The sequence below is a fragment of the Lissotriton vulgaris genome, chromosome 4_1 (genome assembly GCF_964263255.1).
Source record: "Lissotriton vulgaris chromosome 4_1, aLisVul1.2, whole genome shotgun sequence".
NCBI classification, from domain to species: Eukaryota; Metazoa; Chordata; class Amphibia; order Caudata; family Salamandridae; genus Lissotriton; species Lissotriton vulgaris.
The window spans coordinates 1980288160-1980432338 of record NC_141691.1 but is presented as its reverse complement, the minus strand read 5'-3'; the positions used below and the strand labels follow the sequence as shown (position 1 = coordinate 1980432338).

The window sequence follows — 144179 nt, the reverse complement described above, 5'->3', positions numbered from 1 at the left end:
ATGCCCCCTTTTGACCTTGTGTGTTCCCCCTTTGACCTTTTGGTTGTTAAGTTATCTCATTTTTTCCATGTTGTTGTTGTACTCATGCTTACACCACTTTGTACAGCTCTCTGATACCCGTATAGGTCATGTTTGCGCTTTATAAAACTTTTCAAATAAATATGGCTTCAGGCCTCCCATTGTAGACTGAGTAACAGTGCAAAACAAAAATAAATAAATCCTTTTTTACAGGTAAAAACCTTTATTTTAAATGTTAGGAACTCACCCGTATGTAGACAGGGTGTATGGTATTTTAAAGTAGGACACGTAGAGATTTAAAGTTAACCTTCTTACAGTGACTGGCACCCAAAAGCTATTTTCACTGCAGTAATAGAGAATTAATTTATTTATAAAGTTTTATGTAGCACGAACTTGCTCTCAAAGGATATCAGAGAGCTTCACAAATTGAGGGAATGAGGTAACATCAGTACAAAAGTCAAATGGATAAAAAACACAGAAAATTCTAAAATTGTGCACAGGAAAGTCTCAAAGTCAAAAGGAATTGGAAGCATAATGACAAGGGGAGCAAATACAATAGAGAAAAAAATACAGGTGTGACATCCATTCTTGGAGTGTGTCCGATGCACTAAGAACTGACCATCGCTATTCTAATTTGTTCACGAGGAAGCTTTTTGCTTCCCGTTTGAAAGCACCCTTGGAGGAGATTCTCCAGATTTCCAGGGGAAGAGAGTTCCAAATTTTTGGGGCAGAGCCCGAGAACGCTCGTTGACAAGTTCTCTTTTTGCGGAAGATCTGGTGGTTCTGGAGGAAGGAATTCGCACTCCTTGACGGTCTTGAAGGCTGTGAGTTGGTTCATCCAGAGATTAATGATAGGAGTGTGTTTCGGGGGAGAGATGAGGAGGAATTCTATTTTGGTGGTGTTTAACAGGAGGGGGTTCTCAGTTAGCCAAATTTGAGTAGTCAATAGGGTGGAATTGAGTGAAGTGATGTTGTCAGGGGAGGAGATTTTCAGGTAGAGTTGGGTGTCGTCTGCATTCATATGCAATCGAATGTCCAAGGATTTTAGTACATCCGCTAATAGTTCCAGAAAAAAATTGAAGAGAATGGGAGATAAGGAGGATCCTTGTGGAACCCCATGGTGACTTGGGATGGGTGGGAGAGAGAGTGGTTTGCCTTAACTCTTTGGGATCTCTGCTGGAGGAAGGACGAAAACCATTGCAGCACCTGCCCAGAGAGGCCCATCCTTTGCTCTAGAATTTCTAGGAGGTTGTCGTGATTGACAGTATCAAAGGCAGAGGAGAGGTCGAGTAGGATGAGGAGACAAGATTAATTTTTGTCAAGCATTATTAGGATGTCATCCATGACATGAGTGAGAGCCGATTCAGTGTTGTGCCCACTACGAAAGCCCGATTGGTGTTGGTCCAGGAGATCAAAGTTTTCGATGTGTGCACATAATTGAGATTGGATGCATTTTTCCAAGAGTTTGGCTAGTGTGGGGATGCTGGAGATGGGGCGGAAGTTGTTAAGATCTGTACTGTCTGCTGTAGGTTTTGTTAAAAATAGGTGTTACCATGGACTCTTTTAGACAGTCTAGGATCGTTCCCTGTGAAAGAGAGGCGTTGATGATCTTTGTCCAGATTGGGGAGATAGAATCTTTAATTGCTTTGAAAATGGTGGGAGGTAAAGGGTCATTGAAGTGAATAGATGGGTTGATACTCCGAAGCGCCTTATTGATTTCACTATCGTTCAGGATGGTGAAGGTGTCCCAGGGAAGCGTTGTGCTTGATACCTCTGTTAAGAGGAGCGGCTTTATCTGTGTGGCCAGGGAGGGTACAGGTCCTTTGGATGTTAAAAGAGACCTCCTGGTTTCTAGATCAATGTTAATAAATCTGGTTTTCTCATTAAAAAAGTCAGCCAAGCCAAAACATGAGGGAGGATTGACATCAGGATCTGATCGGTTGGGGGCTATGACAGATTGTTGTTTAACCAGTTCGAACAATTTCTTGGGTCGATTGGCCGCTTGGTTTAGTTAGGATCTGAAATATTCTGCCTTGGCTGTCTTGATTTGTTTGTTATAGGAGCTTCTAGCTGATCTAAGGTTTTTTAGCTGGACAGTTGAAGGAGCGGATCTCCAGGAGCGCTCTAAGGCTCTAAGATTGCGACGCTCCGCATTTAAGTTGCTATTGAACCAAGGCTTAGATATTTTTGAGGGTGCATTTTTTTGCTGGAGTGGCGCAACATCGTCCATGATGTTGGAGATAGAAGAGTTATAGAAATCTGTAAGTGCCTGTACTTCGGCTAAGTCTCTTTGGAGAGAGGGCACGCTTACAGCGGGTTGCTAGGTCAGCTGTGTTGATGTCTCTGAAGTCTCTTCTCCAGATCTTTGGTTTAGGAATTTGAGGTTTAATCTGAGATACCTCCAAGTTGATATGGAAGGAATTAACGTGATGGTCAGACCAATTGCAGGGTATGATGGAGTTCAAAGATATAGACTGACCTTTGGAGATGATGATGTCTAGAATTCCTCCCTTTCTTATGGGTAGGTTGGTCGCAATATTGAACCAAATCGTGATCCTTCAAGAAGGAGTTGAAGCATGCTACAGCTTGGTGGTTAGGATTTGACCAATGATGGTTAAAGTCTCCCAAGTAGATTTGAGGCTGCATTGAATCCACATTGTTATCTATGATTTTCATCAATTGTTCAATGAATGGTAGATTGTCGCCCGGGGGTGATAGAATGTATGCAGTTTGCAAGCCAGCTGCTTGTTACTGAAAATGTTGCGGAAAAGGTATTCGCAGAATGATAGGGAAGAGGAATCTGAGAGGGAGATTGCAAGTGTCCTTCCATGTATACAGGCTAGGCCACCTCCTATTTTCGTAACTCTGTCCAGACAAATTAAGTCATGGAAGGGGGGCACCAAGAGGTCTAGAATCGGAGTGGACGAGGGGGTGAGCCAACTTTCTGTGAAGATAATGATGTCTATCTCTTTATGATGCATGAGGTCGAAGATCTCAGAGGCATGTTTGTTGGCAGATCTGCAGTTAAGTAGTATGCATTTGAGTGAAATCGGAATATGGGGGGAAGGAGGCTGAATGATATTCACTCTCTTGAGGTTGTCATTATTTATGACTCTGCGGTTATGGAGGGGTTCCCTGTTCGGGTTAGAGTGAATTGTTTGAATTATTCCCATTATACTTGAGTTGGAGTCCGTGTTTGAGGAGTAGGGCTTGAGGAGGCTTTTAGTTTCAAAGTATGCATGCCCTGTCAGTGAGCATCTGAAGGGAGAAGCTGTGTTATGAAGAGGGCCGGTAAAAGGGGAAGAGGGATGATCATGGATAGCTTTATCTGTAACACTGGCGGTGGTAATGGGCCTGTTTGGATGAGAGCGGAGGGTGTTTAACAAGGGGAGATATTCAAGTAAGAGGGCTTTCAAGACATCAAATTCTTTGGAGAGAAGATGCAGTTGGTTGGAGATATTGTCCATTCGTGCCAGCAAGTCTGGGTGGTGGGAAACGGGCGGAAGTTGAGTGTCTATCCAGAGAAGGGGGAGGGAGTCTAGGTGTGTTAGACAGATCAGCGGCGGTAAAGGGAATTCCTAGTGGGGAGGTTTGGTCATTGAGTGTGGGCGGAGTTCCAGAAAGTATTGACTGGAATGTAGATTGAATGTGAAGATCTGGAGTGAGGGGATGGTGTCTATAAGTGATATATAGGTCAGAGTCATTAGTCGGGGAGTCCGGAGTATTAGGATGTTCAATGGTTCTTAGTGGTGTTCTATAAAGTGAGGGCCCGGGGATTGATAGTGGTGATAGAGTTAATGGTCTTGTGTTATGTAGTTCAGGTAGATCATTGGGTGGCAAGGGCAGAGGAAGGGAATAGGGTGAGGGTGGAGGTAAATCTGGGGAGGAAGTGGGGGCGTCGCGTTGTAAGGTGCTTGAGGTGGATAGATCTAAATCTTGTCGTAAGGAATACAAGTTGTTTAACATAGAGTCTTTGATGCTTCGGAAAGAGCTTGTGAAATTGTTCTAGGTTTTGATTGGACGCTTGAATGAGGACGATCCCATTGTTGTAGATAGTAATGGTGAGATCTATTTTGTATATGGGAGAGGAAGTAATGGAAAGACTAAAACCATGGGGGGTTTTCTTTAATTGTTTGCACTGGAAGAAAGATAGTAGAGATTTCCTCCATTGGGCCCTTTTGTTCGTGAAGAAAATTAGGTCTGATATGATGTCGCCATTAGAAACGCTGAAGTAATTGTCAGAAATAAGTGTTTCTGGGTTTCTTTTGATTAGGTTGTGTTTGAATTTTTTGATGCATTTTTGGAGAGGTATTGGGGATAGGTGATCTTATAGGCACTGTGGCCAAATTTAGAGAGTGATCCTTTGGTCCGGCTGGTTATGATGGCCTCCATAGTGTAAACCAAACGAGGAGCCAGACGTTTCGGGAAATTGGGAAGGAATCTGTTCAACCTACTTTGTTGGGCGGAAGAACACTAGAAAGATTACAAGAGAGGGGAGAGAGAAGGAAAAAAAAACCTAAAAAAACCACACATTGCAAGATGGCCGCCAAACTGTCGAGCCTTGATCTAGTTGTATTGTTAGTCCTTTGTTTAGTTTTATGGCCCGGACTATGGAAGTCCAATTTCCATGGGGATGACCAGTACAAAGTAGTGGTAAACAAGAACCAATTGAGAAGTGTAATACCACACTGGGTCACCAGATAGGCACCATTTTGAATGAATTGGGTTGAAGATTAGGGCTGAGCCAGACAAAATGGAGAGATTCTCCTGTGTCAAATAGGACCCAAATGAGAGGTCCGAAACGACCAGGTTATAAAATCAGATACGCATGCCTTTACAAGCCAAGGAACATCGAAGGAACACAAAAAGATCGGAGGAGATACATCCATTGTAGAGCCTGGACAGCTGATTTGTCGTGCATTGACCCAGACTCGAGGTCAGATACTGAACATGCTGGAGTATATAATACTAAACATGAATCCAATAGGTGGACGCTGGATCGAACCTCTTCTTGGCAGGCAGCTGAGATTAAAACGCGCACTTTCCCTTTAAGGCAGTCCCGGTCTTGGAATCAGAATCAGGCCGAGGCCGGATTGGCTTTGGAGCGTCAGCAGCAGGCGCACAATCGGCAGCTAGACTCCGTGAGAGCCGCGACAAATGCTCAGCTCGCACCCTGGGCAAGCCCACAAATAATAACCATTAATGTCCAGACGGACGGGCGCCCCGCCCCAGAGCCGTTCCTCCGCTCATCCCGCCAACATCAACCGTGGAGACAAGGATCGTGAGACTCATGGGTGATACGTATAATGGGTTCCACCCTTGACGCTCCGGCCAGCGGTTCCCTGCAGTCATCGGGCGCGGGGGGGGGGAGGCTTGCACAGAGATCCCGGGACCAAACCCTGCATAGTTGGAGATCGGCAGTCGAGAGCTGGTCTCTGCTACCTCGCACGTCACTCCAGCTCCATATATAGAGGGTCCCCAAACGCCTCTGTGACCTCGGGCCATGTTCTGAAGGAGAGTGACCGGCCGCAGGCACGTCACCCTGAGAAGCAATGGGCAGCGGTGGCTCTGTGACGTCGCTCAGCCGCTGCGAGGCGAAAAACCGGCGAAGATTACACTTTACCTACATAAACTGTTGGCAAGCCTATTTAGCATGTGGGGTACATCTTTCTCTGTTCAAGCAGCGAAATTATGGATTCCATTACCCCAAACATAAGATCCACGGATAACTATCTCATCTTAAGAAGACTACTCAAAAGTTGCCTTTTTCCTACATAACCACCATACTTAAACACTACTGTAGAATATATCACTGTGTTTGTAAACATTTATAACTTGACTATATGAATTTATCTAGATATGGGTATTTCTTTGTACAAATCTTTATAATAACTATGGCTTTTAAAATATATAGATATTCTTTAGGTCTGCTTAACAAGTGTATGTATTACTTATGGTTAAATATTCTATGCCTAACATGTTTATAGGTCACTGCATAGTTAGTAATATAAGTTATTTGATTTGATGCTTATGGGACTCTGTTTCATTTATCTATCACATTAAGTAAACAATTATCATAACTATTTTATCTAAAAACACTTCACCTTAGAAATTAGGAAAAGATCAATTGTTTTTAATAAAATCATCAAATTAGCTTCAAGTACAGCAACACTTGAAAATCTGAGTTTATACAGTTCAACGGTAAGTCTCGATGTATTATCTTCTTATACATATACTAGCAGCCCGTCCCGACCTTGTCCGGGAGCAACAGGCAGCTTTCCCGACCCCCGGCCGCCCCGACATGGGTCGGGGAAGCTGCCTGTTGCTCCCGGACAAAGTCGGGATGGGCTGGGCAGTGGGTTGTTTAAAAGACATAAATGTCAATTATACCATCATTCCACACCAAATTACCTGCCGTTTAAGGGCGGAATGCGCAGAAAAATCACCGTTCCTTGCCATCTTTCAAAACAAACATAGCGTGCTCCGAATTTCCAGGGGGGGGTCGTGCCTAGCCACAATTTGCAGTGCTTTAAACGGCAGTGTTCAGCCAACAGAGTGTGCGTCTCCCGCCCGGCCCGTCCCCCGCCTGCCCCGACCCCCGCTGCCTCTTAAACATGTTAAAACTACCCCGCCCGCCCAGACATTGTCCATGAGCCCGTCCCCCGTCTGCCCCGCCCCCCGCTGCCTTACCTCAGCTGCTGCTCCTCATTCCACCACTCCTCGCAGGTTGTCACTGCTCCTCCCCCGCGCCATGTCCGCCGCTCCTGGACGCCGCGCTCCTGACGTCAGATGCAGGTCGCGGCCGGCGCTACTTCGAGGGGACTACTTTTTTTTTATGTTAATTTTTCAAATCTAACTTATTTTTTAACGTTATATCGCCTATGTCCATCTGCACACCCTGAGGATTACAACAATGTATTGGGTGTGTGGATTGGCGCTGTGGTTCCCGAGTTTACCTTGCCAAATGGTGAGAGTTCTCTCTTTATAATAGTAGTATAGAGTATAGATGGAGTTTTTTCTCTGGCAGCATCACAGATATGAAGAGACAGTCATTAATGTACATGGATTTTGGGGTCTGGCTTGACACAGCAATCATAAGCTTGACCTTTTGGCATTCCAATGCATGTTTTAAGAGGAATAGCAACGGTGGCACAGCTTGCCCTTGTGTTCTCAACACTAGTGAATGTGACAGGCGCATAGGACATTGTTTTTGCCTATGAAACACAAGTTCAGGTTGGGCAGCACCAGTGCAAGCTTCCCCTGAGGATAACCTCAGTGACAGGGCAGGGGACAGCAGCGTATGCTGCCTCGCAAGTACAGGGTGGGCAGTAGCAGTGCAAGCTTCCCCAATGCATAACCTCAGTGACAGGGCAGGGGACAGCACAGCAACGCATGCTGCCTCACAGGTGCCTGTGCATCAGCAGTGCAAGGTCGCCTGTGTGCGGAAATAGGCATGCACTTGCGCTACCTCTTCTTTGTATAAACTGAGCTTGCAAACACCCTTTAAGCATAGAAAAGACAGAACTGTTGCCAACGCCAGTGCTTGTTTTACTGTCATACTGCTAACCCCAGAGTCCAGATGGACCTTTCTGAAGATTGGGTGGTCCGGTAGATGGTCTAATGTTATGCGTTTGAGCTAAATCAAGATGGAAGAAGAAATTCTTCCCGTGAGTTCTCTTCCAGATAATTCACGCCCTTTTCTGTCTCTCAATCAGTCCCCGAGTAATTGCTGCTTCGCCTAATTGTGCGCATATGATTTGGACTATGGAACATCACTTGAAACACAGCATGGCTAGTGGCTTGAGTGGCCGTGGGTTTTGTTTGCCCTGGGCTGGCTGTATTGTACATACTGTTCTTTCTGGGTCTCATAATACAAAGCAGTGTCTTCTAGGAAAAGGTACCCCTCCACGATAAGTATTAGCACATTCCAAATGTGTCGCGTGCACCGTTGCACAGTTTACGTACTTGTTTCCAGAGATGTCCGGTTTTTCAGTGCAACATTTTTCCGTGTGAACTTTGGGTTTATTACGAACTTCTGCATTGCTTCGGAATGTTTCTGCGTTTAACTTTTGTTCCTTTAGGGAATATTTTCGAAATGACAAGTCCTGCATATTTCAAACACGCTCCTGATATGTGCACGTGGCAGCTACGCCCCTGGGGCATGTTTTTATCGCGGTTCAGCCGCGAGCGCAGAAGCCCCAGCCTTCTTCACAGCTCCTCAATTCTCACCTATCTGTCTGATGGTAGGAATCTGCTAAGGTCGTCACAGCGCCCTTAGCACTTCACTCCGCTTGCTCTATCCACTTAGAACCCAAGATCAGGGAGTCTGCGGTGCTTGGGGGGGCAGAAATTCCTAGCCAGGGCCAGCTCGCGCGCACGTGGCCAGAGCTGTCCATGAGCCCGTCCCCCGTCTGCCCCGACCCCCGCTGCCTTACCTCAGCTGCTGCTCCTCATTCCACCGCTCCTCGCAGGTCGTCACTGCTCCTCCCCCGCGCCATGTCCGCCCCTCCTGGACGCCGCGCTCCTGACGTCAGACGCAGGTCGCGGCCGGCGCTACTTCGAGGGGACTACTTTTTTTTAAATGTTAATTTTTCAAATCAAACTTATTTTTTAACGTTATATCGCCTATGTCCATCTGCACACCCTGAGGATTACAACAATGTATTGGGTGTGTGGATTGGCGCTGTGGTTCCCGAGTTTACCTTGCCAAAAGGTGTAGCCTTTCTATTTTTACTTATCCCAAACCTCATGTTACTACTATGATCTCCCAAATAACACTTTCTAGGCTCTTCCCTCTTCTATCCCTCCCTTATACTATTCAATCCAACGAACAGACTCACATATTCACTGCTCAAAGAAATCATATTTTCCCTACACAAATCAACCACTAATTCTTTTTGGGTTCTGAAGTAGTGTGCTACTCGCCGAAAGCGCTGCGACGCCTCGTCAGGGGTAATAAGCGCTATATAAGTACAATTACAATAATTATCATGACTCAAGTGCTGTTCAGGAAATATTTAAAAATAGAAATGGGCTAAAAGTGAACATAACACAATTATATTTACTTTCTAAAACTACAGTCTTTGGCAGTAGTGCCACCAAGTGGTAAAAATGATATCGTGCGTCGGCATAATGTGGTCGCTCATCCAATAGATCCAGAGGGGGTGCTTCATTGCCCAATGCCATATTCTGGGGAGCAATGAAGCAAAAGGTGAATGACGCTACACGAGTCCAGTGGATGAAGTTGTTGATTGAAAACGTCAGTACGTATGGTTGTATATATAGTTTACAAAAAAGACAAAACAAATGGTCTGGTCTAACTAAAAAGCAACTTTGCTTGCTGTGGTTGTTCAAAACGCTTTTCCATTCCAGAATATACCAACCCACTGCTACGTTTGCACCTCTGGAGCCGACAGGATGGGCCTGTGAGTTGAATCCGCGCTGCACATGTGAGGTGTCTTGCAGGAGTTCTAATCCCATAGCTGTGCAATGTTTGGTAAGAAAACTCCTCCCTTGTGCGGACAGACGGAATAGCAGATTTTATGTTTACAGTCTCTCAGACCTTCGGCACTACTTCTTGTGCCTCAGAAGTCACATTTTCAGATGTTCAGGCAGGAGAAGAGTTGCCTTTTATCCGAACTGGCTGCTAAAGACATTAGTAACGCAGACTCCCTACCCAAAACAGATGCGAGGGGCTTTACACGTTATCAGCTTGCCACATTTATAGCAGGGAAAAGTCGTAGATTGAGAGCTCCGGGAAATACAGTTAGAAGTGGCTTTACAATTGGAAAACTATGACAAAAAACACATTTAGAGCTTTGCATCATTTAACAGTGAAATATCTTTTAGATCTTTCTAATGTATTCGGGCTAGAACGATCAGATTTTCATTGTGAATATTTCCAATTTTATGTTTACTATCTAGTTGTTTATTTATGAAGGTACTTTATTTTTTATTTTTAAAGGTGTATGCAACATCTGAACATTGAAGCTTTAAGGCACATTGGGGCATATTATCAAGGGGGTTTATCTCCGCTTTTTTGGCTTTAAAAGCCAAGAAAGCGGAGATAAAATTATCTCCCTATTAACTAGCTGTCGCTAACACCAGTTAGCGACAGCTAGTAGGAGATAGCGACCATCTTGGGCCCCGCTTTGCATGTCAGTGAAATTTATCACTAATGACATGCAAAGTGGGCGTGCCAAGATGTTAGCGACTGGAAACAGTCGCTAACATCGCTATCTCCAATTACCAACTTTTGGAGATATTCGCGCTAAGCGCAAATATCTCCAAAAGCTAACACCTGCCCATGAGCAGTTCTTAGCCATGTTATCCAATGGTAGGTGGATAACATGGCTAAGAGCATTAGCTCGGTAATGCATGAATATCGCTGACTTTTCAGCGATATTCATGCATTTCGGCCGATTTTTATCGCTTAGGAGATAAACCTTGATAATAGCAAGGTTCCTAAGCGATAAAAATCGCCGCAGCTCGGCGATAAAAATATCGCCGTTAAACCAACATAGCGATAATTATCGCTAGTTGTTGGTAATATGCCCCATTGTCTTTTATGAAGTTACGACTTTCTTTTAAGTTCAAGAATTTTTTTTATTAAGGTAAAGCAGGGTGTCGGTACAAAATACAAAAACAAGTCAATAGTAAAGCAAATATCATCCAAATGAAAAAATGTATCAAAGAACAATGAAGAAATAAGTAAAATATACAGTGGGTTTCATAGCTAAATAGAAAATATACAGTAGTAGTAATTAGAGCAATGCAAAACAAGAAAATAATAAGATAATGGAGAAAGGAGGAATACTTAGGGTGTTCAAGGGGGTTTAGACACTTGTTGTGTAACGGGTTATTGTTGAAAAGAGTGTTTGGCACAAGCATCCAGGTATAATTTGATTGGGAGCCATAAGTTTATACGGTTTGTCGCTAAGTGAAGAGGAAAAACACAAGCAGTATCAAGTCCATGATTGTGACAATCATTATACCACCATGCTTTAAACGAGAATCAATAATATGGACATCAGATGAGGCTCCCTCCCAGCAAGGAGAAAGACTACCCAAAAAGAGGTGTGTAAATGAAAAAGGAATATGAGTGTGAAAGATTTTGTTGATTTGGGACCAAACTAGAGCCCAGAAATTATGAACAAGTAGACAGGAAAACAACATGTGGAATCGGGTGGCCTTCGGGGAGGAACAGGACCAACAGGAATCCGGAGTAACAGGGAACCTCTTATGGAGGTCAAGTGGTGTGAGGAGAAGTCTGTTGTAAATAAAAAATAGGGATTGTGTCAGGGAAGCAGCCCTAGAAGATTTACGAAGCTTGGACCAAATTTTGGACCACAGTGTCGTCGGCCAGGATGTGGCAAAATCTTCTTCCCATTGTTCCTCTACTTGTGTTTTGGGTCTAATGGAGAGAGTGGGATGGAGATATTTGTAAATGGCAGAAGCTTTAGAAGTGGAGCGCAGGAAGGTATGGAGTTGTAAGGTTGAGGATGGAGGTGCAGAGGGATCACTGGAGTGAAAGTTACAACTTTCTAACCAACACCTCCTCCCCGAGGAAGCCTTGGACTGCTGGGCCTCAACACTCTGAAGGTTAAGTGCCAAAGGGGTGTATGTGGTACTGAGGTTGGAGCCAAGGTAAGCTATTTTTTGCCCCTTGGTTGATTTTCGTTTTTACCAGCATTTGATTTGGCAGCAGCACATTTAACCCACTTTGAAGTAGTTCAACTTCTCATAACTTATAGAAACATTCCTGCACACCTGAAGATTAATACAGAAGAAAGGGGCTTTACATGGTGCAACTGCAACCCTGGTATACAGGTAGCTTTTTTTTAAATCTTGTATTACTTTTATAAAGCGCATTATGTCCATAGGCGTCAGCGCACTACCAATGGAAAAGAAGCTGCCCTAAGAGGATGCAATCATGGATGGGAGCATAGCCAACGTTTTGTGAACTCCTTGATAAATTCAACAGGAAGAGGTTTAGAAAGAATGTGATTGCACTCGGAAAGCAGTCTGTGGTTTACAATATGAAAGGACTGGGGTGTGAAAGAAAATGGTGCACACATTTTATTCCATAACAAGAAAGGAAGATAAATTTAAACACAAGAAAATTTGTATCAGAAGTATATACAGTTATTAGAATAAGACTGCTTGAACATCCCTTAAGACAGAACTCACTATAATGCTTAAATATCAAGCCTTGGTGCCACTTTTAATTTACTTCCATCCTTGTAGGTCCCTCCTGCTAGTCGCGGCTGTTTTTCACCTTTCAGCACAAACTCGCCCCTGCATCAAAGTGAGGCCATCATTACCAGCCACATTTCCAAAATCACATAGCAGTCTGCCCTCTATTACTATATTATTGTAAAATATCACATTGTTGTCATATTTTGAAATTTAAGTTGAACTGTCTTTAGGTCTTACCAGCAGCAGCCGGTGCAGGTATTCGCAGTGAGGCGGCGGGGTGGGGCAGGGTACTGGGGGGGATGTCGACAGCCTATGGAATAGCAGTTCTTTATTAATTAATTCCATCGTCTGTCGACATCCCCCTTGCCCCACCTTATTGCACCACTGCACTTACCTGCACCAGCCACTGCTCGTCCTTGCCTAGACAGTGCATGATTTGTCTCTTCAAGACCTTTTGTTTTCTATCACTGGGCTTACAGACCGCCCACTACTTACCATTGATCAGCTTCATTGTCACACTCATTTGCTTCCTTCTTATTGATCAGCTTCCTTATGCTTTCTTCCTCTTTGTGAGTTTGTCCCTCGCATTGACGCATTACTTATGTCTTTCCACTGCTCTCTTTTGGCTATTTGCTTAGACAATGCTTGTTTTTATTGGTAAATCACCACCTAACCTAACCACCAGCAAACGTAACTGGGCCGGTTGCCAAGAAAATACAATAATGTAATACAACTGTTTTGAGGTCAAAAAATATATTAACAGCAAATCATTCAGAAATTCTCCCAAGGCTCACACCATATTAAGAAAAGGAAGCAAAATAAAAAGTTGAGAAAGTGACTGGGTGGTTAAAGAGGGGGGAGGTGGTGGGATTAGGTGGGGACAGACAGGAGAACATGGAACCCTACAAGCCATCACACCCTTCAGCACAAAAAAAGCAAAAAGAGTTAGAGTCCTCATGATCTCCATGGCACAACGTGTGTGTCAACTTCCGGAATTCGGCAATAGCACCATAACCACACCACACCTTGGTGATCCTCACACAACAAAGAAGCACTTGCCACACAAGACCAACACCAGGACAGGGAGGAGTTCGCTTGTGTTGGGGTTAAATTTTAGGTAGTTGTTTGTCTGCCAGGATTGTACTTTGGAGAGAGTGTTGTTTAGGTGCTGGATATCTTTGGGTGAAAAGAATTCAATGTCAATGTTGGGAGTTTTTCTTGCTGATCATGGCAGGCTCACTGCATTCCTTTTCATATTCTGTGAGGTTACAATTCATATTTTATGCACTAGGTTAGCATTTTAAAATAAATATTTTAAAATACAAGTTCTGTTTCTTGGTGCTGTTTGAGTGTGTTATTATTCATCAAGAAAGAAGATTTCGAGGGTATCAGGATACCCTCAATCAATCATGAAATTTGTAAAGCGCACTACATACCCGTGAGGGTCTCAAGGCGCTGGGGGGGGGGGGGGGGGGGATGCTGCTACTGCTCAAAGACCCAGCTCTTGAGTTGTCTCCTGAAGGTAAGAAGGTCTTGGATATACCGTAGGAGGATGGGGAGTGTGGTCCAGGTCCTGGCGGCGAGGTTGGAGAGCGTATCAGCCTGCTTTCTAAGACATCAACATGCACACACCAGATCATCAAGGGATTAAAAAACACTGCCCCATTCTTTATAGGAACCTATGAATTTATATCTCATAGTCCTTCTAAAAAGAAACCGTTCAAAAGCGTAACAGATTTATAGAAGAGACTTCGCCTGAAAAAACTAGGCATTCTTTCTGGTTTGATGAACTCCTAGATAGTACTAATCACATCGATAAACAAGACTGTGGAATATGACATTACGGATTCAATGGTAACTACTTGTATAGAACATTATCCAAAGGCATGAAACACCACATATACCCCCTATACCCATATACTAATATACCCTTCCAAGTCACGTTGACACTGGCATTCAAGAGTCTCTCATGTAGATCTCAAGAATGTTCACTTTGATGCTCTCTAAAGAAGAGCATGCCACTTGATCCATATCCATACTAATATAATAGAGAGAGCCCAAACCTTTGAGGCGGGTAATCCCAGGAACCACAGCACCAATCACAACACCCAATACAGCGTTGGAAAGGGCAGTTGAAGCAGAAGGACATATGCTATGCAGACGCCCACCATATACATTTAAAAGGTAAAAGAACCATGCCAGCAAAGTAGTCCCTTGTGGGTGTGTCTGCTTTGTGCTGTGGGCGTGCCAAACGCTGGGGGCGTGTGGTACGTTCCGCCCTTCATGCCATGTCTCATATTGTGTGCTAATCCCACCCTGCTCCCTTTAAATACCCATGAACCCCATAATCATAACCCACCCTTACTCCTTAAAATAGCCCAACACCTTTAAACACTAACCCATCTTAACCCTATAAATATACCCTGTACCCCAAAACCCAAACCTATCCCTAAACCCTAAAAATACCCCTGTACCCCAAAGCCCAAACCTAGCCCTGAACCCTATAAATACCCCTGTACCTCAAAACCCAAACCTACCCCTGAACGCTAAAAATACCCCTGTACGCCAAAACCCAAACCTAGCCCTGAACCCTAAAAATACCACTATACCCCAAAACCCAAACCTACCCCTGAACCCTAAAATACCCCTGTACCCCAAACCTAGCCCTGAACCCTTAAAATACCCCCATACCCTAAAACCCAAACCTACTCCATAACCCTAAAAATACCCCTGTACCCCAAAACTCAAACCTACCCCTGAACCCTAAAAATACCTTGTGCCTCAATACCCAAACCTACCCCTGAACCCTACAATAACCCTGAACCCCAAAACCCAAACCTAGCCCTGAACCCTACAAATACCCCTGTACCCCCAAACCCAAACCTAGCCCTGAACCCTCAAAATACCCCTGTAACCCAACACCCAAACCTACCCCTGAACCCTAAAAATACCCCTATACCCCAAAACCCAAACCTAGCCCTGAACCCTAAAAATACACCTGTACCCCAAAACCCATACCTATCCCTAAACCCTAAAACTACCCCTGTACCCCATAACCCAAAACTATATCTGAACCCTTAAAATACCCAAACTCCCCAAAACATATACCTCAGTACCCCAAAACATATACTCCTATACCCATACTTACCTTATCCAAACTTTTTTAAAAAACATGCTTTTACCAATCATGCATTTACAACGAATTTCGTAGTTAATGTATGCGTGGTAAAAGCATATAAAATGTAATGCCATGCGTTATAATGGCATTGCAGAGTCATGGTACTTTTGTAATGAAAGTATGCGGAGTGATGGTATGCGGAAAGAAAGTTGCAGAATAATGGGTGTTTAGCCTCCCCAGGTAAGTACATTGGTGGCACGGCGGCCCACATCTCCAGCAACATACTCCTATATTTTTTCACCACCCATTTGAAAAATGCACAGGTCTCTCTCATTGATGGCCAGCACCGACATACACTTTTAGACACACCTCCCGCCACAAGTTCTAGAATTGCGAACTTTAGAGCCGGGGAAGCTCCGTTCGAATCACGGCATCAGCTCAACATCCTGTGATTCCAGGCAAATCGCTTTGTCTCCCCGTGCCTACCACAAATGAATGTGTTCTTCTGTAATGTAAATTGTGCTCATGTCATGTTGTCGAGTTCGCGCTATATAATATTGCAAGGAAAAATAAAGTAGGGAAACTAGAGTTCACACACTACTGAACGCGCACTCTTAAGTACATCAGCATTGCACTGTGAATCGGAGCGTTTCACAGGCCTGTCACAGATATAAAATGCTATCAAAACGAAATCCTACAAAACAATATACTGCTGGCCGGCAGCAATTCATACCCGGACAACGTCGGGACGGGCTGCAAGTATTTTATAAAACTCAACTGGGATGCAATCAACCCCAATCGCTTAGCCATCCGGTAAACTTACTAATACCAAAGCGATTTCTTCCCACCTTGGAGGACTTACCAATTGAATGTAGTCTTCCTCACTAAGTGGAGATAATGAAATATCATTAAGATATTTAAAAATTTCCCTGTGTTTCATGTCCGAGGGCCAGGTATTTCCTTCGGTGTATAGGTTGTTATAAAATTCTTGAAATGCCTGCTGTATCTTGGCCTGGTCATCTGTTATCCCTCCATTAACAGTTTGGATCGAGAGTATAGTACGAGTAGATACCTGATGTCTAGTCCTAATTGCCAGCTGGTGGCCAATAAGTTTGTAGCACTCGTATATTTTCTCGCGTGTCGGTGCCCATTTAGCGGCTATTTTTTCTGAGAAAGTAGAGCCCAAAGCGGGCTTCACAGCTACTACAGCCATCTGTGCAGCTTCAATTTCTGCCCCTTGCTGAACCACTTGTGTTAATCTCTCTTCTGCTTTTTTCATTTTATCTTGTAAGTCTAATACCGGTTGCTTTTCCTTCCTATTCTTCCTGATGGAAAACCACAATGTCTCGCCTCGGATACCTGCTTTCAGGGTATCCCACACTTTGGCAGTAGGGGCTAACCCTATATTAAACTCAAGGAAACCTCAAATCCAACCCCGCGTGTATTTTCAAAGCTCCAATCAGAAACTTCCCCTCTCGTTACCAGCCCTTCAATATTTAATATTAGAGGATTATGATCAGACATAAAGAGTGGGGCAGTGTCAATGGAACAATCTCGCAGCAGTGCAGAGGAAATCAAAAAATAATCCAACCTTGCAAAATATTTATGAGGAGCTGAAAAAAAGGTAAATCCCTCTTGGTTAGATTTTAAATTGGCCTATGCATCATCCAATCCATGAGTTTGTATTAAATGTAGCATGGCTTGGTATACTCTAGGTTTCCATCCCTCTATACTTCCACAGACCTTTGGCCCTCCAGGTCCTGGGCAGACTGATGTTAAAATCACTGCAGACAATAATTGGAAGAGGCCAATGGCCAGTTTACCTGTAAGCCAGTCTATTACCCCAGGGTCATCTGAGTTTCTCCCACATATGGAGCATAATGTAAAAGCAGATTTATGAGGTAAACAACATTTGGCTATAACCCATCTCGCTAAATTGTCAGACTTCATTCGAGAAATTTTCAATGAGAGCTTTTTCTGAGCCATAATCCCTACTCCCTTTATCTGTGCACCTTGTGAGGTTCCCCCAAATACTTTATACTTCAGTGAGTCTAAGAGATGTCGCTGTCATCCCTCAATATCCGTTTCTTGGAGGCAGACTATGTCGGCCTCCAACAAGCATAATCCCTGTGCAACTTTTTGTCTTTTCATTGCGTCGTTTAGACCACAGATATTTACAGACATTATTCTGAGTTTACTCATCATGTTCTAAACTGATAGGGATGCGATATAGAAACAAAAATACACCTTGATTCCAGCGACAGGCGTCTTTCCCTACACCAAAAAGCCTGCCAATGCCCTTTCATCCCTATTCACCTATGACACAGAGGTACTACCACTTTATAGGCTGAAGTTAATATATTGACAATGGGACATTGCAGCTCAACATGGCCCTTTTCCTTTCCCCTTGATTTCTTTCAGAAATTCTCCAGCTTTTATTTCATATAAAAAAAACCTGAGAAGAGCCATTTATGACACTTTTAGCCTTGCTGCGTTCATTAAAAACACCTGGGGCTCTTGCTGATGGAAGGGGACAATAAGTTGGTGGAGGTGCTACATTTGCTCCACTGTAACATGACAAAAATCAGGTTTTGCAAAAACAGAACTCCATTTGACCCTTTCATAGAGTTTGGGTGGGCTCAGTGGATCATAAATCAACTGTCTGAGGAGAAAGTTTCCCTAAAAAAAAAAAACCACCCTGGGTTTCTCATCACTAAATCTGCTTCCGTCTCGCCGTAACTTTCTATTGAAAGGGAAACAATGTGCCCTTTGAACCTCGTGGTCCCAGTTCCAGTTGACGGAAAAGTGTCTCGCTAAAGTTTATTAATATATCTTCTTAGATCATCCCCTTGACCCCCTCCAGGATCCCCAAAAGGCAGAGATTATTTTGACGCTGTCGGTTTTTCTGTTCCACTAGCTTTGCCTTTACATCAGTCAGGCATGCGGCATTAGAAGTATTCTGTTCCTTTAAGGAGGTCACTTAGGTTTCTAAAATTTCTGTCCAACCTTCCACCATGGCTATGCGATCTCCAATATCCGTACATGTCTCGTTCAGTTTCCAAATTCAACCCTGCAGCTTTTTGCCGGGTCCTTTAGCACACCTGGGGCCTCTTATACACAGGTTTATGGCTTTTATTGCAGTTTATTACATGTGGCACATTCTTGTAAATACTTTGATGTACGGAAAGACATCCTCGGAATCCCCGCTTCAGGCCCGTTCCCACACATATCTACAGTAGAAGTCCCCACCCCGATCTCAGTAGGTGATGACTATAGCGCAGCTGGACATTCCGCCGGTTCCCGGAATGTGTGCGGTCGATCGGATCTCATGGGGTGGAGGCATTGATTAATCTTAGCTCCTTTGAAGAGGGGTGAGTTTTTACAGTAGGAGCAATAAACTACATCCGCAGGGCTAGGTGATCGCCTGGGATCAGTTCGGACAAACGGGAACGGAGGAAGGGGGTCTTCAAAGGATTCGTGGTCATGAAAGGGATGGAGGGTGGTGTTAGCCGGGTACAGGATGTGGTTCCGAGGCAGGGCCTCGCTGATGGGGTGGTTTATGGCCCACGCATGTGTGTGCGGGGGCTGTCAGTGCGCGGTGGATGCTTGCGAGGTCAGAGAGACGCGCTGGCGATCGGCAATAGGCAGAGAGGCCATGGTACTCAAAATGGCTGCTGCTTACGCACACGTATGAGCCTGGAAAAGGGACAAGATGGCGCCGATAATGTTTACGCTGCAACCTAGATTTTAACACTTTTGGCTGTTTCATCATCTATTGGGTAAAGCAGCTGGGAATCCGAATAGTCCCAGCTCAGGTAACTACGTCTTTTGGTTTTATTGCGTCATTTCTTCTGCCGCTGAACCGTTCCAGTTCCCGTACTAAAGGAAGGGTCTGACTCATTGTATTTGTGAGAGCTGTCACTTTCTGAGCTGAGTGTCCCGTCCTCTGTTAAGGAGCCATCAGATACTGAGTAAAAGTGGTCTCCAGTATTCTCTGGGATCTGGGGGTCCAAGGCAGGGTCCTGGGCACCACAATTGTCACCCAAGCATGCCTCCAAGGGACCCGCCACAGACTCAGGAGTATCCAACAAACCTGATACCAGCGGGATTGCCAGTTCAAGTTTAGTGTTAGCTTTGCCAGTTTCCAAGGGAGTAGCCGAGCTAGAATCTAAATCTTCGTTATGGTTTTAGGGCCACTCTGATCGCTGGGCTGAGCTACATCCATTCATTCCCCCCCATTCTGAGCTGAGATGGCAGCAACAGCTTGAGGGTCGCCTGGGATCAGTTCGGACAAACGGGAACGGAGGAAGGGGGTCTTCAAGGATTCGTGGTCATGAAAGGGATGGAGGGTGGTGTTAGCCGGGTACAGGATGTGGTTCCGAGGCAGGGCCTCGCTGATGGGGTGGTTTATGGCCCACGCATGTGTGTGCGGGGGCTGTCAGTGCGCGGTGGATGCTTGCGAGGTCAGAGAGACGCGCTGGCGATCGGCAATAGGCAGAGAGGCCATGGTACTCAAAATGGCTGCTGCTTACGCACACGTATGAGCCTGGAAAAGGGACAAGATGGCGCCGATAATGTTTACGCTGCAACCTAGATTTTAACACTTTTGGCTGTTTCATCATCTATTGGGTAAAGCAGCTGGGAATCCGAATAGTCCCAGCTCAGGTAACTACGTCTTTTGGTTTTATTGCGTCATTTCTTCTGCCGCTGAACCGTTCCAGTTCCCGTACTAAAGGAAGGGTCTGACTCATTGTATTTGTGAGAGCTGTCACTTTCTGAGCTGAGTGTCCCGTCCTCTGTTAAGGAGCCATCAGATACTGAGTAAAAGTGGTCTCCAGTATTCTCTGGGATCTGGGGGTCCAAGGCAGGGTCCTGGGCACCACTATTGTCACCCAAGCATGCCTCCAAGGGACCCGCCACAGACTCAGGAGTATCCAACGAACCTGATACCAGCGGGATTGCCAGTTCAAGTTTAGTGTTAGCTTTGCCAGTTTCCAAGGGAGTAGCCGAGCTAGAATCTAAATCTTCGTTATGGTTTTAGGGCCACTCTGATCGCTGGGCTGAGCTACATCCATTCATTCCCCCCCATTCTGAGCTGAGATGGCAGCAACAGCTTGAGGGTCGCCTGATTGAACTAAGCTCCCTTTAACTGATGGTGCAGTTGAGGGGGCAGTCAGGAGCGTAGTAACTTTAATTGCAGGAATGTGTTTGGTAATAGAGGGCAGGAAACCGGGATCCGCACCAGTACCCTCCTTCATATTTCCTCCGCCCCCTGTTTTCCCATCGTCTTCTTTGGTCCAACAGTTTTCCTTTTACCTTCCTGGATGATTTCTGTCCTTTCGGCGTCTCCCTGAGCAGCACTGCCAAGAGCTGCCTTTGTTTTTGCGCTCCTCACTCCTCGCATCGGCATTTGTCTTGTGCAGCACTGAGACACAGCTCTCACCACCTTCGAAATCACGGTGCTCAAAGAATAGGCATCGAGATAAGTCTGGACGCCTGCTGTGCAATCCGAGTACCAGATGGAGAGCCGTATCGCCGCTCTGCTGCCACACGTCCTCCTGCACTGCATCTGAGACCAAACACTGAAAGAACAGGACACCTGCATCACGTAGAGTCGGTGTAGGAATGGATTACCAATGGCCGGCACGGCGAGGCTGGGAGAAAAGAGCTCACACCAGCGCCATCTTGCTCCGCCTATTTCAAGCTTTTGTAGTGTTTAATTCATGGTTTTATATTTTCATTTGTAAATATTCACAGCAAAATCCTTGTTGCTACTCGTTTTTGGTATCAATTCTAATTAGTGTCGGCAAAACAATAAGTCTACCCTGTTTAAGGAATAACTTGGTTGCCGTATTATATGTCTAATGATGTATTATATGTCTGAATGCAATAATGACAAACTTACACGGGCACCCAACCACTGGTCAGGTGACATTGTGGGGGAAAAGATTACTTTTAGAGCCGGGAAAAAAAGCATGTTCAATTTCACAGGGAAGCTTAAAAGCATGCAGATGAGAAGATTAAAAGCAGATCATAGAGGCGAAGAGTATGTAATATCCCCAGCTGTCTAGTAGTTACACACACACATGCACTCATACATTCGCAGGCCAGGCGTGGCCTGCGGGGTTGAATAAAATGATGACGCCCGCTCAAGGACGTCATTTCCGACTGAGATACCGTGGTTGGCTGAGTTCATTACTGCTGCGCGTCCTGCCCCCGCGTGCTGCATGCGCCCAAGTGAGGCCTGGGATAATACCTGGTGTAGCCCACAACATTGGCGACGAGTGGAGGGGGCCCAAACCTCGTCTGTGCACTGGAGATCAGAGCGGAGCGTCCTCCTCCCTCCCGCGGCCCTACCGCGTGCCTGCCGGTGACGGTGACCCAGCCAAACTTCTCACCTGCAGCGGCATTCCAGCCTGGCCCGTCTGGCCACCCTCGCTACCCCACACCTGGGGATCTGTGCCCAGAATTCGGTGCAAATGAAATCCAAGATGATGTATTGAATTTAATTTCGACATTTACGAACTTTGAACCTAAACTACAAAATAAAGAAACTAACTTCATAACGATGTATGAAAGTCGTTTCCTTTCAATAGGGAATGACAAACATTGATGAGTGCCAACCATGGGATGTAACTAGAGATCCTCTAGCCACACGGTTTTGTATCATTTCTCCGGCGTCGTTGGACCCTCGACGTCTCCAGGCTGAGCACCACTAAATATCAATAACTTTTAAACTCAAGACTACCCTATCATTAAATCAAGCTGTGCATCTTCCATAATAAAATACAATTACCCCTACAGCGTCCACCGGAATTGATTGCACGCCTTTCAAACGAATTGTGAACAAACAACATCATGAGTAACTACGAGGATATCTCAAAAAGCACCGAGGCCAGAGCCTCCACCTTCGCTTTCGAAACAAAAGATGTCGATAAAATATACTCTCTCATCAGGGAGGAACTAACACAAGAATCATCATGTCGATCCAAGGAGCAAAACATAAAACAATTACTCTACCTATCTAAAAGGAAAACAAACCAACAACTACATGCATCTACTCTTATAAAATACCACAGAAACCAACGCATACCCCGGGGGTTAAGAATTGCACTTAAGCCATCCTTATGCAAACATTCCAAACAATTCCAGGAACGCTGGTATGAGATACTTAATAAATGTTCATTGGACCTCATCCTTCTGATCATTCAGGAACTTTCATCCATCTTGGAAGAACTGTCTAAAGAAATAGAAGAAACATCTACCGAATTATCAAAAATGATGTCCGAAGAAGAACTCAAAACTACCCTAGAAGACATCAAAAACCAAATTGATCGTCACTCCAGAGAAATTAACGAACGCAAAATCAGAAAATTTAAGCGGGACACCTTGGACTACAGACTAGGAGAGGTCTATACTTGGGCCGACGTTTACGCCCAAAAAAGACGAAATCGCCCGTACAATTCCAACACGGACACGTCATCTACTGACAGTGAAGCAAGCCAAAGACCACGTAAACCACAAACTACGCGTACCCAACAAGACCTCACAACCACAGTGGAACCAACCACCAGTCAAACACAAGATAGCAGTCCTTTTTTAGACCAGGGCCAAGCCCAAAAAGGAGACCCAGGAGAGGGCAGAGAAAAAGAAAAAGAGAAAGAACGGGACCCTCCGAATACCAGGAGTACGACAACCACAACCAAAGAGAAGGAGAAGAAATCAAAGAAAAATCAACCCCAGAACACCTAGTAATTAATATCAGCGATCAAAAATTCAATACCCATGAAATGAAGCTACTAGAGAAAGGAACTTCATTTGTACCAACTACCGTCACTGACCAACTTGAATTAGAAGTGAGTTTTTTCAAATTCATGCGAAAACTCAAACTTCGACATTTCTTCGATAATGTTGTACCAGAACGTCCACAGTCAGAAAAAGACCAACTATTAGGACTACGTCCACAGAGTTCATTCCAGGCTCCGACTAGCCATAAAACCCTTGACCTTTTTGAAAATCTTGTCAAACAAGACATCACGAAAATCAAACATACCAAACCTAAGAATAAAAACATCACTCAAAAGGATTGGGACACTTTGAACAGAATGGCTATGAACAACAGAGTCACCTTCACTAAAGCCGACAAAGGAGGAGCCATTGTCATTATGAACACAACAATGTATGAGGCTAAAATCACTGAACACGTGAGGGACATCACAACCTACAAAAAATTGGACTGCAACCCCACTACAGAATATTCTAACACCTTGAAAAACATCATTGATCAGGCATACCACCAAGGAATCATCACGGACAGAACCAAGAATTTTCTCATCACCACCAACCCGAGGAGTCCCACACTCAAGATGGTACCCAAGATTCACAAAAACCTCACAAACCCTCCAATGAGACCTATAGTCTCTACCCGTGGCAGTTTACATCAACCGATCGGTCAACTAATAGACAGATACCTACAACTTTCTGTCCAAGCTATGGATACATTCATTAAAGATACAACACAATTTTTGCTCAAACTACAACAAATCAAACTAAACCCCACTGAGAAGGTGATCTTATGCACAGCGGATGTGTGCAGCCTATATACTAGCATACCCCATAACATGGGGATAGAAGCTTTGGAATCAGCCTTGCTAAACACTGACTTAGACCAGGACTTTCAACTATTCCTAATGGAACTCATGCACTTTACCCTATACCACAGCTATTTCAAAACGCAAGACCAGTGGTACCAACAACTCACCGGGATGGCCATGGGCAATTCGGCCGCACCCGTATATGCGAACTTGTTCATGCATTGGTACGAAAGACTACATATCTTCAACAATACAAATTGGACCAACCACCTCAAAATGATAATACGTTACATTGACGATTACTTCATTATATGGTCAGACACAGAAGAGTCACTGAGAACGGAACTTACCAAATTCAATTCCATGGATCAGAGGATTCAATTAACTTGGGACATTTCAGAAACGTCGGTAAACTTTCTAGACGTAAAGGTTGCAGTAACCCCTCACGGATTCATTACAGATCTCCATGTAAAACCCACCGACAGAAACAACCTATTACTACACTCTAGCTTCCATGAACCCAACTTAATACGCAACTTACCATATTCTCAAATGGCGAGAGGCAAAAGGATCACGTCTGATGCAACAACTTCCAAACAAAGACTCACAGAGATGTCATTAAAATTTTCAAACAGAGGTTACCCCAAAACCTTAATTGAAGAAACTACATCTAGAATTGAGAAACAGGACCGATCCAAACTACTGACACCAACTTTAAAAACTGAACAAACTCGTACAGTAGTGGTTTCAAGATATTCTACGAGCAGTAGAAAATATAAACAGAGCATCATGAGACATTGGGCCATACTTAATTTGGAACCTGACTTCAGGAACTCTTTCACTCAACCACCTATATTTGCTTATACCAGGGCCAACAACTTGGGAGAAATCTTGCAGAGGAAATCCAAAGACAACATCACCTTCACTGGAACAAAACCTTGTTTAAATTGCGGCAACTGCAATAATATAATCAAAGGGAACACCATCAACCACCCCAGTAAAGGTCACGCCATTAAACTCAAAGTGAACGCAACTTGTGATACTTCTAATCTTATCTATGGAATCAAATGCCCTTGTGGCAAAATGTACATTGGGAAAACCGAACGACGCATCAAAGTCCGTCTCACGGAACATAAGTCTAACATCCGACTGAGAAATACAAAGTCAGCACTATCAGCCCATTTTGTTGAGCAATCTCATAACGTGACTCAAATAAAGTTCATCGTCCTTGAGACCATAATGAAACAAGAAGGCAGAGACAATAACAAATTTCTCCTACGTAGGGAGAACTACTGGATCCAAAAACTGTCAACCCAGACCCCCACAGGACTCAATGAAAGAATTGAATTTGCATGTTACCTGTAAAATATTTTGCCCTTGATGTCGCATTGATGTTTACTGTGCATGTTCCCACATATCATTGACACATCACCATCTAGTACCCCATTTTCTTTTAGACCCTCACATGTTCTGTGTAATCACCCACCGTTGCCCCACAAACGACAGGACACTCAACTATCAACGCACAGTGAACTTTTATTTATTTCTTATTTTTATTATTGATTTTTCCCACTGGCACATTGACCTTTTTTAACTTCATTTGCCTTTCTATTAACCCAGTGTATCCTCATATGCACCGAAGGCTTTTCTTGTTTACCTTTATCACATAACGGCGCTAACAGAGTCTGCTCTCCCTATCCATGACACGTGACTGATCACGTGCCAACCGATCTTTAAACTTAACTAACGCGGGAAGCCTTTCGCTTTCACCGGCGTTTTGCAACAGACGACCGACCGGCCAAATTGAGCACAACTTCATTCTGTTTCAGGTTAGTGGCGGCAATCCCACATTTTAAACACGCGAACATCGCAGAGCACCGCACGCCCAGAGGCGCTGACGGCTCTTTGTTTACCTTTCTTACAGATTGTACGATTACCAGCACGAACAGGCATGTAAGTGACACCCGACTTTAACCCCGTATTTTACTATCTAACGGGTTACTTTAGAACCACCGCCTACAAACCGGATAAATAATGAGATCACTCGAGCCCAGTCACTCTAAAAATCGAAGCACTGTCACACTCACAATAGTTTTATTTAATACTTTACGGAGCACAACCCACAACCCATTTCACAATGGTTACCCACCACGAACCACTTAGGTTAATTAACAACTCTGTTGATATGTTGTGAATTCTTTTAATGTTTGAAAACATATGCACATTTTTTGATCCTAGATTAATTTATGTCATTATTATCATTTTCTAGTGTCAATTCCCTGACGAAGGGCATATAAGCAAATGCCCGAAATGCATTGGACCTATAAAAAGACAGTGCCTGAATGATAAAAAGCATGCTATGATTTGCAAATGAAATCCAAGATGATGTATTGAATTTAATTTCGACATTTACGAACTTTGAACCTAAACTACAAAATAAAGAAACTAACTTCATAACGATGTATGAAAGTCGTTTCCTTTCAATAGGGAATGACAAACATTGATGAGTGCCAACCATGGGATGTAACTAGAGATCCTCTAGCCACACGGTTTTGTATCATTTCTCCGGCGTCGTTGGACCCTCGACGTCTCCAGGCTGAGCACCACTAAATATCAATAACTTTTAAACTCAAGACTACCCTATCATTAAATCAAGCTGTGCATCTTCCATAATAAAATACAGAATTCGGTGACGTCAGAGGGAGGACCCGGACCGGTGGTGCGACATGGTACCATATCTCACGCATCTCATGTGAGCCGCGGACACGCGGAACCCCCTGCTATCGATCACGCCTCTCGTGAGAGACGCTGAGACCACTGCCGGATATTCCTTTCTGCACCCTGGAGAGTCCTTGCTCGTCTGCCTGTCCCGGTGAGCGACTCCCGAAGTGTCCAGACATCCGATGCCCGCAACACGCTCGGCGGAGCTGAGGTAGGCCGCCCAGCTGCCAAATGGCGTCGCGGATTTTGCGGGAAAAGGGGAACGCTCGGCAGAGGCACGACAACTCCCAGCACAGTCAAAAAAATAAAAAATAAGTACATCGAAGGGAGAGGAAGGGGTATCTGTCCCGACAAACCACCATCATGACGGACGAAGAGACAACAGCAGCCGCCATCAACTTTCCATTCCAGCATGCTGCGTGTGGGGTTTTACCGCCTTTCAGTGAAATGGAGGACCCATCTACAGCTTCACCACGGTGGAAGGTATGGCTCGAGAGATTGGAAAACTACTTTGTAGTCACGAGAGAAACGGACAAAGCAGTGAAGAGGTCTCTTTTATTACATTACGCAGGGGATGAAATATTCAGGCTGTTTAAACACCTGCCCGATACTGTGGCGGCGGACAACTATGACGCTGCGGTGGCGGCCCTTAACGGTCATTTTTCCCCACAGCTGAACTTAGACTTTGAAGTGTTCAAATTGGGACAGGCACGTCACAGGGAAGGTGAAACTATGGACCGGTTTTATGCCCGCGTAAGGGAGCTAGCCAGTTCCTGTACGGATGAGGATCAACCGAAAGCTATAAGGAGACAAATCAACCAAGGGTGTCGAGACAAGGCACTGAGAGGATAGATACTCCGCAAGCCAGGAATCTCCCTAGAAGACATCTTAATATTCCCATGACCTCTCGAATGTCAGGGCTACCGCCATGGAACAAGCACTTCACAAATCCAAAGGCAAACCTGTGGCCGTCAAGAGTGAGCGAGCAGATGCCGTGAGGACCCAGCCACGTGGACCACCCCAAAGGGAATACCGGAAAGAACAATCCCGAACACGGTGTGGGTACTGCGGGCACGAGCCCCACGCGGCCAAAGACTGCCCCGCCCAAGGGAAAACCTGTTCGAACGGTGGAATCCCAAACAACTTTGCGACGGTATGCCGAAGGAGGAACACGTCAAAGACTCCCAAGAAGCCACGCACGCCCACCAAAACCGTTCGGCAGTTGTCGCTAGCTGAACCACCAAAGGCAGAAACATTTCTACCCACGATGGACGAAGATTCGGAATCCGAAGATGAAGAGGCATACATCACCTCGTTTGCGCGGGAACTCAAACAGCGACGACGGCCGCAGCCGACGTGCATCGTACAAATGGCGGGAAATGAAGTCAAAGCAATAATCGATACTGGAGCCACTGTGAATGTGATGGGTGTACAACAGTTCAAGAAACTACGCCCTCGCCGCCAGGTGATGCCGTCCAAAACGAGGATATTCGCATATGGAGCAGATACACCATTACCCTTAAAAGGAAAAATTACAATACCCATCAAAGCTGACGAGTCAGAGGTGGTGGCGACGATCCACATCATCAACCGAGAAGCTGAAACCCTGATAAGTAGCCACACGGCCGAAGACCTGAAACTAATAGCATTCGCAAATCGCATCACAGCAAACCAGGTGGATGAACTACTGGGACGATTCCCCGAGTTGTTCCGAGGTCTGGCTGTATAAAATGTGAACCAGCCAAACTTCTCACCTGCAGCGGCATTCCAGCCTGGCCCGTCTGGCCACCCTCGCTACCCCACACCTGGGGATCTGTGCCCAGAATTCGGTGCAAATGAAATCCAAGATGATGTATTGAATTTAATTTCGACATTTACGAACTTTGAACCTAAACTACAAAATAAAGAAACTAACTTCATAACGATGTATGAAAGTCGTTTCCTTTCAATAGGGAATGACAAACATTGATGAGTGCCAACCATGGGATGTAACTAGAGATCCTCTAGCCACACGGTTTTGTATCATTTCTCCGGCGTCGTTGGACCCTCGACGTCTCCAGGCTGAGCACCACTAAATATCAATAACTTTTAAACTCAAGACTACCCTATCATTAAATCAAGCTGTGCATCTTCCATAATAAAATACAATTACCCCTACAGCGTCCACCGGAATTGATTGCACGCCTTTCAAACGAATTGTGAACAAACAACATCATGAGTAACTACGAGGATATCTCAAAAAGCACCGAGGCCAGAGCCTCCACCTTCGCTTTCGAAACAAAAGATGTCGATAAAATATACTCTCTCATCAGGGAGGAACTAACACAAGAATCATCATGTCGATCCAAGGAGCAAAACATAAAACAATTACTCTACCTATCTAAAAGGAAAACAAACCAACAACTACATGCATCTACTCTTATAAAATACCACAGAAACCAACGCATACCCCGGGGGTTAAGAATTGCACTTAAGCCATCCTTATGCAAACATTCCAAACAATTCCAGGAACGCTGGTATGAGATACTTAATAAATGTTCATTGGACCTCATCCTTCTGATCATTCAGGAACTTTCATCCATCTTGGAAGAACTGTCTAAAGAAATAGAAGAAACATCTACCGAATTATCAAAAATGATGTCCGAAGAAGAACTCAAAACTACCCTAGAAGACATCAAAAACCAAATTGATCGTCACTCCAGAGAAATTAACGAACGCAAAATCAGAAAATTTAAGCGGGACACCTTGGACTACAGACTAGGAGAGGTCTATACTTGGGCCGACGTTTACGCCCAAAAAAGACGAAATCGCCCGTACAATTCCAACACGGACACGTCATCTACTGACAGTGAAGCAAGCCAAAGACCACGTAAACCACAAACTACGCGTACCCAACAAGACCTCACAACCACAGTGGAACCAACCACCAGTCAAACACAAGATAGCAGTCCTTTTTTAGACCAGGGCCAAGCCCAAAAAGGAGACCCAGGAGAGGGCAGAGAAAAAGAAAAAGAGAAAGAACGGGACCCTCCGAATACCAGGAGTACGACAACCACAACCAAAGAGAAGGAGAAGAAATCAAAGAAAAATCAACCCCAGAACACCTAGTAATTAATATCAGCGATCAAAAATTCAATACCCATGAAATGAAGCTACTAGAGAAAGGAACTTCATTTGTACCAACTACCGTCACTGACCAACTTGAATTAGAAGTGAGTTTTTTCAAATTCATGCGAAAACTCAAACTTCGACATTTCTTCGATAATGTTGTACCAGAACGTCCACAGTCAGAAAAAGACCAACTATTAGGACTACGTCCACAGAGTTCATTCCAGGCTCCGACTAGCCATAAAACCCTTGACCTTTTTGAAAATCTTGTCAAACAAGACATCACGAAAATCAAACATACCAAACCTAAGAATAAAAACATCACTCAAAAGGATTGGGACACTTTGAACAGAATGGCTATGAACAACAGAGTCACCTTCACTAAAGCCGACAAAGGAGGAGCCATTGTCATTATGAACACAACAATGTATGAGGCTAAAATCACTGAACACGTGAGGGACATCACAACCTACAAAAAATTGGACTGCAACCCCACTACAGAATATTCTAACACCTTGAAAAACATCATTGATCAGGCATACCACCAAGGAATCATCACGGACAGAACCAAGAATTTTCTCATCACCACCAACCCGAGGAGTCCCACACTCAAGATGGTACCCAAGATTCACAAAAACCTCACAAACCCTCCAATGAGACCTATAGTCTCTACCCGTGGCAGTTTACATCAACCGATCGGTCAACTAATAGACAGATACCTACAACCTTCTGTCCAAGCTATGGATACATTCATTAAAGATACAACACAATTTTTGCTCAAACTACAACAAATCAAACTAAACCCCACTGAGAAGGTGATCTTATGCACAGCGGATGTGTGCAGCCTATATACTAGCATACCCCATAACATGGGGATAGAAGCTTTGGAATCAGCCTTGCTAAACACTGACTTAGACCAGGACTTTCAACTATTCCTAATGGAACTCATGCACTTTACCCTATACCACAGCTATTTCAAAACGCAAGACCAGTGGTACCAACAACTCACCGGGATGGCCATGGGCAATTCGGCCGCACCCGTATATGCGAACTTGTTCATGCATTGGTACGAAAGACTACATATCTTCAACAATACAAATTGGACCAACCACCTCAAAATGATAATACGTTACATTGACGATTACTTCATTATATGGTCAGACACAGAAGAGTCACTGAGAACGGAACTTACCAAATTCAATTCCATGGATCAGAGGATTCAATTAACTTGGGACATTTCAGAAACGTCGGTAAACTTTCTAGACGTAAAGGTTGCAGTAACCCCTCACGGATTCATTACAGATCTCCATGTAAAACCCACCGACAGAAACAACCTATTACTACACTCTAGCTTCCATGAACCCAACTTAATACGCAACTTACCATATTCTCAAATGGCGAGAGGCAAAAGGATCACGTCTGATGCAACAACTTCCAAACAAAGACTCACAGAGATGTCATTAAAATTTTCAAACAGAGGTTACCCCAAAACCTTAATTGAAGAAACTACATCTAGAATTGAGAAACAGGACCGATCCAAACTACTGACACCAACTTTAAAAACTGAACAAACTCGTACAGTAGTGGTTTCAAGATATTCTACGAGCAGTAGAAAATATAAACAGAGCATCATGAGACATTGGGCCATACTTAATTTGGAACCTGACTTCAGGAACTCTTTCACTCAACCACCTATATTTGCTTATACCAGGGCCAACAACTTGGGAGAAATCTTGCAGAGGAAATCCAAAGACAACATCACCTTCACTGGAACAAAACCTTGTTTAAATTGCGGCAACTGCAATAATATAATCAAAGGGAACACCATCAACCACCCCAGTAAAGGTCACGCCATTAAACTCAAAGTGAACGCAACTTGTGATACTTCTAATCTTATCTATGGAATCAAATGCCCTTGTGGCAAAATGTACATTGGGAAAACCGAACGACGCATCAAAGTCCGTCTCACGGAACATAAGTCTAACATCCGACTGAGAAATACAAAGTCAGCACTATCAGCCCATTTTGTTGAGCAATCTCATAACGTGACTCAAATAAAGTTCATCGTCCTTGAGACCATAATGAAACAAGAAGGCAGAGACAATAACAAATTTCTCCTACGTAGGGAGAACTACTGGATCCAAAAACTGTCAACCCAGACCCCCACAGGACTCAATGAAAGAATTGAATTTGCATGTTACCTGTAAAATATTTTGCCCTTGATGTCGCATTGATGTTTACTGTGCATGTTCCCACATATCATTGACACATCACCATCTAGTACCCCATTTTCTTTTAGACCCTCACATGTTCTGTGTAATCACCCACCGTTGCCCCACAAACGACAGGACACTCAACTATCAACGCACAGTGAACTTTTATTTATTTCTTATTTTTATTATTGATTTTTCCCACTGGCACATTGACCTTTTTTAACTTCATTTGCCTTTCTATTAACCCAGTGTATCCTCATATGCACCGAAGGCTTTTCTTGTTTACCTTTATCACATAACGGCGCTAACAGAGTCTGCTCTCCCTATCCATGACACGTGACTGATCACGTGCCAACCGATCTTTAAACTTAACTAACGCGGGAAGCCTTTCGCTTTCACCGGCGTTTTGCAACAGACGACCGACCGGCCAAATTGAGCACAACTTCATTCTGTTTCAGGTTAGTGGCGGCAATCCCACATTTTAAACACGCGAACATCGCAGAGCACCGCACGCCCAGAGGCGCTGACGGCTCTTTGTTTACCTTTCTTACAGATTGTACGATTACCAGCACGAACAGGCATGTAAGTGACACCCGACTTTAACCCCGTATTTTACTATCTAACGGGTTACTTTAGAACCACCGCCTACAAACCGGATAAATAATGAGATCACTCGAGCCCAGTCACTCTAAAAATCGAAGCACTGTCACACTCACAATAGTTTTATTTAATACTTTACGGAGCACAACCCACAACCCATTTCACAATGGTTACCCACCACGAACCACTTAGGTTAATTAACAACTCTGTTGATATGTTGTGAATTCTTTTAATGTTTGAAAACATATGCACATTTTTTGATCCTAGATTAATTTATGTCATTATTATCATTTTCTAGTGTCAATTCCCTGACGAAGGGCATATAAGCAAATGCCCGAAATGCATTGGACCTATAAAAAGACAGTGCCTGAATGATAAAAAGCATGCTATGATTTGCAAATGAAATCCAAGATGATGTATTGAATTTAATTTCGACATTTACGAACTTTGAACCTAAACTACAAAATAAAGAAACTAACTTCATAACGATGTATGAAAGTCGTTTCCTTTCAATAGGGAATGACAAACATTGATGAGTGCCAACCATGGGATGTAACTAGAGATCCTCTAGCCACACGGTTTTGTATCATTTCTCCGGCGTCGTTGGACCCTCGACGTCTCCAGGCTGAGCACCACTAAATATCAATAACTTTTAAACTCAAGACTACCCTATCATTAAATCAAGCTGTGCATCTTCCATAATAAAATACAGAATTCGGTGACGTCAGAGGGAGGACCCGGACCGGTGGTGCGACATGGTACCATATCTCACGCATCTCATGTGAGCCGCGGACACGCGGAACCCCCTGCTATCGATCACGCCTCTCGTGAGAGACGCTGAGACCACTGCCGGATATTCCTTTCTGCACCCTGGAGAGTCCTTGCTCGTCTGCCTGTCCCGGTGAGCGACTCCCGAAGTGTCCAGACATCCGATGCCCGCAACACGCTCGGCGGAGCTGAGGTAGGCCGCCCAGCTGCCAAATGGCGTCGCGGATTTTGCGGGAAAAGGGGAACGCTCGGCAGAGGCACGACAACTCCCAGCACAGTCAAAAAAATAAAAAATAAGTACATCGAAGGGAGAGGAAGGGGTATCTGTCCCGACAAACCACCATCATGACGGACGAAGAGACAACAGCAGCCGCCATCAACTTTCCATTCCAGCATGCTGCGTGTGGGGTTTTACCGCCTTTCAGTGAAATGGAGGACCCATCTACAGCTTCACCACGGTGGAAGGTATGGCTCGAGAGATTGGAAAACTACTTTGTAGTCACGAGAGAAACGGACAAAGCAGTGAAGAGGTCTCTTTTATTACATTACGCAGGGGATGAAATATTCAGGCTGTTTAAACACCTGCCCGATACTGTGGCGGCGGACAACTATGACGCTGCGGTGGCGGCCCTTAACGGTCATTTTTCCCCACAGCTGAACTTAGACTTTGAAGTGTTCAAATTGGGACAGGCACGTCACAGGGAAGGTGAAACTATGGACCGGTTTTATGCCCGCGTAAGGGAGCTAGCCAGTTCCTGTACGGATGAGGATCAACCGAAAGCTATAAGGAGACAAATCAACCAAGGGTGTCGAGACAAGGCACTGAGAGGATAGATACTCCGCAAGCCAGGAATCTCCCTAGAAGACATCTTAATATTCCCATGACCTCTCGAATGTCAGGGCTACCGCCATGGAACAAGCACTTCACAAATCCAAAGGCAAACCTGTGGCCGTCAAGAGTGAGCGAGCAGATGCCGTGAGGACCCAGCCACGTGGACCACCCCAAAGGGAATACCGGAAAGAACAATCCCGAACACGGTGTGGGTACTGCGGGCACGAGCCCCACGCGGCCAAAGACTGCCCCGCCCAAGGGAAAACCTGTTCGAACGGTGGAATCCCAAACAACTTTGCGACGGTATGCCGAAGGAGGAACACGTCAAAGACTCCCAAGAAGCCACGCACGCCCACCAAAAGCGTTCGGCAGTTGTCGCTAGCTGAACCACCAAAGGCAGAAACATTTCTACCCACGATGGACGAAGATTCGGAATCCGAAGATGAAGAGGCATACATCACCTCGTTTGCGCGGGAACTCAAACAGCGACGACGGCCGCAGCCGACGTGCATCGTACAAATGGCGGGAAATGAAGTCAAAGCAATAATCGATACTGGAGCCACTGTGAATGTGATGGGTGTACAACAGTTCAAGAAACTACGCCCTCGCCGCCAGGTGATGCCGTCCAAAACGAGGATATTCGCATATGGAGCAGATACACCATTACCCTTAAAAGGAAAAATTACAATACCCATCAAAGCTGACGAGTCAGAGGTGGTGGCGACGATCCACATCATCAACCGAGAAGCTGAAACCCTGATAAGTAGCCACACGGCCGAAGACCTGAAACTAATAGCATTCGCAAATCGCATCACAGCAAACCAGGTGGATGAACTACTGGGACGATTCCCCGAGTTGTTCCGAGGTCTGGCTGTATAAAATGTGAACCAATCAAACTGCACATCGACAGGTCGGTCACCCCCACCGCCCTGAGGCACCGCAGGATCCCGTTCCACTTACGCCCATTGGTGGAGAAAGAACTTGAGAAACTGGAGAGTTTGGGTGTCATAGAAAAAGTCAGGGGGCCCACCCCGTGGGTTTCCCCGATGGTTATTGTGGAAAAACCTAAACAACCGGGTGAGATCCGGTTATGCATTGACATGCGACTACCAAACACCGCGATCCGGAGGGAGAGACACCTGACCCCCACCTTGGACGATATTATTGCTGATGTAAATGGGTCAAAGTGATTTTCGAAGATTGATCTAAACGCGGGATACCACCAGCTACCGCTAGCGGAGGAGAGCCGATTCATAACCACTTTTAGTACACATCTGGGTCTACGAAGATACAAACGACTGAACTTTGGTATCTCCTCAGCAGCAGAGGTGTTCCAGAACACCATTAGAGAACTCTTGTCTGGGCTGCCTGGGGTAATCAACGTCAGCGACGACATCCTGATCCATTCTGCCACCGCTTCGGAACATCACAAGCATCTCCGAGATGTCCTGAGGAGACTGAGTGCCCATGGAGCGACACTTCACAAAGAAAAGTGTCAGCTCTTTCAGCCCTCCATAGAATTCTTCGGGTACGTCTTCAATCAGGAAGGCATCCAGGTAGACCCGAGGAAGTCCAAAGCCATCAAGGACGCCCTAGCGCCAAAATCCCCAAGAGAAGTAAGGAGCTTCCTTGGGATAGCCACTTACTGTGGCCGGTTCATACCAGGCCTAGCCACTTGGAGTAAACCGCTACGAGCGCTGACCAAAACGGACAGTGTTTGGCAGTGGGGTCCGAAAGAAGCTAAAGCATTCCAAGGGATCAAGGACACCCTCTTGGAGAAAGCCACCTTGTCATACTTCGATCCCACGAAGCGCACAAAGGTACTAGTGGACGCTATCCCGGTGGGGCTTGGGGCAGTGCTGACCCAGGAACATGAACCCGGCCAATGGACAGCACTAGCATTTGCCAGCAAAGCACTTACCCCGACCGAGACCAGATATGCCCAGATTGAGAGAGAGGCCTTAGCCATAAAATGGGCCTGTGGCCATTTCCATCTATATCTGCGAGGACACTCCTTTGTCATGGTCACCGATCACCAACCTTTGGTACCCCTCTTCAAGGGGACAGCTCCTCACCCGCCACCCCGCATAGAGCGATGGGTGATCCAACTTCAACCGTATGAGATAAGTCGTAAATCGGCCGGGGCCCAAAAACCCAGCGGACTTCTTGTTGCATCACCCATCCATACCCGAACCGGAATCGGAGGACGAAGAGTGTGAAGAATATGCCCAGTGGGTGGCACTCACATCATGCCCCCAAAGCATGACGCTAGAAGAAGTAAAAGAAGCAGCCGTCACCGAAAATGTCTACCAGAGGTCGCTGCGAGCGGTTCAAGAAGGTTTGTGGGCCGAGTATCTCCGCCCCTCCAACTCCTGGTCGGCTGGTGACAGAGAGTCCCTCACAAAGATGTGGCGAATCAGACACGAGCTGAGCGCCACCGAAGAAGGGGTGTTGCTGAGGGGGTCGCGTCTGATCATCCCCCAGGGCCTGAGAGACAGAGCGGTGCAACTGGCTCATGGGGGGCACCAAGGCACCACGAAGATGAAGGCACGCATGCTGGAAAAGGTATGGTTCCCAGAGTTAGAAACCATGGTGGAGGAACACGTGCAGAAATGTATGGCCTGCCAGCTGACGAGTGACCCTGAAAGACCCCTGCCCGTGATCACCGAAGAGGCCTGCACAGCTCCCTGGACCAAGGTGAGCATAGACTTTGGGAGTTTCCTGGGAGAAGGACCCACGTTGGTAGTTATCGACTCCTACTCGAAGTACCCACTGGTGGAAAAAATAGCCTCCACAGCGTTCACCCACGTGGGACCGGCCATTGAAAAAATGTTCTCCATGTTTGGATACCCATCCGAGATACGGAGCGACAATGGGCTACCCTTCCAGGGTGGTGAATTTGCCATGTTTCTCCGACAAAGGGGAATACAACACCGACGTGGCCCCAAGCCAATGGGGACGTGGAAAGATTTATGCGGACCCTAAACAAAGTATTCCGGATTGCAATGGTAGAACAGGCTGACCCGGAGCAGAGGCTACATGAATTCCTGCGGGAATATAGAGGCACTCCTCATTGCACCACCCAAAGCATGTTTTAAGGGCCTCGAAGAGACCTCCTCCCCAGCGCCCCGGGGTGGACGCCACCCCCAGCTGTTGCCAGTGAAGCTCAGGAATGAAGGCGCCAGGGGAACCAACGAGCTAGTCGCCGCAGAAAAGCCACCCCCAGGAGAATGAGCCCGGGGACCCGGGTGATCTCACAGAACCGACGTCCAGGGGGAAAGTTCCTAACCTGGTACGAGCCGGGCCCCTGGACGGTCACGTCCGCCAGAAGCACCATGATCACGGCACAGAAGGGAGAAGAGGAAATATCGGGGAATGCCTCCAGGTTCAAGATCGTGCCTCCAGAGAACAGACATGCCTCCGAGTCAGACGAAGGGGAACCCGATTTGAACACAACAACCACTCCTGATGAAGAGGAAGATGCACCAAGAGGAATGCAGGCCGAAGGACCAGGGCCCGTCATGGTGCCTCTGACCCCGCCCGCCATGACCAGAAATGTTGGCCAAGACACTGGCAGTGACAGTGCCAACTCGCAACGATACAACTTGCGGCCCAACCTACCACCAAGTCAGAGACTGAAAGACTATGCCTGTCTGCTAAGGCCCTGAAGCTGACACCAAGAGACACGAACGTACCCAGGCATTTTATCATCACATGTTTCTAATCCGGGACTCATTTTGTTTGTTTGCAAAAGAAAATATATAGTTGTATAGGGATGTAATATCCCCAGCGGTCTAGTAGTTACATGCACACACGCACTCATACATCCGCAGGCCAGGCGTGGCCTGCGGGGTTGAATAAAAGGATGACGCCCGCTCGAGGAGGTCACTTCCGACTGAGATACCGTGGTTGGCTGAGTTCTTTTCTGCTGCGCGTCCTTCCCCCGCCTGCTGCATGCGCCCAAGTGAGGCCTGGGCTAATACCTGGTGTAGCCCACAACAGAGTAGATGTTGTGTTGTTATGGTCAGGCAAAAGAGTAATATGCCAATGAATATTGAGAAATTGTGAGAGAAACATTAGAGGAGGGGGAGCTTTAACAGTATATCAGCCAGTGTGGGTACCGGGAAGCTGGTTGGGAAACGCGCCTTCCAATTGCGCCATTCGGTAGCCATTCATTCAGAAAAGGGACTGGGACGGACGCTGTCTGGATGGGCTTGTCTAAGCCGAGAAGGTCTGGGAGACAGTATGGCAGCTGCTTTACAGGACAGAAAGGTCAAGAGGGCAAACTTAAACTAAAGAAGTAATTTCCCCTTAGCGCCCCACCCACCTAGCAAATTTACACTCCCTCCCACCTTGCATCTTTTTGTTAGATCCACTGTACATATGGATACATGGGCCTTCTTTGCTGGAATAAACTGGGAATCAAGCAGATAAGAGTCCCTTTAAGTACCATTTTGGAAATGGCGTATCCCAATGCAAGTGCACTGGTGACGATAGGATGGAATACATCTAGGACAGCTCATGGAAATATTATGCAGGCATACCGATCATGTAAGTAGGTGAAAATGATTCAGTGCAAATACTGAGGTTTCTCTGTTTCAAAGAATGTAGGGGAATTGAAAAGATATCAGGAGAGATGGAATTTGCACCCAGAAGGGTTTGGAGACGTGCTTGTATGCCAGGCAGTGTGCTCCCCCCTCCCTTTCATTAGCTCCTCCTTGGAGTCACAGGCAGATGAATGCATGTGCACTTTATGAGCGGCACTCAACCTGAAAAGCCTTTGAGCAGCACTTCCAAGCACCCACAAAAGATATGGTACACCCTGTTGATGAAAGACAAAAATCCAGAAAAACGTGTCAAGAGATGAACAGCACCGGCTGCACAAACAACAGCAAGCACTTTAGTACCTGCAAGTGAAGTAGAGTGACTATTAGCATGCACTTCTAGGCAATGTGACCCATCGCCCTTTGAATAATGGAAAAAAAATGATCTCAAAACTCACAATACATTATCACACATTTCAGAATGTACCTCCAACACCTTGGTATGGCAGATATACAAGTGTTCATGATTTTATTTATATTTTTATGAAGTACTACAAAACAATTCCATCTTAGAGAGCAGGAAGGATGGACAGGACATCAAGACCGACCCCTTGGCAGGGAGGTGTGAGACTCTGGATGAGAAATGTTATGATGGGAGTATGTGGGCACAGGGAGCAAACGAAAAGCTAGATCCCTTGTTCAGGTGAACCATTAATAAGATACACACATCCAAACTGGACATTATCGGGACCAGCTTATGATGACAAGTAAGATGCCACTGCCTCACTTGAAGATAGCAAGGACAGAGCTGACAGGCATTTGCTTGGTTGTCTTAGGCTTGTACCCAGCTTCAAAGTGACCTGGAGGTGGGTCTTTCAGGCACTTGCATCAAAGAATTTTGCGATCGCAAACAGTGCGATTCGCAAAAATCGTCTGTTTGCGATCGCAAAATTAGCTTTTTTGATGCATCAAGGGTCAAGGCCCTCGCAATTTGCGAATTCTCAAATTGCAATCTCATTTTTCGATTCCTTAAATGCAATGCATGAAAGTTTTGAAATTAGCGATTTCGCAATTTGGGTGAGCAAATTACCATGAAGTAGTACTTCATGGTAATTTGCGAAAACTTAGAAATCGCACATTTTCCAGCGATTTCTACATGCATAGCCATTTGCAATTTCCTAATTGCGATTCCTAAAAATCGCAATTAAGAAATCGCAAATCCCTACAATGATGCATGTGCCTGTTTGTGTTGCATTGCTCCACTAGAACCGGAAAAGAGTTACCAATTTAATAATTTGATATTTTGTGATGTATAAATAATTGTGGACAATGCTTTATGTATTTTTTAAATGTAGGCTCAAATCTTGAACAAGCAGGTAAATACATATGAATGTGCAAGTCACATATAAATATAACATTCTTTTGTGACTAGTGTTGAGATAAGTAAATCGACGTGCATACATACAAGAATACATACATTGTATACATATTTACATGGATAAATAAATGAGTTAGCTAAATATGGGCCATGAATTCATCATTTCCTGCTATGACCTTCACAGTTATCTTGCGCCCAATCAATACATTTAAATGGAAAGTGCAAGTAGGGCCAGCACTTTAATATCAGAGGTGAGGCTACTCAATTACATTGCTACAATAGTGAACACGTGAGGAGAGGGGTGGGGAATGCTGATATGTACCTAGTTTTTTAGACTACTTAGGCATGGTGGGTTGCCTGAACCACGAGCATGTTGCTGGTGGTTGTCCTGTCAGCAGAGATATGGTCACTTGTGCAGAGCTATGATGTCTTCAATACCTTTACAAATTGTCCTTCCAAAGAATGTAATATTTATCTTATATATATATATATATATATATATATATATATATATATATATATATATATATATATATATATATATATATATATATATATATGTATATATATATACCTTTTGATGTGTGTGTGAATGTGTGAGTGCGCGTGTACACACTTTGGAGACAGGTATAAAATGGCCTACTTTAGAGAACCTTTGTCTTGAATCTTCTAGTTGCCCTATTCATAGGTCACTGATGGAGGGGATCACCTACCTGTCTGTGTCCCAATCGAGTGTGGCACGAGTGGACCAAACCAGCCTGTGTCACTCCTCACAAAGACAATGGTGGCTAAGGGGGTGAGAGAAGTACCGCAACACTAGAGGGTAGACACACTCTATTCTACACAGAACCTGACACAATTTCAGTAGTCATGGTAGGTGTACAGAGAAATCCTTTGTCCTGACGGAATGCCACTAACTATTGGACTACGCTGGCATGAAAAATGTAATACATAACAAGGGTCGTAACTCACTCTTCTGTTTTTTATGGTTGTAATATGGTGACACCGATTAAACTTATGTTAAGTCAATCTTACACACTTTGATATGGCCAGGGGTCCCACACTGAACCCGGTGTCTCAGTGGGTTATTCATCAAGCCGGTAAGTTTCCGTTGGGAACTGCTCACACCTTTCAACATGCTCACCCGTCAAGAGCTTCGCTCAGCCGCGGCCCATCGGAGGGAGTTCTGGTAGGGCAGAAAGGCGGGGGAGGGGCAGGGTGCTAAAAACCGGAATATGGATAATTGGAAGTAAGTAAACAATTTAGTTAATAAAACGAATTTCGTAATGCGGGCTGCATCGCATTTTGCGATGCATGGCGCGCTACAACATTCGCCTTTCTGCCCCACCGCAACTCCCTCCACGGGCCGTGGCTGTCTTCGCTGTGTGTGTGAGCCCATCCATTGCGAAATAAGTTGACTCTTGGCGGGGTGAGGAGTGGGCCCAAAGATGTATGACGCCACCCAGTGTGGATGAAGGCCTAGCTGCCTGAACAAAGAAACTAACAGGTGTCCTATGGGCACTTGTGCCAGTGACTAGTCAGACTTCTAGCCTGCCCCATCTGCTCTTTACTTTTTTGTTGTACAGTTGTCCAATTAGGGATGACGGAAAGGCACACAGTAAATCTCTTGCTCCTTTTTTGTTTAATAGCGTTCCATGTTTTTGGGAATGGAGAATGGTGGAGAGGGTGGGTTGGTCTACATGATAAGTAGTCGCTAAGAAGGAAGTATTATGGACGACTTGTAGCACAGGCAGTGGAGCTCTGATGGAAGGACAGCTAAGTCCAAACAAGTTGAGGGCAGATATCTCCAAGTGTTTGGGATATTAGGAGAAGTGAGGGTGTAGGAAGATATATGTTTCGATAAGGCTGCAAGCTAGCCTGAAAGGTGATATGACCAGGTGCAAAGTTATCACCTTGAAGCACCCTTTTCAGCACTAATGTGGGTCTATGTCTGAGGAGGTAATGAAGGGTGGAGAACCAGCAATATAGGAGCAGTGTTGAATATTCCACAAAGGTATGGGAAGAGCACAGAGGAATAGCTCTTGCACACATTCTGTTTTAGGATTCCCTGAAGCCACAAGCGTAACTCCACCATTGCCAGTACCAAGTCCAGCTGCGAAAGGAGGCAGGTTGTTCATGGGGCTAGATACTTCCATGTAAAATAAATCCTAGCTACAGAAATGTCAACCAAAAGACATTGTGGCCTTGGGGAGAGAGGAATCTCGTTCACTGAGAGCTTTGACGCATTGTGGTGAAAGCCAGAGGTCCTTGGAAGACACAAAGCCGATCGACCGACTTTCGACCAGGACCATCACCATTGGGACTTAAAACATGAGTAAGAAAGGGGATTAATAGTGTTGCAATGTGGTCCATGCCTCAGGAACGGATTCACAAAAATGAAGGTCTTCATTTGGAGTTTAGTTTGCAGGCAGCTAAATGGCTGAGGCAGGGGAGGCACGACCTATGGCCGCTACATTGGACCACTGATTCAGGAGTTTCTCTATAAAAGCCACTCCTGCCTTCAAAGGTGACCGCTTCTTCAGCGAATAAATAACAATAGTGACAGCTGGTCTGCCATACCATAGCTGCATGTTGAACCAGTCAGCACTTTTGTCCTACACCAAAGGACAGAACCCCAAAGGAATGATCTTCCTAGACACAGACTAGGCTTTGGGTCAGCTCCTTGCTCATGAAAGGATGTTTTTTGTCAATCACAGTTCCATGCTCTTGATTCAATCACTTTTTGTACCATCGCTTTTGATCCTTCCACTGCTGACCTCATGGAACTACTTTTTCTATAGCATTTATTCCTCATTTAGCACCCCATGGGAGTGCATGCCTTGCACTTATCGCCTTTTTGTCTTCCTTTTGGTGCTCACATAGCATGCTTGTAGTCATGTCCTCCTAACCTACCCTACCCTGTGTCTCTCCTCCCACCTTCTAAGACACTGACACAAAGCGCTGCTGTGGCTTGGTGTCACTCTCTCCTCCTCCCCTTACCCCCGGCTTGCTCTCTCTTCCCCAGGCTTGTTATCCTCCCTTCCTTCCCCTCACGTTCCCAGGAACACTATCCCATTTCACTCTGGCAGTTGCGTTTGGTTTTGCCAATGCCGGTTTGTTTAAATACGGTGGAAACACTTGAAAAGCAATAGTGGTGTCTGGGCCTTTTCTTACTGCAAAGTGAGTGAATTTTGCACCCAAATTATAATCATTCATTGGTACAGAGTGTGAAAGGAGAAGGTTTCATTATGGCAAATATTTTCTAACACAACAAAATTGAAAATCTTCTAAATGAACTTTACAATTATTTCAAAATAATCAGCAGCAAGTGGAGAGCAAATAAGGCATATTGATTTCTTTTTACTCTGAAGTGTGATGGAAACGAAGATTTTAATACCATCAAAACAAACCAAGACACTTAACTGTGTGGTAAATATGCACAGAAATCAAATATCCACACTTTACTGTTTGTGCACTCTATAGGTTTAGCAGTAAAACTGCGTTCCTGATGCACATTTAATGGCCATTTCAAGAGGTCGTATCAATGGAAAATGTGCCTGCTGTAGTTGGCAGTACCCTAACACCCTTGCTTTACTCATATATTTAGTACTATGTACTTCAAAGTGCACCCCTGGGCAGTAACCCCACCCCTGCCATGCTCCTGCTGAATAGACATGGCTCATTTGCTAGACTTGTACTTTATGTAGGCCTTTGGCCAGAACTAACTAAAACATCCATTGCTAATGTATGTGGATGGAAGATAGAAACCTTTATGTTGATCTCTCAAAGTGCCCCTTACTAAATTGCTTTACATTTTGGGTGTTGTTTTACTTATGGTGCCACCTTTTACACTTTTAACTATTTCTACTTCAATTACAGGAAAGTATAGCTCTATAGACACAGTGGAACAAGAATGTGCTTCATCAAAGGTATAGGGGCTCTCCTCAATGGCCATATTCGGTCCAATTCATAAAGCTTTTTCTGTGAGTAGTTGCATCTAACCCCTGACTTAGGACTTTTTTTCACCAGAAATGCCAGGAGTATGTATGGACATAGATATCAATAGTGCAGAGCAGCAGGTGCAGTTCCACCAAGGCCCAGGGGCCTGAGTGCCTGAGGGCCCTCTACATTGTATTGTATTGTATTGTAACGGTATTTGTAGAGCGCGATTGCTGCCCGTGGGCGTCCAAGCGCTGAGCTGCGGTTCCTTAATTGATTACATCTTGGTTGGCATAACATCATGGCACAAGGTAGCAGATTTTAAGATTGTGTTGCGTCACTATAGTGACCAAAATGCCCTAGTTTTGGAATTGCTTACATTACACCCTGGGAATACCACAGATTTGGTTACACCAGCTGATGGCAGATTGACTCTCAGCAATTTTAGGAAGAGTCCGATGGGCGGAATTAAGTCAATCCCAAGAAACGTTGGGTGCCATGTACCAAACTATTATTCCGATTCTTATGGATTCTATCCAAACTGTCTCTGCTGACAGTACCCAAATTGATTTATTGCAGGTCGCCCTAAATCACACCAGTTTAACAGCCACTATGGTTGCTCCTTTCTTCCCATTAAAAAAAGTTAGCAATAAAAGAACACCCCGCCATACTTGGTACAATGAAAGATGTCGAAAGGCTAAAATAGCTCTGATCTTTGCCATTAAGGCTAATGATAGATCTCTGATTAAAACGAACAGACCAGCCTATCGAACCAGCCTATCGAACATCCAAATTCTGGTTGCATTTCAGTATCTAACCAGGTGATGGGGACCCATTTTTCTTAATTCCATAAGGACTCCTGCTTTCTTGCTCCGTCACCGGGAGTAAAACATTTACTCACTGAATAAATCTTTGTGAATGGGTCGCGTGGTGAAGTAGTCAAGTAATTCCTCGTTCTGAGCATGCCCCCCCCCGCCCCAGCAGCCATCACAGTTCCGTCGATTGGAGGAGTGCCCCGATGAAGCATAAAAGCAAAATGGCGACGTGGCCGGTCTTCATTCTCTCGGCGCTGCTGTAGTTGCAGTAGTCCTTAGAACAACAGGAAACAGAGTAGGACGCCAGAACCACATTATAATTCTTTGGGGTGCACTGAGTAGTGCATGACTTGGTGATGGTCGTGACCTCACTCGCAGAACCTGGTGGAAAATAAAATAAAATCAGAGCAGACGTTTATGGACACTGCAAATAGAGTAGCAAATGATATAAGGTTTGAAAGGGAAGTTTCATTAAACGACTTCCGGGTCAATCAGACAGTGTTTCCTGTGTTTCAAAGTGAGGACAGGAGTTGTTGACAATGTTGCACAATGTGGTCTTGATTCAGTTTCACTTTTAGTATGCTTTATTGGGTCTTGGTTAACGGTTTACAAAAATCAGTAGAAGGTTATGCAAAGATTTAATCATCAATAAGTTAAAACATTTTGAAAGAAAATGGAGGAGGAGCAGGCTATAAACATTGGTGTAGACCTGCTGCTGTCAACCTTGCACTGCCATCATTTGCAGCCTCTGAGTCTGTCTCCAGTCTCTTCAGCACATTTTGAATACAAGGGAAAGAGAGAGGCAGAGGCTAGAGGTGAAGGCACACTGCAAGCCTTCCCATCTGCCTCCTACCGGAGCCGCAGAAGGAGGGAGGGGGTCTCATCTGCTAAACTCTTGCTCCCTTGATGTAGGCCCTTGCCTTCAGCTCTGTCCTATAGTCCAGAGGCTTTTAATTTGCTGGTCTAGCCCACCAGGTGGGCTATAAGGTTGGATTAGACAGCTCCTCTACCAAAGTTCTGGCTGGCTACTGTCTTAAATAACTGAAGATCTGGAGCAGCACTATTCTCCCACCTGCTGCTTTTGGATGGAAATGTACCTGTACTTGTCGACATATTGAAACTTACGACAGCGAACGTTACACGGTATCATACATACAGCAATATAACACATTTTAAACATAAAAAGGCACCTCACAACAAAACAGTCATATCTGAATACAACACAATAGTACAACCCAACCACAGTACATTGCAATAAAGCATCAATTCTTTTTTTTAAACAATAGAGCATAGCACTACCAAAATAAAATACCACACAGCAAATATGCACAAATATTCTTCCCACACATTTCTACCTCTATAAACCTGCTTTGAAAATATGGTATCAAAAAATGTTTACACTAAATACTCCCTTTACATAAAAGCAAGAATATGAGACAAAAATGTGTGAGACAAAAATGTTTTATGTTCAAACTAGATATGTCCAGAGTTAGTCTGAGTTGCTTGCGGGAATCTCCGAACTTGCTCCTGAGGAAATGTTATTTAGTAATTTATATTTGATAGTGTATTTGATACCACAGAGAAATGAGAAACTAGATTGGGAAGGTACGTTGAGACAGACAACTGTCCTGACATTACTGAATGACCAGAAATACTGCTTCTAAAAGTTAAACTGTTTTTTATAAGAAATACCTACCTTACACACGGTAGCAAGCTAAAGCACCAAAGCTTTCTGTTAGACCTGACATCCTTGGTGTGGTTGTTCCCCAAACCTTTTGCCTTCACCCCTCCTGTTTTGCTAAATTTGTGTCTGTTAGCGTTAGGACTCTGTGCACTTTGCTAGTGCTAATGTGCTTGCACTCCCTCGTTCATACATGGTAAATCTGGCTTATCCCTAATTGGCACATTTAATATACTTGTAAGTCCCTAGCAAATGATACTGCGTGTATTCAGGGCCTGTAAATTAAATGCTACTAGTGGGCCTACTGCACTCATTGTGAACCCACTAAAGTAGCCTTTTAATGTACGTCGCAGGCCTGCCACTGCAGCCTGTAGTGCAGTTTTAAACTGCCAATTCGAGCTGGTTATATGAACCTTTTCCAGGACCATGCCTTCTTTCTTTTAACACATATGTCACCCTTGAGTAGCCCCTAAAGGCTCATGAGGCTTGGTGACTTGTATTTAAACATTAGGACATGTTGGTGTACGTTTTACATATTCTAAACTCCTGAAGTCATTTTTCACTAAAGTAAGGCCTATCTCTCCCATTGATTAACACAAGGTTACCTTATTACAATTAATAAGAGTTAACGTGGTTGTAATTCACATCATTCAGTGTAACATAATCATGCAGAATTACCCGCAATGTCCGTGAGATTACGTTTAATTAATTGAGAAGAGTAATTGAGCATTTAGTGTTATTTCATAGTGCAAAAATGACTGCTTGCATCCAAAATGGGCGCAAGAATGGATTTTGCGCCAAGAAATAGTGCTAAATGCAACAGACAGTGGCGGCTGGCACAGGTAAGTGCAGTGGAGCGGGGCATGGCGCGACTGGGAGGAGGAAGCCGATAGTTGATGGAATAGGTATTTTTTTTAATTTAATTATACCTATTCCGTTGTCTGTCTACTTACCCCCCACCCCCGCATTCCCCTTTCCGACTGCCCTACTGCGTTTACCTGTGGCAGCCGTCACTGGCAACAGAACACGAAGAGCCAGTGCGAGGAGCCAATTACGCTTGTTAAATGTGCTCTTTGGGTATGATTTTTCCCCGAGCTTACTTCCGGCATGTAGCACTATCTTCTTAGCGCAAAATGCCCTCTGGTGTCCAAAATGGGTGTAAAATCCATTTTGCAGTAAGAAATAGCACTCATTGTGCTCTTGTGTTAGGGTTTCCCCCAGATTATTCTCAGCATTTATCATTATTTGATTAGCATAAAATGCACTCTCACATGCAAAATTGATGCAAGGATTTATTTAGCATTAAGAAATAGCACTAAATGCAGTAAAAGACGAATAGCTAGTGCAAGTGACAGCTCACGCTGGCTAAATGTTTTCTCGCAGTAGGATTTTTTCCCTCTAAATAACTATGCAAGCAGGAGTAAGCACTTAATTATCAGTAATTCTGCATCAAAGAGTAAGAGTATATGAAATTACACCCTGAGCTAAAACAGAGGTGATCAGGTCCTTTGACCTCCACCAGTGTGGGTTAAGGCAACCAATGAATACTAACGCGATTGCTGAGCCTGTTCAGGCCTGGTCGCCCCCATGCTCCTCTGCTGCTCTTTGCCTCCTGCTTCCTAGTTCCTGCTCGGGCGACCCAGCCGCCGCTGAGCCGCCCGCCCACACCAGCTTCTTCCCGCCGCTGCCTCCCAGCGGCCCGCCCCCGCCACCCCATTCGCCACCCGCTCCCGCCAACCAGCTGATCCGCCCACCCGGCTCCCTACTTAAGGGGACCGCGTCCACCTGATCGGGAGCGACTGCTGAGCCTTTTCAGGCCTGGTCGCCCCCACGCTCCTCTGCTGCTCTTTGCCTCCTGCTTCCTGGTTCCTGCTCGGGCGACCCAGCCGCCGCTGAGCCGCCCGCCCGCACCAGCTTCTTCCCGCCGCTGCCTCCCTGCGGCCCGCCCCCGCCAGCCCATTCGTCGCCCCGCTCCCGCCAACCAGCTGATCCGCCCACCCGGCTCCCTACTTAAGGGGACCCTGTCCACCTGATCAGGAGCGACTGCTGAGCCTGTTCAGGCCTGGTCGCCCCCATGCTCCTCTGCTGGTCTTTGCCTCCTGCTTCGTGGTTCCTGCTCGGGCGACCCAGCCGCCGCTGAGCCGCCCGCCCACACCAGCTTCTTCCCGCCGCTGCCTCCCTGCGGCCTCGCCCCCCGCCAGCCCATTCGCCGCCCCGCTCCCGCCAAACAGCTGATCCGCCCACCCGGCTCCCTACTTAAGGGAACCGCGTCCACCATATCGGGAGCGACTGCTGAGCCTGTTCAGGCCTGGTCTCCCCCACGCTCCACTGCTGCTCTTTGCCTCCTGCTTCCTGGTTCCTGCTCGGGCGACCCAGCCGCCGCTGAGCCGCCCGCCCGCACCAGCTTCTTCCCGCCGCTGCCTCCCTGTGGCCCCGCCCCCCGCCAGCCCATTCGCCGCCCCGCTCCCGCCAACTAGCTGATCCACCCACCCCGCTCCCTACTTATGATGCCCTCGCGTACGCGCAGCGTTGAAGCGCAGCGGGCGCGCCGAATGTGCGCCCATCTGCGCCGGGTCCGCGCCGAGCGCCAGGACCCCTGGACCCCGAGAACGCCAGCCTACACGACGGACTTACGACCCCACAACCCTCAACGCACGCAACGCGGGCCGGAACCCCGCCTGCTACCGAGCCACCCCGAGATGCACCCACGGACCCTTCGCCTGCCAAGCCTGCCGATTCACCTGCCTCCGGACCTGCACCACCCCCGTCAAGTCGAGCACCAGCAGCAACCACCTGAAGTGCATCCTGCTCAACACCCGCTCCGTCCACAGGCACGCCGTGGAACTCTGGGACCTGCTCGATGCGACAGCACCGGACGTTGCCTTCCTCACCGAAACCTGGATGAACGCCTCCTCAGCGCCCGACATCGCCATAGCCATCCCGGACGGATACAAGATCACTCGGAAGGACCGCGTCAACCAGACGGGAGGAGGCATCACCATCGTACACAAGAACTCCATCCGCATCTCGACCAACTCCGACGAAACCTTCACCGCTGCCGAACACCTCCACTTCCAGATACACACCGACCCCAAGACCACCCTCCGAGGCACCCTCATCTACAGACCCCCGGGACAACGCACACAATTCAGCGAAGACATCGCAGACTTCATCAGCCCGCACGCCTTTCCCTCCGCCGACTACATCCTCCTAGGGGACCTCAACTTCCACCTGGAGAACAACAATGACAGAAACCTCACCGCCCTGCTGGACAACCTCGCCAACCTCGGACTCAAGCAACTGGTGAACACCCCCTCCCACTACGCCGGCCACACGCTTGACCCCGTATTCTAATCCAGCAAGCACATCTACTTCAGCCACTCCACCGGACTCCACTGGACCGACCACAGCGACGTCCACTTCAGCTTCAGCAGAACTACGACCCACCACCACCCGCAACAGGTTCCACGCCGGAGCTGGAGCAAGATCACCGCCAAGCAGCTCACCGCTTCCTTCAGCCAGAACACTCCCACCAGCACAACGGACCCCAACGAAGCGGTCAGCAACCTCACCAAGTGGCTGACCGCCTGCGCCGATGACCTGGCACCACTAAAGAACCCTCCCAGCAGACTCGGCAGCAAGAAAACCCCCTGGTTCACCGACGAACTCAAGGAATCCAAGAAGAACTGCCGCACCCTCGAGAAAGCCTGGTGGCTCGACCAGACCACAGACAACAGGACCGCCCTCGAGCACGCCACCCGCAAACACCATCAGCTGATCCGCGCCACCAAGAAGTCGGCACTCAAGGAACGACTGGACAACAACGCCCACGACAGCAAGGAACTCTTCAGCATCGTCAAAGAGTTCTCCAACCCCAGCGCCGGAAACAACGACATCACTCCCTCGCAAGACCTCTGCAACTCACTCGCCTCGTTCTTCCACCGCGAGATCGCCGACATACACAATAGCTTCGACGCACAGACCACGCACCCCACCACCGAACCAACGCCCGCCACCACCATCCTCTGCAATTGGACCCCGATCAGCACCGAAGACACCACCCGCACGATGAACTCCATCCACATCGGATCACCAACCGACCCTTGCCCCCACCACGTCTTCAACAAGGCCGACTCCGTCATCGCACCCCATCTCCGGGACATCATCAATACCTCCTTCCACACTGCCACCTTCTTGGAGAGCTAGAAGCACGCCGAGCTTACCGCCCTCCTGAAGAAACCAACAGCGGACCCCACCGACCTCAAGAACTACCGTCCCATCTCGCTCCTTCCTTTTCTGGCCAAAGTCATCGAGAAGACCGTCAACAGACAGCTCGCGCCTTCCTCGAGACGAACGGATCCCTCGACCCCTCGCAGTACGGGTTTAGGGCCAACCACAGCACAGAGACCGCCCTAATCGCAGCCACCGACGACATCAGAACCCTGATCGACAATGGGGAAACAGCGGCCCTCATCCTCCTGGACCTCTCTGAGGCGTTCGACACTGTCCGCCACCGCACCCTGGTGAAGCGCCTCAGCAACATCGGAATCTGAGAGAAAGCACTGGAGTGGATCATCTTGTTCCTCGCCGGAAGAACCCAGAGAGGCCGCCTCCCCCCGTTCAGATCCAAGGCCACCGAAGTCATCTGCGGCGTACCACAAGGATCTTCACTCAGCCCAACCCTCTTCAACGTCTACATGAGCCCCCTTGCAGCCATCGCACGCCAACACAACCTCAACATCATCTCCTACGCCGACGACACCCAGCTGATCCTCTCCCTCACCAACGACCCCACCACCGCCAGAGCCAGCCTACACGAAGGGATGAGAGACGTCGCCGACTGGATGAAGAACAGCCGCCTTAAACTGAACTCAGACAAGACGGAAGTCCTCATCCTGGGGTCATCACCCTCCGCCTGGGACGACTCCTGGTGGCCCCCGGCCCTTGGCACCGCTCCCAAGCCAACGGACCACGCACGCAACCTGGGCTTCATCCTGGACTCCTCCCTGTCGATGTCCAGACAAGTCAACGCCGTCTCATTTTCGTGCTTCAACACCCTGCACATGCTCCGCAAGATCTTCAGATGGATCCCCACTGAAACCAGGAAGACCGTTACCCAGGCACTCGTCACCAGCTGACTGGACTACGGGAACACCCTCTTCGCCGGAACCACAGCCAAACTTCAAAAAAGACTCCAACGCATCCAGAACGCCTCCGCACGACTCATCCTGGACATCCCCCGACACAGCCACATCACCGGACACCTGAGAGACCTGCACTGGCTCCCCGTCAGCAAGAGAATCACGTTCAGACTCCTCACCCACGCACACAAGGCTCTCCACGACCTGGGCCCCAAGTACCTTAACGACCGCATGACCTTCTACACGCACACCCGCCAGCTACGGTCGACCAGCCACGCCCTCGCCACCGTACCACGCATCCGCAGAGCCACCGCCTACCTGGCAGCCAAGACTTGGAACTCCCTCCCCACCCACCTTCGGCGAACCCAAGACCATCTCTCCTCCAGGAAGCAGCTCAAGACCTAGCTGTTCGAGCAGTAACTTACCCCCTCCCCCAGCGCCTTGAGACCCTCCCGGGTGAGTAGCGCGCTATACAAATGCCATGATTGATTGATTGATTGATTAACACTCACTTCTATAGAAATTTGGTGAGTTGGTATCAAGAAATGCAGAGCAGTGATGCCTGGGTCCTCCTTATGGCATAAAGGTGTGAATCAGGAGCAGCATGCAGAGAATAATCAATTGTCGTATTGAAAGGCTACATAGGGGTACAGATGCATAAATGGGAGGATTAAATGATAAATTGGTGAAAGGATGAAAGGTAGAGTTTAAAAATAGATGGATTGGTGAAATAAATGATGACTGGATAGATGGAAGGTAAAGAAAGGATGGGAGGGAAGGAAGGTTGAAAGCATGTTTGGGTAAACAGATGGATGAGCAGATGAAAGGATGATGGCCTCACAGATGAAAGGATGGAAATATGGAAGTATGAAAGGATGAAAAAGTAGAAGGATGACTGGAAGGCAAGCTGAAAGAAGGATAAGAGGAGGTAGGTAGATGGATAGGTTGAAAGATGTCAGGATTGTCGAAAGAATGGAGGATGGAAGGGTGAAAATGTGAGTTGATGGAATGATATACGGAAAGATAGATGGGTTGATGGCTGGAAGAGTAAAAGAAGGGGCAGATGGATTAACAGATAGATTAAATGGTGGGGTGGAAAAGTAAAGAGATACATACATTAATAGATGGAACAGCACAAGAAGGGATCAATTAATTAAAGCGTGAAAGAATGAATAGATGGAACGATAAAAAGATGAATTGGTGGATGGGTGGAAAGGTGAAAGGACAGATGAGTGGATGAATAGAAGGGTGAAAGGATAGACAAGTGGGAGGAAAGGATGGTAGAATGGATGAGTAAATGGATAGAAAACTAAAGGGGTGGGTAAATTAAAGGATTTATGGTGGATAGATGGGGAAAAGCAGCCTTGTGGCGCCTAGAGCTCTAGGGTGTTGGGGTATGTTAGACCTGGCATCATTGGCGTAGGTCTCCCTTCCCCTCTACCCTTCCTGTCTTGTATGTTGGCTGAATGTAGACATTTTGGGTGCTGTGCCACTGCTAATCAGTGACACAACGCGAATGCTCCCTGTATATAAAATGACTGTGTGAATAAGGATAACCCTAATGCCTACATCTGTGTAGCCTGTTCACGAAGGATTACTTTCTATCACCCTATCCGGCCCTAGGAACCTCGAGTTTGATATGTCTCTGCTCAGGACATTGAGGGTCACCTTTTAATAAGGACCGTTTAGATATCACATGTTTTGAAAATGCCTTTCCTGAAATCGCGGTCGTTTCTTGTCTATATTTTACGACTGGCTGTTGCGAGTGTGTGTAGTCTGGTTTTGGAGCAGCAGGGCCAGCTGGGTCAGACCTGGCCGGAGAGAGAGATCGGTATTTAGAGTGTGTGGAGGGTGACCCTTTGATCCGAGTAGGGCAGTGCCTGGCAAGGTAAATGATGGCTCCACCTCCCACTGGGTGTCTGAAAGCAGGCCCCCTCATTCCGAAAGGGCAGGATGTCGCCTCGTAAACCAAGCGTTCCTCGACCCCTCCAAACTGGTACTGACGGTAGTCAGTGATTTGAGACCTTAGAGAACAAAGACTTTTTAGGTATAAAATGCTGCACTGGAACTGTGGCCAAGTGTGCTACTTCTGGATGTCAAGACGAACCTCTGTCCGTGTAACTAGAGGGGAAGGACTTTGAAACTTTCATCCATCTTGCTGAAGCAGCTACCTAAGGGCCTGATTTGAGCTTGCCTCCTGCTGAAGTCTCAGGGACATTAGACTTCACCCATCAGCCATTTGGATTCCTATTTGAGGGGGATTCTACTTGCATGTGAGGCCTCTGTTGAGAATTCCAGATCCTCTGGTTCTACTGCGGGGAACGCGGACTGCAAGTCATCGTATCGCTAGCGTGGGCTGCTGCAGCTGAGGAGCTGTTGCCGCTGAGAGCCCACATTTGGCTGTGTTACCAAAGTCGTTGTTGTCTCTATTGGGGGCCGCCGCAGCTGAGGAGCTGTTGCCACTGAGAGCCCGCATTTGCCTGTGTTACCAAAGTCATTGTTGTCGCTATTGTGGGCCGCCACAGCTGAAGAGTTGTTGCTGCTTAGAGCCTACATTTGCCTGTGTTACCAAAGTCATTGTTGTCACTATTTTGGGCCACTGCAGCTGAGAAGCTGTTGCCACTGAGAGCCTGCATTTGCCTATGTGACCAAAGACATTGTTCTAGCCATTGTGGGCTGCTGCAGCTGATGAGCTGTGCCGCTGAGTGCCTGCATTTGCCATACCACAAAAATCATCGCTATCACTATTGTGGGCCACTGCAGCTGAGGAGCTGTGCCCCTGAGTGCCCCGCATTTGCCATCCGACGAGTATCATCGCTATCGATATTGTGGGCCGCTGCAGCTGAGGAGCTGTGCCGCTGAGTGCTCGCATCTGCGTCCTACGAGAATCATTGCTATTGCTATTGTGGGCAGCTGCAGCTGAGGAGCTGTGCCGCTGAGTGCCCAAATTTGCCGTCCTACAAGAATCATCGCTATCACTATTGTGGGCCACTGCAGCTGAGGAGCTGGCCGCTGAGTGCCCGCACTAATCACCCCTGCGTGTGCCACTGGGTGCCCGCCTTTAAGCCCCGTCCCAGGTTTATCATGAGTGCATGCTGCGGACCACCACAGCTAGGAGCTGTGGCCGCTGCGAGTCCGCCAGTCATCACCGTGGCTTCCTTGTGAGGCTACGTGCCGTGCCCCTTTAAATCTCAGGTAGATTGTGCACCACCGGGTCACGTGGACCCCGGCCTTGAACTAAGTTTGTTCCACACGCTTTTTGAGTGCCTTTATTGCTTTTGACGTGAATCTGTAATTATGTGAACTGTGGCCCCTTGAACGCTTGTAAGCCTCGTGTTCAATCTATATAAAGATAACTATTTTTCTATAACTGCATGTGGTGTCAGTTTGTAGCATCTTCCCTGCTTTATTGTGTATGGTCATAAATGCTTCACACACTGCCTCTGAGATAGGCCTGTCTGCTCGTGCTACGTTACCACAGGGTTGAGCAGGGGCTATCAAAGGGTGTAGCCCCCTTACTCTGACTTAGGAAGCAGGATCCCTATTTGGACCTCGGTGCCAGCCGCTGCCAATTAGAGATCCCCATTTCTAACAGGGCTCCACCCCAATTATTTGGATGGCTGAAAAAGGCTTTGCCTCAATCCTGCACTTGCTCTGCAACACCTTAAGGCAAAGACCTGACTACTTCACATTAGGTACGAGCATTGTCAGGCAGCTTGAAGTGAAGGGAGACACAATTCACATATGTGGGGATCTTTCACAGTGGGCTTACCTTTTTAAAGCCTTGAATTTGTCCTCAGAAAGATGCCACAGATGTGGTGTGGAGTGGCACTGGGGAAATGTTGACTCACTGTGCCCTGTGCGATGCAGAAAAGCCTCCTACATCAGTGAGAACCCTCTGTTTTACAGAAGGCTTATTCAATGTTTTCATAAAGAGAGAATGCCTGCTAGCAGGTGTGTTGTGGCAAGTCTGATTAATGGATGTAATTTTAAAACCTGTATCAAATGCCACTGACCAGGTACTTGATGCACAGAATCTGTAATGTGCGCCTTAATGAAACTTCTTGTAGTGTTATGTTATGTGTATTTGTATAGCGTGCAACTCACCAGGTATGGTATCCTTGTGCTGAAGCAGGAGCTGTTTGGTTAAGTCAGGGTTGGGGCTTCAGTTTCTTGGGGAATTCAGGAAGTGAGGAGGTGGCTTGGATGTGCATCAGCAGGTCACGCTGGGCTTTAGGAGTGAGGTAGAAGAAGCGATTACCGGATCAGGTTCTTTGTTGCTGGTGGTGTGTGCGGGTAGGAGTCCGGCTGAGCAGAGGTATCTGGTGGGCTTGTGAAAGTGTATGCGTTGCTAGACCTTATGCAGTGAATTATGTCAGTACAGCTGTAAATAACAATATTTTAGGGACACACTGACAAATTATGACATCATTCATATTTTGCATCGATTAAGCAATTACTGTATTTATCATGCCAGGCTTTGAACTCATTGTTGCACTGAAAAAGTATAATTAAACAGTGCCAAATTCAGAAGTTTTTGAGGTGAAGTTTAAGTTGATGAAAATTAAAGTAAATAATGCAGTTTTGGCAACTCTTTTAAATTGTTAGATTGTGGCACTAAACAAAACACTGTGTTTATATTGTATTTATGCTGTGGTTTGATTGCAATTACTTTGGATTTCTATTGTATTTACACTGTGTTTCTATTGTGTTTAAGATGTGTTGCTATTGTTTATACACTGTGCTTGTATTTACACTGTGTTTTTGTTGTATTTACAGAATGGACTAATTAGTCCCAATATGATAAATTGAGAGTCTGGTCCTACCTGAGCTGCAAATCTATGCCTAAGGTGGTATTGTGAGGAGGGAGTTATCACTGCTATGATTTTTAAGGCTAAACACTCATTCAGGCAATTGTCAAATTCCAATAACTCCCCTAACTTATGTGTAGCACTGAATCCAGCGGTTGTGGATCACAGAAAAAGAACCCTCCTCTGATACCAATGCATGCACACCAGTACCTGATGGCATGGATTGTAGCAGCCCATGCCATGCAAGTACTGCCTTTGATGTTCCCATTGCGGTGCCTATTTCACCACCTTGGGAATGCCAAAAAATGCCTGGCGAACTCATAATAAGGCCTTTTGAATTGAAAGGAAATATAGAGTGACTCTGAGACAATACCGGTTCAATTACTCAAAAACAGACTCGCGTCATGTTCGTGTTTCGAAAGAAAAGGCTCTTTTTAGACTGCAAATAGTTCACTCCTCCAAAATCAATCTGCACCAGACTTTGTTAAAAAGGTTCAGAACCTTACTTTCGTGTTTTTGCTTAATATGGTGTAAAATGGCTTAATGGGTAAGAGATGCAAAGTTGTGAGCGCAAAAATAATTGTTTTTCATACGATCCCTAAAAGGAAAGTTTCTCATTGAAAACTCAAAATGGTTGAATGTAAGCACAACAGATTTGAATGAAAGTACAACAGATTTGACTGGAGTCACATCAAATTTGGCAGACATGTAGCAATTGGCTTCATTATGTGACTTTTTTTTCTTTTGCGTTCCCATTTACACAATGTGGAAATATGCAGACAGTCCAATTCAGCATTGAGGCATGCCTTTTTAACCTTTTCTGTACTTTTCATCTTTTTCTGAATTTTTTTCATGACAATCGAGGGTGTTTCATTTCCCTCCCCGTCCACAAGCCGATTGACATCGACACAAACTGATGTGGGTGGTCAAAAACTTTCAAGGCTGAACAAGCCTTGGACACTCCACCTCTTTGGTGGGATTTACTCCAGCATAATTCTGTGCTGTTGAGGGGTGACATTAGACTGGCGTAAATGCATGTACTACTGATAGGTCACCTTCTTAAACATTATAGGAGTTATAAATCCTGCCACTTGTACTACAAAACTTTGTTACTACTACAATTGGCTTTCCACTTGCTGCAGCCTGAGGAATTCCGCCCCATGTTTTGCGGTCAGCCGAACGTTGTGCCGAACGTTGTGCGAGGAGCAGAGGGGGCTGTGAGCCGTCTGCGGTCGGGCGTGAGCGCTGAGCTGAGTGCTATGAGAACAACACCGCCGCAGGGGAGACCGTAGAGGAAATCACCACCGCTGGTGGAGCCGGAGAGCAGCAGAGGTGAGGAGCTGTAAGCCGGGACTGGGACGTGTTGGCTTGGGTCCTGCTTGGATCACTCTCTGCCTCTTGCCTCCCTGCGTCAAGCACCGGACTTCTCAACACAGCCCTCCACTGTCAGCTTGCGCAGCTGGGGGGTAATCAATCTCTGCAGAGCAGCACGGAGCAGCAGCAGAGCGGAGCAGTCGAGCCGCTATCGCCTACCGCCAGAAGCTATCCGGGTGGGGGTGGTGGCACAGTACCGGAGCACCCGGGTCGTGTCTTGACCAAAGAACGACAGACACTTCTTTATATTTCAAGGAGCTTTATTCACTGCATCCTTCTCAGTCCCCGTCCCTACTCTATCTGCCCTTCTCCAGTTCCCGGCTCCTCCTGTTCCTGTTCTTAACTCCGCCCCCCCAAGCACTAGACTGCATTGCACACTGTCACATCTCCCCCTTTCTTAACAAAATGAAATTAACTTCTATCGTGTTCATAATTTTTTACCCAGCCACATGAGTCAGCAGACAGTCTGATTTGGCCACAGGAATATGTCTCCAGGCATGAGATCAGATTCAGTCCGGCCTTCAAAGCTCAGTAATGTCAACTAGTGATGGACCCGTCTTTGGTCGATCTTTCCGTTGTCTCGACGCGAACATCTTTGACCACAGGATTGCATCCTTGAAAATGTGAGACATGGTGCGTGAACGGCTCGTTCTCAGTTTCCGCAGTTGTCATGATTTCTTTTTGCTGTGTGATTACTGATATCTCCGCTCAGTAGTGGCCGTCGTGTCTCCATTGTGACACTTGTTTTTCTAGTCATCCACTTGTGGTATCACTTCTTTTGCCCTTTAGGTCAAAGGCAGCAATGCTCTCATGTTCACGGCCCTGCGTAGTGGATTATGAGGCATTGTCTGATAAGACATTATCTGACTGGATTGTCCGGATTCGGTTTTGGGACTTATTTGCGGGCTCCATTTGTCCTATCTGCTCCCACTCACGTTTGTCACTGTTGAACTCTTTGAACATCGGGGCACGAGCAAGTTCCGTTCTCGTCCCCTTTTGGCTTCGTGATGAGGATCCATCTTTGCCAACACACTTTGTCTTTTTTACGTAGTGATGAGACGGTCCTTTCCCAAGCCGGTGTATAGTGTCCCATATGGTTGACTTTCTTCTGAAAACCCTGGGCGTCAACCTCGCAGACCCCGTCAGGGGCGACGGTATCCTCCTCAGGTCCGGATATGACTGCAACTGACAGGACAAGCTGCTTGACGGTGTGATCGAATGTTCCGAGCCATCGGCGTGAGATATGTTGCTTTGGACGGGTAGAGCATTCTCTGAGTCCAATGTCCGTTCGGGTGATCGGTGCCATGGGTGTTGTCGTGAACTTGATTCTGTTGACCCCTGTGATCGTACCGACATGTCTTCTGAATCAGGTAGGTCTCTTGCTGATTTCCTTCGAGACCCTTCTTTCAAATGTGTTTTGACTGATACACTTCTTGAACTTGTAGGCTGTGACAGACTGCTCTTAGAGTCAGAGCTGTCTTTGGGACATTTCTGGGGGTATGTCTCTCGACATGTCTTCCGCGCTGTTTCAGTGGAATGATTGTCTGACAACCAAGCGTCTATTTCTTTTGTTCGATCCCAAGGCCTTTTGTTGCTGTCCTTCTCGTGTGATGTTTCTTGTCTCCTCTCAGTTCCCTCACTTTCACAGGTGTCCTGCGTGTGCTTGCCTATCACTTTCTGATGTCGGAGTGAATCACCCAGTTTTATGAGGTCTCTTTCTTCTTCTCGCTTGTTGGGGGCTCTGGTGTCTGTGCCCTGGGAGTGGTGTTTTCTTCAGCTCCATGTTTCTTCTGACTCTTCTGTGAAGATTGGTGACCCGCGGGTTGCTCTGGTGTGTTTGCGTATCGGCTCCCAGAATTGACATGACTGGTCCGGTGTTCTGTAGCTTGTCTTTCCTTCATACTTGTCGAGCAGTCTGACATCGGTTTCATCCATGTGATCTCTCCCACTTGACTCACTTCAGAATAGTTTGTACCATTTGTTGAGTGACTCCTTGAAGTTGAATAACTCCCTGAGGTTATGTAGGTGGAGCTGTCATAATCCTGGATCATCCCAGTCTTTAGTCTTCGCTTTGTTGACTCAGAGTATTTCATGTCACTTTGTTTCTCCTGCTGTCTTGTCTCTAGTCTACCTTCGCCCTCCCTCTTTCTGGTTTCGGTTGCCTCTTGGATTTTAGGCTCTGATAAGAGGGATGTCTCCTTTAGCTTATCTTCCTTTCTTGCATTGACATGCAATTCTCTTGACAACTCTCTTGTTTCGGCTCGTTCTCCAGCTTTAGCCCTCCTGATGATTTCCTTTAACGAGAATTGCCTTTGAAGTATCTTGCGCTGTGCGTCTGGTTTCGAACAGCTCTCAATCGCCCGGAGGTGGATCGCTTCCTCGTTTGTAAACGTATTGAATTGACAGTATCGTACCAACTTATGTAACCTCGTTATGAAGTTTGATAATGATTCCCCTGGTTCCCGCCGTGCTGCATTGAAAATGATGCGTTCATGATCGATATCTTCCTTTGTGGTGAAATGAGCACGTATCGTCTTTTTGAGTTTTCGATATGTCCCTGTGTCCTTTGCTGAAAAGGTTCTGATTAGGCGTCGGCCTTCGTGACCCACCAGTTGAAGTAGTAGTAGTATATACGTTTGCTATCTCTTCGCTCTCCGGTTACGTCAAGAAAGGCGTCCAGTGATTCCACCCACCGGTTCCATTTGGGACCTAGACTCTGGTTGCCGGTCTGTGTCACTGGGGGTGGCACTCCAATGCAGGGGCCACATGTATGTGTTTCTTCTCTCACCAAAATGATGGTGGAATGTGCTAGTATGACAATGTCTCAGGACTGTTCCCTTCTTCCTGTCTTCTTTTGCTGACCCTCCTCGGCCGCTAGTCTTTGTTTAGTCGTTTTCCTTTGATTTTGGTACTATTCACCGCTCCCGGGTGACTATTGTATGTGCATTTCAATACATGTTTTCAGTGCATCCTTTGCATCCGTTCTGCCCTCTTCGGGGTCTTCTGCAGGACTGCCCTCTTCGGGGTCTTCTGCACTTCTGCCCTCTTCGGGGTCTTCTGCACTTCTGCCCTCTTCGGGGTCTTCTGCAGGACTGCCCTCTTCGGGGTCTTCTGCACTTCTGCCCTCTTCGGGGTCCTCTGCAGGACTGCCTTCTTCGGGGTCTTCTGCACTTCTGCACTCTTCGGTTTGTGCCACCGCTGTCTTTTGCATTTGCTTATGCTTGTTTCATCACACTTTTTTATATTGCTTGTTTACTTGTTTGATTCACTTCTTACATTTGCGTAGGCTTGTTTGCTTGCCTCTTGTTTTGTTCGCCAAAGCTTCTTTGGCCTTTGCCACTGCTTGCTTTGCATTTACCACTCTCGCCTTTGCTTGTGCTTGTTTGTCAACTTACTCTTGCACTTGCTGGTGCTTGTTTCATATGACACTTTTGCCTTGGCTCGTGCTTGTTTTTCTCTATTTTATTCTTGCCTTGACTCGGGTTTGTTTGCCAATTCACACTTGCACTGACTTGTGCTTGTTTGTCCTTGTTCACTCTTGTTTTTACTTGTGCTTGTTTGTTATGTCATATTTGCTTTGGCTCGTGCTTATTTATCATCTATTGCTCGCATTAACTCGTGCTTGTTCATTTTCAACTGTTCGTGTGCACCAATGCTTGTTTGTCACTAGAGCGCCTGACTTCAAAATGGCCGCTTCCGAATTGCACAGGGACGTCCCTTTAGGCTGCCTGACTCCAAGATGGCCGCTCGCTTGAAACTCCAATACACCACGAGGTTTGGTGCTGCATTCGATTTCCAGGCTCACAGGGCTCACCCGGCACTCACCGGCAGCTTTCCTGGCAGGCACCAGGTCTCCCTCAGTCCCTCTTGTGCTTCTTGTTCACCTGCACCCTCAGGTAGGCTCGGGGTCAGCTCCTGATTTCTTTCGATTGTCTGTATGCCGTTCCTCATGCATCCGGGGTGAGCTCCAACTTTCGGCAATCTCAGCACGGGGTTTCTAAACTTCCCCACGGCTCTCCACACCTCTCCAGACGGTCTCAGCCTTCAGGGCCCTTCAGGAAGTCTGCGGTGGGCTCCCAGTTTCTTCATTAGCCTCGCACAGCTCCCGGGCTCACTTTCACTTTTGGGCGCGAAACGGCCCCGGGTTTAAAACTTCATTTAGCGCTCGACCGCGCTCCTCTCAAACGGCTCCACGCGATTGCCGAATCGCGGAGCTTGGACACTGGCTGCTGGCCTCTTCTTTTAGGCGGCAGTTTCCTCGGGGCACATATGTCGCGACCGCAACTGTTCTTCAGACGATGCCCCAGGGACAGGACACTGTTTCCAGGGTTCAGGAAGAGCAGGCTGCTCATCCCACCCTCGTCGCCAGTTGTCATGTCTTGACCAAAGAACGACAGACACTTCTTTATATTTCAAGGAGCTTTATTCACTGCATCCTCCTCTGTCCCCGTCCCTACTCTATCTGCCCTTCTCCAGTTCCCGGCTCCTCCTGTTCCTGTTCTTAGCTCCCATGGCAAGTCTCTTTTGGAGGTACTTTGCTCCCACCTCATGGAGAGCCTTATAGGCCAAAGTCAAAGCCTTGAAGGCAATCCGTTTGCGGATTGGAAGCCAATGCAACGTCTGCAGCAAGCCCGCTGCACTGGCGCGCCTGTTCAAACCAAAAATAGCCCTTGCGGCAGCATTCTGCACAACTTGGAGCCGCTGTAGCAGATACTCTGGCAGGCCCAGGTAAAGAGCGTTCGAATAATCTAACTTAGAGCCTATCAGGGCCTGCACAGTCAGCTTCCTGTGCTCCTCAGACAAAAGGGGAAGAAACCTCCGCAGCATCCTAAGGAGGCCGAAGCAAGTGCCCGACACACCAAGGATCTGGGATTTCAGCGTTAGCCCCTTGTCCATCTTGACCCCCAAATTCTTGGCAGTTTGGGATGAACAAGACGGAGGGAACATGTTGATGGGCCACCAAGCCTGCCAGTCTGGCTCCGTATCGCACCCAAAGAAGAGTACCTCGGACTTATCGGAATTGCACTTGAGGCTGTTCAGTTGGAACCATTGAAAAACAGCCCCAAGGCAATCCCGGATACTCTCCCCATCAAAGTCTCCTCCTCTCTTACACGAGAAGAGGAGCTGGGTGTCGTCTGCGTAGGATACGATCTGGGCCCCATATGACTCCGCCAGCGCCGCCAAAGGGGTCATGAAGATGTTAAATAGGGTCGGGCTCAAAATAGAGCCCTGTGGGACCCCGACTCCCGGAGGCGGCATCACGGCGGAATCTGGCGAGGCCCAGACCGTTCGCCGGCGGCCAGCTAGAAAGGAGGAAAACCAGCTGAGCACCGTCCCCCGCAGTCCTATCTCATAGAGTCTTGCGAGAAGGCCGTCGTGGGGGACGGTGTCGAAAGCCGCCGACAAATCCAGCATCACCAGCATGGCTTTGCCCCCATTGTCCAGAACCCCTTTAATGGTTTCTGAAACCTCAAGGAGCGCGGTCTCCGTGCTGAGATTTGGACGAAAACCCGACTGGGTGGCGTGCAAAATCTCATTTGCCTCTAGAAAATTGGAGAGCACCATCTGAACATGCTTTTCCACAATTTTCGTGGGAGCCGTGAAGGCTCCCACATTGCGGGACGCTCCAGGACGCCACAGACGCCCCAAGGAGCCGCAACACTTGGCTCTCCCTCACCAAAGACGGGAAAGTGAAAGAGAAAGAGAAAGAGAAAGAGAAAGAGTAAAGGAGAAAGAAGAAAAAAAAACTTTGTTCAAACTTGCCCAAATTTGCCCAAGGCTGACCACCAGTGCCGCTCCTGTCACTTCCATCGCCGCTCTCAAAAACAAAAGTGGCCCAACGTTGCGGTCGGAAAAATACCCTACCAGGTCGACCCCAGCACCCCCTTGCCAAGTGTTCATAAGGCGGCTAATCTAAGTCATAGCCCACGTAACTTTGCCATGAAATCTGCCTCCACATTTGGGCAATAATGTGCTGACGCAAAGCATTCTGGGTGTTGTAGTCTCGTTTGCGGAGCTAGTCATATAAATCAAGCACAGGTGACACATATTAACAAGGGGGTCCATAAGCACTGAATTGCACCGTATAGATCCTTCCAGTGCCTCAGATACCTCAGTTACCAGTGCCTAAGGATGACGCTTAAAAAGACAAAGCCAGGCGTGAAGGCGGAGGTGGAGGTGGACCCTGAAGGTACAGCACAAAGAAGGATAACAAGGAGCATAACTTCTCAACAATCCCAGGAATCACTCAATGGCAACACCCTCCCTCAAGGACTCATCACTCACTTCTTTCAGGCCTCCAGTGGTCTAATAGCCACGGATAAGGGGCTAGTGGAGACAGAGATTGTCTCCAAACTGGGAACCCCAGAGTCCAACAAGGGTCAGAGGGGACATCATCCCTGTGAGCCAGCCACCATACAGAAAACCGGGGGTCCCGGGACCTGTCTTAAGCCCACCGCCAGGGTAAAGAGCCCAACATGGATTACAGCCGACATTCATCAGAGACCTACAGTGATGGAGAATGATGAGCATAATGAGGTAGTTGCAGCCAATCCTCCAATGAGCGCATGCAAGAGATCGAACTCAACGGAAACACCCCGGGTATATCAGAAGATAACTTCCCCCGGAATGGATGCCTTAACAATCTCATTCCTGCAAAAACTAGAACAGTCCATTGAATGAACATTGGATGCAACACCAATGAACTCAGGAAAAACCGCCGCCCTTAGAACGCTCCAAACAGAGGGTTGGAGCCCGATGGGCCTAGCATATCAGCAGGACACAACGGAAGAAGCTACTCTTAAAGAGTTAAACCTGTCAGCAATAAGAGAAGTACAGGACACAATGGCCAGGGCGTTGCTATGGCAGTCCACAAAGATGGAAGTACAAATCGACTTGCTGCATTCAATTGCTCAACACCTGGTGCGCCAAGACGATAAGATGGCAAAACTAGAGGTCTCACTTGAAGTCCATAATACCAACGTGGCTCATACTAACTCCTGCGCCGCCATCATAGAAAAATGGTCAGGACTACCAGAAGTACTAAAGGACATGTTGGCTTTAGTCAAGGGACAAAGAGAGACGCCCCCCTATAACAAACAATCCAAAAGCTATCAGATGCGAAGACGGTGCTACCTGAAATGACCAACCATTGCACTGCGGTTAGCTGTCTTCTCAAGGAGCCACCAGCAGGGCCAAGTAAAAATAGTATTCAGGAAACGCAAGGGAATGGGGACCTTGAGGACCTGGCTTTTGACACCACTACTGACGATTCATATGATGCCGCTCCTCCTGCGGTGAAGGCCGAAGGAGCATCGGCAGGGGCGCAAGCACCGCTATCAAGAAGGGCAAAAAAAAGGCTAAAGAAACAACTGAAGAAATCCAAAGCCAGCACTAACTTCCGGTGCTATAGAAAACAAAAGCAGCCCAAAGCCACTTTTCCCCATTTTCAACTTTAAACAGGAACTTAAGGCCACGAAGACAAGAGATGAACCCTACGTCCCAGGTGAGGCCCAAAGCCAACAGATTACCCATCGGGAGGGCCCACACACGGTTGGGCTAACTCAGGCGAGAACCCATGATGAGGAAGTTCAGCAGAGGATATCACAGGAGGAAGCAGGCATACAACCTAGGGCCTTTAACCCCCTAGACTGGGTGCACCAACATAGGACTGTAAAAAATCCTAAAACAAACCAGAGTGAGCCGCAAGAAGATCAAAGAGAGGTTGAATCACCAAATGAGGCGCCATGCAGACAGCAGCCAGGAGTCATCCATAAACATCCCCTAAATCTAAACTTTCAGAGGCACATCATTTTGGGAGAAGGGCAGACATTTTGCCCCCCTCAGCATAAAAACCAACCTGTAACACATGAGGTGCTGCTTACTCCCAGATATACAGCCAAAGGCTCTTATGACATTCTAAATAGGTCTAACATTGTCCGCCTCTTTGGTCACATTGAATCCTTGGCACAAATTACCTCAGACAAGATCGAGTGGGTAAAGTTCAAAAGTCTGGAGAAGGATACCCATGGCAACTCTACTCTAGTTGGTTTCGCACAATAGCTGGCCCAACATGCCGTCCTCAAGGAAGCGTCACAACTCGCAGAATGGAGTATTGAAGTCACTGTCTTAACGCTTAATCATGGTCAGCAAGAACCTACATCAGTCCTCAAAGGTACAAGGACTAAAAGCCTAGGTGGGGGGGTCGAATACAGGGAGGTCAAGATCCCCGCTAAAAATTAATATCTCGCTTAGAGACACACAGCGAAGAATGCAGTGGCTCCAGCAAGGACTGGACCACACGGAGGTCACATGGCCACAGGGTCCCTAACCAAATATATAACCATGAAAACAGAGCATGCTCAAACCAATTTAGTGGCCAAGATCGTAGGTTAACCATTATTTCATGGAACATTGCTGGGCTAAGTAACATTTTTAGAGACACGGCCTCACTTGACTATCTCGCAAAGGGGGACATATTGTGTTTTCAGGAGACCTGGGCGAGGACAACCACCCTAATTGGAGGCTTCTATAAATACTTCATATCAGCGACCAAAAGGACCATCTTTGGACACCCGTCTGGGGGCCTATCCATTTTTGTAAATCAAGCTTGCAAACTTAAAATCAGAGAACTAAAAGTGGCATCATCTGACCTTCAAGCAATTACAATAGTGGGGCTGAAAACGGGACAAGAGTCCCACCCTCTATTATTAATCAATTGTTACATTAACCCAACCATACATCAAAAGTATCAGGCCATGGAATCTCTCACCAGTATTTTGGAAAACCTACACATAAGCTTTGGGCATCACAATGTGATAATGTCTGGAGACTTCAATATAAGAGCCCTGGGTCAGACCCCTGTTGCACCCCAAAGTAAGGAGTTGGGCCCACTAATTTCACTTCTCATAAATTTTAATCTACAATCCACACATGGGACAAAAAAAACCAGCCATTCCATATGGATCGCTAAACCGACCTTCAGGAATGTTTCCACCATTGACTATATTTTCACCAATGAATGGCTGGCCAATAAATTATGTGCTTTCACTGTGGACGATAGGGATGAAAGTGACCACAGACCTCTATGTGCCTCTTTCAATTTGGCGCGGGAACAGGTGGAAGCCCAGGAAATAATCGGAGCAACCACAGGCGACGAATGTCATCTTATCCTCAAAATAATAAAATGGACGACCAACCTCAGTCACAGCTTGTTGAAGTATGTAGCTAAAAGGGAGGCAGAACTAAATACACAAGACATAAAGAACATCACACATTTTTGGGAAACACTGACCACAGCAATCATGTTGCTCGACCTCAGTGCCGCCTTTGACACCGTTAATACCAGCATTCTCCTTCATCGCCTCAATCAGATGGGAATCTCGGGGAAGGCCATGCTCTGGCTCCAGTCATTCCTGGAGAACCGCTCTTTTAGGGTAGTTGAGGGTACTACCTAATCTAAAGTCTGGCCCTTGGATCAAGGTGTACCTCAGAGCTCTTCATTGAGCCCTACTCTTTTTAATATTTATATGCAGCCGTTAGCTGATATAGTGCACTCTTTCGGTCTGGATATAATAACCTACGCCGATGACACGCAATTAGTCGTATTTATGAATCAGGCAGACTCTTCCCCTTCCAATCTAAGTAACTGCCTGATAGCAGTGGCTCAGTGGATGGCAACCTCGCATTTAAAATTAAATGGCGAGAAAACTGAGCTCATGGTGTTAGGTAACTCAACCATTCCCATTCCTTTGTTAGACTGGCCACCATGTATGGGCCCTACGCCTCAACCAAAATGCCATATAAAGAGCTTAGGCATTTGGCTGGACTCCAACCTCAGCTTTATGCAGCAAGCTACTACTCTCTCTGCCACATGCTTTGGGCTAATGCGTATGCTGAGAAAAGTGCTGCCTCTTCTCCCTTTTGAAGCTCGCAGAATAATGGTCCAAGCCATCATTTTGTCCCGTCTAGATTACGGGAACTCCTTATACTTAGGTGCCCCTGCTTTTACAATCAAAAAGCTACAGGTGACTCAAAACGCCGCAGCTCGTCTCCTGTTAGGTCTCAATAAACGAGACTCAGCCACCATTGCCTTAAGGAAACTGCACTGGCTTCCGGTTAAGGCCAGAGTGCTGTTTAAATCCCTTTGTTTTATGCACAAAGCCATGTGGAAGAATGCCCCTACTATGATCTGTTCCCTGGCAAAACGCTACCTTCCTCACAGGTCCCTAAGATCTAGCACTTCCTTCCTGGCTACTGTCAACAAAATCAGACGGACCAGATGGGGCGGGCGTTCCTTCTCCTGGAACGCTGCAAAAGAATGGAACTCTCTGCCCACCTCCCTCCGCAGTGAACCTAACCTCTTAAAATTCCGGAAGGATTTGAAAACCCACCTGTTCATTTAAACCTCCCTTTCCTTTTAGTATGACGGTACGTAGCGCTACGAGGCCTCCGGGTTGTTTGCGCTCTATAAAACCCGATTAATAATAATAATATTAATGGATTTACTGAAGAACTTGAGTAATATCAACCAAGCAAGAAGCTGTCTAAAACACTCCAGGTTAAGACGTCAAAAATCGCAGAGCCTGATTCAAAGCAAACAAGCTCTCAACAAGGCAATCAAGGCAAAAAAGAAAGGCATCTACTGGTCACAGATGTCCTCCATCCCTGTTTTGCGAGCCACTTACAAGAAGAAAGTCTGGGGGTTGAAAAGACAGTGGACAGAAAAGAACTGGCTTAAAGTGTTCTCCCTAATTAAAGGAAAAGATAATAGTAAGCTATGGCGATGCATTAATAGCCTGAGCCCCAGAAGAGAGCACAAGGAAAACAGTGTTGCAGGCATTGTGTGGGAACAGTATGTGAAGGGGCTATACACCTGCGGGGCAAACAAGATGGACCCTCGCAGCTCAGAGTGGTCGCAGGTGGCAGCTGTAACTATTAAATCTCAGAGCACGCTGAAAGTCATTACGGGGCCCAGTCAGTCTGTCATATACACAGAGGAGGACATTGTAAGGTACATTAGAGCCATAAGATCAGACGGGGCCCCCGGCCCAAATGGTATTCCTGCCCAGGTCTTTAAAACTGCCCCTGCCTTTTTTGCATCTATACTCACCCCGCTATATAATCATTCATTCTCCACAACAATTTTATCAACATCTTGGAAAGGCTCAGTCCTATTTCCAATACATAAGAAGGGTGACCATTCGAACCCGGCTAACTACAGGCTCATAGCCCTTCTCGATATAGAAGCCAAGGTATATGCCCGCCTATTACTCAGGGACTTAGAGGCCTAGGTGGATAAGAACGGCATTCTCCCGCCTTCTCAGACTGGCTTTAGGGCCAATAGTTCCACCTTGGACAATATCATAATGCTGTCCTACCTCTCGAAGCAAGCAGTTTTGCGGAATTATTTGCCCCTGTTTTGTTGCTTTATTGATTATTCCACGGCCTTTGATCGAGTAAATAGAAGCCGGCTATGGGCAAAACTTGAATCCTGGGGATCCCTCAAGCCCTGCTCAAAGCCATAAAAGCCCTCTATGAGGGGACATGGGTCCAGGTGAAATTGAGCCCAACATTCACAATATCAAGAATTGAAACAAATTCTGGACTAAAGCAGGGATGTGTCTTGGCCCCACGACTCTTCAACTTGTATACATCGGACATGGGGCAAGCCCCGAAAGATGCTAATTTGGTACCTCCGAGACTGGGGAAGCTGGTCTTGGGAACACTTCAGTATGCAGACGACACGGTGGTCATGGACCACACCAGGGTGGGGCTCCAAAGAGCATTAAACAGTCTTGCAATATACAACGTGGAAAACAGCCTACGAATCAACGAGAGCACGACAAAGATAGTAATCTTTGGTAAATACCATCACAAAAAACAAGCAACATGGTCTTTGGGTGAGCAACAAATCAGTACAGCCACATCCTATAATTATCTGGGCGTATGGGTGTCAGAGAAGGCCACTGCAGCCAAACATTTAAAGGAGTTAAAACCGAGAATTGACAAAATAATCCTGTCCCTTAGACGCCTTAGTCATCGCCTAGTTAGTCCATCAATAGAACTGATGCTGACTGTACGTAGGGCAAAACTGATTCCTGCTATCACGTATGGCCACCTAGCCTATCCAGGAGCATTTGAGAAAGTTATCAATGCGGCCCAGATGAAAGCCTATAAGTCTGTGTTACAGGCTCTCAGACAGGCAAGGAACACCAGGCTAAGGCTGGAAATAGGCTTGAAACGTCCGGAGTTGGTATTACAGGGGGACTTGTTAAAATACTATATCAGAGTACTGAAAGCCCCTGAAAATAATCTTTAACATTTCTTAAATATTATATTTGGAGAAGCGGGCTCCCCATAGCACTCTAAGTTGGAACAAGGTATTGACCTACTGAAAATTGAGGGAAAGAGCTTGCCCCTTCATGAAATTCCTTATTCTGCCTGGGCCCAAGCTGTAAAGCGCCAAGTCCAGACCATTTCGTTTGAACTGGATCGGTCATCACTCCGGGACAACCCTCTCACACTGGCCCTGGATAAGTCATACATTCCCGGCAAACCCCAACCATACTTGCAAGACTCACTCTCTACCCAAGCAAGAAAGAAAATTCTGTATCTGCACCTTCTGGCCCTTAGGATCATGGATTTTAACCCAAAATGGGCACAAACTGACAGTACCATTGCCTGCCGATTATGCAACTAACGTAGAGAATCTTGGTTACACCTTTTATGGTGTTGTACAAAACTGGCCAGCGATCGCCACCGTTTGCTGTGCCCGGCCCTACGGAATTTGGGCCATATAACTTGCAGAGAGGCTTCAGACTGGTGCTTTTCAGAATCTATGACTTGTCTACTTGCTAGGGTCGGCAAGTTTATCCATCAAGTTAGAACTGCACTTGATTCCCATCAAAAGGCCACAGAACTTAAGGACCCTGTTATTTAGCAACGAGAACCATCTGGTGTTCTAATCATGCTAGTTGTCACCTAATTTAGGGATTTCTTGCAAAGCCATTGGAATCACTGGAATCAGAAATCTAACCAGGGTCTTACAGGGGGCTTTTTAAGAACTTTTCTATTGACAATTGGCATTATGGAGAGAATAACCCTGTTGAACTTTCACACAACTTGAGACTCTCAGAGGTTTTCTTTTTTTTTTGTGCTTGCTTTGTCTTTTAACTGAAATTTTAACGGCCACAAAGCAGTAAAAACAGTTATTGCGCTATCTTAAAGCTGAATATAGGGTTTTAAATGGGGTAGGGTATTTTGGGTAGGGAGCGATGTTTATGTGTTCTATACTGTATAGATTTTAAGTAATTGCACAGTCAATAATGTTTTTACTTACTTACTTACTCTCTGAAAACTGGACCTAACTTGTTATCCTGAAGAGTTATAAGTACAACCCTTTACCCCCACAACAAAGTCTAGGTGGGATGGTGGATGGTAGTAAAACTGAGTCGTTTGGGTAAATTCCTTTCCCCTCTCCTCATCTTTCCTTACCACCTAATATCCAAAAAGTGCTCCGTAACTGGAGCACTCCCTCAGAATGTATGCATATATGTATATGGATGTACTTAAAAAGAAATATCTAAGCTGTAGTGTCCCTGTCTGCAAGCTTGTTGGTCCTTTCTGGGAGCCTATGTAAGGCTCACATTGCTATTGTAGCAAGGCCCACTTTCGGGCTGAGAAAGAGCCTGTTTTTTTCTCAAGTCGTGTGCCAATCACCCATGTATGGCTTTGATGTAAGAAATCGTGTAATTGGTTAAGGGAGATGAAACCAGCAATTAACAGGTCCAGGCAGCTGGAAACTCCTAGAAGACCTCAGAAAGTTCAGGGCAGGAAAATGCCATCTTTCTAAAGGTAAACACAAGGAGATGATGGACGGAGCACTGAAACTTTTAAGACACTCACGCCCAGTCACAGATCTGGGTTGAATCCATCATCGTTCTTTGGCTCACTTCACCACCCCAGTTCAGACCCAGCCATATGCAAATCAGTTTTAACCCTGTTCCTCATGGGAACAGTCCACCCCAAAGTGCCAACTTGGGGTGAACAAAGCAAACACTTGTGTTTGCTTTATCTTTCTAAAGGTAGCATTTTCAAAATTGCAATCTAAAATCAGACTTTACCCTTAATGAGGTTTTTAAATTACAATTAATTTGAGCCCAAATATGGCATTTCTACCTGCTGTGATTCAAAAGTTTGCACTTAATAAACATTATAAGGTAAACCAATGTTATCCATGGAAGAGGTAGGCCTCGCAGTAGTAAAAAACAAATGTACGAGTTTTTCCCTACCTGGACATGTAAAACTTAAAATGACATCCTACTTTTTAAATACAATGTACTCTGCCATATACTCTGCCATATGGTTTTGTGGAAGCCAGTCTGCTCATGCTGGAAACTCCATTACCTATAATCCCCTGCTCACTGCTTTATCTCCACCCCTGCAGGCCAAGGATGGGTGGGGGAATTCAGCTCACCTGTGGCTGGCTGCTGCTAGCCTGCTCACAATTGATGCATGTAATTACTGTGAGCTCTTTTAAGCCCCATCTCCCTTCAAGCCAAGGTTGGTCATTGTAGCTGTTTTCCGGTGAGAACGATCGTTGTTCCCTGAGCTTTTGATATTCCTTGATTCCTGAGCTATAGTTAATCCTTGTGCCTGAATTAGCACTGCCTGCAGTGCTACCTTGTTTCCGGAGTTCCTGAGCTATAGTTATTCTTTGTACATGAATTAGCACTGCCTGCAGTGCTACCTTGTTTCCGGAGTTCCTGAGCTATAGTTATTCTTTGTTCCTGTTCCTGATCTTCAGCTATTTCTTGCTCCTGATTGGCACTGCTTGCAGTGCTCTCTTGACTCATTGTTTCCTGAGCTGTAGCTATTTCCTGTTTCCTTGAACCAGTATTGCCTGCAGTGCTACCTTGACTCCTGAAGCTTTAGTAGTTCTCTGTTCCTGCACCAGTACGGCCTGCAGTCCTGCCTTGACTCCTGAAGCGTTAGTAATTCCCTGTTTCTGAACCAGCACTGCCTGCAGTGCTACCTTGACACTTGAGCCTTAGCTCAATTCTTGTTCCTGCCCCAGCACTACCTTCAATGCTACTTTGTATTCTTTATTCCTGAACCTGCATTATTCTAGTATAGCCTTGTAGCCTTTCCTTCTGTATATCATTTTCCAGTCCCTGCCTTTCTTCCCATTTCCTTGGTTCCAGTTCTAGTTTGCCATCTTTCTATTCTGCTGTCTTGCTTCTGTTACCTTGTATGTTTGTTACCTGCTTTCTGCCAAGTGTACCCTTTCCTGTTAAGCACTCCTTGCTAGCTCCTTGTCTAGTGTGCTTGTGTTTAGTTTAACCCAAACAGGAACACGCAAGGCAGTAACAGCTGTTACTGCCTTGCGTGTTCCTGTTTGATCGCCAGGATCCATGGGCACAGCTGACTCCCTAGGTGGTGTTTCTTGTTCACTGTGAGTATTGTCTTTGAGTTACAGTTATAACATCACCATTGGTATAAGCTCCACAGACCCTGCCTTTGCATGCATATCCTATATGTGGATAGTTTTAGTCGGTATCTGTAACAGCAATTGTGGGTGAGGAAGTTACTGAACTTCAGTCTTACCGTGCGGTGCTCGGGAGTGCTTTACCCTTCATTCTCTTTATTGTTAATGTTGTTTTATATATATATCTTGCACGTCTGTCCTGAGTGTAATTAGTCTGAATGCTAAATTGCCTTGTGAGTGCCCTTCCTCTCCGAGTCTTAGCCATCTTGTTCACGGTACAGGCTTCCCCTTTGGATCCCTTTTTCTTCTCAGACTCCCTGTGTGTGCCTGGGAAGCGCTCTACTACTCTTTCTGTGCACAGTACATTTTCTACCCAGTCCCCAGTCCTTGCTAAAGTCCCTGATTGTATTCCTGACATAGTCCCTGATAGCCAATTGGGTGTAAACCAATGTTGCCATGTTTTAGGGGGAAAGCACAAACACATTAGAACTAGCCATGAGTGGTAAAGTGCACATTGTCCTAAAAGCCAACAACAACAGTTCAGAAAGCAGGAGGGATGGACGCAAAATATTTGGGAATAACCCTGCAGAAATGACCAAGTCCAACAAGACCCCCCCCCAGCCAAAACACAGGGAAGACTAATTAGTACCATGAGGAGCTTCAATGCTTTGGCAATAGAACATGGGCTTCTCCTGCAGTGGCACTTGTCAGTTCTATGACCGTTTGAGCTCAGTTGATTCTGTTTGTCAACATTCTGCCAAGCTGCATGGCTGACCCATAAGGAACACTTCTCCTCCCCTGTGGACCCCATCTGAGAATCTCCTAACCTTACTTTGCTCGCAGATGCATCCCCATAAACAAACAGTACCACCATGGCCAACAAATGTTAATGATAATTTAGCCCACCCAGCAGATGTCTTCCTAAATGCAAGAGAAACTCTGTCCATGAGTCCATTCTGGACTAAAGCAGGGATGTGTCTTGGCCCCACGACTCTTCAACTTGTATACATCGGACATGGGGCAAGCCCCGAAAGATGCTAATTTGGTACCTCCGAGACTGGGGAAGCTGGTCTTGGGAACACTTCAGTATGCAGACGACACGGTGGTCATGGACCACACCAGGGTGGGGCTCCAAAGAGCATTAAACAGTCTTGCAATATACAACGTGGAAAACAGCCTACGAATCAACGAGAGCACGACAAAGATAGTAATCTTTGGTAAATACCATCACAAAAAACAAGCAACATGGTCTTTGGGTTAGCAACAAATCAGTACAGCCACATCCTATAATTATCTGGGCGTATGGGTGTCAGAGAAGGCCACTGCAGCCAAACATTTAAAGGAGTTAAAACCGAGAATTGACAAAATAATCCTGTCCCTTAGACGCCTTAGTCATCGCCTAGTTAGTCCATCAATAGAACTGATGCTGACTGTACGTAGGGCAAAACTGATTCCTGCTATCACGTATGGCCACCTAGCCTATCCAGGAGCATTTGAGAAAGTTATCAATGCGGCCCAGATGAAAGCCTATAAGTCTGTGTTACAGGCTCTCAGACAGGCAAGGAACACCAGGCTAAGGCTGGAAATAGGCTTGAAACGTCCGGAGTTGGTATTACAGGGGGACTTGTTAAAATACTATATCAGAGTACTGAAAGCCCCTGAAAATAATCTTTAACATTTCTTAAATATTATATTTGGAGAAGCGGGCTCCCCATAGCACTCTAAGTTGGAACAAGGTATTGACCTACTGAAAATTGAGGGAAAGAGCTTGCCCCTTCATGAAATTCCTTATTCTGCCTGGGCCCAAGCTGTAAAGCGCCAAGTCCAGACCATTTCGTTGGAACTGGATCGGTCATCACTCCGGGACAACCCTCTCACACTGGCCCTGGATAAGTCATACATTCCCGGCAAACCCCAACCATACTTGCAAGACTCACTCTCTACCCAAGCAAGAAAGAAAATTCTGTATCTGCACCTTCTGGCCCTTAGGATCATGGATTTTAACCCAAAATGGGCACAAACTGACAGTACCATTGCCTGCCGATTATGCAACTAACGTAGAGAATCTTGGTTACACCTTTTATGGTGTTGTACAAAACTGGCCAGCGATCGCCACCGTTTGCTGTGCCCGGCCCTACGGAATTTGGGCCATATAACTTGCAGAGAGGCTTCAGACTGGTGCTTTTCAGAATCTACGACTTGTCTACTTGCTAGGGTCGGCAAGTTTATCCATCAAGTTAGAACTGCACTTGATTCCCATCAAAAGGCCACAGAACTTAAGGACCCTGTTATTTAGCAACGAGAACCATCTGGTGTTCTAATCATGCTAGTTGTCACCTAATTTAGGGATTTCTTGCAAAGCCATTGGAATCACTGGAATCAGAAGTCTAACCAGGGTCTTACAGGGGGCTTTTTAAGAACTTTTCTATTGACAATTGGCATTATGGAGAGAATAACCCTGTTGAACTTTCACACAACTTGAGACTCTCAGAGGTTTTCTTTTTTTTTTGTGCTTGCTTTGTCTTTTAACTGAAATTTTAACGGCCACAAAGCAGTAAAAACAGTTATTGCGCTATCTTAAAGCTGAATATAGGGTTTTAAATGGGGTAGGGTATTTTGGGTAGGGAGCGATGTTTATGTGTTCTATACTGTATAGATTTTAAGTAATTGCACAGTCAATAATGTTTTTACTTACTTACTTACTCTCTGAAAACTGGACCTAACTTGTTATCCTGAAGAGTTATAAGTACAACCCTTTACCCCCACAACAAAGTCTAGGTGGGATGGTGGATGGTAGTAAAACTGAGTCATTTGGGTAAATTCCTTTCCCCTCTCCTCATCTTTCCTTACCACCTAATATCCAAAAAGTGCTCCGTAACTGGAGCACTCCCTCAGAATGTATGCATATATGTATATGGATGTACTTAAAAAGAAATATCTAAGCTGTAGTGTCCCTGTCTGCAAGCTTGTTGGTCCTTTCTGGGAGCCTATGTAAGGCTCACATTGCTATTGTAGCAAGGCCCACTTTCGGGCTGAGAAAGAGCCTGTTTTTTTCTCAAGTCGTGTGCCAATCACCCATGTATGGCTTTGATGTAAGAAATCGTGTAATTGGTTAAGGGAGATGAAACCAGCAATTAACAGGTCCAGGCAGCTGGAAACTCCTAGAAGACCTCAGAAAGTTCAGGGCAGGAAAATGCCATCTTTCTAAAGGTAAACACAAGGAGATGATGGACGGAGCACTGAAACTTTTAAGACACTCACGCCCAGTCACAGATCTGGGTTGAATCCATCATCGTTCTTTGGCTCACTTCACCACCCCAGTTCAGACCCAGCCATATGCAAATCAGTTTTAACCCTGTTCCTCATGGGAACAGTCCACCCCAAAGTGCCAACTTGGGGTGAACAAAGCAAACACTTGTGTTTGCTTTATCTTTCTAAAGGTAGCATTTTCAAAATTGCAATCTAAAATCAGACTTTACCCTTAATGAGGTTTTTAAATTACAATTAATTTGAGCCCAAATATGGCATTTCTACCTGCTGTGATTCAAAAGTTTGCACTTAATAAACATTATAAGGTAAACCAATGTTATCCATGGAAGAGGTAGGCCTCGCAGTAGTAAAAAACAAATGTACGAGTTTTTCCCTACCTGGACATGTAAAACTTAAAATGACATCCTACTTTTTAAATACAATGTACTCTGCCATATACTCTGCCATATGGTTTTGTGGAAGCCAGTCTGCTCATGCTGGAAACTCCATTACCTATAATCCCCTGCTCACTGCTTTATCTCCACCCCTGCAGGCCAAGGATGGGTGGGGGAATTCAGCTCACCTGTGGCTGGCTGCTGCTAGCCTGCTCACAATTGATGCATGTAATTACTGTGAGCTCTTTTAAGCCCCATCTCCCTTCAAGCCAAGGTTGGTCATTGTAGCTGTTTTCCGGTGAGAACGATCGTTGTTCCCTGAGCTTTTGATATTCCTTGATTCCTGAGCTATAGTTAATCCTTGTGCCTGAATTAGCACTGCCTGCAGTGCTACCTTGTTTCCGGAGTTCCTGAGCTATAGTTATTCTTTGTACATGAATTAGCACTGCCTGCAGTGCTACCTTGTTTCCGGAGTTCCTGAGCTATAGTTATTCTTTGTTCCTGTTCCTGATCTTCAGCTATTTCTTGCTCCTGATTGGCACTGCTTGCAGTGCTCTCTTGACTCATTGTTTCCTGAGCTGTAGCTATTTCCTGTTTCCTTGAACCAGTATTGCCTGCAGTGCTACCTTGACTCCTGAAGCTTTAGTAGTTATCTGTTCCTGCACCAGTACGGCCTGCAGTCCTGCCTTGACTCCTGAAGCTTTAGTAATTCCCTGTTTCTGAACCAGCACTGCCTGCAGTGCTACCTTGACACTTGAGCCTTAGCTCAATTCTTGTTCCTGCCCCAGCACTACCTTCAATGCTACTTTGTATTCTTTATTCCTGAACCTGCATTATTCTAGTATAGCCTTGTAGCCTTTCCTTCTGTATATCATTTTCCAGTCCCTGCCTTTCTTCCCATTTCCTTGGTTCCAGTTCTAGTTTGCCATCTTTCTATTCTGCTGTCTTGCTTCTGTTACCTTGTATGTTTGTTACCTGCTTTCTGCCAAGTGTACCCTTTCCTGTTAAGCACTCCTTGCTAGCTCCTTGTCTAGTGTGCTTGTGTTTAGTTTAACCCAAACAGGAACACGCAAGGCAGTAACAGCTGTTACTGCCTTGCGTGTTCCTGTTTGATCGCCAGGATCCATGGGCACAGCTGACTCCCTAGGTGGTGTTTCTTGTTCACTGTGAGTATTGTCTTTGAGTTACAGTTATAACATCACCATTGGTATAAGCTCCACAGACCCTGCCTTTGCATGCATATCCTATATGTGGATAGTTTTAGTCGGTATCTGTAACAGCAATTGTGGGTGAGGAAGTTACTGAACTTCAGTCTTACCGTGCGGTGCTCGGGAGTGCTTTACCCTTCATTCTCTTTATTGTTAATGTTGTTTTATATATATATCTTGCACGTCTGTCCTGAGTGTAATTAGTCTGAATGCTAAATTGCCTTGTGAGTGCCCTTCCTCTCCGAGTCTTAGCCATCTTGTTCACGGTACAGGCTTCCCCTTTGGATCCCTTTTTCTTCTCAGACTCCCTGTGTGTGCCTGGGAAGCGCTCTACTACTCTTTCTGTGCACAGTACATTTTCTACCCAGTCCCCAGTCCTTGCTAAAGTCCCTGATTGTATTCCTGACATAGTCCCTGATAGCCAATTGGGTGTAAACCAATGTTGCCATGTTTTAGGGGGAAAGCACAAACACATTAGAACTAGCCATGAGTGGTAAAGTGCACATTGTCCTAAAAGCCAACAACAACAGTTCAGAAAGCAGGAGGGATGGACGCAAAATATTTGGGAATAACCCTGCAGAAATGACCAAGTCCAACAAGACCCCCCCCCAGCCAAAACACAGGGAAGACTAATTAGTACCATGAGGAGCTTCAATGCTTTGGCAATAGAACATGGGCTTCTCCTGCAGTGGCACTTGTCAGTTCTATGACCGTTTGAGCTCAGTTGATTCTGTTTGTCAACATTCTGCCAAGCTGCATGGCTGACCCATAAGGAACACTTCTCCTCCCCTGTGGACCCCATCTGAGAATCTCCTAACCTTACTTTGCTCGCAGATGCATCCCCATAAACAAACAGTACCACCATGGCCAACAAATGTTAATGATAATTTAGCCCACCCAGCAGATGTCTTCCTAAATGCAAGAGAAACTCTGTCCATGAGTCCATTCTGGACTAAAGCAGGGATGTGTCTTGGCCCCACGACTCTTCAACTTGTATACATCGGACATGGGGCAAGCCCCGAAAGATGCTAATTTGGTACCTCCGAGACTGGGGAAGCTGGTCTTGGGAACACTTCAGTATGCAGACGACACGGTGGTCATGGACCACACCAGGGTGGGGCTCCAAAGAGCATTAAACAGTCTTGCAATATACAACGTGGAAAACAGCCTACGAATCAACGAGAGCACGACAAAGATAGTAATCTTTGGTAAATACCATCACAAAAAACAAGCAACATGGTCTTTGGGTTAGCAACAAATCAGTACAGCCACATCCTATAATTATCTGGGCGTATGGGTGTCAGAGAAGGCCACTGCAGCCAAACATTTAAAGGAGTTAAAACCGAGAATTGACAAAATAATCCTGTCCCTTAGACGCCTTAGTCATCGCCTAGTTAGTCCATCAATAGAACTGATGCTGACTGTACGTAGGGCAAAACTGATTCCTGCTATCACGTATGGCCACCTAGCCTATCCAGGAGCATTTGAGAAAGTTATCAATGCGGCCCAGATGAAAGCCTATAAGTCTGTGTTACAGGCTCTCAGACAGGCAAGGAACACCAGGCTAAGGCTGGAAATAGGCTTGAAACGTCCGGAGTTGGTATTACAGGGGGACTTGTTAAAATACTATATCAGAGTACTGAAAGCCCCTGAAAATAATCTTTAACATTTCTTAAATATTATATTTGGAGAAGCGGGCTCCCCATAGCACTCTAAGTTGGAACAAGGTATTGACCTACTGAAAATTGAGGGAAAGAGCTTGCCCGTTCATGAAATTCCTTATTCTGCCTGGGCCCAAGCTGTAAAGCGCCAAGTCCAGACCATTTCGTTGGAACTGGATCGGTCATCACTCCGGGACAACCCTCTCACACTGGCCCTGGATAAGTCATACATTCCCGGCAAACCCCAACCATACTTGCAAGACTCACTCTCTACCCAAGCAAGAAAGAAAATTCTGTATCTGCACCTTCTGGCCCTTAGGATCATGGATTTTAACCCAAAATGGGCACAAACTGACAGTACCATTGCCTGCCGATTATGCAACTAACGTAGAGAATCTTGGTTACACCTTTTATGGTGTTGTACAAAACTGGCCAGCGATCGCCACCGTTTGCTGTGCCCGGCCCTACGGAATTTGGGCCATATAACTTGCAGAGAGGCTTCAGACTGGTGCTTTTCAGAATCTACGACTTGTCTACTTGCTAGGGTCGGCAAGTTTATCCATCAAGTTAGAACTGCACTTGATTCCCATCAAAAGGCCACAGAACTTAAGGACCCTGTTATTTAGCAACGAGAACCATCTGGTGTTCTAATCATGCTAGTTGTCACCTAATTTAGGGATTTCTTGCAAAGCCATTGGAATCACTGGAATCAGAAGTCTAACCAGGGTCTTACAGGGGGCTTTTTAAGAACTTTTCTATTGACAATTGGCATTATGGAGAGAATAACCCTGTTGAACTTTCACACAACTTGAGACTCTCAGAGGTTTTCTTTTTTTTTTGTGCTTGCTTTGTCTTTTAACTGAAATTTTAACGGCCACAAAGCAGTAAAAACAGTTATTGCGCTATCTTAAAGCTGAATATAGGGTTTTAAATGGGGTAGGGTATTTTGGGTAGGGAGCGATGTTTATGTGTTCTATACTGTATAGATTTTAAGTAATTGCACAGTCAATAATGTTTTTACTTACTTACTTACTCTCTGAAAACTGGACCTAACTTGTTATCCTGAAGAGTTATAAGTACAACCCTTTACCCCCACAACAAAGTCTAGGTGGGATGGTGGATGGTAGTAAAACTGAGTCGTTTGGGTAAATTCCTTTCCCCTCTCCTCATCTTTCCTTACCACCTAATATCCAAAAAGTGCTCCGTAACTGGAGCACTCCCTCAGAATGTATGCATATATGTATATGGATGTACTTAAAAAGAAATATCTAAGCTGTAGTGTCCCTGTCTGCAAGCTTGTTGGTCCTTTCTGGGAGCCTATGTAAGGCTCACATTGCTATTGTAGCAAGGCCCACTTTCGGGCTGAGAAAGAGCCTGTTTTTTTCTCAAGTCGTGTGCCAATCACCCATGTATGGCTTTGATGTAAGAAATCGTGTAATTGGTTAAGGGAGATGAAACCAGCAATTAACAGGTCCAGGCAGCTGGAAACTCCTAGAAGACCTCAGAAAGTTCAGGGCAGGAAAATGCCATCTTTCTAAAGGTAAACACAAGGAGATGATGGACGGAGCACTGAAACTTTTAAGACACTCACGCCCAGTCACAGATCTGGGTTGAATCCATCATCGTTCTTTGGCTCACTTCACCACCCCAGTTCAGACCCAGCCATATGCAAATCAGTTTTAACCCTGTTCCTCATGGGAACAGTCCACCCCAAAGTGCCAACTTGGGGTGAACAAAGCAAACACTTGTGTTTGCTTTATCTTTCTAAAGGTAGCATTTTCAAAATTGCAATCTAAAATCAGACTTTACCCTTAATGAGGTTTTTAAATTACAATTAATTTGAGCCCAAATATGGCATTTCTACCTGCTGTGATTCAAAAGTTTGCACTTAATAAACATTATAAGGTAAACCAATGTTATCCATGGAAGAGGTAGGCATCGCAGTAGTAAAAAACAAATGTACGAGTTTTTCCCTACCTGGACATGTAAAACTTAAAATGACATCCTACTTTTTAAATACAATGTACTCTGCCATATACTCTGCCATATGGTTTTGTGGAAGCCAGTCTGCTCATGCTGGAAACTCCATTACCTATAATCCCCTGCTCACTGCTTTATCTCCACCCCTGCAGGCCAAGGATGGGTGGGGGAATTCAGCTCACCTGTGGCTGGCTGCTGCTAGCCTGCTCACAATTGATGCATGTAATTACTGTGAGCTCTTTTAAGCCCCATCTCCCTTCAAGCCAAGGTTGGTCATTGTAGCTGTTTTCCGGTGAGAACGATCGTTGTTCCCTGAGCTTTTGATATTCCTTGATTCCTGAGCTATAGTTAATCCTTGTGCCTGAATTAGCACTGCCTGCAGTGCTACCTTGTTTCCGGAGTTCCTGAGCTATAGTTATTCTTTGTACATGAATTAGCACTGCCTGCAGTGCTACCTTGTTTCCGGAGTTCCTGAGCTATAGTTATTCTTTGTTCCTGTTCCTGATCTTCAGCTATTTCTTGCTCCTGATTGGCACTGCTTGCAGTGCTCTCTTGACTCATTGTTTCCTGAGCTGTAGCTATTTCCTGTTTCCTTGAACCAGTATTGCCTGCAGTGCTACCTTGACTCCTGAAGCTTTAGTAGTTATCTGTTCCTGCACCAGTACGGCCTGCAGTCCTGCCTTGACTCCTGAAGCTTTAGTAATTCCCTGTTTCTGAACCAGCACTGCCTGCAGTGCTACCTTGACACTTGAGCCTTAGCTCAATTCTTGTTCCTGCCCCAGCACTACCTTCAATGCTACTTTGTATTCTTTATTCCTGAACCTGCATTATTCTAGTATAGCCTTGTAGCCTTTCCTTCTGTATATCATTTTCCAGTCCCTGCCTTTCTTCCCATTTCCTTGGTTCCAGTTCTAGTTTGCCATCTTTCTATTCTGCTGTCTTGCTTCTGTTACCTTGTATGTTTGTTACCTGCTTTCTGCCAAGTGTACCCTTTCCTGTTAAGCACTCCTTGCTAGCTCCTTGTCTAGTGTGCTTGTGTTTAGTTTAACCCAAACAGGAACACGCAAGGCAGTAACAGCTGTTACTGCCTTGCGTGTTCCTGTTTGATCGCCAGGATCCATGGGCACAGCTGACTCCCTAGGTGGTGTTTCTTGTTCACTGTGAGTATTGTCTTTGAGTTACAGTTATAACATCACCATTGGTATAAGCTCCACAGACCCTGCCTTTGCATGCATATCCTATATGTGGATAGTTTTAGTCGGTATCTGTAACAGCAATTGTGGGTGAGGAAGTTACTGAACTTCAGTCTTACCGTGCGGTGCTCGGGAGTGCTTTACCCTTCATTCTCTTTATTGTTAATGTTGTTTTATATATATATCTTGCACGTCTGTCCTGAGTGTAATTAGTCTGAATGCTAAATTGCCTTGTGAGTGCCCTTCCTCTCCGAGTCTTAGCCATCTTGTTCACGGTACAGGCTTCCCCTTTGGATCCCTTTTTCTTCTCAGACTCCCTGTGTGTGCCTGGGAAGCGCTGTACTACTCTTTCTGTGCACAGTACATTTTCTACCCAGTCCCCAGTCCTTGCTAATGTCCCTGATTGTATTCCTGACATAGTCCCTGATAGCCAATTGGGTGTAAACCAATGTTGCCATGTTTTAGGGGGAAAGCACAAACACATTAGAACTAGCCATGAGTGGTAAAGTGCACATTGTCCTAAAAGCCAACAACAACAGTTCAGAAAGCAGGAGGGATGGACGCAAAATATTTGGGAATAACCCTGCAGAAATGACCAAGTCCAACAAGACCCCCCCCAGCCAAAACACAGGGAAGACTAATTAGTACCATGAGGAGCTTCAATGCTTTGGCAATAGAACATGGGCTTCTCCTGCAGTGGCACTTGTCAGTTCTATGACCGTTTGAGCTCAGTTGATTCTGTTTGTCAACATTCTGCCAAGCTGCATGGCTGACCCATAAGGAACACTTCTCCTCCCCTGTGGACCCCATCTGAGAATCTCCTAACCTTACTTTGCTCGCAGATGCATCCCCATAAACAAACAGTACCACCATGGCCAACAAATGTTAATGATAATTTAGCCCACCCAGCAGATGTCTTCCTAAATGCAAGAGAAAATCTGTCCATGAGGACAACAACCAACAGAGGACACTGATAGCTGTCAGTGTCAAGAGCAAGGCCGCAGGCCATGCACTACCTGGTGGTGGCTCCAAGCGGGGGCCTTGGGCAGGCCTCACTTCCAGCCTTGAGGCCTGCAAGGGTTTCCCTAACTGCTCCCGAGGGTTCTCTGACCTCTGAAGTTTCTCAGAGTGGGGGCAACAGAACAGATGATAGGCACCCTCCTAGCACTCTACCCTCGCACCAGTCCAGGGGTGGTAGCCTGAGATTGGGTCTTCAGCTCGGTGTCTGTACCCTGAGGCTGAACAGGGGCGATTGGCAAGTCTTTCCAATCCCTGTCACTCCATCAGGGCACCAGTACCTTCCATTTTGGACTGGTATCCCCAGAAACTTGAACTTTCAGGGCGGCCACCCTTCCCAGTTCTTGTAACTCTGGTGGTATCTCATTTCCCAGATGCAGTTGATGGGCATCTGGGGATAACTATGCGTATCCTCTGGGCCCTTACCCATCTCATTCTAGGAGCACCAGAGCCACAGGGCAAACAAAGTATTACCCAAGGGCCGTGCTTACCCTATGCACCTGTCCTCTTCCTCCACCATGGTCTGGCTAGCACCAGTATCCCTCAGAACAGTGACAGGGATCACATTCACTGTGATCTGATGGAAGGGATGACTCCCACCCTCAGGGATCACAAGCCTACCCTTCTGAGTCTATCTCGCAAGAAAGGGAGATCAGGGCATGTTCTACTCTTACTTGGCCATCCCTGTACAGTTTCCATCAGTGGGCAGTTCCTTGGGACAGACAGAGTTCCCCAGCTGTGGCATTAATCGGAACACTGTAAACAACAAGTTTGGAAATGGGGCACCCTGGGCCACACCTACCAGAACCTCCTCCCTGTTTCTCAGAAGGGGCACTGGAGCCTTTTGCCCCCTCTTTCTCTGGGACCTGTGTCTTCCTGGACCTCCCCCTCATTCTGCTGGGGAAACCTGAACCACCCTTCTTGGGGTCACTCTCGGGTACCTTTTTGTGGACCCTGGTGGTGTGCCAGTGGTCTGCATCCTTTGCAAGCTCCCTGGGGTCAGTGAGCTTACTTTCCACCAGATGTTGCTGCAGTTCTGTAACATAATTGCTAAAAATGTGCTCTCTGGCAATCACATTGTACAGCCCCTTGTAATAATTTATATCCCCGTCCTTCACCCAAGATTATGAGGCTTTAAACAAAGCAAAAATCCCAAACTAAGAACTCCACTTCTGATGTTTTGGGCATATTCCATTTACTTCAGTTTCTGAAACACCAGGCATCTATGTGGAATTATTATACTCCAAAGACGTCCATTCCCGGAGCACCTTCCAAGAAAGAAACTCACACATGAATGTGACATATTATCCCAAGACTTATCAGTAAGAGCTGCAGCCAGTATGATGTTGCACCTTTCCCATCAATAATGTAGGAGTTTTGGGATGAAATTGAGTAAACATTTATAAACAAAAAACTGCACAATTTAAAAAATAATCGAGGAAGAAAATGGCTGCACATAGTTGATTTGCCTGAAGAAAACAATAATCTGCTATGGCAAACATATTACATTGTTTTTTCGAAACCCCCCTTTTCGTGGAATAATTCAGCCTTGGAGTATGAGATTTAGCTTTAAGAAAGAAGGATGAGCTGAGATATGCCCTACACACCTCACGTTCGCTCAGTAGGTGAAATTGTAATCTTTGAGTAGATTAGACATAATCAGACATTTTTCAAGATTGGACCAGAGAAAAGAAGCCTCAGCCCAGTTACTGACACTAGCATTGGATCCAGTTTTCTGCTGTAAGCATCATTTTATTAGTGCACCACATAAAATGTCCAAAATCAGACAGGCCATACAAAGAGGTGTCTTAGATTGCAGGGCCTGGCTGTTGCTTAACCCTCTTTGAATTTGGAATCATCCTATCTCTTCATGACACATACCTATTCCAGATGTATCCAACACTGTCATGCAGACGTAGTTAGTCAAGGAGCAGTTTGATGTCTTGATGATACAGTTGACATTGTCGGTCTGAGAGTCGCAGACATAGCACACGACTGAATGGGCTGAAACAGAAACAGAAACATATTCATGTCATCCACATTATGAAGGTATGTACTTTAAGCAATCCATAAAGACAACATATTGATTTGACTCAACTTATAAGGTTGTCAACCCAAAGCTCGCCTCCTTTTCATGTCTAGAGACTATAATTGCACATCAACATCTCAATAGATATTTTCTTTAAGTTTCCTCTTTATCCAGCAGAGAGAGCTTGGGTCATTATACAGGATTGTGAATTGTGGCTACCAGCCATTGTACAAAACCCTAAGAAAGCCATCTTGAATAAAATGGATTCCTGGAGGACATGCTGGCTGCAGTGTGTCTACTGAGGGGAGGGACGGCGTAGAAGCAAGGAAAGGGCATGCAGAGCTCACACAGATTTAGATGTGCAGATAAAGGGCGGCTGTCAGGGTAAAGAAGAAAGTCTTACAAAGGCCAATTTACCCATGGCAATAACATACACTAAAAGTATGGGAGGCGGTGTGAACTGATCATCAGCCTTATCTAATGATAGCATACATTCCTGTTACATCCTTATTCTGTTCCAGGTTCATTGATGTGTTATTGGCTGACATTGTTCATATGGAATCCACTTTTCTATTTTACACACATAAGGCAGACCTAATGCAGATGAAGACCGAGCTCTTGGTGCACTGCTACCTGAGTGTTCTCTTTCTGCATATTGCAAATAAAAATATAGGGCCTGATTCACAAAGGTAAACATACACTTTTGTGTAAGTCTGCAGTTGTTTGTCATTCACAAATGTATTTTACTAGTAGGATCTTTATGGATGATTTCTTATGGTTCTTTCTTACAATAATATACAAACCCATAACACACTATTAGGTGAGAATTAATATTATACTACCATGAAAGGTGAGGTGGGCCACAGCGCATGCCATGTGTTATCTTGATTAAAGGTCTAAGAGTATTTACAAGGACAGCCATCAGGAGGCTTCTCATCTTTAGCTGTTGCTTGAGTCACTGCTAAAATGTCTGTTTCAATCTTCATTTGAGATCTGAGTACCACTGGTACTTTAAAAGTATGAGCCACTGTCTTTGGGACTGCACAGTTCCCTTTATCATGAATGCCCTTCGTTTTTTTGGCCATGATGTGTTCAAAAGGGATCAAAGGAAGCTTGCCTTGTGAGACAGGCACCTTTCACCAGAGTTGTTTATTTTTTATTGATTTCCTCTTTGAATCTCTGAATCTGTTGAAGTGCCAACGTGCTAAGTCGCCATTGTACCCTTGCACACAGAAGGATGAATCCTACAGCATTAGTGTGGGAAACGATGGATCAGCCTTCTTAAGTGCAAGCAGCATGGCATGAATTTTTGTGAGTTGCTCAGTGCAATCACCTAAAGTTTAGTGTCTGTATACAGCAATTGAAATTCACTGGTTTTCAAAATTTCCCTGCAATGCAGAGAAAGCTGCGGAGTATTTTTTTTTAGTAACAAGCGCATGCTGTGCAAAGTTATCCATTTTGAACAGTGAGAATTTTTCTATGGAGCGAAGCATGCTTCAGCTGTGGAATACAAATATGATTTGTAAGCAAAAGGAAATGTCTGTGCATTATTATAAACTATGGGGCAGATTTATGAGGCCCTTGCGCCACGTTTACGCCGCTGTTGCATCACGCAAGGCGGCGTAAACGTGGTGCATCCCTATGAACGATTTACAACGTGACGCATCTAGGCAGATGCGTCACGTTGTAAAGCCCTGCGCCGCTTGTGGGCGTTCCGGCGGAGGGTGGGCGTTCCGGGGCAGGTGCGCCTCGCAAAAGTGGCTGAGTGAAATCTATGAGATTTCACTCAGTCACTTTTAAGCCAATGCTGCGTCAAAAGCCTGCGCCTGCTTGAAGCAGGCGTAGGTCTTGACGCAGCATTGTTCAAATAGGGCACCCCCGAGCCTTGCTGGAGCTGCGTCGCGCTTGCGACGCAACTCCAGCAATGCGCCACATTTCCAGCACAGATGCGTCAGGCATCTGTGCCGTTTTTGCACCATGGTGCGCCGCATAATAAATGCGGCGCACCATGGCTGGCGGAGCTGTGGCGCACTGTGGTGAATGTTAACTGGCGCATCCCTTGGGATGCGCCAGTTAACATAAATCTGCCCCTTTGTATGTGTAGCCTGAGGAACTGGAAAGAATTCTAATAAATAGGTTTGTGTTGCTATTGCTAGTCTTTTATTCAGGGGCAGATTTACAAGTCCCTTCCGTCACTTTTGCGTCACTTTTCTCATGTTAAAAGTGACGCAAAAGTGGTGCAAGGGGCTTGTAAATCTGCCCCTCAGTCTCTAACATGTCTTCCTGGAGTCCAAGTGAGATTGCTGTGTGTTTTTCAGTCCACTGTTTTTAAGAAAACGTGGGAGAGATCAAGGCCTACAAAGGCTTTACTTGATTGGCACAATGTGGTAATTAAATCTTTCGTGAGTTAAGAAATCTCGTCAGAGTTTATAACTTTCAGAATGTATTTGGAGGCTCTAAGGTGGGACACCTCTGCAAGGAGTCTGGTGCCAGACCCCTACCTTATATGGATCATTTTTATACGAAGAAAACCACATTAAAGTATGCAATTTTATATTCTTTAAGTTCATTTTGTAATTGTGTGGTCACTATTGACATTATTAAGTCCACCTGTAACAGGAAGTGAAGTATGACCCAGACCAGTATGTATGAGTATTTAGGGATTTATTTCAAATATAGCACTTTAGACAAGAAAGTGTGTCAAATATGTTCCGTATGGTTTCCCTTCTCTCGCATTCGTTCTCCCTTCATCCTCTTCCTGTGGCATGTATCTTCGCAGCAGGCTAGGGGCACCCTCAGACCACTGCCTACTCTTACAAAATGAAAAGAAAACGTTTTATTTTATATTTTGAAATACATACCGTTTTCTTTAAGAAAAATGGACATCATTAAAAAAAAGTTTTTTATTTAAAAGCAATCATAGACATGGCGATCTGCAGACCCCAGCAGGCCACCATCCCTATAATTTTTGTGATTCCCAATGGGTCATAAACTACCTCATGAATATTGAAGAAGGTTTATGCGTGACCCACAAAACAATTGCTAAATGTTTTGAACACACATTTATACATTGCTGTTTGCAATGACTTAATCGCTAAATTTGGCTATTTGGTACTCGCAAACCCTAGGATATGTACATCCGGCCCCTAGTTCTCTGGCTAAGTTCTATAGAAGGGTCCCGACATCTTCATAAAGGGAAAGAAAGTATGTACAGGACTAATATATATGACTATATAGCAATTTATTTTGAATACAGCACTTTAGGCGGGAGAGTGTGTCAAATATGTTCAGTATGGTTTCCCTTTTCCCACACTGGCTCTTCCTTGGTCCTCTTCTTTTGGGCATGTATCTTTGCAGCAGGCTAGGGGTACTTTCGGGAAAACATAAAATGTTTATACACCTGGTAACACTGCCAATGAGGATGTGCCATGTCGTAGTATATATACTTGCAAATATGCTTCCCCCAGTGTTGCACTCCTCGAGTGGCACCACTCAAAGGGGAAGATACAGTGGGCCTAATTATGTGTTTGGCGGACCATAGAACTGCCAAACGTGTGGTGGAGGTGTGGTGGCGGTCTAGGACCGCTGCACCAGTGGTCTGACCGCCGTATAACAACTAAAGTAGTTGGACCGCAGTAGGGCCACCCCATCATTACGGATCCGCACTCATCAGCACCGACAAACATATTATGGGTTAGCTGTCAGATTGGCATGTAAAGGGTGGCAGAGAGTCAACAAAGGTGACCCTACAAGTCCCCCTGTTGCCTCAGGGCTTTTGTGATGCATGCCGGGTGGCACATGGTGGCACCCCTGTCTGTATGCACTCCCTGTTTCAGCACGGCATGGATTTTACAGTCCATGCCGTGCTGGAACGTGCTGCGGCTGTCCCACAGCACAGCCTTTCTAAGCCTCTCCTATGAGCCTTTGAAAGGCAATGCCGTGGGCAAGTTGTAATCTGGGCAGGAATGCCTGCCCAGATTACAACTTGTAAACCCAGCGGTTGGTTGGTCGATGGTAGAGTTTGGTGATGTGAGAGTGGGACGTGGCGAGACACCCTCTCCCACACCGCCAAACTCATAATCAAGCCCATTGTAAAAATTATTTGTTTGTCTTCGGATGTTGTATAAAAATCGACTGCTTGCAACTGGTGGATCCTGCAAGAAATCCAAAATGCAATTCTCTCACATTTTACAGGCATTTTGTCTATAATAGCGATTATATATCTCTGACCTCCTGGTCAGTTACCTGCTCACCCCCCTGCAGCTCCGCGGTGAAGTGCCACTGCCCTGGGAACTGCTGACAATAGGTAAGTAGGGGTTCAAGGCCCTCCTCCACCGGCAGGCTCCTGTCTGCACCTCATCCCTGGTGGTACAGTGGGAGAACCCTGCTCTTCTGCTGGTCCACTGCTGTCTGTCTTGTGTTTGTGCCTTCTTCCTGTTGTTTTGCCAGTTTTTGTCTGTCTTTCTGTCTATTTGCCTTACTGTGTCCTTTTTGTGCCTTTTTCTCTATTTCTGTGCTCTTTTGGTTCTAAGCTGTTCCCTGCCCGTTTCCCGCTGCTGCTGCCCCCGCGGCCCCTCCCCCTGCCGGTTTTCTCATTCCCGCCTCCCAGCTGCGCTTCCCCCCTATTTAATGGCGGCCGCTAACCAGGAGAGTGAGCAAGATCTCTGACCTCCCGGTCAGTTACCTGCTCTCCCCACTCCGAAGCTCTGCAGTGAAGTGCCACTGCCCTGGGCGCTGCTGGTAATAGGTAAGTAGGGATTTGAGGCCCTCCTCCAACCGCAGTCTCCTGCCTGCACCTCATCCCTGGTGGTCCAGTGGGAGAACCCTGCATTTTTGCTGGTCTGCCGCTGCCCGTGTTGTGTTAGTGCCTTTTTCCTATTGTTTTTGTCTGTCTGTTTGCCTTACTGTGCCCTTTGTGTGCCTTTTTCTCTATTTCAGCCCTCCTTTGGTTCTGCGCTGTTTCCTGCCCATTTCCCACAGCTGCTGCCCCAGCGCCTCCTCCCCCTGCTGTTTTTCCTCACTCCCGCCTCCCAGCTGCTTTTCCCACCATATTTAATGGCGGCCGCTGCACAGGAGAGTGAGCAAGATGTCTGACCTCCTGGTCAGTTACCTGCCCCCCCTGCAGCTCTGCAGTGAAGTGCCACTGCACTGGGCACTGCTGATAATAGGTAAGTAGGTGTTTGAGGCCCTCCTCCAACTGCAGGCTCCTGCTCGTCTGCTGATCCGCTGCTGCCTGTCTTGTGTTTGTGGCTTTTTCCTGTTGTTTTGCCTGTTTCTGTCTGTTTGCCTTACTGTGCCCTTTTTGTGCCCTTTTCACTATTTCTGCACTCTTTTGGTTCTGCGCTGTTTCCTGCTAGTTTCCTGCCACTGTTGCCTTTGCGGACCCTACCCCCTGCCAGTTTTCCTGCTCCCAGCTGCGCTTCCCTCTTTTGTTAATGGTGGCTGCACGCAGCAAGTACGCCACTGGTGCACCAAAGGCCCGCCTAATGCAAGCCCGCTGCGCCTGTCCGCGACCCGTGGCAGAGACCCTGCATCTCTGACACTCCACCACTATGACCCAGCTGCCCTCCTCGCACTCAACCCCAGAAGGAACAACAACTGCCAGCTGTCGATGCCAAACACCACCCACGGCCAGTTCTCCTGCCGAAACTGCAGACTCTCCTTCACCACAAACAGCACCCACTCAGCCACACCGAACACCGACATCACCAAAACCTTAAGTACATACTCCTCAACGTGCGCATGCTGCACAGACATGTAGTAAAGATCTGGGACTTCCTCGACACCCTCTCGCCAGACGTAGCCTTCTTTGCAGAAACCTGGACCAACGCCTCCTCCGTGCCCGACTTCGCTACCGCCATCCTCAACGGATACAAGATACAGAGGCAGGACTGCCCCAACCGCCCAGGAGGAGGAATCACCATCATATACAAGAGCTCCCTCCGACTCTCCTCCTCCACCACGAAGGACTCCTTCCTTATCACTGAAACCTCCACTTCCAGATTCAGACCACCTCCAGAACCTCACTCTGTGGTACCTTCACCTACAGAGCCCCTCGGACTCCTTGCTTCTTTCGCCACCACCATCGCTGACCTCATTGCACCCCACGGCATCGCCTCCATGGACTACATACTCATAGGAGACCTGAACTTCCACCTCGAAAACCCCAGCGACCCCAACTCCACCACCCTCCTGGACAGCCTCGCCAACATCTAACTGAAACAGCTTGTCACCACCCCCACCCACAAGTCAGGACACACCCTTGACCTCATCTTCACTGGAGGTAACAACATCCACTTCAGCCACACCACGCTACCCCCTTGGACAGACCACCACTGCGTTCACTTCCACGTCGACAAACCCTCGCCACCAAAACCAGTACAGCGCCCCACACGTAGGAACAGGAGCAAAGTCACTGAGGAACAACTCAACTCCACCCTCATCCGAGACACCCCCACCCCACCGACCGACGCTGCGCAGACAAGTTTACACTCCTACCCAAACCCATTAGACAACGCCCCAGAAAAGCCACCTGGTTCTCCGACGACCTCCAAGAATCCAGACGCACCTGTAGACATCTTGAGAAGAACTGGAGAAACAGCAAAACGCCAGAAGACCACACCACCCACAAAAACACCATGACAGAATACCACCAAGGCATCAGATCTACCAAAAGGACCTTCATCCAAAAGATCCTCGCCAGTGCCGGCAACTCCAAGCAACTCTTTAGCGTCATCCAGGAATTCCCCAACCCCCTAGCGAAACCACGGACATCACCACTTACCAGGACCTCTGCGACAAGCTCATATCCCACTTCCATCTGAAAATCAAGGCACTCTATGACAACGTTAATGACCAGACACCCAACTCCGATCCCACTTCTGGCTCCAGCAATGCCAGCGAGGCCACCATCTCCTCCTGGACCCCAGTCACCACCGAAGACACCTCCCCCACCATGAAAGGCATCCACTCAGGGGCCCTCACGGACCCCTGCCCCTGCACATCTTCCACAGAGCCACCACTTCCATCACACCCGAACTATGACACACCATCGACACCACCTTCAAGGACGGTGCCTATCCTGATGACTGGAATCGCGCAGAAGTCAGACCCCTGCTCAAAAAGCCTTCAGCAGACCCCACCAACCTCAAGAACTACCGACCCATCTCCCTCCGCTCCTCTGCGGACAAAGTCACAGAAAAAACTGTCAATACACAACTAACCAAATTCATATAAGAAAACTCCATCCTGGACCACTCCCAATCTGGATTCCACAGCAACCACCAGGGGTGTGGAATTTATTAAAATATCTACTTGTCCATGGGGCAGGTTGCTTCATAAATCTACTTGTCCTGTAACAAAATCCACTTGTCCCTTTTGTGCCATGTAGTGCGGCGACAAATTATGGCAGCAATCTCATTATATAAGAGCTCTTATATAGCCTCTCTGATTATGACAGGGCTCATACCATGGCAGTGTTTGAATACTAGCAATCCCTTTATGTTGCCATGTTTCGGCAGATCTACATACTGGGACTGAAGGTAGTGGGTAAGCAATAGTTTCAGGGCTGGAATGCCCTTTTGAGTCTGTCAAACCTACTAACCTGCATGTTTAAGGGTTTTAAACAACTCTTCTCTAATCTTTTCCCATACTGAGAAATGCTGGAAATGTACTCCTGATAATGACCTACTAACCTGCATGTTTAAGGGTTTTCAACAACTCTTCTCTAGTCTTTTCCCATACTGAGAAATGCTGGAAATGTACTCCTGATAATGACCTACTAACCTGCATGTTTAAGGGTTTTCAACAACACTTCTCTAATCTTTTCCCATACTGAGAAATTGTTGGAAATGTACTCCTGATAATGACAGACAAAACCTTAGGAAAAAAGTGGTTGGAGGGAAAATTAACTTGCAAACACTCAGGTTTTCGCATTAGCAAATCTACACATGCATATATTGCTCATTCTAAAATGCAGTTCACAAATATTTTCTAGGAGTACAATTTCTTGTCCTACTTCTGTAAATTCTTGTGAATTTGCGAAAACCATATAGCTAAATTTAATGCAAGTACATATACCACAGGTGCACTTTTGAGACTTTCTTTAATAATTGGCCCCATAATTTTGTCTGGCCTTAACCATGACCATTTGGGTTTATTAAAATGCTCTCTCTCTCTCCTCTGTATTGGCTGGCTTCACTGTGAGTGACAGCATTCTACTCTTTCACAAGGAGCATATCTGCACACAAAATAGTTTTGTTCAGTGCCAATAACTAATTTGGCAGTGTGTGCTTTTTGAGACCAAAAACTATTTTGCTTTTGGCAATGTTTGTTATAATGGTGAGGGCACGGCAGCTCTCACATCAATAAGGTTTTACAAAAGCCATGCCAAAACAAGTCACGCATTGCTAAAACTAAAACACTGACCAGCAATTTCAGACCTACTGGCTTTGCAAATGCTTGTTTATTTTTATGTTTTCTATAATCTTATTGATACTGGTTACTCTGATTTTCCAATATGAATATCTTTGGGAAATACTAGCATGCATCAACACATTTTACTAAATGATGCTGCAAAGAAATGGTACCTGAAATTTGATAGTAGTTTAGCAAAATGTTTTTTTTTCCCTACTTTCATTTAGGAACATTTTATATTGATTGGTAAGAATCATTAATATTGCTTTCAAGCTTCTGCAAATATTTGCATCTAATCATAGAGCATTCTGGGAGCATTATACATAGCCTCATATTCCTAAACTTTGAAACCGTGTGTATACATTTTTATCCTGGAACGACTGTCAGTAGTGCAATCAGAATTTACATTTACTTAGAGAGCTCACCCTAATAATAAAGGCTTTAAATTAATGAACCATAAATACAAATTTGAACAGCATTGACATATGCACACACATATTAACTTAACTGCAGGCAGTGCCCTTCCCTGACCTTTAATGTGGTACTGCAAACTGGCAGGCAAAGGGTTTGTGCTGCAGGGGGTTGGGCCTACTTGTCCCAAGGACAAAATACACATTAAAACTTGCTGCCCTTGACCCCAAACAATATGACCTGGGCTATAGGAATTCCACATCCCTGAACCACAGCACCAAAACTGCCCTACTCGCAGCCACCAACAACATCCATACCTTCCTTGACCAAGGACACAAAGCTTACTTGATTCTACTCGACCTCTCCGCAGATTCTACACTATCTCCCACCGCACTCACCACCAGACTCCATGAAGCCGGCATACAGGGTACCCCCCTCAACTGGATCTGCTTGTTCCTCACCTGCAGAACCCAAAGAGTCAGACTACCACCCTTCATCTCCGAACCTACGGAAATAAACTGCAGAGTGCCCCAAGGATCATTGCTCAGCCCCATGTTCTTCAACATCTACATGGCCCCCTTGCCGCCATCTTCAGAAAGCACAGACTCAGCATAGTATCCTACGCTGATGAAACCCAGCTCATCCTCTCCCTCCCTCACCAAGGACCCAATCACCACCAGACTCAACTTTCAGGAAGGAATGAAGAACGTTGCATCCTAGATGAGCAGAAACTGCCTTAAGCTCAACTCGGAGAAGACTGACGTCTTCATCCTCGGGCCCTCCCCTCAGCTTGGAATGACACCTGGTGGCCCAACACCCTCAGCAGCCCCCCGCCACACCCACGAACCACGCCCGAAACCTTGGCATTATACTCCATTCCTCCCTCTCCATGACCCGACAGGTCAATGCTGTCGCCTCCAGCTGCATTAACACCCTCTCAATCCTCTGAAAGACTTTCAAGTGGTTCCCCCATGAATCAAGGAAAGCTGTCACCCACACGCTCATCACCAGCAGACTGGACTATGGCAATGCCATCTATGCCTAGATCAACAAGTCTCTTATGCGCAAACTCCAGACCATGCAGAACACCGAAGTCAGACTCATACTCGACATCCCACTACCCAACACCTACAAAACTTCCACTACCTCCCTGTTCAGAAGAGAGTCACATTCAAGATACTCACCCATGCCTACAAATGTATCCATAACACCCGACTCCAATACCTCAATGAGAGAATCAACCTCCACGTACCCAAAAGAAACCTCCGATCCACCGATCTCGCCATTGCTGAAATCCTGCACATCGGCAGAGCCAGAGCAGGTGGAAGAACCTTCTCCTACGGCGCAGCCAAGACCTGAAACAAGCTCCCACTCAACATCAGACGGGCCCCCTCCCTGAACATCTTCAGGAAGACACTCAAGACCTGGCTCTTTGACTGAACAGAGCTGCTTTACCTACCCCTCCACCCCCAGCGCCTTGTGACACTCATGGGTGAGTAGCACACTTATAATTGCCCTGATTGCTTGATTAATTATAGTCTGGGGACTGATTGCCTGTAAGGCAACCAGTGCCTCTAGTGCAGGTCCTGCAGTACATATTGTCTGATTCTCCTATTTAAAACTACTGTCTGATTTTGTAAATATGTTACACCCTAGCCTTCTGTTTTCCTGGATTAAGAAAAGGGGTATATCTAGCCAATATGGGCAAGGGGGACCCATCATTACTAAGTGGACCCTGTCTGACATACTGATGTGTGTGTCTGTCAAGTGACCACCAAATAAATTGTGGTGCTCTTGGTAGGTGAAATGGATTTCCAAGTCACAATATGCTTGGCATTGTGCAGGCACCACTGTAGCTTTGTATATGTGGAAATGCCTATTATTAGCATTGATAGGGTCAAACTCTAACAATAAGGCCTCAACAAAGCTACTCACCGACTCACTATGGCGAGTCAGATTTTATCAGGTCAAGCTATATTTTGGGCCTACTCACCCCTTCTGGCAAGCTGACAAATAACAGGTGTTCTATTTATTCACAAAGTGAAGGAGCATCAAAGAAGACTTTAAATCTTGTTTTTATCATGTCACATTTATTCTGTGTTGAGAGACTGAGGTCAAAAGTCACTTTACATCTAAAATGTGTTTTCTGTCTCTGACTGCAATGTTGGAGGACTTTGTAAAGTGAACTGTCTGATAAGTTTGCTGTGTAAAAAGTGTGAAACGAAACATTGTAGGATGTCAGTTTTTTATTGTAACAGACTTTTAATAAATACAAAGTGCACTACAAATATTTCAAAATTAATTTCAGTAGTAATAAAAGCCATTGTTTTGTGTTTCTGTGAGATGAGAAAAAAATAATTAAATAGGATGAAAACAAATCAGAACACTTTATTTGGTGATGTGCAAATGATAAATATGTTTGTTGAAACCACATTTCCACAGACTATTGTCTACATACTGTTTAGTTGTAAGTAAAACTGCATGCTAGAGGGAAAGTTTTTGGTCATTTCAATGGGAAATGTGCTGTCTGTAAATGACAGTGCACTACCACCCCATGCTTTTTTCATATATGTATTCAACATGAGTTATTAAAGATGAACTGAGAACATACCTGCCCCTGCCCTGATGGCAATGCTGCTAGTGAACTAAGAAGCAAGTCAGGGGTCATGTGTATCCTATATGTGGGCTAGATTCTTATTATGCTTGGAGCAAACGTTTAGTCTATTAAACCAAACAAAATAGGTTATTTCGTACACCAGGAATAATGAACTGACATATTGGAAGGTGCTATTATATGTGATAATGAAGAAAAAGGTGTCTCTGCAAAATAAAATATGTGGGTAGGGTGACATAATGAGACCAGTTTATGGGTTAAATACATTATAGTTAGGTCAGATAGATTACACAAGTTACTAGACCTGCAGGTCTAGTACAATGTATTTTTTTTAGGCCTGTACTGAACCATCTAGGTAGGGGACCCCCCTGTCTTTCAGATGATCTGTAACTGATGCCCTGTAATCTACTCCTATCACAACAGGAGCTACCAATGTTATTGAACAGATTCAATAAACATAAGATCCAAAATGTAGAAAAAACTGAATGTGAAACAATCTTTTAAGAGTCATGCTTCACAAACCTACAGTAAACTGGGATTTCCTATTTAACCTGAAGGAAGGGACCAATATTAGAATGGCCATTCTGTATGTTTGTGATAATTGATTTTTGTTTGTGTCATGAAAAAATATTCAAGAATTCAGATAGTCCAAGCGCACAGTGTTGGGCACCAATTGTCATGATCTGACACCCAGGCAGTAGAAGTCAGCTTTCAAACACTCTGGTGCAAATACCCCATTCAATGCACCAATAAAAATTGAAAATCCAGTGGGGCTGCTACCCATAGACAACCCACTGAGCAGTACTGTACAGGAATTGTTTTCTAGTCACGATTAGTCCCACTAGATGAATCCAGGGACACAGTGGAACTCTGATGGGAAATGAATAACACACTCAAAATAGAAGGAGAAATGGTGAATGAAATGTAAATGTTTATTTCTGAAACATAAGTCATAAAATATGAAAAGTAACCACACAAAATAAAAAAATAAAAGCGGCAATGTCCAACATATCAAGTGAAAACAATATGAACATGCCTAACATAGTTACCAAGCTCCTAGCATCCAATGACCCTTTTGCTACTTCTACGCAAAATGCTAAATTTCAGCGGAAGCAGAGAAAATCAAGCTTATAAATCGAGTTTCTTAAGATGGGTCGCACAGCATGCCTTCCCTCTGTAAATAATATAGGAGTTTAGCTATTGATAAAGAGTGTAAGACTGGAGGCCACTTCTTGGTACCTCTCCCGGAACAGCCTTGACTGGGGCTGGTGGTCGCTGCAAATGTAAATGTATTGCGATTTATATAGCGCACGTATCACCCAAAGGCATCAAGGCGCTTGCCTTGGGGACCCGTCCTGGTATTCCCCTGTGAGATAACCCTGGCAGGGTATCCACAAGGTGAAAGCCAGGCATCCCGCCGCGAGGGGCCATAGTGGAAATAAAGCAAGCTATTGCCCAGAGTCACAGAGTGTGAACCCGTGAGTCGAGTAAGCACCGGAACGAGAATTATCGAGTCTGTGGAATTTTTTAGCCCAAGACCCGCCGAGGCGGGGAATTGAACCCTGGTCCAGGACCGATCTCAGCTTCTGGGTCTGCCGCCTCTAACCCCTGAGCCACACTTCTCCTGCAAACCAGGGTGACGCACGATGTGATAGTGTGAAGCCCCTCTCATTAATGGGCAAATACCAGGGTGTTTATTGTATCTAATCACCAATTTTATCTCATTAATAACATAAAACAGACTTACGGACACTGAAGCATCAACACAACTAAACAACTATGGCAATACATATATCATCTCAATTTACCTATAAATGATATGCTCCTATAACTAAACAGTAAAAACATGTCACTTTCCACTGTAAGCATCCATGATGTTATGGAAGTGACCATAATAAAAACAATAAAAAATATGTCAGCCTAGATAGGAGGCAGGCATAATACTTACTAACACTGTTGCAGTTGTCAAAAACTTTACACTTTCTACTAAAATAAATGTAAAAATCTGCAAACGATCTCATGATAGAAATAGAAGAGGTCAAAATGAGCCAAGTCACAGTGTTCTAGGGGCCTCATTTATGAGGCCTTGCGTCAGTTTTGCGCTGCGGATGCGTCACTTTTTGTGACGCATCGGCGGCGTAAAACATGCGCCTTGTTGCGCCATATTTAAAAAGTGACGCATCTAGGTAGATGCGTCACTTTTTAAACCCCTGCGCCACATTATGCCTGCGTCAGGTATAATGTATGCAAAGGGGGCGTTCCCCCGCAAAAAGCCTCGTAATAGTGACGCAGTGAAATCTATGAGATTTCACTGCGTCACTTTTAGGATGCGGTTGCGTCAAAATCTTGCGCCTGCCTCACAGCAGGCGTAAGACTGACGCAAGCCCTTTCACATGGGGCTTTCCCCATGTGAAAGGACGCATTGCTGGAGTTGCGTCACTTTTGTGACACACTCCAGCAACGCGTCACTTTTGCGCTTACAGATGCGTCAGAAATACTGACGTATCTGTAAGTCCTTGCGACATGATGCGTCATACATTAAATATGACGCATCATTGGTGTCGCAAGGAGTGCGCAGTGAAAAGTGACGCATCGCTGTTTTCACGCAGCGATGCGTCACTTTTCATAAATGAGGCCCTATAATTCTAAATAGGGAATTTTCTTGGGTTGTGTATTGACTTTATTACTGTTTTGGTGCAGCATAAATACTTTGCATAGTGCCTCTAAGTTAAGACTGTCTGCTCTGTGCCATAGCTTCCAGGGGGTAATTTAGTGACTTGAGCGGTTCACCCTAACAAGTGTGTTTATTACTTGAGGTTAGTAGTCATCCCCTCTAACTAATAACACACAGGAATGATAAACAAACAAGACCAGTGACAACAGAGACCAGCTCTCCAATGTCTACATCAAGCAATCGGAGGTAGGAAGGAGTTCGTAAATGTACAAAATTACAGTTGGCAAAACAAAATACAACCCCTCTTAAAAGGGTCTAACAAGGTCTTTGAAAATCTTCTACCCCCAGGGTTGGACCCAGGGTATGACGAACATCAAAACGCTTGCCTAATGTGATAATCTGTAAAATATCATGTAACAAAATTCCTCTCTAAGCCAGTAACACAGTGTACTAACAATCCTCCTTTGAAAGACTACTGGCTTTAACAAATTAGTTTTACAATAATCAAGCCAAGCCTAATTCCTTTGCCATACCGTTTCATAATAAAGAGATCAGACCTATGGCTTCAGAAATAGTTTTACTAGCTAACCTATCCCGATCGTACCCTTTATCGTTTGCTTTTCACTGTGAGCAACACAGCCCTGATGTACTGAATATAAGATTCCCAGCAAGTCAACCATCAGGAACACAGTCACAAAATTACAAATGTAAGCAACAATACGGATGGCAAAGCAAAATTCTAGGTCTTGTAGTAGGGCCTAACAAGGATTATCACAGTACCCATTTTGTATCCCCACTTAGCTAAATGAGGCTGAAATAAAATGTAAAAACTTTAAATATTATGGAGGACCTCCTATTTAGAAACTGTAATGTGAAACCAGATAACATGAAATCAATATCGGCTTCTCTGCTTGTCCAAATTGTGTGATTGAATTCAAACATTTTAGTTGACAGAGGCTCCTTTTTCTTTATTATCACACATGAGAGCACTTTTTAATACTTGAGTTCTGAATGTGTTCTATACAAGCAAATCTTATGTTTAGTTTAACAATATATAACAATAAACCAGGCCACTTTTAGGGTATACATGGCTACTGACTTGCTTCTTCATTCACTTATGGCATTGCCGATGGGGAGGGGGGGGGGCATTAATGTTTCTATGTTCATGTTAAAAACCTATCACTTTAATAAATGTCTGTCTGAGAGTGATATCATCTGATGTACTAAGGTAAAAAGCATCTGCATGTTAAGGAAAGACTCTATTTGAATTTTGAGGAGACTATCATATTTATACTAGGGGTGGGCGGCCAGCTACGCTCCGTGCACGGAGTGTGCGAAGTGCCGCCTACTCCGCATTTTGCGGAGCTGGCGGAGCCAGGCGGCACTACGCACGCTCCGCAGACGGAGCGTAGCTGGCCGCCACCCGCCTCCCTCCCGCCCTCCCTAAATACTTTCAAATAAAGGAATGCAATAATTTAAAAAGCACTTACCTTGCCGCCGCTGCCCGCCGCGTCCCCGGGGCTCGTTATCTTCCGTCTTCCGTCTTCTTCAGTAATGCGCATGCGCGGGCGGCCGCGCATGCGCATTTTCACGAGAAAATGCGCATGCGCGGCCGCCCGCGCATGCGCATTACTAAAGAAGACGGAAGATAGCGAGCCCCGGGGACGCGGCGGGCAGCGGCGGCAAGGTAAGTGCTTTTTAAATTATTTCATTCCTTTATTTGAAAGTATTTAGGGAGGGCGGGAGGGAGGCGGGTGGCGGGGCTGGCGGCCAGTGGTTTTGCGGAGTGGGGCTACGCGGAGTGCGGAGGTGGGCGTAGTTTCTCGCCCACTTCGCGTAGCTCCGCGAAGCCCCACTCCGCCAACTCCGCCCAGGGCTAATTTATACATTACGTTTGTTGCACAATATATATGCCAACCATTGTCATGGCTTGGCTTGGTGTATGGACTCTTATAATCAAGCCAGACCCTTGGCAGGGACTCCCGGTCATTGTGTGGTACATGCCCATAGTCTTGATTTACAAGGGAAAATCACCAGATCCAAGTAGGATGGGAAAGGGCATAGCTTTGGTGGGGAGTTTGTGATGTGAGACACCCCACAAATGCATTCTTGGCTTGGTTTTTGGGTTTTGGGTCTGGGGTCACCGTGTTTGGTTAGCTATGTCTGTGACGGGTTTTCTCATTGTTCTCAATTTGCAAGAGCTTTTAACTTGTTTTTTGAAGCAGTCATTGAAGTGTATAAAGCTGCTGGTTGAACCACTGTAAGAACACTCAAGATTCTGCTCCGCCCAAGGCAAATCTCTCTGGGAAAGAGCACTAGACTTCAAGATCTCATTCCCTTCTGGCAATTTATGTATGACTTGACAACTTGGTTGTCCATCTGGACACAGAGTACCTGAGAGTGGATTAAGGGATAAAAGGAAAGAAGACCCGTTTGCACAGCCGTGACATTCCTCCAGTTGGATATAACAGTCAATTGATAGATTGGCCAGCTCCCTTGAGCCTTGTGTTCCGCAAACACTGCAACCCAACCACTCTTGCTACCATTGGTCTAGACAGTTAGGACAGGTAGAGAGTGTAGAGCATAAATCTTGTTCAATTGGCAGGCTCCAGCCACCAATGACGATCCTTTCTGATATCTGGAGTTACAGGAACCAAAGTCTTGTACTCCCCTGATGTTGGGTTCTAAAGTCAGAGAAGATGATGGACAACATGATACTAGTGTAGCTAGCTCCAATGGACTGTACTCAAGGTTGAGGTCATATCCACCTGATTCCTAAGTCAGGTTCTTGTTGAAACTGGAAAGAATAGAAGAAAGAGGAAACATAGGTCTCCTTTTCCTGTCTTGAATTTGAGCCACTTATCTTAGATTGGGCTGCAATAACGCCCATATGAAAAGAAAAGTTCTGAATTGATAAAATGTGGGAATATTTTAGGTTGAGTAAAAAAAATGTAATCCTGGAGAACCTTAGAGACCTTTTGAATATCCATCTCTGCCTTAGTAAAATAGGGAAAGGCAATTTACAAATATTCCAAATAAGGGTAAACTTGCATATCAACAGTATGAAGAATATCCACCACAAGAGCCATGATTTTTGTGAGGACTCTAGAAGCCGAAGAAATCCCAAAAGATAATTTCTCAGACCTAATATGGCACCAGTGACAACAAATCAGAGAAACATTTCAGAGCTTTGGTGTATTTTAATGTGCAAATACGCATCCATTAGATTGAAGGAACAACGGAAATCTAATTGGCTGATAGGAGGCATAATGGTTTACAGGGACACCATTTTGAAAGTCTGGTGCGGGATGTATTTGTGGACACCATTGATGTTGAGAACTGGGTGAAATAGGGGATTGAATAAAAACACTGGAACTTTTCTTTGTGAGGAACTTCTATAATCGCCGCCTTTCCTTTTCCAGAAGTGATTGTATTCCCTTGAGCAGAGTTTGCTGTTGCACTGGACAATGTGGCAGTGCTGTTTAATGAAAGTGCTAAGGAGGATGACTGGACAAAGAAAACTGGAAAACCCACTGACACTACTTCAAATGCCCAAGGAGCCGACAGCTTTGTTCACCACATATCTTTGAAATTTAGCAGCCTGGCCCCCACCTGGGCAAAGGCAGGCTTTTGGGGGCTCTGTGGTGGAGTGGAGGTGTTGGGTTGCTGTCTGGTGAAACTATGCTCTATCAACAACATGGGAGTCCCAGCTTTAACCCTCTGTCCCTGCCTTTAAAGAACTGACAACCTCCTCTCTTCGCCCCTAGACCGGACATTCTCCCTCTGGAAAAGGATCTTGAGGGAGCCATAAACTTCTAGTTTTCAGCTATTTTCTTAAGTAGATCTTCCAGATGTGGACCAAAATTTTTAAAGCATGCACAGGAAGGTTTCATTAAGACAGTCTTCTGGGAATCATTAGATCTCAAACAGTGCATACAGATGTGCCTTCGTGTCCCAGTGAATTCTGCAGCAGCCGCTCCTCAAAGGGAAAGGTTATCCAAAGATACGTCCGAAAGAAAGCAGACTTCCTGATCCATAATGATCAAAACTGAAGAACAATCTGCTCCTTCATTCATTTGATCAGCAAGAGTCTTGAAGTCTCAAAGGAGGGACTGCACGGTGTATGTGGTATATGGATTTGTCCAAACAACACAATTTCATGCTGAACAAGCTCTCTTGATGGCCATATAAATCTTTCTGTAAACTGTAACAGAAGGCAGTTCATCTTCTGAAATAACTGTGCCTTGAGTTGCTAGTCTGGCAATCAGATTATCCACCTTAACTGTGGTGGGGAGCTCTTCTGCAAGGTTTTCCAGAGGATATCCTCTGGCAAGAAGTCTTTCCACTCATGGGCAAGTACTTTGCTAACTACTCTGTGGAGAGGTAAGGACTCAGGTTCCTGATGAGGATTACTGTGAGACAAAGTCTTCCTCAGGAGTAGGAGCTGGAGGATCAAACACTAATTCTCTCTGTGGTGCTAGAGAACATCAGTCAGTTTAGTTGCTAATAAAAAAGCATCCCCTGAGCTCCTCATGGTCATGGGTCCCAAAGGACGTCATCTACCTCCAACAGTGGAAATTTAGGAGGAACTGGAGTTTCTCTTGCTGGCCACAGCAATATTTATAATTCTCTTGCACCACTGCCTACTCATATAAAACGAAACTGAAAACCTTTTTTGGGCACATTCCATTTTCCTTGAAGTATAAAGGGCTGCATTTAAAAAAAAGATTGCTTTAAATAAAAGCAATCACAGGTACGGTTGACATCCATATTTACAGAACGAGAAAACAGGAAGTGATGTCAGTGTGGGCCTTTCCTATGGCCTTCAGTGATGGCAATCACCATCTTGGGTATATTTTTTGGGCTGGCAAGGCAATCAATGTTTGTGGGGATGGAAGCTCACTCATTCAGTAAGGACTGTGAGAGAAAGACAGATAAGGAGGTAATACCAAGCACACACCCAGAATGTACCTTATGCATTTCTTTTCGCAATGTACTTGGTATAAGTAAAACGAGCAAAAAGGGAACCAAATAGAATGTGTATGCAGGGTAGTGGGGATAGTGGGGGCCAGAGGTGGGCACTATGTAAAAAATAGGTCACCATAATGGATGTGGTGAGGACCACTCATCTCCCCCATGATTCTTAATTTTATCCTTGGATTGTAATATAATGCCCTTAGGGCTCTAACTCAGCCATCCCCCAGGTTAAGTTTCTTTAATACTGCCCAAAGGAAGCTCCACGCGACCCTATCAAAGGCTTTCTCGGCGTCTAACAATATTAACGCCATAGGATCTCGTGAGGCTGCCCTGCCATCAAATAATTTAAGCACTCTTCTAATATGCTCTGCCGTGCCCCTACCAGGAATAAACCTGTGTTGTCGTGGAGAAATAACCTTGCCTATTACCATACTCAGCCTATTGGCCAGCATCTTAGAGAAAGTTTTTGCATCGCTGTTCATTAAACTTATTGGTCTATAAGACCCAGGGTCATTCGAGGGTTTGTCCATTTTGAGAAAAACCACCATAGTTGCCTCCCCCCAGGATTCAGGGGGTACCGCCCCCATTTGTATATTCATCATCAATTTGTGAAAGTCTTCTTCTACATAAGGAAGGAATTTTTTATAAAATTCCAATGGGATGGAGTCTGGACCTACTGCTTTCCCCGTAGGTAAATCCTTAATTGCTCTCTGCGTTTCTTCCAAAGTAAAAGTGCCTTCCAGAAACCCTTTATCCTCCATTGTTACCTTCTCTTATGTAGCGCTCTTTAAATATCCTTCTATTTCACTACTGTCTGCCCTTTCATCTGGATTATATAATTTCTGATAGAAATCCTGGAAGATTACACATATCTCAGCTGGTGTTGTTGCTATGACCCCTGTCTCAGACCTTATCTCCGATATATCCCCTTTAGTAGCTGCCTGACGAGTTAGAATAGCTAGTTAATTTACGAAAAAAAAGAGGGGATTTTGTGCTTATAGTGTTTGTATTTATCAAGAATTTTATTCGTCTAGCATATGCTCTAAGGCTGAGATACAGTCCCTGCCTACAACTGTAAGTATAGACAAACAAAGTCTGTCTATTAAACAAACACAACCAAATTCTCCTCCTGAGCAATACTAGAAACTCATCTCAGAATCAATCCATAGACCAACACAGAAAAATTATAGAATGAATAGAAGGTAATTCCAATATATTTCAAAACTTCTTCTTTATTTCTTCTTTTCAGTCACTCAGTACTTTTCCATTCTCTTTTGCTTTGCCAACACGTGATTCGTCCTAACTTTTACAGCTTATGGACTTCGTCAGGGCGATTGTCTATCTTTTATCAAAATATTGGCGAAACCAAGGGGTGATCAGAACTTGAATTATCCTAAGTTAAACACATATTAATGTGTGTAGTGTTGCCTTGTCAAAATACGTTTTCCTCCGTTTTGTATATATTCCTCAGAATAACGGGGCTCTCATATCCAAATTTCGTAAAATCGAGTCACAACCTATCCTTTCTTTCGGTAAAGGAGTAAATTATCTCAGCACAAGGGAGTCTTTGCATGAACGGCGTCTAGCTAGTATACGGCCAATCTGCTCACTATACTCATATTGATCTTTCTTCCAGGACAGATATTTCCCTGCTGCCTTAGACGCAAATACCTCCCCTTCTGCTGCCTTGGCTATAGCTAATTTAGGTGTTATTCCTGTGATGTCCCGCTTTGCTCTAATTGCTCCGCTAAGTTCTCCTTCAATAATAGCAACTGCCCTCAGCTTTCCCCCGACCACCTATTTCTCTGTCTTACTCCATTTGATAGAGTAGCTGATTGTCTCCCCTCTTATGCCGGACTTCAGAGTATCCGACACTACTGCCTGGGAGGCAGTCCCTCTATTTATCTCAAAGAACGTTTTGGTCCATTCTTTCATCCGACCAACATAATTAGGATCCTGTAGCAGAGCTCTTTCAAATGTCCAATTTGTTTCTTGTTTTTGATTATTTGGTATAGATACATCCAATATAATTGGATTGTGATCTGACATCACCCGTGGAAGCTTGTTGACTATAGATATTAACGAAGGTGATACCAAAAAATAATCCAGCCTTGCTAGAGCTTTATGTGGGGCAGAATAATAGGTGCTACCCTCCCAATAGTTTTTTGCTGTTCCCAAATGTCAACAAGCCCATTATCTTGCATCAGTTGTATTAAAGCCCTATGGCTTTTCTTCTTTCGACCTAAGAATCTTACGGGGTCATTTTTCCACAACCCACTCAAGCCGTTAATGTTCAAGTCCCCACATACTATGATTGGAAAGGGCCAGTTGGTCATTTGTGTATTTATATAATCGATGACCTCCGACTCGTCCACTGTGGGGGCGTAAATCGAACACAGTGTAAAACGAAATCCCTGCACTTGACATTCCACCATAACCCATCGGCCATGGGCATCTGCTTTCTGTCTGTTTGCTACCACAGATCCTCTCTGTGCCAATACTGCCACACCTCACGTCTTTGTCCCTTGTGTTGTAAATGCTAATAATTGATAGCCCAGTTGCTCTAATAGGCCCTTTTGTGATACCTCAATATGAGTTTCTTGCATACATATCAAATCGGCATACATTGTCTTCAGGTATTCTTTTAAATCTCTTCGTTTTTTCGCGTCATTCAATCCACATATATTCATTGTGACTATCCGCATAAAAGTGTTTTTTCTACATTCACTCTTCCTCTTCCTGCTTTTATTGCTCTAATCATACCTATATCTTGATATGTTGAAGTTTTTATCCCTGCCTATTCCCCTTACCCCCAATAATAAATATTGGACGGGGAACTAGACAAGGCTGCCCCTGCTCCCCTTTACTCTTTGCCTTTTACATAGACTCGTTTATAAGAAGGATAGAGAAAAATGGAAGTCTTCTGCCAGTAGTGCTAAATGGATATGAAACAAAAATCTTGGGGTATGCTGACGACCTCGCCATTATATTGAGAGATCCAGCGTGGGCCCTAGTGAAAATAGAAGATGAAGCAGCAGTCTATGGGAATCTTTTGGGGTATAAATTAAACAAGAATACAACACAAATAGTAATTAATCAAAAGATAGTCATGGTGGATCAAAGAATAGTGGAGACAGCAGTTTATTTGGGGATTAAAATAACATCTGACTTATCAAAGGTAGTGGCAAAGAACCTTAATCCAGTAATAAAAAAGGCCAAAACTGACTTTGAAAGGCTAAATAATCTACATCTCATAACAATAGGCCGGTGCAACATAATAAAGATGCTGTTCTTGCCAAAGGTGTTATATCTATTCCGGACTATTCCCTTAAAATTCAATAATAGCTGGTTTAGTGAGCTAGAGCGAGTCATGAATAAATTTATTTGGGCAAAAGGCAAAACACATCGGAGCTTAAAATTCTTATCCTTGTCAAGAGAACGGGGTGGCTTAGCGGCACCGGACTTTAAAGCTTATTATTGGGCCACTGTTCTACAATACATTAGAGGGCTGCTAGGCGGGAACATTGGGGATAGATGGAGGGGCGAGGTGGTCCCGGATGTATATGAACTACTAGTCAAAGACCCTAACAAGTGGCTTCTCTCATTTAATGAAAGAAGTTACTATAAGAAAGTACGGTTTAAGACCTTAGGGGCAGCAATGTCAGTCTGGTCGGCGATCAGGAAGAAAATAAAATTAGGGAGGATGAACTATTATACCCCCTATATAGAAATCCATCACTACCTGTGGTATTTCATGACCAAATTTTATTTTATTTATTTATTTATTATTTATTTATTAATGCAATTTATAGAGCGCAAACAATAGCCCAAGGGCATCTCGGCGCTATGGATGATACAGAATGAAAGGAGAGGGAGAGGTTTTATTGGCAGAATAGCCACGTCTTTATTTTGTGTCTGAAGATAGTCAGAGTGGGAGCAGCCCTTACGTCTGCGTCTAGGGAGTTCCATAGTTTGGCCGTTGACACCGTAAAGCTGCGGTCGCCCCATGTGACGGTCCTAGTGCGTGGGTCCGTCATAATGGAGGAATTCATGGATCGAAGTGGTTGTTTGGGGACATGGAAGGCAAAGGATTTTGTAAGGAATCGAGGACCTTGGTTGTGTGCGGCTTTATAAGCGATACAAAGGGCTTGGAACTTGATTCTGTTTTTCACAGCTAGCCAGTGATATTTTTTGATGATGTGAGCGATCGGTTGGAATTTTGGGGTACCTGAGAGTTGTCTAGCTGCAGCGTTTTGGATAGACTGCAGCCTTTTAATGATTTTGTGTTGGGCATTACCCAGGAGTCCGTTACAATAGTCCACTGAGGACATGACAAATGAGGTGATCAGTGTTTTACCAGACTCGGGGGGAAGGAATGGAAGAATCTTTTTTATGGTTTTGAGTTTAAAGAAAGAAGATGATACGATGGAATTAACATGTGCTGCATAGTTGAGTTTGTCGTCTATGATAATTCCCAAATTTTTGACCTTGGTTACTGGGATTGGTGGAGGACCTAAGCTAGAAGGCCACCAGGCGTTGGGCCAGGTGGGGGTGAGCTTGCCAGATGTCATGACCTTGGTTTTATTCGAGTTTAACTTGAGGCAGTTGACTGACATCCAGTTGCTGATAGCTAGCATGCCCTGAAGGAAATTGGCCGCTACTTTGTCACCGTTGTCTTTGATGGTAAGAACCAGTTGGGTATCGTCAGCATATGATGTTAGGCCCATCCCCCAGTCCTTAATGACCCTGGCTAAGCCAGTAACATAGATATTAAATAATGTTGGACTGAGGGATGAACCCTGAGGGACACCACATGGTAGGGTCATTTGTGCTGAATGGAAAGTGCCCAACTGGACAGTCTGAGTACGGTGAGCAAGAAAAGAACATGTAATGAAGGGCTGGGATCTTTTAGGGGTCAAAATTATAGGGGACCTTATAGGCTCTGTTGGCTTAATTACTTTCGAACAAGCACAACGGCTGTATAATTTAGAGCAAAGCGACTTTTTTAAATATTTGCAGGGTAGCAAATCTTCAAACTCAACAATATAAAACCATGTTGAAATTATATTATACACCGCAAAGAATAGCGCGATGGGGGGGAACAAATGGGGTAACCTGTCCAAGATGCCAATCTACTCAAGCTGATACAATACACATGTTTGCCTCGTGCCAAGCGTTAGATGTGTATAAACGATCAATGGAGCAATTTTTTGAGAAGGCTTTGGGGATCTCTATCTCTCTTACAGATGAAGTCATGATCCTAGGGGTAACAAGGGAGGGTATTGAAACTCCTCATCACGAGTTCTTATATTTAGCAATGACACTTAGTCGGCTATGCATCGCTACGATCTGGAAAGATTTAAACCCACCAACTTTGCAACAATGGATCACGCGATTCCTGGGTACATACACACTAGAGAAAGCATTATACGAAAGAAAGGGAAGGGCGAAAAGGGAGGCCGGGAGAAGGATCTGGACCCCAACTATAGAATGGAAACAGAGGCTAGAAGAGAGGTAGGGGAGGGGTAGACTAGGGCTATAGCTAGATTCTAGTAAGTAATTTTATTGGATTTGGTATAACATTAAGGTATCAGGTATTATATATCAAGACATGTCCGCAGACCAGTAACTAATCTTTTTTTTTTTTCTTGGAGGGATTTCTTCTTTTCCACTTCCTTTTTTTCTTTTTTCTTTGTTGTTGATCTTCAAACTGTAAATAATGATGCATTGTTTAAACTTTGTGCATTAAGTTTGCTCTGTAAAATGTATTGATTGGCTATTCTTGATGAATATTTTTTTTTTTTTTTTTAAAGGATGTGGTGGGGACCGTGAAAATAACCTAGTGGCGGATTGTGATGGGCTTTGCACCTATAATTCCCTCATAGCAGCATAGGCTCTAGAGGCACAGCTGCTCACCAATCAATTCACTTCAGCGAGCGTATCATGAAGAGCTGTGCTGATGCATCGCAGAGCTGACAACCGCCTTTTTTAGTTTGCAGTGTCTACAGCAAACACATATAGCTCAGAATTTCTCAGAGTTAATGCATAGCACAGCTCAGAAAGGCAATTGTTTACTATTACCGATTGGTGTTGTTTGGAGTTCAAGCACTAAATCACAGAAATTCCTAGGTAGAAGCTACAAATGTATAAAAACATTGTCTTTGCGCTACACAAGCGCAGCTATTCATGATATCATCATGATAGGCTTTGCTGCCGCAGTCCAGAGCTGAGCACATGTTTAATGTGCCTGCAAGGTGTAAAGTTATTTCAGATACCCCCCAACATTTCTCTGACTTAGTGCTTTATTTTCATATTGTACTGTTCAGACACAGAAAGAGTCAAATCTTGCACACTGATTCTGAACTGTACTCTCTGAAATAAAGCACTAAATCATTGAAATATTGGATTTGGGGCTAGATGTACGAAGCATTTTTGTGGTTGCAAACTGCCTGATCCACAGAATCGGGATGTTTGCTTTTTAGGATGAACCAAGAGCAAATTGCGATTTGGGTTTTGCGATTCAGTATTTGGAAGGGGCGTGTTGAGGGCGTCCCTTCCTAATACCAAAGTGAAATGGTATGTACAAATGTTTTACAACCGCAATGTGATTGCAAAACATTCGCATTTACTGCCATTTAAAAAATGGTGGTAACCCAATTGCAAATAGGAAGGAGGTCCCCTTTGAGAATAGTTGGCAACACAAAATGTTTTTCATTTCACTTTCATCTTTTTAAATGCATACCTTGTTCTTTTAAGGAAAATGGGCTGAGTGTTTTTTAAAAAAAGTTGCTTTATTGAAAAGCAATCAGAGACATGATGGTCTGTTGACCCCAGCAGGCCACTGTAGCATCCTGCTACAAATAAATACAGACACTCTTCTTTATATTACTGGAGCTTTATTAGCTTATCACCAGCCTCTCTCCTGTCCATACTCTATCTGCCCTCATCCTGTCCTGACTCCTCCTCTTCCCCTCGGCCCACCTAGCTCCGCCCACACCAGCTACTAGACTGTCAACTATATTACATCTCCCCCTTTCTTAACAAAATGAGCTTAATGTCTTCAGTGTTCGCAATTCTTCAATCCACCACACGGGTCGGCGGACAGCCTGTTCTTCAAGCCTCAGTAGTGTCGAGTCAGTGGTGAGCTTGGCTGTGGTCAATCTTTCCATTGTCTTAGTCAGGGCATTCTTGACCACGTTGCTTGTGAACGGTTTACTCTCACACTCCGCAGTCATCATGTTTCCTTCCTGTGGTGTAACTGCTATTGGTTCAGATGCTCGGTCTCTTTCATGAGTGGATAATGTCCGGGTCCTCTTCTGATCACCCGCATCTAATTTTACTTCCTTTTGTCTTGTCCGGTCGAGGGCAACACTGCCCTCCAGTTCAGGGTCATGTATACCAGACAGTACGGTGCTATCTGATGAGACTGTCTGGGTTTGATTCGGTAACTCATTCGCCGCATTTACTTTTACTTCTTGTTGTCTAGTCCGGTCGAGGGCAACACTGCCCTCCAAGTCAGGGTCATGTATACCAGACAGTACGGTGTTATCTGACGAGACTGTCTTGGTTTGGGTCGATAACTCATTCACTGCCTCGGGTTGTCTGGCGACCTCGTGGGCTATCTGTGCATAGGCATGTTTCTCTCTCATCTGATGATCTCTCTCTACTGACATGTCCGGCTTTCCTTGCGGAGTGGCTGGCTGGTCCCTTCCCGTCCGGTGACTAAGGTCCACTGTCTCTGTTTTCCTTTTGTAGGTCCATTGAGTCAGCCTCGCGGACCCTTTCAGGGGTGACGGTGTCTGATCTATGTCCGGATATACTTGTGACTGACATGACAGGTTGTCTTGTGGAGTGACTGAGTATTCAGAGACCTTAGTGTGTGACATGTTGCTCTTGACGGGAAGGATGTCGTCTGGTTCCATGGTGCGTTCGGGTGGTTGACGCCATGGCTGCTGTCGGGACCATGACTCGGTCAACTCACGGGGTTGAACAGACGTGCTCTCTGGGTCAGAGAAGTCTTTTGTCGACTTCCAGGATCGGACAGACGCACTCTCTGAATCAGAGGAGGTCCTGGCCATACCCCTTTTAAAGGATCGGACAGACGTGCTCTCCGGCCAGAGGAGTTCCTGGCCATAGACGTGCTTTCTGGGTCAGAGAAGGCTTTTGTCGACTTCCAGGATCGGATAGATGTGCACTCCGCGTCAGAGAGATCCTTCTCCCCATTCCTTCTTAAACGTTTCTTTGAAACTGTCTTGGGTAATGGATTTTTGAATTCCGTAGTCCGTGACAAATTGCACTGCCCCTTTGAATTGTCTTTGAGATGCTTCTCCGTGTGCCTTTGTTGGAACATCTTCAAGGCTGTCTTATTTGGGAGGTTGTTTGATGATCCCGTGCTTGTTCCTTGTGCTTGATCCCAAGCTTTTGCCTCTTTGTCCTTCTCGCCTGAAGTTAACAATTTCCTCTCCGTTTCTTCGTTGTCGCGGGAGCCATGGATGCATGGATCTTTTCTGGTTCGTTGCTGTGGAGGATCAGTCCGTCTTGTGCGACCTGTTTCTCCTTCTCGCTTGTTTGATGCTCTAACACCTCTGATCTGGGGGTGATGTGTTCTCCTGCCAGATGTTTCGTTGGACTCGTCTTCACTGCTTGGCGACTGATGTTCCTGCGCCGACTACCGGTGTTGACCAGTGCGACCCCTTCTTTTATGGTTTGTCTTTCTCTCCCACTTGTTGTGCAGGATGCCCTCTTGTCCAGGAGTGTGATCTGTCCCACTTGACACTCTTTCCTCATCAGAGAACTGTGTGTCATACTTTGAATGACTCCTTGAGGAACTCCTGGGGGGTGAATAACTCCTTGGAATTGTCTTTTGGATGGTCGACTCTGAGTCATCTGACTCTGAGTAATCCTTGGTTGACTTTGAGTAGTCGGACACTGAGGAATCTGACTCTGAGTAATCCTTGTCACTTTCTTTGTCACTGTATCTTTCCCATTGTCTTTTTGCTGGTCTGCCTTCCCTCTCTCTCCTTTCAGTTCTGTTTGTTTTCTGAGTTCTATCTTCCCAGGTATCTTCATGGTTTGCTCTCAGGTGCACGTCCTTCAATCCGTCTCTTGCTTTGATTTGCATTCCAATTTCGGCCTTCTTGATGATTTCCTTTAACGACCAATGCCCTTGCAGGATCTTGCGCTTTGTGTCAGGGTTTGTGCAACCTTCAACTATCCGAAGTTGAACCGCATCCTCATTTGTAAAAGTGTTGAAGTGGCAGCCTCGTACCAGACTTTGCAACCGAGTGATGAAATTTGGCAACGGTTCGCCTGGTTCCTGCCGTGCTGTATTGAAAACCATGCGATTATGATCCACATCTGTCTGTGCGTTGAGATGGGCACAGAGCTCCCTTTGGAGTCTTTTATAGATTTCTGTATTCTCTTTGGAAAATGTCCTGATTGGGCATCGGCCCTCAGGACCCACCAGATGGAGGAGTAGTATCAGACATTTTCTCTCTCTTTGCTCACCATTGGCTTTTAAGAAATCTTCCAATGCTTCGAGCCACCAGTGTCGTTTGAGATCCCAGATCCAATCATCAGTCTGCACCGCTGGGGGCGGTACTTCAACGTATGGAGTGGCCCGCTGTGGTACCTCTCCTCCCGCCATGAGAGAGGGAGATTCTGGTCAAGGTCTTTGGTCTGTCGTTTGCTTAGAAATTGATAGTCTTTGTAACCATCACAGTATGCGCCGGTGAATGAACTTGGATGGTTCTACTCTCTCCGGGGTTCTCTGTAGGACTGCCCTCCTCTGGGTCTTCTGCAGTTCTGCCCAGCAGCTCTTCTCCCTTCGGCGCTCTTCGGTTTGTGCTCAGTGTCGTCTTTATCTGTCTCTTGCATTTGCTTATGGTTGTTCCATTGTGCTGTTGTCTTTGCTTGGTCCTTGTGTTCGCTTGTGCCTCTTTTATTTTACAGACACGTGTTACTACATTACATTCGCCACTGCGCATTCACTTGCGTTTCTCAATGTTCGCGTTTCCACCCGTGCTGACATTTATTTTGTCAATGCATGTTTGGTAAGTCACTCTTGTGGTTGCTCGTGCTTGTTAGTTGATTCACTCTCGTGTTTGCATGTGCTTATTCTGTTTTGGTTGCCAAGACTTGTTCATTGTTGTTCACGCGCCGTTATCCACGCTTATTTATTTGCCTTACCAATGCCTATTTCTTGGCATTTACTAGTGCTTGTTTATTTGCACATACCAAGGCTTGTTGACTTGCATGTACCAATGCTTGTTTATTTGCATGTACCAATGCTTGCTTGCTTGTCTTTGCCAATGTTTGTTTGGTCTTCGTCAATGCTTATTTATTTGCATACACCAATGTTTGTTTATTTGCATGTACCAATGCTTGCTTGCTTTTGCTAATGTTTGTTTGGTTTTCGCCAATGCTTGTTTGGCCTTCGTCAATGCTTGTTAGGTCTTCGCCAATGCTTGTTTGGTCTTCGCCAATGCTTGTCTGGTCTTCGCTAATGCTTGTCTGGTCTTAGCCAATGCTTGTTTGGTCTTCCCCAATCCTTGTTTGGTCATCGCCAATGCTTGCTTGGCCTTCGCCAGTGCTTGTTTGGTCTTCGCCAATGATTGTTTGGCCTTCGCCAGTGCTTGTTTGGTCTTTCACTTAGCCAATGCTTGTTTGTGCTGGGTGCCTGACCTCAAAATGGCCGCTCCGAAATAGTCAAGGGTCTTGTCCTGCAAAGGCGCTTGACTTCAAAATGGCCGCCGTCACTGCAGGCATACACGAGGATGGCTCTCCAGGCTCATTCACTTCAGGACACTCAGGACTCACCGGCGGTTGGCTTCAGGGGCCGTCCACGCCAGGATTCACTCCTCTCTGGATACTGTGGCCATCAGGTGAGGTTGGGGTGGGCTCCCAGCTCACTTTTGCAGTTCCCGCTCTCTCACGCCGACAGCATGCCAAACCGCACGCATCGGCGTGAGGTTTTATTTCCGACGGTCTTTAAGCTCCTGTTTTGGCGCGTTCAATCGCGCTCTGCAGCAGGCTCTCGGGGACAGCGTCCTCTTCACTCGGGCACCCTCTATTCACTTTGGGGTGCTGGACAGGGTCGGAGTGGGCTCCCGACTCCTGTTTCTTCACGGATGCTGGGCAACACGCATCCGGCAGGGCTCGCGTTTTCGGCGCGAGACAGTCTCTGTTGCTGATCGTTTCAGCGCTCTTTTCAATCACTCCTCTCAGCTCCCTCACGGTCTGCAGAGGGGCCAGGTCGCCTGCTGATGGCCTCTTCAGTCGGGGCAGCAGTTCAGTCACTCTCTACAGCTCGATGTAGGCTGCTGCTTGGGACAGGGTGTTTTCACGAGGTGCTGGGGTCTGTGGGTTTTGCTTATCCCACCCTCGTCGCCAGTTGTAGCATCCTGCTACAAATAAATACAGACACTCTTCTTTATATTACTGGAGCTTTATTAGCTTATCACCAGCCTCTCTCCTATCCATACTTTATCTGCCCTCATCCTGTCCTGACTCCTCCTCTTCCCCTCGGCCCACCTAGCTCCGCCCACTCCAGCTACTAGACTGCCAACTATATTACAGCCACCATCCCCGTGATGGCAACGAATTGTAGTAGGTTCCTAATTGCGACCTTCCTTGCTAATATTCATGAGGCGATTCGTACTTTGAGACCTAGTACGAATCGCTAATGAAACTCAACAGAGTTTCATACATTAGAAATAGCGATTTGCTAATTGTGATTTGCACAAAAATACAATTAGGTAATCTCTTTTCTTATTTTCGCACAACTGACCCTTGATGAACTGACTTTACGCACCAAAGGTGCATGAAACAAGTGCCCTACTCTGCACCACCAATGCTCATCTTGATATGCCCCATGTCTTTTGTACAACGTAATGCCTTAGTGTCAAGGCAGAGATTTCTTCTAGACTGCTACCTTTAACAGTGGACATACGGCACATGTGATGGCCGCGTTTAGCAGGTACAGTTTTGGGACACTTTGCCATGCAGACTACTTTACGAGTGATAATTTTCAGACACACTCCTTTTTTATTTTCTACAAGTCATTTTATAGTCCTACCCCTTTGCTTGTTTCACCAATATTTGATTGCTGCTTTCTCTGTCTTATCAATACTCTGTATTAATCCTGCGCAATCAATCTCACTCTCGTACATTTCCCCATACACACATACACACAGAGACCAATTGTCGCACAAGGAAACCTTCCTAGGCAGCAAACTGAATAACTACGCAAACGGCTTCTTGACTTAACACCTTTTTTCGAGATCCCCCTTTTCTTTTCATGCTGGCAGCAACGTTTCTGTATTAAAAACGTCCTGCCATATCCTATGTTTGTCAACATCTGTATGAACAAACATATCTGATGCCACAAACATGAACTGTTTAACATCTGGCGGTTCACGTCCAGGGGGTAGCTTCAGGGGGCGGGGGTGTTTGGGATGTTACCCCCCCCCCTTCCTCCCCAGTAAGTGTATTTTCTAGTAAATAGGTGGGTCCGGGTGCTTTCTGTCGGGTATGGCGAGGTGTCTGTTGAATTTCAGGTGGAATTGTTCCACACACACTGATAAAACGCACACACACCCTCCCTCTCTGTTCTAAAAGTCTTGAAAAAATTCGGTTATTTTACAACATGTTGTGTTTTCTCTCATTTCCTACACGTACCAATCCGCACTCGGCTTCCTTTCCTCTGCCCCTTTAGCCCCTCTCATGCACCCTGCTTGTCCTACGATTCATTTTAAAATGATTTGCCATTGTTGGAAAATCCGAACACCTCTGCCCCCCCCACACCTCCCTGTCCCACCACATCCAATCGTACTGACCATGCTCTGCCCCTGTTCACTCCTACCTGGTGGCACGCAGAGCACAGCTCCCAGAAGAATGACCAGGAAGCGCTCCATCCTGAGGCTCCGTCCAGCCTGTGCGCCGGGAATAGTCCAGCTTGGGGTTACTGTGAGTACAAATGCAGACTTTAAGGCGAATGAACTCCACTGGACTGGAGCAACCAGTTGTTCGAGTCATCCTCGGGCCCGAGTTGCGCCTCTGCGGCTCAGCCTCCAGGCGCACGGTGCGGTCTTTTTAAAAGGCACTTTATTCACCCAACCCATTTCCCCTCGGGAAAGGTTACTAGAGGTATTTTGTCAGGCGTGTGCAAGTGTCAGGCTGTGGAAGAGTCTAGGCAGGCTGTCAAGGCGTGCTCCTGCAACAACCAAGAGCTAAATGCAGCCGTATGTGTGTGCGAACAGATCGTCTCCCCAACCAGCAAACTAGGCTCCGGTTTTAAAGTTCATTAAAAGAATATGTATGGTATACTTTAAAGATTTGGCCACTGTGACTGTGCATCAATGGCCTTAAGGATATACATTTTTGAAGGACTAATTACAAAAGTGACATTTGCCGAGCCTGCATAAAGGTGACACGTCCAGGTCAGGTTATTAATTTCCAAATTCGTGCATATTTGAGGGAACAGCGCTATGTGTGGTTGAATAAAACAAGACATTCCCATTTTTAGATGCAAATAAATGTTTTTGTAGGTTTAAAAGCATTTGAACTGAATTATACCAACCGAGCTTGCATACAAATAAAGCCTTAATGACAATGCACCATATTTGTGTTCTGGTGTAAATCCATTCAATAATTTACAAAATACGTGCACTATATGAAGGCGTTTGGTGGGCTTTGGAAGGTTAATAAGTGATGCAAGGGGTCCGAAGGAGAACAGAAAACACTGGGTGGTGTAAGGTGTAGGGTGAGCATCTCCTGGCCCCAGGGAGGATATGTGGGCATCACAGGCCAAGAGATCCTGCTCTTACAGCTGTGAACACATATTTTCATTGCAGTTGTTCTAATCCAGGGCCTCCTGTGGACATCCATGGCTACCATTTTGTGATGCACTGAACACAGAGATACTGGAGAATCTCGTGCTGTGAGGCTCAGAGGTTGGTACTATCCGCGCCTATGCCTGGCAGGGCTAGACCATGGCTGGGTGCCCCCTGCGGCTTGCAGTTATGGATCATAGCTGCGAGGCCTCTCGTTGGGCCTCACAGCACTGGAACATAGCTCTGAGGCCTACAGGAAAGGGCCCCTACTCCCTGCCTTTGCAGCGGTGGCATAGCCCAAGGACGGGACCTCTGTCCCTCGTCCTCTTGGGCTACAAGTTCTAGGGAAGAGGGTTCTCCTCCCCTGGACATCTCAGCGCTGGACTATGGTTGAGAGGCCTAGGCGAGAGTGCCTTAAATCTGGGCCTTGCAGCACTGTACACATCGTGGCAGTCTTCATGGGCCCATTTCAAGAGCATAGTGCTAATATCGGCAACCCTCCCCACCCCCCATACAGCTATCTCCTGGGGAAATAAACAGACAAGACACCTTCTTTATGGAGATAATTGCTGCAGGTGTATTTGCATAACAAATATGCCAACATGGTGGGTTATCTATCGGGCGATCCCAGGCAGGCAGCCCCTCGCCGCATCATGGCCGTCTACATGGGCCCATTTCAAGAGCATTGGCCTCAATAGTGCAGCAGGAGTAACGGAACTGGGCACCTGGACCCAGGATTATTAGGTGATCGTTGCACCCTCATTATGGCGTTATTTTTATTTGCAGCCGGCGTAGGGCATGGGGGAGCTTTCAATCAGCAGCATGGCACAACTGCTGTGCTACTTGCTCCTCGTCCATGTTCCTCGCAGCCATTTTCCAAGGCTGCATGGCCCAGGAACCCTGGACCTCACCGCTGTAGTCAAGCGATGCACAGGGCAGGGAGGCGGCGCCCTCACCGGGACGTCATCCTGCTGGACAATGTCTGCTAGGCCCATGGCATGGGGGTACTCTTAGAGGTCTAGATATCAGCACAGCAGCAAGTGCAGTGGCACCAGGGCTGGGGATGTTAGGGACCTTTTGGCACCAAATTATGGCTGTGTTTTGTTGAACACCAAGCGGAGATGGGTACAATCTATTGTGCTTGCATCAGGACCCATGACACAATTCCAGCACCACTGGCTCCTCTCCCAAGGACCTCACATTCATGATCCAGAGATTTGAGTCCCATCCTTCCCTGAGCTTCTCAGTACAGGATCACAGCACGAGGCTAGAAGAAGGGGCTCTCTGAGGGCCATGTCTATCAAGTACAGTGGCACTGCAGCTCTTTGGGGGTATGGCGCTAGTACACCCAAAATATGTTTGTTTGTTTTTTCTGTCCAGCAAATAGACAGTGGCCTATGCACCTTTTTTGCATCAGGGGCCATGGCATCATTGCTACACCTCAGCCCCCCTCGTGTGTGCCTCTCAGCTAAAATCCTACACCGCGAGGCTTAAGAGAGGGCGGCCCTCCCCTGAGCACCACAGTGCACGATCATGGCTGTGAGGCCTAGGGGGTGGCACCCCTCCCGTGTTCCTTACAGACATGCTCAAGGGCTGTAGGGCACAAGGGAGGGAGGGATTGAGGGAGTGTCACACCCTAGTCTTGGAACGATGATCCCTGCGTGAGAGGCCTAGGGTAGGGTCTCTCCATTGGACCTCACAGATTTGTCGATTACTGTGAGGCCCAGGGAAGGAGACCCCTAGGTTTGTCTTTCATTACTTTTGAAGTTAAAAAACGAATTGCTTATTTACATCCAACGTTTCTGCAATGACCTGGGTCACCCTTAGTATTTTGAGAAGCCTGAAACATTAGATTTCATTAGTAAGAAATCTCTAAAAAGCGAAGCCCTGACACACTTGGGAAATCTTAGACTGACAATCGAAATACCTACGTCTAATGTCCTGAAAATTCAAATGATCTTAACCACTTTTGACATGTAACCCTATCTTAAAGCCGTTTTGAAATGCAAGGCATAGGTTTGTTTTGACTCGTTCAAGACTGGACACTTTCCATCGATTGATTAGTTTTCCGAATATGCATGACTATTCCACAATTTTAACCAATTGTCCCTGATTGACGCGATGGCTCAGGCTCAGAATACAAGGCACATGGTGTTCTTTTGCAAGTTTTATAATTGTCAGAGGAAGCACTACATTATACCGATTAAAAGACCTTTATTTATACCAATAATCTTTGCCTTCCTTGGAGACAGCCAACTGAAGCTGAACTCGGAAAAACGGAGGTCCTCATCCCTTGGTCCACCCCCTCGGCCTGGGACGACTACTGGTGGCCGACCGCACTGGGAACAGCTCCGACTCCCACAGACCACGCGCGCGACCTAGGAGTCATTCTCAACTGCACTGTCACCATGACTAAGCCGGTCAACGCCATCTCCTCCTCCTGCTTCAATACCCTCCGAATGCTACGTAGGATCTTCAAGTGGATCCCCACTGAAACAAGAAGAACAGTCACCCAGGCCCTCGTCACCAGCAGGCTTGACTACGTAACCTCCTCTACGCTAGAGCATCGGCCAAGCTCCTAAGAGGGCTGCAACGCATCCAGAACGCCTTGGCACGTCTGATCCTCGACATCCCCTGCCGCAGCCACATCACTACCCACCTGAGAGACCTACACCGGCCCCCCGTCAACAAGAGGATAATCTTCAAGCTCCTCATCCACGCACACAAAGCCCTCCACGACACCGGCCCAGCCTACCTCAACTGACGACTCAGCTTTTACACCCCCACCCCCAAGCTCCGCTCTGCCGACCTCGCCCTTGCCGCAGTCCCCCGCATCTGAATTGCGACAGCCGGAGGTAGATCCTTCTCCCACCTCGCCATCAAGACCTGGAACACTCTCCCCACCAAACTCCGACAGACCAAAGACCTACTGGCCTTCAGAAGACTACTCAAGACCGGCTCTTTGATCAATAGCAGCTCTCTCCCCCTCCCCCCAACCACCCTCCCCCCCGCCCTCCCCCCAGCGCCTTGAGACGCTCATGGGGTAAGTAGTGCACTTTACATGTGTCCTGATTGATTGATTGATTTGCAGTTGGCGCTTTGATCGTTTTACTAAAAACTTTAAAAAATCATAACTCTGGTTCTACTGATTGGATTTTTGTCATTTTGATGTTTAATAATTTTTTTAATGTACTACATTTTTTTAAATAGATTCAGGATTTTCTGTGTGCTTTGTTTTCACTTTATTACTGTTTTTGTGGTGCATAAATAATTTACACATTACCTCTACATTAAGCCAGAATGCTTTAGCAGCCAAGCTACCCAGGGTTAAGCACAGGCTATATTAGTGATTCTTTGAGGTTCACCCTGCAAAGGATTGTCACTGTTGCTGGACCAGGGTTCACACCCCAGTCAATCAACAACCCCATTTCTAACAACATACTACTTGCCATTTCACAATTCATCAGGAGGGTTGTGAACAGCTAGCAGCTACAGCCTGGTGGGACTCTTCTGTTGTCAGCCCAGCAGAAAAAGGCTTCTAATTATTGTGAAAGGGTGGGTGAGTAAATGAAAGGATGGATGTGTCAGTTAAAGGATGGATGGGTGATGAAAGGGTGAGTGGATAGGCAAATGGAAGAATGTGTGAAAGGATGGATGGTCAAAGGGAGAGTGGATGGATGATTGATGAAAGGGTGGATGATGGATAGATGTGTGAAGCAGTAATGAATGTATGGATGGGTGGAGGGATGGATGAATGGATGAATAAGGGAAAAAATGAATATATGAGTGAATTGGAGGATTGAAGAATGATGAGTGAAATGATGGAAGGATGATAAGAATGGATGTAAGGAAGCATGTGGGAAAGAATGGCTTTCTGTGTGAAAGGGAGGGTGGATGAAAAGGAGGAAGAATGGATGAGTGAAAGAATGAACAGATGGACAGATGAGTGAAAGGATGGATGAGTGATGGATGAGTGGAATGGTAAAAGGATGGATGAGCGTGTGGAAGGGTGGATGGATAAGTTAAAGGATGAATGGCTGAGTGAAAGGCTGGATGGATGGATGAGTTAAAATGAAGATGAATAGATGGAGGGAAAGAGTGGATGGATCCATGGAGTGAACGGGGGGGATGGATATGCAAACGAATGGATGGAAAGATGTTTGAAAGGATGGATGGGTGAAAGAGTGGATGAAGGGATGAGTGACTGAAAGGGTGGCTGTAGGGATGGAAGGCTCAAAGGATGGATAGAGGTTCATGATGAACACGAAGGAGTGTAGGCTAGGTACAGGGCTGAGTTCGGCCCACTGGGGTGGTACCTTATGTCCTTGATATGAGATCTGTGCAACGTTGCTTTATGAGGCTGTACCTCGTTCAGCGTTGGATCCAATGAAGCGTTCAGCAGCACGGCGATGCTTGGCAAGGCTTCTCGATGTTCAGCCTCAGATCCAAATAAGCTTTCAACTGTGCAGTGAGGCTTTGTGAGGCTTCGCGCCGCTCTGTGCTGGATCTCGTGCAGTACTCAGACCGAGTCGCCGTAGGGTGGGTTGTGAAAGGCATTGCGCCGCTCGGCGTCTGCTATGGTGGAGCCTTCGGTTCTGACCTGCGTGGCTTTGCAGGGCCCTGCCTCACTTCACGTCTGTTCTTATGGAACCTACAGTTAGGCAGGAAGGACTACACTCTGATGTTAGCCAAGGGTCCAGTACCTGGGAGGGGCATCTCTTGGGGTGTAGGCCTCAACCCAGAAGAGGCCAGCAGTAGGTGTCAGTCTCAGCTAGGCAGTTGCAGGACTGGCCTATGTAAGCTATTTTCTGTCCCTATAGCGTACACAGGAGGAAAGCCAACTGATTTTTGGTGTTACTCGGGGTAGTCTGGAATCAAGGGAAGCAGGTCTAATCTTCCTCCTTCATACATCAAGGCAGTTCACAGTTCTTCCAACAGCAGGGCATTCCTTCTTCTGAATTCTTCACAGGCCGACGCTTGGAAAAGGTTAAGCCATTTAACATAGCTTAACCACGCCGTGTAAATAAGGCAACCTTTCACACTAAGGTTAGTGTGAAAGGGGTGGATAATGGGTGTTACGTGGGCGTTCTGCCGCAACACCCATTGATTTTGATGCTGCCCCATATTTACAAGGGTGGCATAAATATTTACACACACAGGTTTGGATACCACAAAATTCACATGCCCCCATTGCAACGTTAAGCTACAGATAGCCAATGAAAAGGTCAAATCAAACTGTTAGAATAAATCACAGCCACACGAAGATGCAGAAGAGCTGGTTTATTCACGTCCGGTCTCATGCACTCCGCTCACCTCAGTGAACGTTCTATCACAGACGCCCTGCCAACATTCCATGGAACACCCAATACAAGGTGAAAGGAGAAGGGGGGTAGGAACATACCATTAACATAAGTAAACTAGATAAGATTACAACACATCTCCCTTTGTATGGGAAAAACAACTTATGTAATAGGTTCTCCAGAGAGGAAAAATTTAAGCAACTTAAGTTACATAGTCTTTCTGCCAACTAGGTGGCTGGCGCATCCTGGTCACTCTGGTTTCCTGACTGTCCAATGAATTTCCATCTTGGTTCTCCTCACCAGTGGTCATTGGTACACACACATCGGGGCATGCACTTACATTATCCATGCTCCATGTGCTTCCGTCTTCCAGCAACAGCGAGTTACTGTTCACTCTCTGTATCCTTACAGGTTTTGAGAAGGAGGACACCTTTGCTCGTCCCACAGCAGGTCTTTTGACCACTACCCATTGTCCAACAGAGAACTTCCTGGAAGTGGTTCCCCATTTCTGGTCGTATTTGGTTTTGTACTCCCTTTGATGTTGCTCCACTTTGTCCTTCACAGACATCCTGTCCACCCACACTGGACTGCCCCCATTCAACCAATTAGGGTTAAGCTTAGACCCAGGGTTTCTCCCTTTTAGGGAAACAAATGGGGATACACCAGTGACGGCATTGGGGGCGGAATGATATGACCATAGTGTTTTTCTAACTGCCTCCTCTACTGGTTCACACATTGTGACTGCCATTTGAATAGAGTTCTTCACCATCCTGTTTGCCCTTTCCACCATACCATTAGCTTTGGGACAGTAAAGAGGTGTTCTTATGTGTGAGATGGCTAATTCTGACAAGAACTTTTTCATAACCTCTGACGTAAATTGGACACCATTGTCCGTCACCAAGGTGCTAGGAATCCCTTCTGTAGCAAACACTTCCTTTAGGAATTCTACCATATCATGTGTAGTTATTGAGTGTACAAACTTAGTGCTGATCCAATGAGAATGGTAATCTATCATTACAAACATAAATCTCTGGTTGGCACTGAGAAAATTCATGGGCCCTATTATGTCAATCCCCAGCTTGTCCCATGGTTTACTTGGAACATCTATAGGATTGAGGGGGGCTTTATGTACAACCTTGGATTTGTCACTTCTACCACATGCTTCACAGTCTTTTACCATGCTCTCCACCAACCCATCCATGCCTGGGAACCAATAGTGTTGTCTCATTTTACTCTTCGTCATGCTCCTTCCTGGGTGACCCTCATGTGCTAACACAATGATCCTGTTTCTCATGCCAGCCGGGGGAATGACCTTGTTCCCTCTCCAAAGCTGACCATTCATGCTGGATATTTCATTCCTCACTGACCAATAAGGTTTGAGGTTTCCAGCTAACTCTGGTGGAAAATAAAGGAATTAACGGTTTATGGTCAGACCTTAGAGTGAAAGGGATACCCCACAGAAAGAATTTAAAGTGGTTTATAGCCCAATAACACGCTAGGGCTTCCCGTTCAATGGTAGAGTAATTGGACTCTGGGTCCTTCAGTGTCCTGGGAGCGAAAGCGATGACCCTCTCGCATCCACCAATCATTTGAGTGAGGATCAAACATCCCCAATGTAGGTGCTCTTGCGATGGCTGACTTAATATACTTGAATTCCTTATCGCACTCCTCACTCCAACCAAAAGTGCTACCCTTTTTCAAAAGCTCCCTCATGTTGCTTGTGTGGCTAGAAAAATTTTCAACGAACTTACTCATGTACTCAACTAATCCCAAGAAGGATCTGACCTCCTCTTTCGTTGACGGAGGGGGTGCCAACGATACAGCATCTACCAGACTGGTTTTAGGTTTTATCCCCTCGCCTGATATGGTATGCCCAAGGTAGGTCACAGATTTGACTCCAATCTTGCATTTGTCCTTTTGTGTGGTAAAACCAGCCTTACTCAATTTGCACAAGACTACTCTTAGAATCGAGTTGTGTTCGCACTCTGAGTCTCCATAAATCAATATATCGTCCTGAAAGCACAGAACCTTACTGAGGTCTTCCAGGATATGTTGCATAATGCGTTGGAAAACCGCCGCCGCGGACGCCAACCCAAAGGGCATACGATTATACTGGTATGCTCCGAATGGCGTAATGAAAGAAGTAAGGTTTTTGGACTCCGGATGAAGGGCAACCTGGTGGTATGCCGCCGAGAGATCCAACACGCTGAAAAATTTAGCCCCCTTTATCACACTGAGCATCTCGTTTATTCTAGGGAGAGGATGCCTCTCTACCCAGATATTGGCATTGAGATCCCTGAGATCCACACATAACCGAATCCCTTTACCACCACCTTTTGAAGCAACCACAATGGGGGCTAACCACTCAGAACTCTCACCCCCATGGACTCCAATTTTTCCAATTCTTTCTGCAGGGAGTCTCTCACCACTAATGGCACTGATCTAGCTCTGTGTACTGTGGGCTTGCAATGCTTTTTAAGTTTTATTTTATGTAGGAATCCTTTTAATAACCCTAACTCACTGGAAAATACCTCAGGGAACTCCTCACACACCTCATTACCAATATTGGGTTGATCTATCAGGTAAACTGGTTCTGAGGCATTGGGGTCTAATCTTATACCTAGGTCCTTTTGATGTCTCCACCCCAGTAAACACGAACCTTTCTTAGTTAGATACACTTTGCCCACAGTAGCTCTCTCTTTAAATCTGATGTGCATAATGATCATTCCCACCACAGGTATAGTGTCATGATTGTAACCTCCTGGGTTGATGTCTGGGGGCAACACTTCATAAACTTTGTGAACAGACCTGGTTTTAAATGTGGTTTCATTTATAAGAGTGCATGGTGAACACGAATCCGCATATACATTATAAGCCACATCATCAAGCATAATCACACATTCTGGGTAGCTACATCCTGCATTTTCAAGCAATTCATTAACCATGAATACAATGTCCCCCCTTGGTTCCTCATCATCCCAAATCATATGGGTCACTTCTTTTTTTTATATCATGACACACCTTGGTGAAATGTCCCCTTTTGTTGCATTTCCTGCACATGGCACCCCTTGCTGGACATTTTACACTATTAGCAAGATGATTAGGATTACCACAACGGAAACATTTCATCTTTTGGGACTCATCCTTCAGGATTGAACTACCTTTTTGCACATATTTACCCTTGTCTTGCTTATTGGACACTTTCAGGACTTCATCCTCACACACTTGCTTCACCTCAACAGCCTCTTTCATTTCATTCATACAGAATGCCGTGTGTTCGATGCTTTTAGCTATATCTATCGCTTGCTTCAAATCAGGGGCATCAGCAAGCAATTTTTCTTGTATTTTCCTATCAGAAGTGCACCTGACCAACTGGTCTCTGATCAGTGAATCTGTGAGGTTACCAAAATCACAGGTGGAAGACAACTCTCTAAGGACTGCTATGTAATTCACCACCCTTTTTTGTTTCCCTTGAGACCTTGAAAAAAATTTGTGTCGCTCCAATACAACATTAATTTTCTTACCAAACTGAACTTCTAATTTCTTCAAGGCAATACGATACACATCTGGTGGAGCATCACCTTCTCCCCCTCCACCACTGCTTTCAATTTGAATTTCAGGTAAATTATCATACATTTCTCTAGCATGCTTACCCAAATTGTGTAACAATATATGCAATTTCCTTTCTGATGAAAATCTGTTGCCTCCAATAGCTATCAAATAAGATTCAAAAATCCTCTCCCAATTCTTCCATGGAGTGAGTGGTTCCCCATCATCATTGAGAAAAGGAGGAGGTTGTGACATCGACATTGCAGTAGCCATATTACAAAATCTTTAATACTCTACTCACCCCCGAAAATATTAACTGGATGAATAAAATTGGTAAGACTGAACAACAACAATACTAACACTCCAATATGTCAAACTCTTTCAAAATTAACATTCAAGCCTATATGTTTGAAGATGACACCCTCAATGTCAAAAAGGAATTCAATCAAAAGTCTTATGTAGCTGTGCCTATTAGCATGTGAGGAGAGCACCACGAAGAAATACTGAGCTTATCAGCGTTATGCGTACTCAACAAGCAACTTGGATGAAAGCTGTGCCTGTCAGCGTGATAAAAGCATCAGACTCCTGAATCGTATGGTAAATCAACACCATGTAATATTGCAAATCTACAGCTGTGCTTATCAGCGTGATGCGCAGCGAACACACTCTGACAAGCTTCTTAGCGTTAAGCTGTGCTTATCAGCGTGAATGAAATAACAAGTGATGCTGGGCTCTCGTTCCCCTTGGCTCCCTCGACGGATCTGCCAAAACACAGGTGCTATGGTGTTCCTCGCGCACTCAACCTTTGTGCAAGCACCCTCAAGAACCGTAGAACCAATGGAGCCTCAGCGTCCACACAGATGACAAGAGATGATGGCGGAACTGACTACCGCACACTTCCAAATGTCAAAAGCGCTCGCCCTGCTGTAACAGCTGTTGACACATGGTGTCGTCAGGGTTGAAAGCTAAGCTGACTGATCTCCAGAAAAGGGCTTCATGTAACTGTCGCCACGGAGGAACTAAGAAAGGAACAGCCAAGTAAATTGTAAATCGGCGCCGTGATCTGGTGAAGAGCAATGAAACACGGCAAATTCCATATAACAACAGTTCCCTTTGACAGTCACAGAGCGGCCGATGCGCAAATGTCAAAAGCGCCGGCTTCAGTCAACAAATGCCTCAGAACAATTTTGCGAAGAAAAAAAAATTGTCCTCATCAGGAATTAAGTTCAGAGCACAGCGGAAAAGGATAGTACGCTTGGCTCAATTAATAATGCGCAAATGTCAAAAGCGCCGGCCTCAATTAACAAACGCCTCAGAGCAGATGAAGAAAAGTAACCTCTTCAGGAATCGAGTTCAGAGCACAGCGTGAAAGGATAGTAACGCTTGGCTCAATTATTTAACTCGCTAGTGAAACACAGTTCAAAATCCCATTGAAGACTCACGGTTACTTTCTACTCGGCGTCGTGGTTCACGGCAGTGCTGGATAAACGGGGGAAGACCAGGACCTGCCCCCCGCGCAGCCCCGTCGCCAATTTGTTAGAATAAATCACAGCCACACGAAGATGCAGAAGAGCTGGTTTATTCACGTCCGGTCTCATGCACTCCGCTCACCTCAGTGAACGTTCTATCACAGACGCCCTGCCAACATTCCATGGAACACCCAATACAAGGTGAAAGGAGAAGGGGGGTAGGAACATACCATTAACATAAGTAAACTAGATAAGATTACAACACAAACGTTGCTACTGCAGCTAAGTCCACCGATATCTTCACTGCACTTATTAACGTACGATCCCTTGTAAAGCACCGGCAGGAAATACATGACTTTATCATGGATAACAACCTAGACTGCCTCTTTCTTACTGAGACATGGACGGATGAAGCATCCGATCCTGATATGGCAGTCGCGACCCCCCCAGCCTATAAAGCCTATCGCTTAGATAGAGTAGGGCAGCGTGGAGGAGGACTAGCTATCATCGCCCGCGACCACATAACGGTAAGAATATCACACATCCCCTCCACCTCCTGTGAAGCCCTCTTATTCGATCTTAATCTCACCTCGTCGTTCCATTTTAAAGGTATCCTCCTATATCGACCCCCAGGTTCACGCACCAGCTTTTTAGCTAACCTAGGCGCAATACTAGAAGCTCCTTCGTTGAAAGACTCATTTACAGTAATGGGCGATATGAACTTCCATCTTGAAAACACATTTGACAAGGACACCTGTATCCTGATATCAGATATGGACACCATGAGTCTCCGGCAACTGATCACCACCCCTACCCACATAGCGGGCCATACCTTAGACGGCATCTTCTCTAACATGCAAGGCATAAATATAACAGACCTCTTACCAATGCCTTGGACCGACCATTTCGCCATTCTAATAAAAATATCAGTCAAATTAAACAGAATTAGACCTCACCCCGTATGGAAACCACAAGCTATCAAGGTATGGAAGGACATCGATCAAACGGAGCTAACGGCCTTACTCGAAAGAACCCGACCTGATCCATCCTCTGATTATAACTCTGCCACACGACAATTTCAGGAGTGGATAGGAACCGCCACTGACTCCCTAGCCCCAACTAAAAAACTCTCAAGAAACAGAACAACGCCATCAGCCCCGTGGTTCACAGAGGAACTACGTAATAAGAGACAATTTTGCAGAAATAGGGAGAGACACTGGCGCAGATCCTATAGCGCTGAAAGCAAGGCCAGCTATAGAGAAGCACTTGGACAATACAAAGCCCTCATTGTTGAGACAAAGAAAAACTATTTTACGGAAAAGATCAATACTGCTAAAAACTCAAGTAAAAAACTCTATGATATAACTAAGGTCTTAGCGGGAAATACACCGGACTTAAATCTGCCACAATCCCAAGTTTTCTGTGACTCACTGGCTGATTTTTTCTTCACCAAGGTGAACGATATATACCAAGCGTTCTCCACGAAAACAGTAATCAACTCACCCATACCCGACTATGGGAAGCAAAATATCGAACTATCTCAGTTCATGGACGTTGGAGAAACTCAAATCAAGGAAATAACGGCCACTATTAAATCAGGCTCAGCATTAGACCCCTGTCCTCTCAAAGTCATTCGTCCGATCATGAACTACCTAGCCCCCGACATTGCCTCAATCTGCAATACAATGTTCAGAACAGGCATATACCCGGACTCCCTGAAGAACACATTGGTCAAACCCTTACTTAAGAAAGCCAATCTGGACAAGGACCAACTAAAAAACTACTGCCCCATAGCAAGTCTACCTTTTCTAGCTAAGGTAGCGGAAAAGGCTATGAACATACAACTCTCAGAGTTCATAGAGAAACACCAACTATTGGACAACACCCAATTTGGCTTCCGCAAGCACCATGGAACCGAGACTGCCTTATTAAAAGCAACAGAGGACATAAGAGTGATCCGGGACCAGGGAGGTATAGCAATACTGGTATTGCTCGATCTGTCCGCGGGTTTCGACACGGTCGACCACAAGATCTTGGTCGACCGTGCCGAAAACTTGGGCATCCGCAATACGGCAAAAAATCTGCTTTCTTCCTTCCTCGCGAGGAGATCACAGGTGGTCACATTGGGGCCCTTTAAATCAGACAAGCTCTCACTACCGTGTGGGGTACCCCAAGGCTCATCCCTCAGTCTGACACTATTCAATATCTATGTGTCGGACCTGGCCTCTGTCATCAAGGCCCATGGGATGGGCCTCACCTCATACGCAGATGATACGCAGCTTGTGTTGGCCATCAACGGGAATGGATAAAAGGTAGCAAAAAACTTCCAAGAGGGCATGCAGGCGATTGGAGAGTGGATGGCCTCCAATTGCCTAAAACTAAACTCTGAAAAAACGGAGGTCGTCATATTTGGACATCTTTCACCCGGATGGTCAACTACCTGGTGCCCCCCCACGCACGGAACCCCACCTAAACCTGTCCCCACTGTCAGAAATCTTGGGGTGACTTTTGACGATAAACTAAACTTTAAAGCCCACTCAAACAAAATAGCAGCCACCGCCCATCATAAACTCAGGCTGATCAAGAAAATCATGCCCTTCTTACCAATCACGGCAGGCAAGACGCTGGTAAGCTCCCTCGTGTTGTCATCTCTTGACTACTGTAACGGCTTATTCATCAACGCCCAAGCCAGAGTGAATAACAAAATGCAGACCATCCAGAATGCGGCAGCCCGTCTCCTGTCTGGAACCCCGAAGTTCTCACCAATCTCGGAGACAATAAGGGACCTGCATTGGCTCAAGATTCGGAACAGGATCAAGTTTAAAGCGCTGTGCATAGTCTATAAAGCATTGCACAACTATGGTCCGCACTTCCTTAAATCCCAACTCAGGTTCCACTCCTCCACAAGATCGCTCCGATCTAACAACCTGAAACTCCTGCAGATTCCCAGAACCAAAACAGTCAACTGGGGTGATAGACGCTTCCTAGTGGCAGCTCCCAGACTATGGAACTCCCTACCAGCATCCATCAAAGACAGCCCGTCCTTGATGCAATTCCGCAGAAAAATAAAGACCTGGCTGTTTGATCAAGAATAGTTACTGGCTCAGCCTCTAGGAATACATGCACAGTTTCTAGCGCCGAGACGCCTACGGGCATTTGTTCGCGCTGTACAAATAACAAAAATAAATAAATAAATAAATAAATAAATATGGCAGAGACAAAATTAAAACCTGGTCTTAACATGGCGAATTGAGGAGAAATGCTGTACTTTTCCTCGTCTTTGCTGTTTCTATGTGTGATGCATTGTGCAGAACACATAGAAACAGAAAAATGTCATGAATTTTTGTTTATGCGCAGGAAGGTGTCCCTCCCTGCACATAAACAATCATTTAAAAATGACGATTTGCAACTTCTATGTGTGCTGCACAATGGCATTCTGGATTGTTTATGAGCAGGAAGGGAAACCTACCTGCACATAAACAATAATTTCCTCAATGTAGGCACCCTTGCAGTATGGTGCAAGGGAGCCAACATAGGCGCTAGGCAGATGAATTTAGCACCAATGCAGGGAGAAATGCAGGGATGCACCATATTATTGTAAATATGGTGCATCGTGCCTTTCTAAAGTGATGGAGCGCAGAATTAGCTATTTTGGAGCTAACCCTCGCTCCACCAGTTGTAAATATTCCCCTATGACCCCACAGATGGCAGGTGCTGTGAAATGGGACATCTAGTGCACAAGTAAATGCAGATTTCAGTTTAAAATATATGCTACGGGTTAACCCGACTTTAAAAGATGAAGGTCGTCTTCTTTTCTGGGAAGAATGGTCCAAGAAGGGAGTAAAACTATTGCAAGATATTTATGAGGGAACCACACCTTTACCCTTTGCCACTTTACAAACAAAGCTCGATCTGCAACTACTTGACTTTTACAGATTCCTACACCTCAAAGCACTAATAACGGCTAAAGATATCACACCACAAAACCCTACACTGTGTACTAAATTAATCCAGCTTATGTTTATGGGACATATGGTTTCAAAGGTATTCAAGATCTTAGCCCCTATGCCTCAGAAATCACACAGGAAGTGCGAACGGAATTGGGAAAATGAACTGAACACCTCCACAGTGACCTTTGACTGGGACAAAGTACACCTCACTCCATTGTACTATAAAATATCACCAATTTTGTCGCCAAATTTATGCTGATAAATAGATCATATTGAACACCGGGGAAACTCTTCAAATTTAAACTTATAGATAGCCCCCTCTGCTGGAACTGCAAATCAGGAGTTGGTGACCTAGCACACATGCTTTTTCACTGTCCATTGTTGCAAAAGTTCTGGGATCAGATATATAACTACATCCAACGTATCTTTCACTACAGACCTCCTAGGGAGTTCAGCTATGTTCTTCTGGGGGCAATTGAACCGAATATAACAAAAGACCACGACAGGCACTTCCTAGATCTCATGATTACTCTTGCATGCAAAGTAGTTCTCAGTAAATGGAAGAATGCTTCCGACGTCACCTTCAAAATCTGGCTGGAATGGCTGGTGTCCCTGAGGGGTGCTGACAATGACGTTCTTCATTCATCTTCTTGGCAAAAACCTCACACCAAGCTATGGAGCTTACTTGACTCTTTAGAGCTTTGTTATGACCCGCCTTAAGCTAAGACACCTCACACTATACCTGTGTCAGTAAGCTACATATCTTCTCTTGCATTGTGAGCTCGTGGCTCTATCGTGCTCTCAGTATCTAATGCCATACTATTGCTGCCTAGACTTCCCCCTTCCCCCCTCCCCCATTCCTTCCTTAGCCTTACCCTTACCCTTCCCCATCATCTGTGCTCTTTGGTTCCAATATGTTATGTTTGGATGGTAAACATTACTACCGATTGTTACCTGACCATCAAGGTACCACCTCATGATTATCTTATGTATTACAGTATATTGGCATACTAGTGTCGCAATTACAGTACTGTATGTATACACTTATGCAATACTCAATATTCTCTGTTTCCCAATTTCTGATATACCATCCTTTTTTTTTTTTTGAGTCTTCATTTCACCGTTGGCAAACACAAATAAAAACTAACAGCCCTAGTTGTGTCCTGGGCGCCTCGGGCTGAAGTTATTGCTTATGCCCATTTTGACAAGTGGAAGGAAGTTATAGCTAGAACAGGTACTAAACGATGATTTAACAAAAGGAATACCTTTTTATGTCTCAAATATAGACATGTGTGAGATGGACACTCTATAAGATCCCAATATATAAAAGAAAAATTATTATATATCCTTATTTTGATTAGTTTATTTAGATTATTTTTACTTGTTTTGATTCATACACAATTTATATAAAGATAAAAAGAACAATGACATAATAGTGCATTTGAAAACCAAAAAATACATAACATGTGAATAAATTCATACACCATAGAAAGATATGTGTAATTCATGCGATAGACGAGAACGTTGACTAAGGCAGTGCGGCAGATGTCTTATTATGCCCATTTTGTCCAGCGCGTGGTGTAATCATAGTACCCGAGGCTTTAGACCAACCTCATTTCTTTTCCCCACTCTAACAAGGGATCACACACCATACTATTTACATGTTGTGTAATGCCAGCTTTAAGGCGTGCCATTCTCAATACAGCTCTAAACCAATTCTCGTACAGGGCGGGGCGCGGATCTTTCCAGATCTTACAAATCTCTCTGCGGGCAACAAGAACAAGGTTAAAAAATAAAGCCACCTGTGTTTCCCTAAACCTGCAAACAAAGTCCGTATCTAACCCCCAAAAAATTCTAACTGTGTTCAACTTAATTTTAACCTTATAAATGCCCTCCAAAGCTCTCTCAACATTGGCCCAGAAAAGATCTAATCTGGGACATTCATAAAATATATGGATATCGTCGGCCTCTAGTAAACCACATCTAGGTCAACAGCATGGTGAAGAGGCAAACTTAGCTATCTTTTTGGGGGTGTAATATAAACTGTTTAAGACGAAGAAATGTTTTTTCTAAAGAGAAGCAGACCTAACAAATCTGTAAAGATAGTGGAGAGATGTTTTGTATAGTGTGCTTGAAGCGGCCTCTAAGGGAGATGAATTCCAAACAGTATGCAATGATGGTATATTCCCTTCCTCGACCTCAAGCATGCTTCTATACCCAAAAACCCACTTCTTTTTTCTTATACCCAGATGTTAAAAGGGCGGATTCAATGTCCCAGTTGCCACATATGTTAGGCTTCTCTACAGAAAACCAAGAACACAGTTGTATATATTTAAATCTGGAGAAAGAATCTCCAATCTTCAGCCTCAACACCTCCCAAGGAAGGACCCCTTCCGATGTTACCAGGTCAGACCACACTGTTATACCTGCCCTTTTAATAGGAATAGAGAGACTATCTTTAAGGCATATTGGTAGGCCAGGGGAATCCCAAATTGGAGCTAGGTCGGAGTAGTATTTTATTTCCCATCTTGCCTTCACCCTGGTCCAAACTAAAAAAGCCATTTTCAAAACCTTTAAACGTACCTTTTTATAGAACTTAGGCGCTCCAAACTTATACAAAAAACCGGGCCCTCCCCCTTCCTGACGAGCCATAATCCCCAAGATCTTTCCCCAGTTGGATTCATCAGGGTTAGAGAGGAGACTACGGATATTCTTTAGTTGGAAAGCTAGGGCGTACCCCAGGACGTCTGGAAGAGCTAGACCTCCCTTTAACAGTCTTCTTTTCAATTTTTTCCACGATAGCCTGGAGTTTTTATTAGCCCAGATGAAACTTCCAATTTTTCCCTGAATTCTACCGAGCATTTTTTCAGGGAAAGCCAAGGGAATCATAATAAAAAGGTATGTTAACTTGGGCAATATCACCATTTTAATCAGATTGACTCGGCCGTTATATCGTTAAAGGGAGGTTCTGCCATCTCAAAAATAGCTGATCAATGTCCTTGGCCACCCTCTTTATGTTTATCTGGGGTATATTGGTTATGTCAGGAGTTATTAGTATGCCCAGATATCTGAAATGACTACTTTGAACTCCATGCCAGTTGTTAGTCCCCCAACATATTATTTCAGTTTTTAAGGTATTAATGAGGTAACCTGAGTGTTGGCCAAAATCAGACATAATCTCCTCTACTCTGGGAAATACCTCTGCGGGATTGTTTGTATAGATCATCAGATCGTCCGCGTACAGCGCAAGCTTACAGCTGTACTCATCCACTTTGAACGGAGTTATCCGCTCATCCAACCTCAACGCTTGCGCCAGGGGCTCAATATAGAGGTTGAACAGGAGGGGCGAAATAGAACACCCCTGCCTTGTTCCCCTACTGATGTTAAAACGAGATGTCAACAGACTGTTCAACAAAATATTAGCAGAGGCACCTTGATAGCAGCCTCTCAATACATGGGGAAAGATTGTCCCGAACCCCAGGACATTCAGGACATCCTATAGGTAGCCCCAGTTGACATGGTCGAAGGCCTTCGCGGCATCATATGCAGCCACAGCCAGGGACTCCGACCGTGCCACAGCCAGATCTATGCTGCCAATCAGCTGGGAAGTCAACTCATGGATGTACCTACCAGACATAAAACCCTTTTGGTCGGAATTAATGAGTAGGGGAGCCAGTTTGGCCAATCTCCTGACAAGATGCTAGTAAAGATCTTGTAATCCGCATTTAACAGGGAGATTGGCCGAAAAGAGTCTGCCTTAAGAGGGTCCTTCCCTGGTTTAGGTATAAGGACAATTGTGGACTCCTTCCAAGAAGGTGGTGCCCTACCCTCCAGGCTATACACGTAATTAAAAAGTTGACAGAGTCTTGGGAGTAAAACATGCTGGAGAACTTTATATACATCGCCAGGGAGGGCATCAGGACTGGCTGCTTTGTTATTTTGAATCTTTTTTATATGAAGACTAACTTCTTCAATCGTAAATGGTCCATTTAAAAGCTCACGCCCTTCATCTGTCAATTTAGGTAGGTCCTTATTTTCTAACCACCAAAGTGTATTTTTAGCACTTGGAGACTGCTCTTCCTTGTATAATTCAGAGAACATGGTAAGAAGGCGTTCCTCCATGTCCTCTTGTTTGGAAGAGACGGCGCCCTGGTCGTCGATAATTAATTTGTTGATGTTATTTCTCACCCGATCTGCCCTTATCTTGCTGGCCAGGGTTGCCCCTGCTTTTTTTCCATACTCATAGTTTTCCATAGAGTAGGTAGCCCACTGTGCCTTGACTTTCTGGTCCAACAATGCTCAATATTCAGATCGGAGGCATTCTAGATCTACCAAGATCTGTGGTAAGTGATCTGCATGTGATTTCTGCCTTAAACTCTCTAGATTGGAGATTTTGTTTTATAAGATTTTAAACTTCAATTTCTGTTTTCTGTTAATAGAACAGATCAGGCTATGGAACTGGCCTCGAATATAGGCCTTATATGTGTCCCATATTATTTCAGTCGGCGCTGATCCCCAATTATCGGAGAAGTAGTTGGTGTTGGATACGGTAACCATAGTAACCAAATCTGGGTCCTTCAGAGCAGTACGTTGTAAAGTCCACCTGGAAGTGGTCGCTCTGATAAACACCCCTTTAGAAGAACAAACATCACAGGTGCATGGTCAGATAATATACTAGGCAATATTTCTACCTCTACCAATTTGTCTAGACATAATCTATCCATTAGAACATAATCAAGTCTAGAGGCATGCCCATGCTTTTTACTAAAATATGTAAAGCCCTGCTCATTTCCCTTCTTAGCTCTCCAGGCATCTATTAGGCCAAGCTCGTGCATCATGTTTTTCATGGCTCGTCGAGATCTCAGAACTGCAATATGGCGGCTATGGTTGGAACGGTCCTGCTGGGGGTCGAAGAGGACATTAAAATCCCCTCCTATAACTATAGGGGTATTAACCTGAACCAAAATTGACTGTATGTTTAATATACTAGAAGGATCATCTATGTTTGGTCCATAGTATGATATAATGGTTAATTCCTTTCCACTAAACTCGGCCCCTGCTAGGACCCACCGCCCTGACTGTTCTGTTGAACTAGATTTTAAAGTGCCACCACTGCCCACTTTCATCAAAATGGCTACTCCTTTATTAGTCACAGACTGCCCGGAGCAACAAAATGAGGCTATCCATCTGATTTTTCAAAAAAATTCCCTTGCCTCAGTGATACTTAAATGGGTCTCCTGGAGGAGAATTATTTTAGCTGGAGACTGCTCTAGATATTTTAAAATTAACATACGCCTCCATGGACATCGAAGCCCATTGACATTCCAGGAAATACAGGATATGTTATTATCCACCATCAACTAGTCTCTCTCCCCCTGGAGCGTGGTACGCCCAATTTTCTAAATAGAGACACCTGCTAACTATTGTGAAATAAGGACATTTTTTTTATTTTATTCCTACCATCACCCACCCTCTCCTCCCACCTCCCTCCCTGGGGAACCCTCCCTTCCTTCATTAGCCTTAAGCTCCTTGACGGGACCCTCTCCGTCCCCTGATCTGTATGCATTAGTAAAAGAAAAGGTGCTTATTTTCCTAGGGTAACTCAGCTTAATTTGGTGTATCAACAGTAAACACATTGAAAATGAGAAAAAGAGGATACAGAAGAAAAGAAAAAAAAAGAAAAAAGAAAATATGAATATTGTATTCGTACTATCCCTACCGCCTGATACTAGCTGCATTGCCTCACCATTCCCCTCTTTCCCACCCCCCCTGATTTTTTCAATCAGATTGTCTGCTTCTTCTACATGACGAATGTTGTCAAGTCAAGTCAAGTCAAAAATTTATATAGCGCACTACTCACCCAGAGGGTCTCAAGGCGCTTGAGGGAGGGGGGTTCGCTACTTATCAAATAGCCAAGTTTTGAGTTGTTTTCTGAAGGAGAGGTGGTTCTGTGTGAGGCGGAGGTGGGTGGGGAGCGAATTCCAGGTCTTGGCCGCTAAGTAGGAGAATGATCTTCCTCCCATGGTGGCTTTTCGGATGCGTGGAATCGCGGCGAGGGCTTGTTTGGACGATCGTAGTTGGCGGGTGTGGGTGTAAAAGGTCAGGCGCGTGTTGAGGTATCTGGGTCCTAGGTCATAGAGGGCCTTGTGTGCGTGGGTGAGGAGACGGAACGTTATTCTCTTGTTCACGGGGAGCCAGTGAAGGTCTCTCAGGTGACCGGATATGTGATTGTGGCGGGGTATTTCTAGGATGATTCGGGTGGAGGCGTTTTGAATGCGTTGGACTTTTTTCTGTAATTTGGCTGTGGTTCCGGCGTAGAGGGTGTTTCCGTAGTCCAGTCGGCTTGTGACGAGGGCTTGGGTGACCGTCTTTCTTGTTTCGGTGGGGATCCATCGGAAGATCTTTCAGAGCATGTGTAAGATGTTAAAGCATGATGATGAGATGGTGTTGACTTGTCTGGTCATCGAGAGGGAGGAATCTAGGATGAATCCCAGGTTGCGAGCATGGTCCGTTGGTTTGGGTGCGCTGCCCAGGGCCGGCGGCCACCATGAGTCGTCCCATGCAGAGGGGGATGATCCTAGGATGAGGACTTCCGTCTTGTCTGAATTCAGTTTTAAACGGCTGTTCTTCATCCACTCGGCTACGTCTATCATCCCTTCGTGTAAGTTGGTTTTGGCGGTGTTTGGGTCTTTGGTGAGGGAGAGGATCAGCTGTGTGTCGTCAGCGTATGAGATGATGTTGAGGTTGTGTTGGCGTGGGATGTCCGTGAGGGGGCTCATGTAGACGTTGAAGAGGGTGGGGCTAAATGATGATCCTTGTGGTACGCCGCAGATGACTTCGGTGGACTCTGATCTGAAAGGGGGGAGGCGGACTCTCTGGGTTCTTCCGGCGAGGAACGAGATGATCCAATCCAATGCTTTTCCTTGTATCCCGACGTTGCTGAGGCGTTGTACAAGGTTGCTATGACAGACCGTGTCAAACGCTGCGGAGAGGTCCAGGAGGAAGAGGGCAACTGTTTCCCCGTTGTCGAGTAGTGTTCGGATATCGTCTGTTGCTGCGATGAGGGCGGTCTCGGTGCTGTGTTTGGCTCGGAAGCCGGACTGTGAGGGGTCGAGGGAGCCGTTAGATTCGAGGAAGGCGGCGAGCTGACTGTTGACGGTTTTCTCTATGACTTTGGCAGGGAAAGGGAGGAGCGAGATGGGGCGGTAGTTCTTAAGTTCAGTGGGGTCTGCTGTAGGTTTTTTCAGGAGGGCGCTGAGTTTGGCATGTTTCCAGCTTTCCGGGAAGGTAGCGGTGTTTAGGGAGCAGTTGATGATATCTCGGAGTTGGGGTGCGATGATGGAGTCGGCCTTGTTGAAGATGTGGTGGGGGCATTGGTTGGTTGGCGATCCGGAGTGGATGGAGTTCATCAAGCGGACCGTGTCTTCGGTGTTGATCGGGTTGCAGGCGTTGAGGGTGGTGGTGGGGGGCTTCAGTTCGGAGGTAAGGGGAGTGGGCTGGTCGCCGAAGCTGTTATGTATTTCAGTGATTTTGATGTGGAAGAACGATGCTAGAGAGTCGCAGAGGTCTTGAGAGGGAGTGATGTCGTTGGTGCCGGCGCTGGGATTGGTAAGCTCTTTGACGATGTTGAAGAGTTCCTTGCTGTTGTGGGCGTTGTTGTTGAGTCGCTCCTTGAATGCTGATTTCTTGGTGGATCGTATCAGCTGGTGGTGTTTGCGGGTGGCGTCCTTGAGGGCGGTCATGTTGTCTGTGGTTGGGTTTCTTCGCCAGGCTTTCTCGAGGGATCGGCAGTTCTTTTTGGAGTTCTTGAGGTCGTCGTTGAACCAGGGGGCTTTTTTGCTTTCTGGCTTGTTGTGATGGTTTTTCAAGGGTGCTAGTTGGTCAGCGCAGTGGGTGATCCATTGTGCGAGATTGATGGCTGCTTGATTTGGGTCCGATGATCTGGCGGGAGGATTTTGGTTTAGCAATGTGGTGAGCTGGTCGGTGGTGATTTTGTTCCAGTTTCTGCAGGAGATTTGTTGTGGGTGGTGGTGGGTCGTGGTCTTTCTGAAGTTGAAGTGGACGCAGCTGTGGTCCGTCTCGTGGAGTTCTGTGGCGTGATTGCAGGAGACGTGCTTGCTGGAGGAGAAGATTGCGTCGAGCGTGTGTGCGGCGTAGTGGGTGGGGGTGTTTACCAGTTGTTTGAGTCCGAGATTGGCGAGGTTGTCCAGAAGGGTGGTGGTGTTGCTATCGTTGTCCATTTCCAGGTGGAAGTTGAGGTCTCCTAGGAGAATGTAGTCCTCGGAGGGGAGGGCGTGTGGGCTGATAAAGTCAGCGATGTCTTCGCTGAATTGTGTGCGGGGTCCTGGGGGTCTGTAAATGAATGTGCCTCTAAGTGTGGTCTTGGGGTCGGTGTGTATCTGGAAGTGAAGGTGTTCGGCTGCTTTGAGGGTGTCGTCAGAGCTTGTCGAGATGCGGATGGTGTTCTTGTGGACGATGGCGATGCCTCCTCCTGTTTGGTTGATGCGGTCTTTTCAGATGATCTTGTAACCGTCCAGGATGGCTATGGCGATGTCGGGCGCTGATGAGGCGTTCATCCAGGTTTCTGTAAGAAAGGCGACGTCCGGTGTTATGGCGTCGAGTATTTTCCACAGTTCAATGGCGTGTCTGTGGACCGACCGGGTGTTGAGCAGGATGCACTTCAGGTGGTTGTTGTTTGAGCTCAGTTTGGCGTTTGTGGTTGTAGTGTTGGTCCTGATGCAGCGAAACTTGCAGGATTGGCAGGTGAAGGGTCCATGGGTACGTCCTGGGGCGGCTTGGTGGCAGTCGGGGAGTCGGCCGGTGTTGAGTGCAGAGAGGGTTCCGGCATCGTACGTTAGGCGGGTGGAGAGGTTTTTGTGGGGGCCAGGGGGTCTGGCGCTGGGCGCGGTCCGGGCGCGGACGGGTGTAGACGGGCTTACCTTTGGCGCGCCTTCGGCGGGCATGGGGCGCGTCCGCTGCGCGTGAATGCTGCGCGTAGGTGCATCTGACATAAGTGGAGAGCGGAGGGGGGGCGGAGCGAGGGAGGAGCAGCTGGGAGGCGGGGTGGCGAGTGGGGAAGGGATTGAATTGGAGATGCGGTAGGGGACGGGGGTGGGGCCGCGGGGGAGCAGCGGCAGGGACGGGCTGAGAGGCACAACAAATGGCACAACAATAATGCAGCAGAGATCGGGGCACTGTCAGGAGGTCACTAACATTAATACCAGAAAATGAAAATCGAAGCGCAGATGCAGGGTTGCGGAAACAGACGGATGGAATTAACACTTATACCAAATAAAATCTAAACAATGCAATGCTACTCTGGGCACAGATGCAGGGGTACGATACCAGGCAGGCAGTCCAGGCAGATGGAATTTCGATGTTGGCAAAAGGTAATCAGTCACAGCGAGGAGCATGAGGAGTGTCCGGTTCTGACCAGGTCAGGTTGGCCACAACTCCTCTTGCGATCCTTACCTTGGGATACCAGTGGGAGGGAGGAGCAGCTGGGAGGCGGGAGCGGGGTGGCGAGTGGGGAAGGGATTGAATTGGAGATGCGGTAGGGGACGGGGGGTGGGGCCGCAGGGGAGCAGCAGCAGGGACGGGCTGAGAGGCACAACAAATGGCACAACAATAATGCAGCTGAGATCGGGGAACAGTCAGGAGGTCACTAACATTAATACCAGAAAATGAAAATCGAAGCGCAGATGCAGGTGTGCGGAAACAGACGGATGGAATTAACACTTATACCAAATAAAATCTAAACAATGCAATGCTACTCTGGGCACAGATGCAGGGGTACGATACCAAGCAGGCAGTCCAGGCAGATGGAATCTAAGCTGGGCATGCGCCCCTAATGAGTTAAATATCGTAAGTCTCTTCCCCACCTCCCATTGTTTGGCCGCGGTAATGTGAGAAACATCAGATCGTATTGTGAAAGAGAAGGGGGTAGAAAAGGATGTTGATCTTATTGAGCCAGCTTTAAGGGCCAGGGAAAGGATCCTCTCTTTGATGGAATATGTCAATAAGTTGACAAGGATCTTCCTGGGACGCTCCTTCGCAGGGTTCCTTCTGTACGGATCCCGATGAACTTTCTGGATGTCCGTCAATAAATCCTGATCAACATCGGTTGAGTCCTTTAAGATAGTAGTTTTGAGGACAGCAACAATAAACGCCTTTATATCTTTTCCCTCGAGATCCTCGGGAACATTCAAGAATTTTAGATTGTTCTTCCTTGAATGATTTTCAAGTCTTTCAAGGTCATCCTGCATTTCTCGATTTTGTTGAGCAAATTTATCCATGGCATCTGAGGAAGCAGCAATTGCTTCTTTGATCTTGGGGAGCTCTGCTTTCAGGGCGTCTGTCCTTAAGGAAACCTCCTCCACCTTTTTGGCCACGGCCTCACACGAGGCCTGAATGGCCATCTGATTCGACTCTGATATGGAGAAACGCTTCCCTATGTCCTCCTTCAGGCCCAATAGAATAGCTGCTAAAGACCCCGAGGTAGAATCTGTCGGAGGGATTTGACTAGCAGATAAATCACCATTAGTTGGGTGTGTGCTCTCTGGGTTATGGGTACTGCCGACCTCCTCTTGGTTAGATGGATCATTCTTGGAATCTCCCGGTTCTCCCGGATCTCTCACAGCTATATCCTGCTCCCCTTGATCATCATGAACATCATGGATATCTAGGGCGGAAAAGCTATTGGAAAGTTCAATTGCGGGGTGAACAGTGTCCACTATTGGTGATGATGACATCTGTGTCTTGCGGTCAGATTTAGATGGCTCACCCTCAGTGTTCAATGCAGCGGGTGCCGTATCCGCCTGTGTTTTACTCAGAGTAGGCATGATGTTATTTACATCAGTTTCGATTTGAGTAGGTGCGGTACTGATTCCAGCCATTGTTTTTGACTTTTCAGAAAT

General features: G+C 45.9%; 1 protein-coding gene across 1 annotated transcript; it reads right to left on the bottom strand.

The window, feature by feature from the left end:
• Window positions 1–44804: 44804 nt before the first annotated feature.
• Window positions 44805–118211, bottom strand: LOC147724772 (lymphocyte antigen 6E-like). The gene is made up of 3 exons (XM_086966291.1): window positions 118026–118211; window positions 85925–86047; window positions 44805–45227 (listed from the first exon to the last, which is right to left on the bottom strand). The coding sequence occupies exons 1-3, from the start codon at window positions 118075–118077 to the stop codon at window positions 45019–45021; spliced, it is 384 nt and encodes a 127-aa protein (XP_086822417.1). The 5' UTR covers window positions 118078–118211; the 3' UTR covers window positions 44805–45018.
• Between the last annotated feature and the right edge of the window lie 25968 nt (window positions 118212–144179).

Bases quoted from the DNA above. Each gene is read 5' to 3' on its own strand.
- LOC147724772 (XM_086966291.1), bottom strand. From the start codon at position 118,077: ATGGAGCGCTTCCTGGTCATTCTTCTGGGAGCTGTGCTCTGCGTGCCA. The intron at 86,048-118,025 runs GTAGGAGTGAAC...TTTCTGTTTCAG, and splicing joins TGTGCTCTGCGTGCCACCAG to CCCATTCAGTCGTGTGCTAT. The intron at 45,228-85,924 runs GTATGTGTCATG...ATTTTCCACCAG, and splicing joins GTTGGATACATCTGGAATAG to GTTCTGCGAGTGAGGTCACG.